Below are 144,179 nucleotides of genomic sequence, written 5' to 3'. Positions count from 1 at the left end.
GTTGCTGCTTTTGGTCATGGTGTTTTGTCACAGCATGAGGAACCAGAGATAATGGCAATAACCTGTAGACCAATTAATATAGCAAATGGGGTGGGAGAGAAAAAGAAAGGAAGAATTGGATAGAAATATAATTGGGGTCACTTTCAAGTTTTCAGCCTTGCCTCTGTCAATATCCTCTAAATTTCAGAATATCTGGTATACAACATCTTTAAGCGATATAATGGTAACTTGTAGATCAACAAGTTGTATAATACCTAAATAAACAGTCCTATAAAATTGGTAAATTTCCTAGTACCCTGGTGATACCCCGACTAAAGTAGTAAATGGAGAAATTAGTCTTTGATTCATATGGCTCAAAAATAATGTGTTACTATAAATTAAAAGCATATATTGTGAAAACAATGAATTATCTGACTTAAATTTTATAGTGTTTCTTAATTGAACTGAAGAATAAAGAATGTCAAAAAGCAAAGATACATAAATGAAATTATAAATGTATTTAAATGCTTATTTGTTTCAATAGCTAAAATGACTTAGTGTTACTCAATCACAATCTTTCCTATCATTATTACTAGTTTGAATGAGAATCAGAAGGTCGTCTGGAACAGCTTCTTCAGTATTCGGGTCTGGTGTGGTGGCTCAGATCTGTGCCCTATTCAGGAGCCCAAGCTAATCAGAGATAAAACCACCTGAAAATGTCCTTCTCATCCAAAAGATTGACATTACTGGAATGATGAATAAAAGGATATACTACTTCTTGGGGTCTGAGTCTGTTTGCAGCATAAATGAAAATATGTTATTTCTATAGAGCTAACGGAGAAAACTGAGCATTTGCAGAATAACAAATAAGGCTACTTCATTCATGTATATTCATGTATACATTAGATTATTTCTTTCCATTGACCATTACTGGTTTCATTCAGAAATGTACCTTAAGAAATTATTATTCCACCCTCAGCCTTTACCTATATTTGTATCTCAAGAGGATAGATAGATAGATAGATAGATAGATAGATAGATAGATAGATACACACACACACACACCTTCCTCTAACAGGCTTACAAGTTGAGTTGCCAATAACAGTGAGTTTATAGAGCAATTTATAAGCAAGCCATAATTTATCATTTCTCTGTAAGCAGACACTGAAAAAGCTTGCATGATAAATTACCCTTAAAAGTGAAAAAATATCATTTTATACATTTGTGTGTCTGTTATATTAATTCTGGGAATGGACTATTCAGTATTTGTATGTATGAGCATATAAAATTGATAGGCTATTCTTCAATTGAGTAGCAATTTTATGCTCCCAACCACATGCAACTCTATCTCCTAGGGATCTTGCATCTTCTTTGAACCTTCCCCAACAGTATACTCTCATGTTCATTCCTACACGTACAGACACAAAGAGAGACACATACACATAATTAAAAAATAAAAGAAATCGTGTTTTAAAAAATTGGAACATTGAATAAAGAATAATCTAGTAAAGGATCTCAAAAGTGACATTGATTTTCCAATTTCTTTAGTATATACTTGAAAATTCCCAGCATGTAGACTACATCACGTAACCATCTCCAAAGTACCCATTACCAATTATTCTTTCCTTTCACCTCTACTAAAAGGGACAATGATATCATGTTACTTACTTAGTTTTAAGATTGCTTTTTAGCAGCTTTAGATTCACAACAAAATTAAGAGAATGTACCTCATTTCCCCACATATGCATTATGTCCTTTTTATTCCCTGCCCCACTACAATGGTACGTTTGCTTCAGCTGATGAGCCTGCAGTGTGCATCACAGTTATCCAAAGGCCATAGTCTATTTAGAGGGTTTCACCTTTTGGTGTTTTGAAGGTGATTTCTGTTTTGCTTTGTTTGTTTGTTTGTTTGTTTGTTTGTTTTAAAAAAGTCTCACAGAGCCACAACGGGTCCCAAATTCATGTAGCCAAAGCAATATGAACTTGTCCTGATGTATTTTGTGGACAATAATGTCATTCCTCACTACTATTGATCTTTTGAATTATTGATTTGTCATTAGTGCACTAGTAAAAGATTCATCATTTAAAGTTGGGTCAGTGCAAGACATTTTAGACAGAGACATCAAAAAGCAGCATTTCCTGCAGCCACTGAGGTGGTCTATGAAGGTTTGTTAGTGGGCTTGTGAAAATGTACTACATGTTTAGGGCAATGAGCTTGTGCAATAAGGTAGGGCGCTATTTAAATGAATGACATTTTCATAAGGATTCTGTTGCCTGAACCTAAACTAACTGGGCTTCAGTCTGCACAGCTCCTTTCTGACTCCTTCTTCCTCTTCTCCCTCCTGGGTACCTGGCCTATACTACACAGTGTGTGAGAATGCTGTTTCCAGGTCCTTAGGTTCTTTCCCCTATGCCTTCCACAAATACTTTCCCCAATACATCCCTTGCACTTCTAATCCCATCTTAGTTTCTGTTCCCCAACTGGCCCTAAAGATCACAAATAGTTCAATTCAAGAGAAAGTCTAGAATTTGTGGATCATGTAAGCCTTTAGAGAATTCTCATAATAGCTAGAATAGATTATATACTAGAATTAATGGTATGTGCATATATAAACATATCTATGTATGTATATTTATATAGAGAGAATGAGGAGGAAGAAATAGAGGGAAAGAGAGATAATTCAATTTAATATTGTAGACTTTTTAGTGGAATTGGGAAGGTAGTAGAGCATAATGATCTCAAAGTAGCCCTTCAACTAGGTTTCTATATGATGTTTCCTGTATTGGAGATGTAGAAAGATGCTTAAAGAGAGAAGGAAGACAACATCAAGAGAAACACGGCCTGCTTGTCCTTTGGCCTATGTGGTTCCTACTTCTGAAATGCATCTAAAAATGATGCAATTTGTTAAAGGCATGTCAACTGAATCTGTAGTCATCATCATTATTTCTCAGAGGCTAGGATTTTTCTCAGCACATCTAAAGTATATCTTGATGGTAAGTCATGCTTGATTTTGTGAAATACAAAGCACATTATGTTAAGAGATCTTTTTTTTAAAAATCCCCTTTAAGTAGAGGTCAAAGGAAATTAAATTAATTAAAGATTTTTTTGTAAAAAAAATGGTATTTCTTATGCTTAAGCATCTCTCAAGGATATGATTATATGCCTGAGTTTCTGCATTTTCCTCCTGGTTAGCTGTTATTACACTCACAGCCATGCTTCAGACAGGCGGTTTTTCTTATATAACTTTTTTATATGTATTATCAGACACATTTCATGAGTTGTTTTGTTATTTCATTAACATAAATAAGTATTATAATAATATGTATATTATATGATAAATAATATAAAATAACAAGAAAATCGTGTTTGAAAGAACACCTAGAAGAGTGTTCAATGTAAAAACACAAAAGCTACAATAACATTGAAAACATTGGAAATTGGTTGGTAAAACAGAAAACATTATGTGAAGTCACTATAACTGTCTTCAACAATGCAAAAACATCAACAATGGTCCTCTAGTGTGATCTGTTAAGCGATACTACCTAGACATCTGTAAGACTTAAAAAAAAAAAAAAGAAGAAGAAGAAGATGTTGGTCTAGAGAGACAGCTCAATGCTTAAGGGAACTCACATTGGGAGGTTCACAAGGCTCTGTAACGCCAGAGGATCTAATACCATCCTCCATCTCCTCCATCTTCCACAGGTACTGAAACCTACCTTCCTTCCTTTCTCTCTCTCTCTCTCTCTCTCTCTCTCTCTCTCTCTCTCTCTCTCTCTCTCACACACACACACACACACACACACACACACTTTTTTAAATATATGCCAGGTTTCAGTTGCATGGGTTTGAGAATCCTGATAGTGTGTTTGATTATCAGACTACTGGAAGCATATTCTAGATATATAAAGATCCATCAGGAGCCTCCTAAGTAGAGAGAGAGAGACAAAGACTAACTGAAGAATCTGGGAAAACTATCAGACTAAGATTCTTTTGTCCTTGATAGTAGTAGCACCCAGAGAAGAGAAATAAAATAACCATTTGGTGGCCTGTATTCACTATTATTATATTGACTTCATGAGGGATGACATGGGGGCCAGTATCAGACATACAATAATGGTAAGAAGCATTTTTTAAGTGACCATTTAAACAGGTGACTGGGTAGCCATGCCACAGCAGTACATTAGGTACTCACAAGAGAACTGGAACCTGAAGACATTGGATCTGACTCAATGTACCTGCTAAGTTTTCTTTTAGGAGTTGTAGGACCTGACAAAACTAAGCTTACTGATGAGTGTTGACAAGACACTGCCAGTGTGATTTCACCAGAGGTTAAGTAAAATATCTAGCAGTTAAAATGAATCACACGTAATAAGTTCATGCCTGCTTTCCTTTTCAAGTAAAAAGTGGATCCTGGAAAGACAAAGTGTGGCTTCCATTACTGTAATTATATATACAAATATCTAACAATTTTAAAGCATTTACGTATTTTTACAATCTTAAAATGAAGTACATTGTGAATAGGGCTGACAAACATTTTCTATTTTGTTTCTAAACTGAACCATATTCTAATTATTAGCAATAACTTGTTTTCCTTGTTTCTATGGCTTCTATTTGGAGAAGTCCAATAAAGCATAGGCCACTGAAAAGACCGTGTTTCTCTTCCTCATTTCTGAAATAATTCCTTCTTTAAAATGTCCCTGGCTTAAAGAAAATTTGAAAAAGGTTTTCTCTTTGAAAAAACTCACATGATTGAAGAGATTTCACCTTCAAAGGGTTTGCCTCCCGAAGGAGCCCCCTTTGAGAATTTTAAGTATTGCATGGGAAATATATTCTTTGAAGATTTTCATGTTAAAAAACAGTTGCATGTCCTGGGTATCCTCTTTGAAGTTAAAAAAAAAAAAACACACTATTTAAAGGATTTCCCCCCTTTGGATGTTTTTATGGTACAGAAGGCTGGTTTTCTGGGGAAATGTTCATCCTCGTAGAGCAGCTTGCTTCCTTTTTCCCTCTTCATTACCCTAGCTTTGATTATTTTGTTCTGATGAGACTACTGTTTCAGGACCACTCCTAGATACCATGAAACCGAGATCGGGTTTCCCAGCCTCTTCCTATATCATGTCAGATTCATAAGTACTATAAAATCACTAACTCCTAAGTAACTAATGTAGAAAAAAGTCAGATCCAGTGGTGTAGACCTATAATACCAGATATTCAGGAGCCTGATGCAGAAGGATTACACAATAGAAACCTGTCTGGGCTGCAAACCAAGTTCAAGTGCACCCTGTGTCTCAAAATAATAAGAAGAAAGAGATAAGGATGCTATGTGGTGGTCAAGCACTTACTTAGTATGCACGAGGTCCTAGAAATGCAGGGGAAATTGGAGTCTAGGGGTTCTTAGTGTCATTAATAAAAGAATGTAAGAATGGACTCAGAACAGAAGCACATGGATAATTTCTTTAGACTTTAAAAGAAAATCTCCCAGGCCAGAATGCTGTAAATCTCATTAGCTGCCTTGGGGGAGGGGAATGGAGGAGAGAAGAGGGAAAAGCCGTCTTATTAAAGCCATCATGGAAGCCACACACACGGCTTACTATTGCTCTGGTAAAACATCATGGCCAAGGCAACTTGAGGAAGAAGGGGTTAATTTAGCTTATATATCTTGAACCACAGTCCGCTGATGGAAACCAAGGCAGGAGCTTATGCTGGGCAGGAACCTAGAGGCAGGAGCTGATTCAGGAGGTCATGGAGGAGTGCTGCTTACTGGCTTGCTCCTCATGGTTTGCTCAGCCCACATTCTAATAGAACCCAGGATCACCTGCCCAAGGATGGAACCACCCACAATGGGATGGCTCCTCTCATGTCAATCAAGAAATAAGAAAATGTCCTATGCTTCCCAATCCTATAGAGGCATTTCTCTCTCTCTCTCTCTTTTTTTTTTTTCAACCGAGGATCTCTTCTCTCCAGTGACTCTAGCTTATGTCAAGTTGACATAAAACTAGCTGGTTTACCCCAAAGCAACAGACAAAGCATCCTTAAGCTCTGGAAGTATCCAAATGAAAGATACAGAAAAAGAAACAGAGAAATTTGTACCTTTCTGACTCAGATCTCAGAAAGGCAGGAAGATCCAGCTGAACCAGATGGTTGCTCACTGGGACTATGCTGCGGGCTGGGCAGGAGGAGAAAAAGTACAGTACCTTACTAAAGAAATAAGTATTCTACCTGTTTTTTTAGCATGGGTTAAAGAAAGTTCAATTTCTTAGGAATAGTCCCTTGGCCAGGCGATTGCCCTGACCCAACTAGGATGTAAAGGCTGCACCTAAGCAAGTCTTGCCATACTCTTGACCAGGAGGTGATTTTTCTTCATAGGTCTTTATTGCTACTCTGATGTAGGGGTTTAGGGAAAGAGATAATGGTATCTGAACTAAGGGTATTTCTAGGAACTGGGGAGTACCTTAGCAATTACTTAATAACATCATAAATTGATTACAGATGGTAGAGTATCCTCCAGTGAATGGTCTCATCATTGTTGTATTCTAAAGCCGTATGTAGCTCAAGAAAAAGGGAAGGATCTCTTAGGATCCATTGGGTGAACATCTAGGTGATGATTTGAGATAATTAATACCAAGTTTCTTTCATTTGACTAACTTCTTATAAGACTCTAATATGTTCCAGATGCCAGAGTACTTAAAATTAAGCACTACTCATATTCCCCTCAAAGAGTTTATAGTCTATGAAAACTCTAAAGTGACCGCAAATCAGGATCATCATGTAGAGTTCTGTGTTAAAGTGCATCAGAAGTGAGGTGAAAAGGAGATGCAGGATTAAGTCTCTTACAGCAGGTGGCCTTTGGGCAAGCACTGCAGCTATGTTTACACATAGAGACTAGCTAGTCATAATTGGGCCGAGAGACAATTTAACAGGATAGAGCTCTGCATTCTTGTTTTAAAGACATAAATAGTATAGAATAGAATACTAAATAAAAAGAAGATAAGCACACCTACCTCCCAAAGTAAGAGAAAGGCTGCTTTCTTTCTTGGATTTTTTCTTTTATAAAAAAAATTTATGTATATGTGTTGGGCTACAATGATATTTATCACAGGACATTTTAGTAAAAGAAAACCGACAAAAATTGAAAAGGTATTCTATTATCTTCAAAGATGAAAACTTTGAAGAAATTAATTATGGGAGAAAAGACACATTTGACAGAGACATCAGAAGATAGAAATATATTGAGAGAATAACTGACCTTCTGGAAGATAGAGTTCACCAATGACCAAGGTAAGGCTGAAGCAATAAAATGAGGTGAGAAATAGGGTGAACTACAGAGGTACTTGACATCAAAGCTGAAGATGTGGGTATTATTCTGAGCACAGTAGAGCCATTGATGGGTTTGGGACAAGCAATAACAGTATCAGAGTTATGTACCAGAACAATCATAATATTGTGATAGACTGCAGGAAGACATTACAACCAAAGGAGCAATTATGAGACATTAAAATACCAATGGAGGGCTGGTGAGATGGCTCAGTGGTTAAGAGCATTGACTGCTCTTCCGGAGGTCATGAGTTCAAATCCCAGCAACCACATGGTGGCTCACAACCATCTGTAATGAGATCTGATGCCCTCTTATGGGGTGTCTGAAGACAGCAACAGTGTACTTACATATAATAAATAAATAGTTTAAAAAAAATAAAATAAAATACCAATGGAACAAAATCGTATTATTATTTCAAAACTCAAATACACGTAAAAAGTAATCCACAATTTTTAGAATACCACCAGGGACAAAACCATCATTGCTCTAGTCTCAAATAGATTTTTTTTTATTATTTTTTTTAATTTTAAAAATTAGGATTTAAAAAATATTCCTCCTAATTATGTTCTTTCAAATAGGATGTACAAATTTTGTACTAGGGTGGGGCTGGAGTAGTGGCTCAACAATTAAGAGCCCTTGTTACTGTTCCAGTGGACCTGGTTTCTAGTCCAGGTACCCACATGGCTGTTCAGAACAGTCTATCATCACAGTTCATAGAACCTGATGCCCTCCTCTGACCTCTATGGGGACTAAGCACACACAACACTTGTACTCATAAAATAAAAATAAATAAACCTTTAAAAGAGAATTAAAAGTACACCATAGCAACGATATATAAACACTAAGCCTTGGGAATTAAAATTCATACATTTTTGTTTGTTTTCTTAACATTGACTTGAGGCATTTCCTCATTTGTTATGTTTTAAATATAAAACGTTTTACACACACCATAAGTTTGTGTGTTAAATGGCTGGCTGTAACTGTGATGCTGGGTTATTCTGGAAACTTCAGGAATTTGTAACAGTCACTGAGGTAGGGCCTTAAGGACCTTTGTCCCTGGCTCCTTTCTTCTCTTCTTTTCCCTGTCTAGCCTGAGGCCAAGAAACCCCTCAAACATATAATCACAGTACATCTGCTTTCTGTGCAAGCAAAAGAACTAGAGTTCGGATCCCCAGAACTCATATAAATGATATCAACTACATATGCAGATGTATGTGCCTCGCAAACATACACACACATCATACACATGCATATGCACTTAAGAAAAATAAAAACAAATGAAACTTAACTCTTTACCTTTTAAAAATAGCCTTTGACTTTGTTTTGCTAGCCTGTAGTAACTGCTATTTTTATTTCTTTAATCTCTTGACTTATTCAGAGTATCCATATAAATAAACTCACACAGTATATGATTTTCTATCTTAGGATTTTATTAAGTCTGATGTTTCCAATATTTCTCCATGTTGTATCACATGTCACAATTTTATTCCTCTGTAATGTGACTACGTGTTTTTATTTTAGCATCTCATGAGATGCTAACTTAAGCATTCCCTGAGATCTCCCTGTAGGCTTCCTAGCTTTATTCGACTGTAGCACTTTGTAGGCCACAGCTCTGGCTTGCTGTCTCTCTGCAGGCTAATAATTTCCCATCTCCTCTAAAAAGCCAAAGAGACCCATTAGCAGTACCACCTGCTGAAGAGTTGTTCAAACCCCCCTTTTTCTGACCCGTGTCTGTCCCCAAGTTTCTCTCATGAACCTTAATGTTCCAAATCACCAGTCTTCTAGCTTTACAGAGCTTCCCAAATGCCTAAAACCTTGTCTGACCATTGATCCCCACTGAAGCATCCTTCCCGACTCTGCTGTGGTAACTGGCCATTGCAATGGAATCACTATGCATTAGCAGGTTGATATTTGCTAAGAGGATTGGAATTCTTTACTATCTTAAAGAAAGTCACTAAAGAACATTGCTGGTCATCTGAAGAATGTTGCATAGTCGTACGTATAATTCCATTGCAACAACAACAAAAAAAAAACTTTCTTGAAATATGTTTATATAATAATATTTTGAAACGGCTGAGATATTTAATTTCCAGCTCTATTAAATCAGTTTTGTACCATTCTCTATATACCTGAGATGGTTGCTAAGGAACTATTCAATGTAAATATCAAGTAATTCAGATTTGGGCTTTAAAGGGCAAAGTGATAAATCTGAGAGATCAGAGGGAGATAATGGTGCTTTGTTTTCTTTTTTCCTTTTCTCCACTTGCAAATGCACAGAGATATTCTGAAGTCTCCTTTGTTCCTGTGGTGATGGCCCCTGTACCTTGCCTACTACATTCATCCCTTAGGATGCTATCAGGCCTCAGGGAGAATTTCCATGGTTGTCTGTGTACTGCATGAGATCTGTCTTATGTTCCTTCATGTTTCTCTCAATTTTATCATTCAAATCCTGGCTTGATAGCAAACCCAGGCCTATTAGGGATTTTCACATATCTATTATTTAAATGAATAAAGAAGCTAGGTAGACCAATGGAGTCCATTCTTTGTTTATTTTCTAGGTTTGCTTCTCTTTCTCTTCCAGAAGTAATAACTGGATGTGCAGGTGACCTGGTGCTGGGCAGGCGTGCAGTACCTCCATTGAGAGCCCAGCCCACCAGCAATTAGCTTTAGAGTAGCAATGTGGTCCAAGGTTGGCCAGATCAAAATCAATCTTGGGTTTTTCTTGGACTTTACTTTTTGTCTAGAGTTGTTGAATTACGACAGTGTACTTCAGAACTGAACAAGGCCAAAACAGAAGAGAAAAGAGGTTGGCAGGTAAACACAATATCTGGGGCCCCCAGACAGATTTGCAGCTTCTGAGTCCGTGTCTTGCTCACCTTGCCATTAGTTCCATGAGCCAATGTATATATCCTTTCTATTGGAAAAATAGTGAGCATCTTCTGTCATTTGCAAAGTACTGTCTTGCTTGTAGCACACACAGCGAGCTTTAAGATAGATGTCACGTTTGAAAACCTGCAGTAATTATGAGTAAAACATCTCATTGAGAATATAACTTTCATTTCTTAAAATATTGTTTTTGTTAACTTTCATGAGCCCTCTTGCTCTCCTACATAGCAAATACTACAGAGTTTCACTTTGCAGACTGACCACACGTGATCCAAATCTCGCACTGTTCCTGTTCACCTGTGGAAGCATACAACATGACTTAGCCACCAGGATTTGTTGGAGGATGAGTGGATGATCTTAACTGATCCAGTCAACCCTACGAAAGAAATAGAACTTTTATTCAATGGCTGTAACCAAAGTCCTGAGATCACTATGAACAAGGCGAGGGAAAAAGTACCGTGTAGGAAGTTCCTGAGGTGGGTGGTGGGGACATGTTAGTAATTAGGTCGCTGTTACATTTTTCTTGCTCCTCCTCACAAAGATCCTGGCAAACCTTGGGAAAGTCTTTGTGGGTGATTAGTTGACATGAGAGCTGGCTGAAGAGTAGGAAGAGGAAGGGTATGTGCCAGCATATAACAAATAACACAAAACAAGTAAAATAACACATAACACATAGCATAACAAATAGCTGAGAGAACGCCATCCAGACAAGCAGGGCGAGAACACATGCAAGAGCCTCTGCAGCTATGATGTCCTACCTGGATATTGCACATGGAATCCAGTCTAATATCATCTAGCATTCCTCCTTTCAACCAGTAGGCAGCACAGGAATACAACGTGTCTGTCTCTGCCTAGCAGGCTGGACTATACCTGTTTCCATGACAATGGCAGGGCTTCAGCAGTAGTCTCAGGTGTGTACAGGACACTTTTTACCCTAGACCATTACTTCTGCCAAATTCTGCTAACCAAAGCAATCACCACAAAAGCCAAGCTACAAATGAGACTGAAATGGACTTGGAGTCCTGAGAGCAGGCACTGCAAAGTCACACCAGAAGAGGAATGGATACAGGAGAGGCTACCTCACAGGCCCGAAGTGACTTCTCTCAGATATCTTTTTTCTATGAACTAACAAAATCTCTCTCTGTTGTGTGGCTTAAGTATGCTTTCCTTCCTAGCACACCCTCCATAATTCCAACTGATACAATGATGGACTGATTTTTGCAGCCAGACTTTGGTCTCCTGCAGGGTGGGGATTACATGTATACTTATGCCTTACAAAGCTCCTGTTGGCCAGTGCTGATGCTTTCACTGCTTTAACAACTGTAGAAGAACTGTACAGGGGTTGCATGATGGCAGTTGCTGGTTACCTATGACCACTCAGTACTGGATAATGGTTAGCCTGTACACATATTGACAGGCGATAACATTTGCCTTAAGTGTAAATACTGAAAGATTGTAGCCACCCGTGGCCACAAGTCAACTGGGTTCACCTGAAAGGAGGGCTGGGAATGAAAGGGGAAGGAGGGCGAGAAGAGATGAGGCCAAGACAAAGTTCTCTGATCAAGGCCCCAAGCTTTAATGTTCAGCTCTCAATTTAAAGGGGAAGACCCAACCCACAACCCCTCCTGGTTTCAGATGGGTGGGATAATCCATAGTCCAGGTCACAGCCGGAGATGTCTCAAGGCAAGCCCAGGGGCAGTTCTGCTTCTGTGTTCTGGGCAGCCAAGGTGGGTAACTCCACCTAGATCCTGTGTTACTTGACCTTGTTGTGGTAAACAAGGTCTCTCAGGCTTGCTCATGGTGGGGGGAAGGTACAAAAGATGACTAACCGGTAGTTCACGAAATGGCATAGCTTTGGACTGAAAATCCCTCTGTTGTTCCTTTCTAGCAGAATGACTATGGTTAGACATATGAACCTTTGGTCTCAGGTCTTTTGTCTTTATGACAAGGTAGACTGCCCAAGACTCCCCCTACTCTTAAAATCATTTCATTTCAAGTTATCTAGTCGTTTTACTAAAATCTTAGTAAAATAGGTAGGAATATTTTGTAAGGCTGAACAGATGATATGAAAGTTTCTATTTTCTTTCTAAAATAACATTTATAGCACTTTTTCCTCACGTACATAGTGAGCACATTATTTATTGAATGCCTTCCTCTTGGAGTTCTATGTTAATCTTAATTCCCAACATGATAGTAGTCAAAGGGTTGTCTTGTAAGAAAGTCATGTGACCTTGTGAATCAGATTACTACTTTTACACACATACACACACACGAGAGAGAGAGAGAGAGAGAGAGAGAGAGAGAGAGAGAGAGAGAGAGAGAGAAACAGAGACATAGACAGAGAATAGTCCATTTATTTCAAAAAGAGAATCCATGATAAGCCAACGTGCAACCTTGAGAAGCAATGAGCTCTATGGGAGTTCCTAACAAGAGTAGAAGTGAGGACTCAGAGAAATGCGAATGGCTCTAAATTAGCTGAAGAGTCCACCTCACCAAGGGGTAAGGCTCATGAAAGGCACAACCATGGAGTACTCTAGACAGCTTGCAGGCCGAATCATGGGTCCCAAGATGTCCTTGCTGCTGGTGGATGCTCAGTATCCTCCAGCCAAGGTCTACTTCTGTAAATCTGGGGATGAGCCTTGGACAGCCTTCCAAGTTTCTCCTTTCTCAGACATGTGAGGTTTTGCTTCTTTTCTCAGTTTCAGGAGTCTCCCTCTCCCTTCTAGCAAAACTGTTCCTGTACAGAATACACTGCTCTTCAGAAGAAATGTCCGAGTGCTTTCACCCTGCTTCCACGCGAAGACACAATTATAGGGCACCATTTACAAACTTGGAAGCAGGTCCTCACATACTGAATGCAACAGTACCTTGGTCTTCCAGCCTCTAAACTGTGAAAAATTGACACCTGCTGTTTCTAAGAGACATGGCAATATACAAACCTCAACAGGTTAGCAAAGAACACAAGAGAAAGTCAACAATGTAGAAAAGAAAAAAAAAAAGCATATAGTAGAGAGAGAACTCATTTATAACTAAGTTGGCCACACAATTTAGGCCAAAATTGTGACAGTTGGGGGAGTAAGGACACTAAGGATAATTCCAGTGGGAGTTAGAATTGTCCAAGACAAACCAGGGTGTATAGTCACTCTATGAATAACCCACAGATGCACTTGAAGATAAACCAACAGTAGATTGGAAGATAAACATGATATGGTTCAGAGATGTATACCCTCAGATGTCACAACACAAGAATAGATTTTACATCATGCAAAGAAATAGATGAGATTGCTTTCAGTCAGTTCTTCAAAATACCTTTCCTCTGGCCAGAGCTTTGAAAGACATTAAATAACAATGCATTGAAGATAGGATACCAGGCAAACACATCTCTTGAAAATTGCAGGTTAAAAATAGACTGTTAAAATGTATTTTAGCAGTCAAAGAAAGGGTCAGAATTGCATCTTGTATTATTAAAATTAGCAGTGACATATGGGAATGTTTACTATCACTTTAATTCTAGAAAAATGGGAAAAATTCTTATTTCTATGAGTAATAATTTGCTTACAAATGAGAAGGTAATTGAACTATGACTTATTATTGGTGGTGCTTTATATAATTTTGAAGAGGTCATCTCATAGCCTTTTGAAAATTCCACCAGATCTCCTCCCTTCCCAGAAGGGAAAAGTCCTTAGAGCATGTGGGCACCACTCGCCTCTCGAAGGGAGAGACTGAGTTGCATCCCTCAGGAAGACCACATGGTAAGGGCAGCAGGGGGTGGGGTGGGTGGGGGGGTGGGGAGACAGGGACTGTTGACCACCTGCAGATAAGGGAAGCCCCAGATCAGTAGACACATTCCTCAGGGCAGACCAACCTAAGGACCAATCAGTTTAAAAGTCACATTGTTCTGCCAATCATATTATGCCTAGTTGCTGTTTCTTTATTCTGCCACTGGAAACTGTTTAAAAGCTTGTTGACCAAGCTGCCCCAGGGTCATCTCTCCTTTTAGATGTAGCAAGACCCCAGCATGCTGGAGCAATAAACTCCTCATGCTTTTGCATTTGCAACCATCTCCATCTTCACATGATTCACTCAGGTGGTCCCAGTAGCTAAGACTCTCTAGAGTGTTACAATTTCATTTTACTTGGAAAAAGAAAATAGATTGTTAAAAGATAGCACTGTCTCTTTAATGTCTAGAGGTATGGCTCAGTGTAGAGCACCTGTTAAGAATGTGCAAGGCCCTTGAATTTGAATCCTATACCAAAAACTAAACAAATAGAACATTATCTTCTGCCATTTCCAACAGCTACTTTCCTTTCTTCTACTTCTATTATATTTACAGGGTGTTTCTAGTGGACAGCATGGAGTTGGTTCTGCTTTTTCATCCAAATTCAGGATCTGTTTGTTTCCTTCCCCCAGTGATGAGGTCACAGACATGCATAGCCTTGTATAGCTTTTACATAGGTGCCAAATATTCAAACTCAGGTTCTCCTACTCTCAGAAACTAAGCTCTTGTCCACTGCAATGTCTCCCTAAATCTTATTCCAGATTATCTTCTTCCTTCCTTCCTTCCTTCCTTCCTTCCTTCCTTCCTTCCTTCTTTCCTTCTTTCCTCTCTTTTTTTCTTCCATCCCAAATGTTGCTCCACCTTCTGGTCACCCCTTACAGTTCCCCCCCATTTCCCCTCCACTTTGCCTCTGAGAGGTCAGCTTCCCCCACCCCCACCCCTGTTCCCCTACCCTGAGAATCAAGTCTCTGCAGGATTAGGTTCATCCTCTTCCACTGAGGCCAGAGGTGGCAGCTTTCTGCTACATATGTGTTGGGGGCCTTGGACCAGCCTCTGTATGCTCTTTGGTTGGTGGATCAGTCTCTGGAAGCTCCCAGGAGTTCAGGTTAGTTGATACTGTTGGTATTCCTGTGGAGTTGCCATCTCTTTGAGGGCCTTTAATCCTTCTCCTAATTCTTGCAGGAGTCCCCAGCCTCCATCCAATGTTTGTCTGTGGGTATATGCATCTGTCTTAGCTGCTTGGTAGAGCCTCTCAGAGGGCTGCTATGCTAGACTTTGCCAGCTGTCCCAGGTCTACCATCTGTGGGAGTGGATGTATCCATATAGGATGGGTGGTTGGGCAGGGTTCCAATCTGGTGAGTTTTGGAGCCCCCATAGCTTTCCCCAAAAAGCAGGACATTCTTGGGATTCCACAAGGCTCTTCCAGTCCAGAGAGCCAGGCCACAGCTCTCTGGGATTACTTTTGACACTTCTGCATTCCAATAAGCCTATCTAGCAACTTGGAAAATTCAGATATGTCTTTCCAAACTTTGGAAGTTCCATGTTATTTAATAAGCAAAGCCAACTGTACATTTAATTTTATGTAATAAAATGCTATAAGAATGTTATCTTCTTTCATATCGGCAGGTCTCAAATCCAAGGCTTCATGCAGTCTATGCAAAAGCTCTCACTCAATTACATCTTCAGCCCTACAATAATGCTTTGTGATTTCTAGTCCTGATCTCATGGTTTTGATGCTTTATGATCTTTATGCTTTTCTTTTAAAGTTTTGAGCATATTATATAATATCTAAAATATCTGCTAAGCTCCATCATCTCAGGCTTTGGGTGAGCTCAGTTGGTAGAGTATTTGCCTACCTTGCACAGAATCCTGGATTCAGCTGCATATACCTGGTTGTAGTCATATAAGCCTGTATTTTCAGCACTAGGAACATGGAGGCAGGAGGATTGACACACTTGGCTCCACAGTAAGTTTGAGGCCAGTTTGGACTATGAGACCTTGTTTCAAAAATAAAATAAAAGCCATCATCTCTATAATTGATGTATATACTTCTAATGAGACTCATTTTCTGCTTGTTTGGGTGTCCTTCAATTTTATATTGAATTTCAGGCATGACAATTTTTACATTGTATGTTGTAACTGCAGGTTTTTTCACCTGCACCCCAATTCCTTAATAATGACTCAAGGCTTATTATTAATCAATAAATGCCTAGACATTAAGCTAGACTTTTCCCATGACTAGCTCATAACTTCTCTTCTGCAAAGTTTTGTGAGCTCTGAAGAGAAGAATTTGATGGAGACAAATTTAGAGCTGTGTGTTCCAGGCTTTCTCTGTGTATAATGTCTTGCTGTGGGTCTCTGTGTTTGTTCCCACCTACTGGTCTTGTAAAGTTTCACCCTATACATGTACAGTTCACTGGGCACCAACAGAGTCAGAGGTCACTTTTGGTGGTGTCTGGAGCATCTCTCTATTCCTTTCCCTTCCAGTTACCAGTGCTTCATACTTAAGGTACCATAGCTTCAGCAGAATCGGGTCTCTGCCATCTTGTTTCTGCTTTGCCTAACTCTCTCCTCATGACAGTCCCCCAAATGCCTTCAGATGTGAGGCTAGAGGGCTCATGGGGCTTGCCTCCATTTCTTTTTCACTTTTGTCATTTCTGTACCACTTGTCCAATACATGAAAACACTTTTTCTTTCCATTTTCCAAAGTTCCTCACTGTTTGTGTTTTTTCATCTTAACATGTGCAGAATTGGATATTAGTTATTCTCTAGTGGCAAAAATATCCTATCTTTTATAAACTTCTCCATATTCTTACAGATGAAAGGAACAGTGTCTATAACAACCCCTCTAAAAAGTCCAGCATTATTTGAAAGCATTATTTCTTGGAGTTGATGATAACAGCTCAAAAAGCCATTTGTCAACAAAATGATATGTAAGAGAGAGGTGGCATTGTACATTAAATATAACCAATCATTCACAGACACCAGCATCTGCTATGAGGCTGGGACACTTTCCTTTAATGGCACATGACTTTCCAAGTACAGGAAGGGAAACTATTAGTGGAAGCATAGTTGGGGTTTGTGTGATTGACGTGAGAGGATAGGATTTCAGAGTTTCTCTGAGCACCAGTCAAAAGCTTCCAGTTAGGTTAAACCAACATTTTCCTCATACCAAAAGGGGGCGAGATTCTTTTTTTTTTTTTAAAGAGCTTGTCTGTAATCGTCCTGTCATTTAAGGGGGTGTTACCCAGGAGAGCTCCTCCTGAGAGAAACAAGGTGCAATGTTATTCCAAGCTTTATTTCTTAGAGTTGATTCTAAAGGCTCCCAAACCATGTCTCACTAAAATGATTTGCAAGAGAAACGTGAGAAAATGTGTTTTGTTCAACAGGGAGAGGACAGGGCATACAAATCAGGAAGACAAAGGGAGAAAAAGAGATGGCAAAAGTCTAACATTGCTCAGGATTCCTCTGCGTTATTATTCTGAAGAGTGTGAGAACAGGGAATGGGGGTGTTGAGGGGAGATGCCTCTGTGGGTAATAAAGCTTGCAGTGCAAATATGACCTGAGTTCAGATCCTCAGTACTCACATAAAACAGAGGGCATTGGAGGGAAGATGATGAGACAAGAGGACCATAGTGGGGGAGGGGGGGGAGTTGTCAGCCTACCTGGAAAGCAGCAAGCTCCAGAGTCCATGAGAAGTCCTATCTATAAGGGACAAGAGAAAGAATGGCAGAACAGGACACCCAACTTCCTCCTCTGGTCTCCCTGAGTATGTATGTGCACACAGACACCTGCACACAGGTGTGCACACACACATGAACACACATTGTGGACAGCCTCATGAATATTTAGGGACTATTGATTCATTCATGTAAACAGACAAAGGATTGAACTTCATATGCAGAGTAAACCTGCAAGAGACAGACCCAGGAAGACAGGGTTGATAGCAAGGACGTGAGCCCGCAGGCTCAGGCAGCAATGCTTCTTATAATGTTTACCTCAAAATTAGGATGATACCTTGTCCCCCCCCCCACCTCCCTGCAGCTTCCCAATGACACAATTCAAAGATCCCTCTCTGTGTCTCCTGACCTCCTTATACAGGCCTTACACACTTATGAAGCAGTCACTAGGAGACACAGTTTTCTCAGTCCCCCTTCTCAAGGGCATCTGTTACCTTTTCTGAGAAAGACTGAAGAGAAAGACTGACTGGATCCCTGACCTTTTATTGCTTCTAAATAAACAACTTGAAGCACAATTCAGTAACTGTCATTTTCATATAACAGGAGCATGACATTTTCAAACATCAGAGCACTGTGATAGTATATGAACATTTCCTGAGAGAGACTGTATGACCAGAAATATATATTCATTCTGAAGCACCACAGACTGCTGGGACTGGACCAGCAAAGAAAGCCACTATCATAAAAACCCTCTGCCCGCAGATGCAGCCATCTGCCCCATATAAGTACAGGCTGGCTCTCAGGCCTCTGTTGGTGGGTCCAGGATATTATATAGAAAATGCTCATCAAATTTGTCACCATCAAATCTAGTTGCTGGCCTAAGCAGTATTTAAGCTAAATGTGTACTTAATATATTAGCAAAGCAGAGCCACCATGTATTTCCTTTTTAAGGAAACATTCCAAACTGTGGCTAGAGGAAAAAATATATTGGGCATGGTTTAGAGATCTTTGAATCTGGGAATCTATCAGAGGCTACAGAGAGAACCTATGCTTTTGTGAGCAATTACATCTTTAAGACTTACCCCTTGTATCTATCTGTAGGTACATGCTATCAGCATGCTTAGTAGCATTGAGTGGAGAAGGGGGAGGTTAACTAAATACAAAATCACTGTGTGGTTCAGATTTTTGTTACTCTGATAAAGCACCCAAAGTGAACAGATTAAATAAAGAAAACGTTTATGTTGGTGCATGATCACTTGGTTCTGATGCGTTGAAACAATGAAAAGGCAAAATAGAACGTTAAGGAACATGCAGTGATACAAAGATGTTTGACTTGTGATGGCTAGAAAGGAGAGGAGAAAGAAAGAATCGCGTTCCTCCTGTCCCATGAAGGACATGCCCCCAATGACCTAACTACTTACATGAAACTCTCCCTCCCAAGAGTTCAGCTACTTCCCAATAGCAGCACCCTGGAGACAAAGCTTCCAAAACATGGACTTCTAAATGATACTCGAGATCCAAAGTCTAACAGTCATGTAGGAGGAAAAAGAAAAGTGCCCTAGTTCATTTGACAAAGATAAAAGGCAGAAAATAGTTCATAATCTCAGCTTGATAATTTAAGACTTAAGCAACTTAAACTTGTATAGCTAACAAACAACATATTAATGAATACAAATCCTTAAGGGAATGATTTAATGGATAGATAATAATTATCCATAAATTAATTATAATTAGTATATCAATTGTATTTAAATCCCCTGCTTGTGAAGTACTTGAAGTTGTTGAAAGTACTTAGAAACAGTTTATATTCTGCATTATTCTAAACATGCTGGTGAGAAATAAATTGTACTAACTGTAAGCAAAGAATTATGTGGCAAAAAAAAATTAAATTTTATTCAAGTCCAGTTCTGCCTCAAATAATAACAAAATATCATCATTCTAACTTATTATAAAATCTGAGTGTTGTGAAATTTTAACGATGGCTTTATTTTAACATTTAATTTTTGCAAATGTGTGTTGTGATTTAAATGTGACATGTGTGTTAGCTCCTCTTCTCTAGATGAGACAGATATCCTGAAATAAGCAACTTAAGGGGAAAGGGTTCACTTTGACTCAGAGTTCCTGGAGGAATGTCCACAATGAATGGGAAGGCCCAACATTAGGTAGAGAAAACATGGCACAAGAGCAGCTTGTCACAGAAGCAGGACATGGTAGTCACATTGTACCCACACTCAAACAACAGAGTGAGTCAGAAGTAGACTCAGCTATAAAACTTCAAGGCCTAGGGACAATAACCCAAGTCTTCCAGGGAGGCGCCCCTTCCTGAAGGTAACACCATTTTTCCATTCTAAACACATATGGTTTAGTGAAATTAAATCAAGAAAAGAGACACATGCCTGCCTGGACAGTCCGAGAAGATAGCCAAGCGCCTGCCTGCCATGGAATACACTGTGGAGAGATGGAAGAGAAAAAGAATCCGAGAGCCTTGTACCCTGTGGAGAAAGCTGGAACTGAGTACTTGGTGGTGGGGAGGAACCAAGAGATATGAAGCCGCCATGGTGAGGTCTTGACCTAGGCTGCCGCCAAGGACCATGTGTGGGTCCACGGTCCTGCTGCAACTGGAGTCTGTGTTGACTGTCTGTGGCCTGAGTTAAATGCTCTCTTCTGGTCTCCGTGGGCTCTTGCACATATGTACACATACTATCACACACACACACACACACACACACACACAAATACATATATATATGTTTCCAAAAATCTAGAAGAAGGGTGATCGGGGAGAAAACTCATAATCATATGCAGGTGGGAGTGGAAATAAAGTACATGTGATTGGCTGAAATCAGAAGAGGATTGTGTGAGGAGGAAGGGGGATTAGCAGAAAGCAGGGAGAGGAGAAGGGAGCAAGGGAGGGGGAAGAGGAGGGTAAAGAGAACAAAGCACAGGTAAAAATGCCAAGATAAAACCCATTACTTTGTATCCAATTGAGAGTTACAATTGTTTTTGAGACTGGGGTTTCACTGTGAAGCCCTGCTTATCCTGGAACTTGATATGTAAATCAGGTTCACAGAGACCCAGTTAAATGCTGGGAATAAAGGCATGCAGCATCTACCATACCTGATTTTAAAAAGCAGTGTCTCTTTTTGTTCCATAATGTTTCTTTGTCACAGTCAACACTGCTACTACTACTACCAGTACCTCAAGCTGAAAAGACAGAAGGGCCAGGGAGCGGTGAGGAGCAGGAATAAGGAACAAACACCACCCCTCAGAGTGAGAGGATGTAATAATTCCTTTAGAAAAACAAGAGTGCATGGCACATTGGTGATATCCGATATTCATTAGAACTTGGCCTTGGGGGCTAACAGGACAGCAGTGGTGGCAAGGCCAGGGAAACATTTCAGGAGACAGTATGTCACTTATTTTGTAATTTGTAGTATCTAATTCCAAGTAGCGCTGAGCAAGGATGCTAGTTGTAACCTCTTTACATAAATAACAAGATTTTATGAATTCAGATAATTAAACACAAATAAGTAGAGCTGAAAATCTAAATAAAATGTTTATGGTTTATGACGCTTGGGTCCACCTGAGAGAAGTAACTGATTAACCTAAGGAAAAGGGAGAAGGGGAGATGGTTGAGAAGGGGAGACATGGGAAGGCTGAATGCAGAGGATGAGATAGGGCGGCAGGGAGGGAAGAAGGAAAAAAAAAATGCTCCTCCAAGTACCAGTATCAGTGGGCCTTAGCAAATGCCAGAATTAGGGTGTGGTAATCCAGGCAGGAAGTGTCCCTCCATCCCTCAGATCCCAGGTGCTCATCAATCTGTGCTGGCTTCATTCAGCTGATCCTTCTAAAGAAGTAGCTGCCTCTCCTCATACATGTTTGAAATGGCTGGCTATCACTTCTGCATTAGGTCATCTTTCTTATCTCCTCAGAGAACCAGAGTCTTTTACTCCCTATGAATTTGTAGGGCTGGATGGAGACTTGGACTGACAAGCTTTAGAATGTTGCTGATTCCTGATCTAACCAACCATGGCCAGGAGGACTCTGCTCCTGAAGCACCACTGGCACAGTGGAAAGACTCTATATGAAGACGGTTTAGGAACTGGGAAAGAGAGACCACATAGGGAGGGCATTTGTTTATGGATAGCCCACAAATGGTCACAGCAAAATGCTTTATAACTCATTCTAGAGGACAGGTCACCAAGTCCAAGCCATTGCCCAGTGCAGAGGTGCCTTCTGTCTCAATGGAGGGCACACTCAGCCCCTGCTTGCACACCACACTAACAGAGAGCTGACTAAATTGGGAGGCAATTTGTTCCAGTATGGGGCAACTTTATGCTTAGAAAGTCGGTTACTCTGCTCAGCTGAAATGTGCCTTTCTGTAACTTTGATCCACTCTGCTTTGTAGAACAAAAGGATATAATATGCCTAATTCCTCTTTTTATATGGCAACTCCTTGTTTATTTGAAGTGAAGATAACTGATCTGTTCTCTGGTTTTCCCAAGGGTAAAGATCACCAATTCCTTCAAACCTTCTTAGGATGTCATGGATGGCTCATCCTTCATTATTTTTTAGTAGGTAGTTTGCTATCAAGTGTCTACAAACATATTCTGACTGCCAATGTATAAAGTTCTAGAAGAATCACCCACCGTGACTCACATCAGATTTAGTGTTCAGAACAGTGCTAATACACCTTCGTGCATCCATAAAGGCTTAGGGAACTGTTTACCAGATGTCTTATATTACAGAAAAGGGAGGTAGAAACCAAACAACAAATGTTATGAAATACACTATAATATTACCATGTGCTTTGAGAAGTAATACTAAAAACGGCGGTGTATTTGTTGGATGGTTGTTAGTTAGCCAATCAGATTGAAATTGGTTAGCAGGTTGAAAGTTTCTCCATCATCACCAGCTGGTAAAAACAGAAACTGAAACTGCAAGGCTTAGACTGCCGCTCAAAGAAGAGATTCTAAAATATCTCTGGTCTTTCTTAAAAACATGACAAGTTCTAAACTACCCCAAAGAATATAAATTTGCTATCTAGTTGGTTGCTTTCTGGTAATGGACAAAACCCCCTAAAAGCAAAACAAACAAACAAAGAACCAAAACAACAACAAACCATATCACTCCCTTCCCTTAAGAGTTAATCCAGAGGCCAGGCAGTGGTGGCTCACACCTTTAATCCCAGCACTTGGGAGGCAGAGGCAGGCAGATTTCTGAGTTCGAGGCCAGCCTGGTCTACAGAGTGAGTTCCAGGACAGCCAAGGCTATACAGAGAAACCTTGTCTTGAAAAACCAAAAAAAAAAAAAAAAAAAAGAGTTAATCCAAAAGGTCCTGTCAATCACCTGGGCAGGGAAACACTTTCAGGAAAACTCTAAAGTTTCAGAAACTTTAGGTAAGCTTAAAGCCTACCCTAAAAATATAGGTTGATGCAAAGGTCTCTCGGGCCATCGCCCGCTCTCATGCCCCACTTCACTAAAAATAGACTCTATGTTTTTCTCAATGCTCTGTGTCTCCTCTGAATTCTTTTGATCGAGACAGACATAAGGAGGACAATGGAGCTGTAGGAAGGCCAGAGTGGGATCCTGATAAGATGAGCTGGGCATCCCTCTGAGAATTGGGGATTTGAATAAGGACTGGGAAATGAAGGCATTATCTGTCAGAGAGGCAAGAAATATTTGAGGGAGAGCGGAACAGCTTAGCTAACACCCTAAATGGAGACAGGATCTTGCATGCCAACCACATCAGGGATAGTAGAGGGGGCCGATGCTCTAGTGAGGGACGAACGGACAAGACGATTGCAAGGCATGAGGTCAGGGAGCAGACAAGAGAACAGCTCCTACTAGCTTATAAACCTCTGTCAGGGTTGTCGCTTCTACTCAGATGAGGACCAGTTCCATGTCAGGAGTCAACACAGAGAACCGAGATGGCCGAGTGTTCTAAAATGATGTCCTCTGGTCTTAGGGAGAAGAGATGGCTGAGGTGAAAGACTGTTTTCTGTCTTCCTGTAGGCTTTACACTCTACACTCTACATGGTGACTGGTGCCCATCAGAACTCCATGCTTCCGATGAATACATTTGTACCATCATCAAATATAAATTGCAGGGTTATTGATCTATTATCTCTGAAGCAATCTTGGATGGAGCTTAGACTGACTTTGGATCTTACCAGAAACTATGAGGACAGCTGGGAAACATTGCTTTGATGAGTGAACTTTTATCCTAGAGCTGTAAAAGAAGGTCAAATACACCCAAATCATGTGACTACTCCACATGGTCAGGATGGAATGAAAGTACAACCATAACACCTTCCCCAGTCATCTGGACATAAATACTATTTACTTCCTCAATGCTTATTTTAATTCACACAAACCATCAGCAAACTCTGAATAGAAGCCAATGAGACTGTGTTGCCTTTAGTTGAGTACATTAATTTCATTAACAAGATCGAAAATTTTAATTGCTTTACGTCAGTGTCTCATGGTTTCTTTATGGATATTGTTGTGGTCATGCATCTCCTTATATGTAGAACACTTAACACAGCAGGTTCTTTTTTTAATTAAATGTATTTGCATGTGTGTGTGTGTGTGTGTGTGTGTGTGTGGTTTCAGAGAACAGTTTTAAGGAGTCAATCACCTCCCTCCAACCTTTAGGTGCAGGAGATGAACCTCAGGTCATCAGATGTGATGACTTAAAAGAAAAATGTTCCCCACAGGTTCATGTATTTGCATAGTTGCTCTCTGTTTGGTGACACTGCTTGAGAGGTTAAGGGACCTTTAGCCTTGCTAGAGGAAGTAGATTATTAGGAATGGGCTAAAATTTCATAATCTTAGCTCACTTCTAAGTCACTCTTTCTCCTGTTGTGCTGGCTGTTGATATGATCTCTCAGCTTCCTGTTCCAAATGCCTGCTGCCATGCCTCCCACACCATTATGGATTTCCTTCTGGAACTGTAAGGCAAAAAGAAACTTGCCTATAAGTTGCTTTTGGTCATGGTATTTTATCATAGCAACAGAAAAATAATACATTAGGCTTGTAGGTAATCATTTTTTTCAACTTTGCTATCTTGCTGCCCTAGTATTTTATGTCGTTTTGCTTTTACTTATATTTAACTTTTAGGGAGACAATGCTGCAGCATACTAGAAGTCAGAGGACAACTTGTAGGAACCTGTTCTCTTCCTCTAGGATATGAGTCTGGGGAATTGAGTATGCAAAATGACTTGCAGTCTAAGTCATCTGTCACTTGAAAATCTGCTTAATGCTATTTATTGTAAATATTCAATAAGAACAAAATCACATTCCCTTTCTTTTTTTATTACATTTATTTGTTTATTCCCTTTATAACCTAATATCAGCCCTTCCACTCTTCCCAGTACCACACCATGAAAGTCCCCCCACCCCCTTCCCTCTTCCCCTTCTCTTTTGAGAAGCAGAAGCACCCTCTGGGTGTCAACCTCTCCCCCCACCTTCACACATATCAAGTTGCTGTGGGACTGGACACATTCTCTCCCACTGAGGCCAGAAAAGGCTGTCCATTTAGGGGTTCAGGATCACAGGCAGCCAGCCAGGCAACAGGCTCAGGAACAGCCCCTGCTCCAGTTGCTGGGGAACCCATATTAAGACCAAGCTGCTCATCTGCTAAATATGTGCAGGGGACCTAGGTCCAGCCCATGCTCGCTTTTTGGTTGGTGATTCAGTTTCTGGGAGCCTCCACGGTCCAGGTTAGTTGACTCTGTTGGTCCTCCCGTGGAGTTCTTGTCCTCGGAATTTCTCCCAATTCTTCTGTAAGACTCTCTGAGCTCCATCTAATGTTTGGGTGTGAGTCTCACCATCTCTTTCCATTGGCTGCTGCGTGGAGCCTCACAGAGGACAGTTATGCTTGGTCTCTGGCATGTCCTAGGGATTGTCCTTCCCCAGCCAATCTCCCTTTTCTCTCCCCTGTTCTCCCTACATATGATCTCCCCTGCTCCTCCCCACGCCCCTCCCCATTTACTCTTCCACTCAGTTCCCTCCTTCCATCATTCTCAGATATCTATTTTGTTTCCTCTTCTGAGAAAGATTTAAACATCCTTCCTCATGCCCTCCTTGTTTTTTGGTTTCCTTGGGTCTGTTGATCATAGCATGGTTATACTGTTCTTTATGACTAATATCCACTTATAAGTGAGCACATACCATGCATGTCTTTGGGGTCTGGGTTACCTTCTCAGGATGGTATTTTCTAGTTTTATCCATTTGCTTGAGAAATCTATAATGACCTTGTTTAATGGCTGAGTAGCAATCCACTGTCTAAATATACCGAATTTTCTGTATCCTTTTTTCAGTTAAGAGACTTCTAGGTTGTTTCCAGTTTCTAGCTATTGCAAATAAAGCTGCTATGAACATAACTGTGTCTTTATGGGATGGTGCAGCATCTTTTGGGTATATGCCTAGGAGTGATATAACTGAGTCTGAGGTAGAACTATTCTCAGTCTTCTGAAAAACCACCAAATTGATTTCTGGAGTGATTGTTCAAGTTTGCATTTCCACCTGCAGTGGAGGAGTGTTCTCCTTGCTCCACAACCTCACCAGCATATGCTGTCCTTTGAATTTTTGATCTTAGCCATTCTGAATGTTTTAAGGTGGCACCTCAGAGTTATTTTGATTTGCATTTCCCTGATGACTAAGGGGATTGAACATTTCTTTAGGTGCTTTTTGACCATTCAAGATTCCTCTGTTGAGAATTCTCTGTTTAGCTCTGCACCCCATTTTTAATTGGGATTTTTGGATTGTCAGTGTTTAGCTTTCTTAAGTTCTTAAAACATTTTAGATATTAGCCCTCTATCAGATGTCGGATTAGTGAAGATCTTTTTCCCATCTGTAGGCTGTCATTTTGTCCTGATGACAGTGTCCTTTATCTTACAGAAGCTTTTCAGTTTTATGAGGTTCCAATTATTAATTCCCTTTCTTTTCTTAAAAAAAAAAAATCCCTATAGTTAAAAATGGAGGTGGGGCGGGAAACACAGATTGAGGGAAGAGTGTTTCAACAGAGCATCTATTATGAAACAGTTAAGGACAACTACACTGAGAGTATTTTCAACCCTCATTTCTTACTTCATCCTTCCCATTATTAAGAAAGTTCTTTAAAAGCACAAAAGAGTAACAGAATTGGAAGAGGCTAATTACTTCCATTTGCAATGTGGTTCCCTTTCTATGGTAACATTTGTTATTCAGTCTATGAAACTTTCATGCATGTATCCACTATGTTTTGATCATATCCATCCACCACTACCTCCTTCCAGGTCCTACTACGGTGGGTACCCGTCTTGTGTGTCTCGCAACCTGTACTCTCCACACACACACCCCCCCATGAGCAGGACTGAGAGACCTTGTTTACCACAACAAGGTCAAGTGATAGGATCTAAGTGGAGTTACCCACCTTGGCTGCCCGGAACACAGAAGCAGAACTGTCCCTGGCCTTGCCTTGAGACATCTCTGACTGTGACCTGGAACGACTATGGATTATCCCACCCATCTGAAACCAGGAGGGGTTGTGGGCTGGGTCTTCCCCTTTAAATTGAGAGCTGAACATTAAAGCTTTGAGCCTTGATCAGAGAACTTTGTCTTGGCTTCATCTCTTCTCGCCCTCCAGCCCCTGTCATTCCCAGCCCCCCTTTCAGGTGAACCCAGTTGACTTGTGGCCGTGGGCGGCTACAGCAACCTCATTCATGTCTTTCCTTTTTGTTGTTGTTATTAATAACCTTTTGAGTGCAGTTGATGATGCCTAGATGAACATGGAGGTGGGGCCATCCACTGGTGCACTGGCAACCCGCTATTGGCCATGTCCCTAAAGGAGAGTGCCTCTTATTCTTTCAGCAGCCATCAACTTTCCATAGCTCCTCATTTCAAAAGTAGAGTCTTAAGGGTCCTCTCCCAAGCCATGCTGGGAGTTTGAAAGCATGACCAGTTAGCAAAACAATAAATAGCAAGTTTCCTCCTTAGGTTCTATGATCTCTCCAGTCGCGTTTCACCATGTTTACAATTTGGGGCACGACAGTCCTCATATAGAATAGGCTTTTTATCCAGCCAGAAAGTAATTCGTTATCACCAAAACATTCATGCCACTATCACACCAATAGGACCAGTGCTACGTGAGACCACTGATGTCTTTTCCCTCCAGGAGCCAGAGTCACACAAACAACATAGGCTATTGCCATTGCTCTTGATTGCCCACCATAACTAGGTAATAAAACCCTACTGCTGAAGCACCATTCACGTTGGATGCAGGACATAAAGAAAGCATGCTCAACAGACCAGGAAACTCCTGCTGGCTACCTTACATGGTGATGAAAACTGGTTCCTTTCTTTGTAAAGTTATAAAAGAATTTAGTGTGGAAGCCTTACTCTTTCTTACTATGAACCATTTAATTTAATAATTTAAATTATTACATGATTTTTTTTTTGCTTGCAAATTGCTTGTCCTTAGCTTCCGTTTGTATGGCTGTTTGCACAAAGCTACATATATTATGATATGGATTTTATATTTTAATTCATGGTTTATAGTGAAATGATGTTGTTTCTTTTGTATTTAACCTCCCCATCCCTCTTTTACTTTTCCATGTGTTTCTTATCTTCTATCTCACCCCTAGTTTGAGTCTGTAAGTGTTATCATTCTGAAAGACTCATTTCCAATCAAAGGTATTGTCTGCTCTTCCAGGAATAATCTTTATTATGCGCACAATACAGGAAGGACGGCCATCTTTGCTGAAATTTCCTTCAGTAAGCATGCAGACAAGCAGTCCTTGCAGCTAAATACAAATGAGGCAATGGTGCACTAAAACCATACTTGGCTCTCTACAACCTAGTCCCTTCTCTTTTCCAATGCAAAGCTTATTTTCATCAACATAAAACATTCACATGGCTTTGAAAGCAAATAGTTCTGGATGACCTGTCAGGAAGTAAATGGGACTCAAACTATACCCTTCCTCATCCCCAAGTTCCATGACCCAGATAGAAGTGACTATTCTCAAAATGTTCACTTTTCTCTGGCTCCTTTAGTCCTTAGCTTGGCTTACATGTTCATCTGACATTTTCTCAGCTATGGATTGTACACAAACTACCTATTGACTTTCTACTTTGGAAGATGCAAACTTTAACCCTAGCCCTAGTACACTGGAGTGCACGTGTGGGCACACACACACACACACACACACCTCTACTATTCTCTACAAAATTGTTTCACAATCTTAATTTGAGTACACTATAATGATATTTCATTAAATTTTTAGTTATTATGTATTTTTAAAAAATCTGGTGTGGAAAGGATGGCTCAGCTGTTAGAGACACTTCCCTCTGAGCCTGATGACCTGAGTTGACCTTTAGAATCCACACAGTGAAAAAAGAGAACTGACTCTTGCAAGTTGTCCTCTGAACTCCACACATGTGGTGAAAGTTCCCATACTTAGACACATACAATACAGGATAAATAAATACATGTTAAACTTTTACAAATCCCATATACTTTTGCTTCTTTTCCTAAGCACGCCAAGTACCTTACAGCTCAGTTCAATGGATCTATGTATCTCTGTGTTTTCCCTAGAGATCCTTTGCGGCAGCTTTTGCTTTCTGGCTCCACAGGAACATAGGGCCTTGTTCGTAGCTAGGACCAGGGGCTTCTCTCACCCACATCCTGGCTCACATATGAAATCTCAGGTTCTCAGGAACCTGTATTTCCTTCTTTCCTGTGTATTGAAAGACACATCATCACAAAAGAGCTAAGTGTGTATGGAAAAAGTTTATTTGTCTGTTCTGTTTTGTTTTACCTTTAAGGCATCTAGAGGGATTATTTAAGATTTTTATTTAGCATTACATCTATGTGTGGGTGAGTGTGCAGGCAGATGCAGGTGCTCTCAGAGGCCAGAGATGTCAGCTTCCCTGAAATTAGAGTTACATGCAGCTGTGAGCCATTGAGCATGGGTACTGAGAACCAAACCCAGGTTCTCTGAAGGAGTGATACAGGCTGTGCTTTTAACTGCTGAGCCATCTCTACAGTCCCAGAAGCAAGTTCATTCTGTCTTTAAGTGTCAGCGACAACATGGAAGAGACTCTTTTTACCTCAGGATTCAGTTTTGTGCTTGACTGTCTTGAGGGCTTAAAACAAAGCATCCTAGAACAATGTTCCTGGGACTTGTTCAGTAAGAATGACTATATCTGTGCTCTTTTTTTTTTTTTTATTTTGTATAAAATTTAAATAATCCTATTCAAGTGCTTTGCTCATTTTTCTATTTGATTGTTGTTTTTATACGTTTACCTTTAAATAGTATTTTTATTTATCTACTATGGTGTGTGTGTGTGTGTGTGTGTGTACACCATGGCCACCTGACAACTTATAGGAGTTGTCGAGGTGGATCCCATGACTTCTCAGACTTGATGGCAAGCACCTTTACCTGCTGAGCACTCTCTTGGTGGCCTTTGACAATTACTTAATTACAACAGCAATTGCTAATCTTTCTCCAAGGTCTTAAGTCCCATGTAGGGCAATTTAGTAGCATCTTTTAGAATTAAAAACACTTTACTTAGTTCTGTTATTTATAGCAGTCATCTAGCAGATGTAGTGACTTAGAAACAATAAAATTAATTGCAAAATTGTTTACACAATTAACATAAAGGCCATCTAAGGATTTGTCAGTATGTCTAGTTAAATAAAGTATAATTTACTTGGTGGAATACATAGCCATGTAGCAAGCAAAAGACAAGTCTAAGCTCTATAATGTGTACTTTTAATCTCTTGGATCTCAAAGACACATATTTTTAAGTTACAAAATAATACTGACTACATAATGATTATCACCGTTGAGTAAAACAAACAAACAGACAGACAGACAGACAGACAAACGTTTTCATCCTAGTTTAGGTTCCAGTTGCTGTGATAAAATAATGTCGGAAGCAACTGTCAGGGAGGAAGGGTTTATTCCTCTTACAACTCCAGGTGACACTCTGAGTCACTGTTCTATTGCTGTGAAGAGATGCGACCAAGACAACTTGTATAAAAGGAAGCATTTAATCCTTGTTTACAGGTTCAAGAGGATGAGCCCATGTAGAGGCAGGCAGACATAGCACTATAGCAGTAGCTGAGACCTTGTATCTGACCCACAAACAAGAGGCAGAGAGTAAGACAGGGCCGCAGAGCCTACCTCCAGGGACACACCTCCTCTAACAAGGCCAAACCTCTTAATGCTTCCCAACAGTTCTTCCAATTGAGGAACAAATATTCAAATATATGAGCCTTATGGGGGCTGTACTCATTCAAACCACTGCATAGTCCATCATTGGTATGATGTCGAGGGACCAGGAATGTGAAGCAGCTAGTTCATCCATGGTCAGAGCAGAGGGACAATGGAAGCATGTATGTTCACTACTTGCTTCACTGTACTCTCAGACAGTCCAAGGTCCAACCCCAGGTAATGATCCTGCCCACAGTGGGCTGCATCCTTTCCCACTCAATTAATGTGATGGAGTCAATCCCCCATAGACATGGCCACAGGCCAATTTGCTATAGACAATTCCTCACTGAGATTCTATTTCCAGATGGTTCTAGACTGTGTCCAGTTGACAGGTAAATCAACCATCACAATGTTGATACAGGTATTAGAACATATCTGAAAACGTATGCGGTAAAGTGGAAAGGCAGGCGGCTAAGAGATATGGAACCTGTGATTGAGAGCAGGGCCCTAGAATATATGTTCTTTCTTCTCTTATAGATTCACTGGTACAGAGTCCACATGCTCTGAAGTCGTAAGTGCAAGGTTTCAATTGAGTTTAGGTATATTTGGAAAATTCTAAAACCTTTACCACATTGCAGTTAGTAATAATTTCCTTCATGTTATAAAGGAACATTGTGCCTTTACATCTATTTTACATTCCCATGCCTGGTGCCCAGCAACCTAGTACCTGCCTCCTGTTTCTAATTGTTTCCCTTTTCCAGGGAGTATGCATATGCTTTGACAGGGTTTGAATTTTCCTTTCTCTACACTGAGTTCATATTACCTCTTCAAAAATAAAATATTATCTAATTGGCACATTATTATTTCTCTTGTCATGCTGAAAAGTTAACTGATGCCCCCCAGTACTCTAAGCAGACTAAGAACAAAATGCTACTGTTGTCAACATGGTCCCATTGCCTATTTTTATTGCATGTGTATTAGACCTCATTTTGGCTTAGCTTAGGCTGAAATTTAGATTTAACGATTGTTCACATAAGTGAAACATTCTCTGTGAAAGGTCAAAACAGTTACCATTCAGATGGAAAAGAACAAATCACTGTACAGAAAGAAAATCTGGGTATGAAAAGTATACTGTCCAGCCATTTCACTTTTTATTGCCCTATTTGGTTAGGAGTCCATAAACATGAATTGAATTCTGTCAGCATTTACAAGGGTTGGCTGTCCTCTACTGTTTAATAATCCAGCCCATGGTTAACTCATACAATCACACAGATTGACATGTGGGTGGGACTTTACAAATTTGCCGGTGACATTTCCCCTGCTTTATTCATCTGTACAAGGGCCAATCTAATTTCGTTACTGACATGTTTAACCTTTGTGAAGAATCTCTGTAGAGATGTATCTATATGGATACGGGCTGCCATGAAAGTTCCAAAAGCCAAAAGTGTGGCCTGTTTCTTCTGCAGAGAATAGTATCATTGACAAGAACAGCACTAACCAAACAACGATCAAGGTGATATCAGCGCTGTTTCTTAAGCATCTGCTTCGGCCAGTCAAGTCATTTGGACAAGTCATTTGGATGATGACATTACTTTTAGTCTCATTTTCATGAAAGAATACTTCATCCTTGGGTTGTGCTGACCATGTCCAGGGTCATGTAGCTAACACATGGAACATCTCAAAGGTGAAAACAGGTTTTCATGGATGTGGTTTTGAGGTATATAGCACCCAGTGAATAAATAGTCTTATCCTGCTACCAGCTGCCTACAATTGCAGGTGGTACCTACCTCTGTATCTGTTATTTTGTTTTGTGTGCCCATCTTCTGTAAACAATATATCATAAGTTAACCTCACACTACTAGTATATTAGACATAGCCAGAGATTAACAATAATAATAATAAATAATAATAATAATAATAACAGAACCACTGTAAAAAAATACACTAAGGAAAGTTAGGAGATAATGTTTCCTGTCTTAAAATACTTTGTTGCTTGTTCACCTCTAAGAAAGCAGTTTTCAATTTCTTGACATATGACAATTTCTTGGCATATGAATTGCCAGAAGCACTGCTTTTGTGCTTTGGGAGTAAACTAAGGAACTCCTGCACACACAAACCCTGAGACACCATGATAGTTCAGCTGAAGAAAGATATATGTGCAGTGAATAAGCTAACTGGAAGACACCATATTTGGCCTTGATACACTGAACACAGAGATGACTCATGTCTTCATTCGAGAGTGAGATGGAGAAGATTTCATTATGCTTTACTTGGAATGGCGCAAGATTTTAAATTTATAAATTATTTGTAGATTTTACACTTAATATTTCCCAGTCACAGTTTACTACTGAACAAATGGCTGAAACAGAAACCTTAGGTACATGTCCAGGGGAGTCTACTTCTGTGTGCTGAGACATTAGTATCATTCCCAACTTAGAGTTTCCACCCTTATTTCTTTACTACATTTTAAAATCTGGTACTTTATGTGTCTTGCCTTGGGAACTACCTCACATATTTTCTACGAAGTGTTGACTTACATAAGCCAGCATATTGACTGTGCTGTGTGTTTGCTCTTATGCTTTATTAGAAAGAAAAACAAAGAATGTGTTTTAGTGAACATCTGACACTTGACAGAAGTAGCTCTGTTCCTCTTGACACAGATTGTCTTCCCTGAGATAAAGCAAGAACCAATTATCAGTGTTGATTGAGCCAATGTGAAGAATATGGAGAATGAGTCCTGCATTCCCATCCTCCCTTTGGGAGCATACAGATTTAATTGTTGGTTTGAAAGTATGTGAACAAAACCACAACCCATGAAAAACTATTATCAATGGAAATGATAATGGGTCCTTTATGTATCTTAAGTCAATAGTATAGATAGAAGTCAGGTGTTATAAGAAATTAGATTTTTAAAAAGAATCGACAATCCCTGAGGCAAATCAAGAATATCTGACCAGGTGGTGGCTTTTAAAAGTTCTCATAGCAACAGTGTCCATGTGGTTGTTCTTGACTGCTTTTGAAACAGGGTCAGGGACTCTCTAAGTTGCTAATGAAGAGCTCCAAACTCCGGAGACCCTTCCTCAAGTCTTAGGCCATTTCGGCCACCCAAAAATCACAAGAAACCATACCTGGATGCAGTCAGCAGAGGTTTATTAGGGGAGGAGTCGGCGGTCAAAACGACAAGCTCTTTAGCTCCAAGAGCAGGGTTTTGGCCCCGAGTGGTGGGTTAAAGGGTCTTTTATAGCATGGGGTGGGGGGAGGAAGGCATTTTCGCGCGCTTACACATGATTGGTTGTTTTACAAATTTTGAACATAGCACTGGTAAGACCAAGGGAGGGGTAACCAAGAACAGTGGAACATTTCAGAGAATCTAGCCCAAATGATCTAGAGTCATGTGAGATCACTCTGCACACTCATTCTTCTCAAAAATGTGGTTTTCACCATGCTATTGTGTCCTATCCTGCCATTTCAGATTACTATCATTACTTTTTTCCGGCTATAGGGCTATGGCCCCACCTAGGTGGTAGCATCTTTATCTGTAGTCAGGAATGCCTTCCTGCCTTGGGCGAGGCTTGGGGAATGTAATCCAGCAAGTGTCCTTCACCTGGAATGTGAAGGCCTGAACTCTTATTTTCAGTTCCGAGTTCTGTAAGGCGAAAAATCTACACATATCTCATAAAATGGCCTTTATAATTTTTCACTCTACACTTCATCCTCTGGAGTAGCTGTGGCCAGGTTCTGACCTATCATTTAAAAATAATATACAATCTACCATTTAATGAAGTGAAATTCCAGGTGGTATGGGCAAGAGGTTTCCTGAAGGAGATGTGGCAGATCTGGAAGAAGCATGGAGAACACCTGGACAGACACAGTTGGTAAGTGTTGGCGGAGGTAGTGCCGGCAATTAGCGGCCTGCCGGGAACATTTCCCCAAAGGAAACCTTGTTGAGGCTATGATACAAATACATTAAAGGAAACCAAAAAACGTGTACTATGATATTAAGACCTTGAGTCCTATGGAAAAAAAGTGATTTTGTCTCTGCCGTTTAACATTTTCATCCTCTGAAACTAATGCTAACTCAACTGTCCTCCCCAATTCCATATCCCCAAATATCGGAATACGGAATACAGGAACACTTTCTGCCACCACGCTCAGCGTGTGGCCATTCCCATGTAGGGATCTTGGAATACATGGTTTTTTTTTTTTTTTTTCCCCTAACAGATGCACAGTAATTACCAATGGGAATGAGAATCACCTTTCTTCCACTGTCCTGATTGATTTCAGGTTTGGAAGCAAACACCAATCTGATAGGCAGTCCTTATTTAGGAGGTGGTGTTATATTTTACTAAGCAATGGGTCTTGTCCAGTGGGGTAAGCTCTTTGAGGATGGACAGTTTGTAAACGTGAGCTAGGATGCAGCTAGCAAGTCTTTTCTCTAGGGCCGAGGGGGTGAAGGGTCACCGGGCTGGGCCTGGGATTGGTCTTTGTGGGTGGAGGTGATGCAGCTTGAGGCTGGAGGGCAAAGTGGAAGCGGCCTGAGAGCAGGGTTGCAGTCCGGGCCAGCCTGAGGCAAACACGGTGCAGGCTGCAGGCTGTCCCACTCGTACCGCCCACGGAAAGGAACCCAGGACGCCCAGCCAGCCACTGCAGCAGGCACGTCTCAGAGGGCGGGAGCAAGCGCGCGGGCAGGCGGAGGCAGCCAACGGCGGAGGCGCCCACTCCCCCGGTCCCTGTGCCCCGCCGCTCGTCTCCCGCCGCCGGGCGCCCGCGCGCTCGGCTCTTTCCGCCGCCGCGCGCTGCCCCGTGCGCTCCGGCACCTTCGGCAATTTCCGTCGGGCCCTGGCCGCCATTTTCTCGCCGCTTGTGTGGCTCGCTGGCTGCGTGGCTCGGTTCTTGGGAGCGAAGCTTTGTCCGGTTCGGCAATGGACGGGTAGGTACCGGAGCCCGTGAGGAGATGAGGGAGGGAGACGAGGCCGGCGGGGCCGCGGCCTGGGTCGGGGCCGGGTCGGGGAGCCAGGCTCCAGCGGCCCCTCCCAGGCCGCGCCGCCGTTACCCAACCCCCGCCCCATCACACACACCCCTCCCCGGGCTTCCCTCAGCGGCTCCGGGGACCGGCGCGAACCGCAGCCGCGGCTGGGAGGCCGGGGAGGCCTCGGGGCTTCTGTGGGGACTCGGTGCGGCCTGACTGCGGGGGATGGGGCGGGAAGCCCAGTGCGGCCCTGCCCCCTCGGGAGCCATGTCGACGCCGCGGGGAGACCCGAACCCTGGGGTGGCGGCGGCGGCGGCGGTGGCGGCGGTGGCGGCGGCGCGGGCGCGAGCGGGCCAAGCCGGGGAGGCCTGTGCGGAGCGCGAAGCCCGAGGCCCGCCATCCCCGGCCTCGCCCGAAACACCGCGGCGGGAGCGCCGAGTGGGAGCTGCGGGGAAGGGGAGGGCGCGTGGCGGCGGGAGGGAGGAGGGCACATGTCACACTCCTTTGTTTTCATCAGAGTCTGGGAGCGGGGGCGGGAGGCCATCGAAATGCCTTTACAACAACACAAAAAAAAAAATTCAAGGCTTTGGCCCACAGGGCCCAGAAATTACACCGTAAACAAAACAAAACCCCATGAAGTGTTGGAGGTAGCATCAGTCACATGGGCAAAGGCCACCAAGCCATGCAAGGCAGGGACAACAGATAATCCACACCGGGCTGTCTTCCCCACCCCCTCTACTTTGGTTAGTTTCTGGAGAACAAATGAAAAACAAAAACAAACAAACAAAAAAAAAAACCTCAAGCAAACATGAAACATGGATCAGAGTCGTCTTGCATCTTGGAGAGGCTGGGCGTGAAGATAGGATGCTGGATGAGATGAGAGCTGTGAGGAGGAAAAAAAAAAAAAAAGAGTACTAATGTCGCGCCCGTGTTAACTCCACATCTCAAACGACCCAGTTCAACTCATTGTTCAGAGACCGGGGCACCGAAAGAGACTCAGTTCACGTGAACCTTTATTAAAACGAGTGGATTTGAAGAGTCGAAAATTAAAAATTGAGTCTATTCAGTACGTTATCAGTCTAGAGTTATCTGATGTTTTAAAAGAGATAATAAAAAGGTAACAGACTTTAAAAATCATTGCCACAAATTACCTTAATGGGATATTTTCCACATGAAATGAGACTCAGACACGTTCTGAATTCTCCAGATGATTTTGCAATTCCCAGATTCTGTTTAGGTTACCAAAGAACTTGAGTTACGTTGCTGATGTTAGTATACAAGCATAATGTTTCTGGATCTTCATCTTGCTGTTAAAGGTTCTTAAAATGAACATAAACTGAAACATCTCATGTTTTAAAGTTATTTCTGAAGAAAAAAATCCAGTTAAAAGTTTAAAAAAGTATCACTAAGCATCTGTGTGTTTGTTTTCTAACTGTATTGCCAGGGTCTGGAGAACTTATGAAAGATCTTAAAAGTTTAACAGTTAAGCAGAGATCATTAAGAGAATAAGAGGTTGACACTTTTATTTTTTCCTTTACAGAATTGTCACTGAGGTTGCTGTTGGTGTGAAGGTAGGAGATGATGTTTGAAAGTAAAGTTGAATATAGTACCCTTGTAAAGAGTGGAAAATTTTAAGTTATCCTTGACAACAAAACTCAAGCATAAAATGTTTTGTTTCATTTGTAAAGTCAGAGTCTATAAACAACTGTACAGTTGGATAATGTTAATGACTATGGTATGTTAATTACTTGATAATCTGATTTTATTTCAAACCTCTTTAAGTAGTGGTAGCTTTGTTAGTTTAAGACAGTTTGACTCTTTAAGTGAGATGTGTGTGTTAGGAATGAATCATGTTGGTGTCATGACATCAAAGAAGAACACAGTTGCTTTAAGTACTTTCATCTTGAGTTACTAAAGAGCTTTCTTGTGTGTAGTAGGTTTTCACTCACTTCTTGGGTAGAAAAACTGCTCAGCCTTTACAATTGACTCCATGCCCACCATCTGGTGCTTCCTTGAAGGCATAGACCTTTTAATGTCTTGGTGCATTACAGATACTTGGTTGCAAGCCTTTCTGCCTTGTTAGAACATATTATATTCTTTGTCTTTTAACTCATGCCCAAGCCTATAATAGGATTACTTCTGTCTCTCAACCTTAATTATAAGTATAAATATAAAACCCCACAAATATAAATACCTTAGGAGAACTATAAGTGTTCCTGGTTTAGTGAGGTTGACCTTGAGTATTTTTCCTGGATCTTAAAAAATTGTGTACATGATGGTTCAGAATAGGTTGGGAGATGTTACTATGTTTTCTGTTTGATAGTGATCTAGATGTCCATGTTTTAATATTTAAGTTATTTTTTGAGTTCATATTGTGTAGAACATTTAGTTTTATTGACAGTCGTGTAGTTATCCAGATAATTTCTTTTGTGAACTATATAAAAGAATAAATGATGCAAGACACTTTGTCAAAATGAGTGAACTAATAATAACTCTGTGGTCTATCCACTACTAAGGGATAAGTTACAAAAATGAGTTAACTAATGGCTTTGTGGTCTGTTACTAGAAAACTGTATACAACTGTTCACTACTTATTCTAAAAAGTTGTTGAATATAAAAGTTTGTAAAGTTAAAATTTTTTAAATCATTTTCTATTAATACTTTTAAATGGTTAAATACTTTTGTTGGTTGCACAATTATTTATAAGCACTTATGCTTTCTTACAAGTAAATAGTTGTAAAAAAAAGTAATATTATGTGCATTTTAAAAATAATTGAAAATGTAGTATGTGTTTCTCCTTGATTCACAGTTCAGTTGCTTAGGTGTAAATGTTTTTAGTTTTTCACATTTTTAAAAATTACTGATTTGCACATTACCATACATGCCTTATTTTTTGTACAAATACATTGTGTTCTGACACATATCTTGACCTTTCCAACTTTTTATTTCATTATGACATAAATTGCCTGTATTTAAAGAATACAGTGTTTTGTGTTCTCTCTCTCTCTCTCTCTCTCTCTCTCTCTCTCACACACACACACACACACACACACACACACACATACACACACACACTTGAAGCCACTACTACAATCGAGGTAGAAGCCTGTTATTCCTAGGAATGCCCTCCTGCCCTTTGCTTTTCCTTCCCCCAGAAGCAAGTCATTTGCTGTCCCTATAGATTTGCTTGTATCTTTAGAATTTTACATAAATGGACTCAGGGAGGTCTTCTGTTCTATTATACTAAGCAGAAGTTTTTAAGTTATTTACATGTGTATCGATGTTCTTTTCCCCACTGTTTGCTTAGTATCATCATGCTATATGGTAATTAAAAATCTGTAGTGGGCATTTGTGTTTGGGGGTGTTATAAAGTTGCTATGATCACTTCTGCACGTTTTTGTGCAGACATATGCTTTTATTTCTCTTGGGGCCCATTGTTAAGAATGCCTGAATCATATGTTAGGCATATGTTTAACTAATTGAGAAACTGCAGCCTCTTTTCCACAGTGGTTGCACCGTCTTGCCACCACCAGGATATGAAAATTTCAGTTCCTCCAGAGACTTCTCAGTGCATTTTATTGTTTAGTGGGTGTGAAGTGATAATTTAATTGTGGTTTTAATTCATATTTCTGTTTGGTATCTGTTAGGAACATTTTCAGTGTGCCTTTTGCCAGTTGTTGTTCTCTTTCTCTTCCTTTTGTTTTTTTGAGACAGGGTTTTACTGGCTAGACCAAGCTAGGCTCCAGCTAGAAGTCTGCCTGTCTCTGCCTCCCAAGTGCTGAGATTAAAGTTTTACACCACCATGACTGGTATATTATAGTCAGGGTTCTTTAGAGGAAGAGAATTTATAGAATGAATCAGTGCCTACTCTATCTATCGATCTATCATATCTATCTATCTATCTATCTATCTTTCTATCAATCATCTTTATTATTGGAGTAGCTTATACACTGTTGTCATAGGATTTCTATTGCTGTTAAAATACACTTTGATAGAGGCAACTCTTATAAAGGAAAACATGTAATTGGGCCCGGCTTAAAGATTCAAAGGTTTAGTCTATTATCATGGCAGGAAGCATGGTGGCATGAAGGCAGACATAATACTGGAGAAAAAAAGAAGAGTTGTACATCTGGATTGGCAGGCAGCGGAGGGGGGGGTAGTAGGGGGATGGAGAAGGGGAGGTGGAGGGACACAGACAACACAGAGACATAGAGAGACACACATAGAGACACAGACAGACCTGGCTTGTATATTTGAAATCTTGAATCCCATCCCTAGTGACACCCTTTTCTCCAACAAGGCCACACACCCTTCTTTCAAATAATGGCATTCCCTTTGAGTCTATGAGGCCATTTTCATTCAAATGACCACAGCCTAGGTTCAGTTAGTCTAACAATGGTTGTCTCCAGACAAGAAGTGCAAGAATTCCTTAGCAGTTCAGTCTAAGAGGCTCCTGTGTCAGCTGATCCTGTGCACACCTGAGAATCCTGAAGGAGTAGGTTCTGTAATGCCAGTGAAGGAATGCCTCAGCAAGATACAAGAACTTGCCCTTGAGAATGAGGGCAAGCAGGCAAAAAGCATGTGTCCGTTCCTCTGTGTCCTTCATATAGGACGCCACTAGAAGTTAGGTCTTTTGACTTCAAGATTTCGAGATATAGGGTAGGTCTTCCTACCTCCAATGAATTAATCAATAAAAATCCCTTACAGGTATACCCTGCAGCTTGGGTTTTCATTAACTCCAGGTTTAGTCAAGTTGACAACCAAGAATAGCAATCACATGTAGTTTATTTCGTCCATGTTTCTATGATACTGGTTTACTTTTGGATTTTGTCAGGCTTCATTCTGCACATGTCCTTTATTAATCAGTAGCTTGCATAACTTTTCCATTACCTTCCGTTTTCTATACAGTACCTGTGAAGAACAGCAGTGTAAACGCCATTGTAGTTAACCTTTTCTTTTATGGATGGTTTAGTTTATTCTATTTAAGCCTTTCCTAACCTAAAGTAAAATGATTTTTTTTCTGTTTTCTAAGAGTTTTCATTCCAGTTATGCTTTTGTAGAGTGAAAAATTATAAAGGCCATTTTATGAAATATGTGTAGATTTTTTGCCTTATAGAACGCGGAACTGAAAATAAGATTTTAGGCCTTCACATTCCAGGTGAAGGACACTTGCTGGATTACGTTCCTCAAGCCTCTTCCACCTATGGTGGGAGAGGCCCAAGGCAGGAAGGCATTCCTGACTACAGATAAAGATGCTGCCACCTAGGTGGAGCTATAGCCGGAAGATAGTTAATCTGAAATAGTTGGTAGATGGCAGGATAGGACACAATAACATGGAAAAAACCCCACATTTTGGAGAAGAATGAGTGTGCAGTGATTTTCACATGACTCTAGATCATTTGGGCTAGATTCTCTGAAATGTTCCACTGTTCTTGGTTACCCCTCCCTTGGTCTTCCCAGTGCTATGTTCAAAATTTGTAAAACAACCAATCGTGTGTAAGCTCGCGAAAATGCAACCATTCATGTGTAAAATGCCTTCCTCCCCCCACCCCATGCTATAAAAGACCCTTTAACCCACCATTGGGGCCAAAACCCTGCTCTTGGAGCTAAAGAGCTTGTCGTTTTGACCACCAGCTTACTTCTCTAATAAAGCCTCTGCTGATTGCATCCAGGTATGGTTTCTTGTGATCTTTGGGTGGTCACGATTTCCGGAGGCTTGAGGAAGGGTCTCCCGAGTATGGGGGTCTTCATTTTCCATTTTATTTCATTAATACTTAAGTCTCTTCTCCATTTGGGATTAAATTTTTTTTCAGAACCTCTCCATTTTGTTACATTAACATACACACGCACGCACACATGCACACCCCAAAAACCTAGAAGGAAATGGGGGAAAGATAGTGAAAGCAATATAGAGGAAGACTACAGTATGAGAAGCAGGAAGAAGAGACAAAAGTCAAGAGTCCCACAAAACAGAGGTTGAGAACATGGATTGAAAATTTTTATTTTAGATATGGACATCAGTTTTTCTAGCAATATTTGCTAAAAAAATGTTTTCATTAATTAGTCATGTGGCTTTGTCAAAAATAAGTTGCCTTAAAAAACTTGCCTATATATGATTTTATGCCTATGTTCTTTCCTGTGGACTGGTTTTTATCTGCCTGGATGTCACAAGCATAGTGTTTTAGGCATTAGTTACATACTAACTCTTGAAATAAGTTGCCTTGTTCTGCCAACTTCGTTTTACAGAGTTGTTTGGGCCCTTCTGAGCCACAGAAAGCATACTGCAATCTTACTGGATTTGGCTTGAATTGGTGAAGCAATTTGAAGAAAACTGACAATATTGAATTTTCCTATTAATGACAAAATAAAGTTTATTTCTTCATATAGGTCTTTAAATTTTTGAGCATTGGTCTTTAAGATTTCACTGTAAAGTTTTATATATTTTTTGTTTTATGTTGAATTCATCCCTCAGTATCTACAGCTTCTGTAGTTTTTTAAGAGTTCAGTTTCAATTGTTTGGGGCAAGAGTTTAGAAATACGATGTGTGCATGTTCTTGTATTCTGTACTTTTGCCAAATTCAGTTTGTAAATCTGATAATGTTTGTTTCAGAGTCTAACAATTTTCACGTTTGCCATTAATGACTAGCTGTTTGGTTGCCATTTTTGTCTTGTCTGTGACTCTTAGTAAGTATTAAGTTGAATGGAAGTGGTAAGAGTAGCCAGTTTTACCTTGTTCTTCCATTTAGGGTGGCTAGTCTAACTTCCTTATTCATGAATTTAAGTTCTACAAATCATCAGTAAAGAAGGAATGACATTTTAAAATGAAGCTCTGTAGGTCTTGGGTTTGTTTTCCCTGTGGGGAAGTTTGTTTGTGTCTCCCTTCCTCCTCCTTTTTTTTTTTTTTTTTGGGATTTGGAAATAGGATCTTACTGTTAGTTTTTTCCAGCCTAAAACTCTATGTAGATGAAGCCTACCTTGAAGTCTCAGGTCTGCCCGCCTGGGAAGCTAGCTGCCATTACAGTTGTGTGCCCTTGCTCTCAGTCCTTCTCCATACTTTTCATAATTTAGAACCTGCAGTCACTTGAGCACTTTGCTTTCTTACACTGATTATTCCTGTTTTGTTTTAATTGTTGATTCATATTGTAAATGTTCTCACTCAGCTTTATGAAGTTTTCTGTCAATTTTTTGTCTTCTTCATTGATTCTTTTTCCTTCTGTCTTTGCCTCATGTGAATTTATACTTTTCCTTTATTAAAATTAACTTATTAATTTGAGGCACTCTGTGTAGCTCTGTCTCAGAACTCATCATGTAGACCTGGCTGACCTAGAGCTTACAGTTGTGCTCCCCCCTTCCCCCACCCGACAAGTGCTATGAGCTAGGATTAAAGGTGCAATCTTGTTTCTATCAGTTGGTTTGTGGTTTTACTTGCGTCTCTGTTGTTGTGATAAATACCAAGACTGAAAAAGTATCTTGGGGAAGAAAGGTTTACTTATTTGGCTTACAAGTTAGTCCGTTATACTGGGAAACCAGAATAGAAGCTAAAGGCAGGAACAGAAGCAGAGACCATGCAGGGGTCTGGATTTCCATGGCTTGCTCTCTTAGCTTTCTTAAACATCATGGGATCATCTTTCCAGAGGTAGCACCATCCACAGTGAACTGGGCCCTTCTGTCAATCATCAACAAAAAAGCCCCATAGAGTTGCTCCTAGGCCAGTCTGATGGAGACAGTTCCTCAGCTTAAGTTCCTTTTCCTGGATTTCTTCTCTAGTTTATGTCAGATTGACAAAACCTAAGCACACACAAAGCTTTTTTGATACAGGGTTTAGCTATTATACCCTCTTAGTGGTGCTTCTATGGCATTTTCTAAGTCTTGACTATGAATCATTGAATATGCTGTCTTATGTTTTTTGTTTGTTCCTATTTAATACAGCACCTTTTGATGCAGACTTGTAAATATGGCCAGATTTGTAGCAGTTGGGTTTTTTTTTTGTTTGTTTGTTTTTGGTTTTTTTTGTTTACTAAAAATCAAGATCTGTTTATAAGATTCTGTTATAAATGGGAATCCTGTTGTTAAAAGTAGCTTGCTTTCTTACCACATTGGATTCTGCTCTAAAAATAACACAAATCCGTAACTCACCATTTAAGTTGTACTATATGACTATTGAATTCTTCATTATTGTTTTTCTTTAATGAGTAATTAAGTAATACTAAACATATCTTTTTTTGGTAATAGTTGAATGTAACTTTTTAAAAAAAATAGGTATGTGTTTTAAAAAGTTGGTTTTGTTTTGTTGGTTTTCTCTCTTTTTTAGATTTTTATTAAAATCCTTTTTAAGTGCTATAGCATGTACTTTGTGCTAGAGGTTTTTTCTAAAAATTTCAAATTTTATAACATAATATTGAATGCCAGCTCTGAACATATGCTTGTAAACAATTTGTTGATTTTTTTTTTCCTTTTTTACTCCATTGTTAAGTATACCTGTTAAATAGTAGATGCTCAGTTAATGCATAATGACTGTGAAAATGTCTTGGGCTATATGTTTATAATTCATGAACAATTTAACAATAAGTAAAAAGGTAAATACTGATTTTGTTTTTACCACATTCCTATTTTTTGGATAAACAAAAGGTCCATTCTGTAGGATCACATCTCCTCCAAGACTCAAGGTTTTAAGTAAATGCCATACAGCTTGGTAGGGTTACTTTTGAATTATAGGATCAGAGAGGGCTCCCTGGAAATAGTAATCTGTTCTTCCTGGTAGATGGGTTGAGAGACAGAGAAGAACACAGCAGTACACATTGAGGCAATAACAAGTCTGTGGTGACTGGCAGAAATTCAGTCATTTAGCACCAAGTTTAATAGTGTGAGTGGTGTCCCTTGCCCCCCCTTTCTGTAAGAGTACTGGTCGACAGTTTTTTTCTCTCAGTATAGCAAAACAAAATGAATCAAAATATAAAAGAATATTGTTAGGGATAAACATGCACTTGTTAAATGTACCTTATTTTAATAGAAAAAAATCCTGCTACTTAGTAACCTATCCCTCCATACCACCTTACCCTCCATACATCAAAACTCTGATAGATCTTTGTGTACAACTACCAATCAGTTAACAGAAATGTAGCGAACATAATAAATTACAACAGACTATAGCAAACAATTGCAGGCTGTAGGCAGTTCTGTAAATTTTATAAATGTGTTTCAGTTCTCTGTAGCAAATGAGAGGTAATACTTAAAAAGGATGGAGAAGAGCCAAGCATGGCGGTGCACACCTTTAATCCCAGCACTCTGAGACAGAGGCAGGTGGATCTCTGTGAGTTCAGGGCCAGCCTGGTCTACAAAGTGAGTTCCTGAACAGCTAGGGCTACACAGAGAGATGCTGTCTCAAAAAGCCAAAAAGAGGAAGAAGGAAAAAAAAAAGATGGAGAACTTCTGGATAAGAGTTGTAAGAGGCAATAGTCAGCTCATTCAGTGTACCTTAATTAATTAGATTCAGATCCTGCCACTTAATAAACCCTCTCAATCAATAATGTTCATGAAAAGTTACATACCTGTAACAGACTTAACTTCTGACAACACTAAGTAGTTATACACTTTTAGATATCCTGTTAGTTTCTTAGCTGTTGTTTGGATTTTGAGAGTCCATGGTTTTTAAAGGAAACAACTGAAACATTTACACAGGAAGCATCATAGGTACCTAGAAGTTAGAATAACTGGAACAGATTTGAGTGTGGTGAATCTCATATTTTAGCTATGTGTTCAAAAGTCCTATGATTACTAATTTAATAGTTTCTGATATTATCATATTAAAACAAATTTATAGAACTCATGTAGTGACTTTTTATACCTTATTGCTTTAGAAATGAGAATAGTAACTTTATTCTCTAGTGCCGTGGTTCTCAACCTTCCTAATGCCATGGCCCATTATTATAATTCTTCATGTTGTTGTGATCCCTAACCATAAAATTATTTTCACTGCTACTTCATAACTGTACTTTTGTTACTGTTGTGAACTATAATGTAAACATTTGGTGTGCAGGATATTGGATATGTGAACCCCGCCGTGAAAGGGTTATTTGGCCCCCGAAGGGGTTAGGAGCCCACAGCTTGAGAGTTATTGCTCTAGTTAGTGCATTCTACTATTTAGAATGTATTAAAAGTTTGCCACACAAATAGACCCATATTTTATCTACTTTAAATTGATCTTGAACTATATTACATTTTTCATTAAAATACATCGAAAATTAAGGATTATATATTGATTACATTGACAGTATTCTTTTTATACAGTAAAATTTAAAATAATATAATAAGTAGTTTTTCTTTAGGAAAAAAGAAAAGCCAATATGTTGATCAATGTCTCTCAGAGCTCTTTTTTATCAAGCAGTCTCTTACTATACCCAGTCCCTTGTAATGTCTTTGTTAGAGAAACAGTCTTTGATTTCCATCCTTCAGTCTTCTGCTGCTTATTGCTTGTCACATATCCCTCACACTTTCTTCATTAATTATGAACTTATGAAGTAGATGAAACTTGGTCAAACTTGATACAAGTTTAATTTTTAGCAAGAATATCTTGATATGCTATGTCATTTCTGTTGTATTATTTCAGGAGGAACAGAATGCCTAGTTCACTGTGTGACGTTCATCAGTAGGGTGAGATGTTGTCAGTTTGACATACTCATTATAGAATGCTCCTATCATTTACTCGCTCTTAGTAACATGAGTGTGTAATATTTCTGGTATTGTGAAAATAATATATTTTCCTTATATATTAAAAGTCCTCTAAAAATTGCTCATGAATTACGTGTTTACATTGTAGCCACATACAGTTTTTAAAACCGAAGCAGGATAGCTTTTATTCTCTCATAATTTTAAACATTTATGTAGCAGGTGCTGCCCTGCTAGCTCCCTGGCCACTGCCATGCTCCTGCTCTAAGTTATACACATATATAATGAATTGTAGTTCTTATTCCTACTTTCTGCTTTCACACCCCCCCCCCCCCCAACTTCCTTTTTGCTATAATCCTCCTTACCCAGAAGTCCCCTTCCTGGGTGGGAGATTACTTACTGGAGTATGGGAAATTGGTCAGTGGGTGTACCACTGAAAACATGGTACCCTCTCTCCCAGCAAACATTGACTGCTAATACTTCCTTGGGGGTTGGGGGAGAGGGCTTAGGTCTCGGGAGCCCCTCCTCATCACAGTTTTCTGATGATCAGCCTCCAGTGTAGTTAGTGTGGGTTCCTTTTTGTTTTGTTTTTTTTATCATCATTATTATTATTACTGTTTTGAAATTAAACATTTTAACATTTATTTTGTAGTCTATTGCAGTGACTATTTTTAAAATGTTATTACATTTTGGCAAGTGGAGCTTCAAATACCAGTAACTTATGATATGTGTTTGAAGTATCTTTGTTTTAAAATTAATCAGCTATGCTTTTCAAAAGTCCTGTGCCCAAGGTATAGAAAGTGCTCCCTAGAAATTACAGTAATGATGTGCCAGAGGGGTAGAAGCATTAAGACTGTTACTGCTTAAGGACCCCTGCAGTGGACAGTTAGCAGTTTTTGATAGACATATCTTATGAGCTCATTTATTATTTTGTTTCTCATTCATACTTTAAGTTACACTGGTTTTGATTTTTTGATTTTTTTAATATTGTCTTTGCTTATTTGATTTCTTTTTCAGATTAATTTTATGTGAGTGTTTTGCTTACATGTATGTTTGTGTGTCTTGTATATCTTGAAACTGGAGTTATGGACAGTTGAAAATTGACACGTGGGTACTGGGAATCAAACCCCAGACCTCTGTAAAGATAAGTGCTCTTAAACACTGGGCCATCTCTCCAGCCCCCTGATTTTATGTTTGTATCTCTTGTCCCTGAAAAATCTTGCTTGCTAATATTAACCTTGGTATACCATGCATAGCACTTTAAGAAATACTAGCTTTTAAAAAAAGACAGTACTTTTCTAAAAGCTATATTAATACTGTCCTAACATTATTTAAAATAATGACTTTTTATAGTCATGTTTTTGTCCTCAGGGCATATTTCATAGAGGCACAGTATAATCATTGAATTTTAAAGTTTATTGAGATTACTCTCTATGTTCTACCACCAAAATAATGATAGATTTGTTTTTATTTTTGGATTTGATTTTAAAAATTCATTCCTCAAGTTAAAAAAAAAAAATGACCTGAAACAAGCTACATTCAAAGAAACATAGCTAACCCTCTGCTTTGTATTCTTTATATGTGTATTTTCATTAATTGACTGGTTTATCCAACTCATTCATTATATACATATATAAATTTCTTCATTTTCCTTCCAACAGTAGGTAGAAAGCAAAATGCATAATGTCTTATATCTTGGCATTTTACTAGATGATACCTCCTGGACAATATTGCATGGCTGTAATAAGAAAACATGCCTTCTGTAGACTTTCACTTCACTGTATTTACTCTTGCCAGAATGAAAAATAATTAGTATTTCTTTAGAATAGGTCCTAAATATGAAATTGTTGGATCAATATATAAAACAAATACAGTTTTACTAGATATTCATCCCTAAATGTTTTGTGTGGAGGTGGTTTTTGATATCCAGAAATATGAATGCCAGTGTCTGATAGTAGGATGAGATTTTGTAGTGTGTGGCTGTAGCCCCAAGTAGGTGGTAGGGCAGGCACAGGACCTATAGAGTTTGCTGCCTAACTGTTGTAGACAGGTAAGCTCTGGGTCCCAGTGAAAGACCCTGTCTCAGGAAAAGAAAACGTTGGAAGTGTTGCTAGTCTAGTGGGTGAGAAAGTATCCAAATACAGAATTAATTTGGATTTGTTTTACTGTGAGCAAGATTAAACAGATTTTCAGCTTATGATTTATACTTCCTCTGCCAAGATCTTCAAGTTTTTAAGGCTGTGTTTGAAGTTTATATTTCTTTTTTGATTCAGTTATTTAGAATTTATTTCAAAATTTTATCTCATTAAACCAGTTGAACTTGATTGCATTTTTCTTTCTTTACTATGTTTTTCATGAAAAGCATCTTACTGTGTTTGGATAAACATGGAATGTATTATAGAGTTTATATTCAATGGATTTCATGGCCATCTAAATAGAATGGATAAGTCAATATTAGGATGATTTTGAAGGAACAAAACAGATTTTTAGTCTACTGTTTTGACCTGTTTTTCTTGAGTCTGCCAGGACTATCTGGCCAGAAGAGTATGGTCCATGCTTTCTTCCTTTGTATATTTTGTGTATTTATTGTCTTTAAAAACCAAATCTTGGGCCTGGATTGACGACTTAGCAGTTAAGAATGCTTGGTGCTCTTCCAGAGGACCCAGGTTTGGCTCCCATGATTCATGTCAGGCATCTTAACTGTAACTTTAATGTCAGGGGATATGTCCTGGTTAGCTTTATGACACAAGCTAGAGTCAAATGAGGGAACATCAGTTGAGAAAAAGATCAAGCTTATGGCATTTTCTTAATTGGTGATTGATGGGCGAGAGTTCAGTCTGTTTTGGGCAGTGTTATCCCTGGACTGGTGGTCCTAGATTCTATAAGAAGCAGGCCAAGCAAGCCATGATGAGTAAGCATCCCTCCATGGCCTGCACATCAGCTCCTGCCTCCAAGTTCTTCCTCTGTTTGAGGAAGTAAGACAGTATTTAACACTTTCTTCTATAATTAGTGGATACCTGTACATATGTCCCATAAACACATTCTGACACATACACATAAAACAGTAAAAATGAATCTTTAAACAAATCTTGCTTGATAAGTAGGACAGATGACCAGAACATGAGCCAAATTTTATGTAGCATCAAGTTGTATCTGTTGTTTGTGAAATAATTTTGTGATAGCTTTTAAAATAATGATTTACTTATGAGAGCATGTTGTGCATTGTGCATATGGGGTCAGTAGACAACTCCTGAGAATATTTTACCTTTCACCTATTGAACTTCATTCTTGCTGTCCTGGGAGTTTTAGGACACTCCCTGTCTCCACTTTCCATCTTTCTGTAGCAGTACTGGGATTATAGATGAATGGCTTCACATCCACCATATTTATTATACATGGGTTCTGGGCATCTGAGCTCTCGTCATCAGGATTGCACCATTTTACTGACTGATCCCGGTTCTTGGCCTTGTGTGATATCTTAATCTACAATATTGATTGGAACCTTTAATTAAACTTAGTTGTGAAAATATTAGTAATCCCTTATCTACCACTTTAAAATGTGAATGTTACATATATGTGTATGGCTGTATGCTCTTTACCTACCTGGGCATTTAGCACAGGTGTGTTTTGAAGATTTTTTTTTCAAATATAATTTTGTCATGAAAATGAAAGATACATTTGTTCTTCATGCTCACTGACTTATATGTTCTGCATCCAGGTAACCTTGTATTGAAAATATTGCCTCTAAATTGGTTGAGTGTGTGAAGACTTTCTTGTAAACAATGTAGTAAGCCTGTTGTTTAGGTACAATTTATATTGTATTATGTTTTATAAGTAACTTAGAGACTTTATATGTTGGAAGATGTGCGTAGGCTATAAGCAGTTATGTCATATCATACGCAAGGTATGAGCATTCACTCATTTTATGTCCCTAAGGATCCCAAAACTTAATTTCTCCCAGATACTTGGGTGTATATCTGTGTTTGTACACATAGGTATACATAATACATTTTATGAAAATAGTTACTCATGATTTGTCACTTTGGGAGTAGGGAAAGGATCTCACACTGTAGACTGACTTTGAACTCATTATGTAGGCAGTTCTTCTGTATCAGTCTCTGAGTGCTGGCATTACCCATGTGAGCCAGTACACCTGACTGGGGCTGTGACTTCTGTTTTGATTCAGTGAAGATTTCAGTAATTAGCCAAATGATATGTGCAGTTGCATAATACTTTGGAGAGCTCTTCTGTGAAAAGCCCAAATTATCTCATTTGGTGTGTATTTGTGGTAAAGTTTTAAAAATTGAACTGTGTTGGTATATGTATGACCGGTATATACCATATATGCTGGTATATGTTTTTGAGAATGTACACTGAGGCTTGAGTATGTTAAATTTTAGTAAGCAGCAGTGGGTTATTTCCCATGGTTTCATTCTGATTTGTCTCAGATTAGTATAGAAGTGTTACATTTCAAATTTTTACTGACACTCTTTTAGTTTCTTAATTTTTGTTAGTCTGGTATGTTGTGGGTTTTTTGTTGTTTGTTTTTTTGTTCCTGATTATTGTTCCCCATTGATTAATGGAGTGTACATTGGTTTTGGCATCCATCCATCCATCTATCTATCCATCATCCATCCATCTATCCATCCATCCATCACCCACCCACCTACCTATCTATCTGGATTTTAAAGGCAGGGTCTCTCTTTAGCCCTGGTTTTCTGGCCTAGGCTGGCCTTGAACTCAGAGATCTGCCTTCCTCAGCCTCCCGAGTGCTTGGATCAAAGGTGTGCGCCACGGTGAACCCTGGGTTGGTTTTAATGTGGAGTTTCACATTAACCTTTACACTTGTAACATCAAATACATTTCATGCACTTATCCAGCACTAAGAAAGAAAAAAAAAAGACCCGCGATAGAATTAGAATTAGAAAAATAATTAGCCTTATATTTCCTTTGATAACTCATGTTCATTGCCTGAATTTAGTCAGTTCTCATCCTCTTATATTTAGCTCTTTGTAACTTGTTACTTTACCCACATGTATATTTGTTTACCTTACGTATTGGTTACATTTCACATATGAGAGTGCAGGTTTTGTTCTTCTGAGATTGTGTGGTCTTGCTTAATACTATCTATACATTCTAAGTCTGTTTATTTTTCTGCAACATTTTTAGCTTCATTTTTTTTTTTCAGGCAGGACTTAGTATTCTCTCTCTCTCTCTCCCCCTCCCCACTTGTGTGTACATGTGTGTATGCGTGTGTACATGTATATCACTAGTTCATTATCCATTCTTCTGTTGATGGGCACCTAGGTTAATTTCTGTTCTTTGTTATAGTAAACAAAACAGCAGTAAACATGAGGTACTGGTCTCTCTATAGAAGGATATGATTCTCTGGGTATATATTGCCAAGGAGTGAGATAGTTGAGTCATGTAGTAGTGCTTTTTTAATTTTTTGAGAAATCTCCAAATGGTTTTAGTTGTATTAGTCCACCCCAGTCACTACCAGCAGTGAGTGGGGTCCTCTCTCTCCACACCCTATTCAACATTTGATACGCGATTTGTTAATTATTGTTATTCTTGTTGGGGTGAGGAGGTGTCTCAAAATAGTTTTAATTTGTGTTTTCTTGACACCAGGGATATTGAGTGCTTTTATTGGTCATTTTCATTAATTTTTTTTTGAACGCTGTTCATTCTTTGTTATTTTTGATTTCCTTAGCATGTAATTTCTGCAATTCCTTGTAAATTCAGATACAACCCCTTGTCTGAAGCATAGTTGGTAAAGATTTTCTCCCATTTTCTTGGCTGTTAATTCTGCTAATTGTTTCCTTTGTTGTATAGAAACTTAATTTTCATACAGTGCCATCCGTTGATACTTGGGCTAGCTCCTGTGTTATTGGTATTTTGTTTCAAAAATTCTTTTTTACTCTATCTTGAAAGCGATCTCCTGTGGTGTACCAGTGGTTTAATATGGCCACATGTTCCATTTGCATGTTGTTAAAATTATACGAACACATTTCTTGCACATTTTAATTTTTCTCTTGTTCTTCTGGCTGTCTTCTGTTGATTGTCAAAAGCCTGTTGGAATATGTTTGGAAAAACAAGCTTAACTTTCTTCTTTCCCATACCCAGTGACAGAAAACATACCCAGACACAGAAGACTTTCCTGACCCCATAAAGATTGAAGGCTTCTTTTAGCAGCAAACAAGTAATTAATTCTTTAATAACAGATTACCAGCTGGGTGTCCTCCAAATAACTTCTGACCTTATCCCTGCAGAAATCTTAGGTTCCATAGGTTGAGGGTTCAGTCTTCAAATCTTTCCCATTTGGGATGCCTATTGGAAGCCCCTGGTTTTTGTGCTTTGCTTCTGGATGTGTGGTTCCCACAGTTGTCTTCTTGAGTTCACTTAATTTACTAAAGAAAAAGACTTCAAATGTTATTAAGGGTAAAATGAAGAGGTGTTCAAGGGGAGAGAGGGGGCTGTAGAGATTTTCTAGGGTGCCATTCCCCAGGAATTTCTAGACACTAAAAATTGGAAACAGTCTGAGACTACTAGTCCTTTTAGGGTTTTTATGGAGGAGGCTTCATTACATAGGCATGATTGACCAAACTATTGGCTGTTGGTGATCAACTTAACCTTTACCCTCCCTCTTCATCCTTCTTGTTCTTCCAGTGACCAGCTATCATGAGCCTGCCTTGGGCCTTCCAGTCATCAGGAGTGTCATGAGGAGTTTTAGAGCTTTATGCCAGAAAACTGAAATGAAGACCTTGTGTGTACACACACATACATTCACGATATCATGCAGAACTCATTAAAGTTATTAATTTTATTAAGCTTACTAAAGAATATTGCCTTTAATTATTGCAATCATTATTTGCATGGGGAGTTTGAGACTACATAATAATAGGATTTACCCATTTTTTTTCTTTTTTAGATTTAGTTTCTTTATAGAGATTCTTGACAATTTTTTTTTTTTTTTAAGTTTCTTTCTGCTGGGGTAAGAAAATTATTTCAACAGGCCAGATTTCTCTGACTTGCTTTTCTGATCCCTCGCTTTTGTTCCTCTTACTTGTTGTGGTAATGTGTAACTGCTACATTTTCCTTTTCTTTTTGGTATTATTCTGCAGGTTTGTAGTTTTAGTCCTTAAAATAGAACTTTTTGGCTGTCAGAATCTATTAGGTGTGTCATTGTTTTGTATATGTTTATTGGCTGTGTGATATAGTGCTTTTCTAGCCTTTAATAGGTAGGTAACACTTGTGTTGAGTATGTTCATTTTAATTTTTGAAATTCTAGTTTTTCTCTAGAATTTGATTTTTTTTTTTTTTTCCTTTTTCCAGGTCATGATTTTCTAGGCTAGCATCTTTAGAGTAGGAAGTGGTTGACTAGATGGCAGTTTCTACCTTAGCAAGTCTCATAGACTTCTCAACTTCTGCTTACAATTTTTGCTTGCTTGCCTTCTTGGCAGCCCTAGGAACTCTTTCACCAAGGAGTAGTAGATGGTATTTAGGCTCAATTATGATAGAAGACTGGTAAATAGCAGAAGAAAACCTGATTCATACCTTTGAAACTAATGGCTAATGGCAAATGACTTGCCTGCTTTTTTGTTTGTTTTGTTTTACCATATTTATTTCTCTCACAGAAATTTCAGTTCTTGTGAACATTTCCTTAATTCTGTAGGATACATGTTTTTGAAATAATCACTTGTGCTATAATAGATGTCAATGTTTATCTGATCAGACTTATTTCCAAGAGACATTTAAAGCTAATTTTGCCATATAAAATTTTTAGTTGAATGTAAAACCAGTTGACATCTTAGATGAATGAACAATTTTAAAGATTACATATTATTAGTACAGGTTTTGATTCTGAATTTAAGTACTAAAAGTTTGATTTGTTTTCAGTAGCCACCAAAATAGAACAGTCATCAGTTATTATTATTGTGTGGTTTTTATAACGTCCAAGTTAAAGAATTAGGTTAACTAAGGTATTTCATGTAAAATTATTGTATTAGTCAGTGTGGTAAACTTAACATTGTTGTAGAATCGTTTGTCTTGGTCACAACAGAAATTGGTAAACCTTTTACTCTGAAAAGATGAGCATAATTTTCTTGTATAGAATAACTGTAGATATAGCCCTCAGTACTTGTCACCTCTCAAAATAATAAATAACTGTGTATTCTGACAGAATATGTGTAAAATGTACTCCCAACCACAGGTTGAAGTAATTAGATGGAAAAATGACCATTATACAATATTTATTTAAAAAAAAAAATTCCAAAAGATTTTGCCAAAAATATCTGTTGTAGAGAAAAGGAAGAGAGCCAGCCTTCTGCATGTAGAATTAATTAAGAGTAAAGGCTTGGTTTCCCTTTCATTTAGAAGCAGGATTTTCTATCCATTTCTTGGTAGTTATTTATGATCTTCTCGGGTAGAACAGAAAGCAAGCAAGTTTAAAGATATAGTGATAGTACACATTTGAAAGGATGCCATGCTTGCTTTTGGAAGCTGGGATGTGTATAGGGGTAATGGTACATGTTTATAGTCAGAAACCCTTCTAAATGGTGTGTGGCTTGTTTGGGTAAATAAAGCACCAAAGACCTCCATCCTGTTTACTTTTAGAATCAGATAAAGAATGAGTTACTGAAGGGCTGATTTTGTTCACTGTAGGAAACCCCCATCCTGTAGTTGGGAGCCAACTTTTGTGTATACAGACAGTAATTTGGTTTCAACTCTCTTTTTATATTTTATAATATACAAATATTTTATAATTTATTATTTTGATTTTTATGTTCAACTTTATTCTGATAAATTCTTTAAATAATCCAACATTATTTAGTTATTTTAAGTATTAATGTCCTATGCAAATAAACACATTCTTCTTTTTAATACACACGTTCTTAAAATAGATAAAATAGTTGATTTAGTTATTTTAAATGCTTATCTAAGCTGGCCAGTGGTGGCGCACGCCTTTAGTCCCAGCACTTGGGAGGCAGAGGCAGCCAGATTTCTGAGTTCTAGGGCAGCCAGGGCTACACAGAGAAACCCTGTCTCGAAAAACCAAAAGAAAAAAAATGCTTATCTAGTATTATAGATAACATATAGGTATTTTCAAAATCTGTAAAACACCTAATGGTTTGAACATGTGAGAGAGTATAACTTTTCCATGTCTGTCTATCTATTCATTTATCTATTTATTTATACATTTTTGTTAAATTTTGCCAAATGAAAATTTTCATTCCTTCCATGTTGGTTTTATTTTTAGTGTTGTAGTTGTTAACCTGTCTTTTATTATGCTAATGACAAGCACTCCAGCTTGAATGATTATCTGAATGAATGAAGCTGTTAGAGTGGAAGACAAATAATGCTTTGAGAAAGGCTGTCTTCTCTGGCCTCTGATTTCTTTCCTTTTGGTAAAAATTTGAGGTGTAGCCTTCCAAAGAATCAATTATGGAACTTTATACTTTTTCTTACTAGGACTTGGGTGAAAGAAGGAAATGAACATTTTTACTTGGTGTAGATGGGAGAGTAAAAAGGGATGAAGTTATCTTTTGTTTTAGGGCAGGAATTCTCAACCTGTGTGTTGTTGCAATCTCAGTGGTCCTATATCAGATACCCTGTAAATCATATATATATATATACACATACACACATTATAATTCATAACAGTAGCAAATTTACAGTTCTAAAATTAAGGTTGGGGTCACTACAGTATGAGGAACTTTGTTAAAGGGTCACAGTATTAGGAAGGTTGGGAACCACTTTTTTAGGGCGTCAGTTGTGTGCAGCAGTAGAAAAGTTAGAGATAACTTTTGTATTTTTAAATCAGAGTGACTTATGGGTAACTTGTTTTGTTTTCTAGAGAGGATCTGACGAGCTACTCTCAGGCAGTGTTCTCAGCAGTCCCAACTCTAATATGAGTGGCATGGTAGTTACAGGTAAGTGTCACTGTCTTACTGGTTTCCAGGGCAGAGCGTTAAAGCCAAAGCAGAGTTTATACCAGGCTAGCTTTTGTTTTAAAACCTGACATTGGTAATTTTATTGTGGGCAAGTAGTGTTTAAGTCTGATTGAATTTATTCACCTGTTACTGTGACGCTTCGGACTAAACTCAGGCTCTTCTGCGTGCCAGGGAAACACTACCACTGAGGCATATCCCAGTCCTAAAACTTTCCCCTCAATTCTTTTTAACTATGGTAGATTTTTTTTTTATTTAAAACTGTTTGTTTTTAAGTGACAAAGAAATTCTTTATACTTCAGTGTGGGCTGTAGACTTATCTAGATCCTGGATCTGATACTTAATATTTTCAAAAGCTTTGATTTTTTTTTTTCTTTGTTTATCCCCCCACTTTTTTTGTTGTTGTTGTGACAGTTTTTCACTGTTATCTGGGTTGGCCTTCCTCTCCTGGGCTTAAGTGGGCAAGTAGTCCCTTCTGCATTAGTTTCCCATGTAGTTGGGACTATAGGCACCTCAGACTAGCTCAATCCTAATAATTTTCTTTTTAATTACATACACACAAAACCATTCTCACATGCCTCAGTTTTGCATTTTTTTTTTAGATTTTGAGTTTTTGTGTTTATGTCATGGCTTTATTATTTTATACCATAACTCTATTGCCTGTACTATAAATAGAAACTCGAAGCTGTCTTCTGTGTTGTTTTCACCCTTTGTGCTCTAAGGACTTCTTAATGAATTTCTATTTTGTTGTCTACTTACAAGCCTAAGAGCATTCATTTACACACTTAGAGCTTTCCTTGGGCATGTCTCAAAAAGGATTTTAATGTATGAAGAAGAAATATGTATTAATTTTAGACTTTAATTTTATGACTATATTTTAAATATTATATTAATTTATCTCAAGACTACAGTTTATACCTATTTTTCTGAAACTAGTTTGTATTTTTTCCTATAAAGGTCATAAAAGGATGGAACTAACTTCTTTCAGTCAACTGTTTGTTTTGATACACTTTGATGTACATATACGCAATCCTAGTGTTTTAGTTAACTAAAAATAGAAAGTATTTGCTAACTGTAGCTTGATGATGGAAAGCTGAATATTTAGCATATATTATTTATTTTTCTACAACAATTATAAAACAGTATCACAAGGCCATGATTCGGACGATAAACTGGTTTCAATGTCTGCAACTCTGCTTTCTCAGGTTTTTGATCTATAACATAGTAATTGATAGTAGGAATGTTTTATAAGTTAATGTTTAGGGCTATACGTGACTGTAGTAGCCTTGACCCCTTTTCCAGCCATCTTCCAAGCCCATAAACCAAAGTTGATTGTTGGAATTGATGAACGCAAATTGTAAGCTTGAAGGAAAGGAAACACCTGCCTTGAGTCTCGGGATCATTTGAGGTTTCTGCTTTGAAGCATCTTACTGCCATGATCACATAGGCAAAGCAGAGAGGCTTACTGGACCAAAGAAACTCAGTAGAACTAAACATGTGGGGTTTAGAGGCATGAATACTGGATAAAGGGAAGTGTACAATTTAGGCAGACAGAAGTTGGTGTAGTGATCATAGCGGAATAATAGTAGCTGGGTTGCATGTATACTGGTAAGAAAGTTTGCAATATCTATCAGAAATTGCCTTACTGTAGGGGAGAGCTATGTGGTGATATCATAGGATGAGCAATTCTAAGACATTGGAGTTCTGAGAAGTCAGATATAGCACCTTCCAGGGAACCTTCGACTTACAATTTGAATATAGAACACCCAGATTTTTAATAACAATTAATTTTGTAGTAAGTGCCATTTGTCCAAGGAACTGAAAGTCTAGCATGACAGGCATGAAAACTTCATATGATATTTAGTTGGCTGGTTAAAAATATACATATAAAACAGTGCTTAAGGATGAAAATATGATTAAATCTTTCTTTATCTGTCATGCATAATGTCATTAGAGTACCAAACAAGATGCAAGCAGTCAAACCTCCTCCTAACCCCATATTTGGATTTCTGGGTAGTACACAGAGAGAGTGGGACAGTGTGCATGTGTGCGCACTCATGTGTATGTGTGTGTGTGTACATGCACATGCATGTATGTATATGTATATATGTATACATGTGTATGTCTATATTTGAAATAGAAATTACTGAACACTTTTAAAAGTTTGTGGGAAACATGAACTTAAAGCAGCTCAATAAGCATCCTCCCTGTTATATGGTGAATTTGAAAAACAGACTGAGGCACAGAGTACCCAGTAATTGAAAATTGATAGTAAAGATATTAGAAATATGCATGCAAAAAAACATTTAACAAGAAGTCAACAGATCACACTAAAAGAGTACAGGCTAATCTTTTTAGATTTAATAGAATGACATCAGCTAAAATCTCAGAGCACATAAAGGTTATTTATGAATAGTACTGTGAAATGACAAATGTAAATACTCTTCTTTTAACCCTGTATCAGTCTTTTGAATTTCTTTGTGTTCTCTGAACTTCTGTATACTTATTATATAGTGGAAACTTTGTGTCATAGACTTCATTGATTACATATAGCAGCCCAGAAGTGAAGATGTCCTCATTTACATAAAATAATAGTGTTGACTTTACCATAAAAACATTCTGACCTTGAGGTTATATACTAAAATTCTAGTAATATCTCTACAAATGATTAAAGTATAGCTAGTAGAAAATAGTGAAAACACTGGAAAATAGTCTGATTTTGAAAGTAAACGTAAATTATAAAAATCAAAATAGCATTATATTGGCTACTGACCAAATAGGTTAGCCAGTGGATCATAATATAGAGAATTCAGAAGTAAGCCCACATATTTTTGTTTTGTTTGTTTAAAGGCTTTTTTTTTAAGTTTTTTTTTTTTTTGGATATTTTATTTACATTACAGATGTTATCTTCTTAGCCCATTTTCCCCCGCCCAGGAGCCCCCTATCCCATCCCCCCTCCTCCTGCTTTTTTGAGGATGTGCCCCCCCCCCCAACCTCTCCACCATCGAATTCCCCCACACTGCGCATCCAGCCTTCACTGGACCAAGGATCTCCTCTCCCACCTATGCCGGACAAGGCCATCCTCCCCTACATATACAGCTGGAGCCATGGGTCCCTCTCTATGTGCTCAGGCTGGTAGTTTAGACCCTGGGAGCTCTGGTTGGTTGGTATTGTTGCTCTCCTCATGGGGCCTTAAACCCTTTCAGCTCCTTCAGTCTTCTCTCTAACCCTTCCATTGGGGACCCCTTGATCAGTTCAGGGGTTAGCTGTGTGAGCATCCCCCTCAGAAATAAGCCCATGTATTTATGGGCAACTGATGCTTGTGGAAGGTGCAAAGTCTTATGGGAAAAAAGAGATTTAGTAGAAAGCTATATAGCTTTTGCCTTCTCATCCCTCTCCTAGTGAATTTGATTTACGTCTTCTGATGCAAGTGGCAGTGAACTTCAAATGGACTGTGTTGTAAATGTAAGTCTGAAAGTTATAAAAATTTTAGAAGGAAACAGTAGAAACTCTCCCTGACTTTAGGTTAGGCAAACATTTTGCTGGTAATGATTCTAAAAGCCTATCTAAAAGAACAAAAGCATTAAACATGTGTGTACTTTAAACACATTTAAGAAAATAAAAAGGCAAACCGTGTTATAACCAAATATTTTTACAAAGAATATAAATATAAAGGCTAGTATCATGATTGTATATACATCTAGAAATGTGCAAACTCAAATTTAACAGATATGGTGACTAACAACCCAGTTTTAGAATTGATTAAAATATTTTGTATTTTGATCATATCTATCCATCATTATCTCCTTCCCATTCTATTACCCTATACCCTGTTATTCTTCCCAACTTTGTGTTTTCCCTTTTTGTTGTTATTAGTAACCCCCTCAGTTAGTGCTGCCTATATTAGCTTAGCTGTGTGGCCATCCATGGGGCATTAGCAATTTGTCAGGAGACATGTCTCCAAAGGAAAGTGACTCTTAACACCTTCAGCACCCATCAAGTACTCATGGCTCCTTCCCAAGCCATGTTGGAATTTTGACTGGCTTGATGTTGTCCAGTAAGCAGTAAGTCACAACTGCTGTGAGTTAATGTGTACATCCTCCTCGCTCATATCCAGAGGTCTGGATTTCACAGCTGTCCTCCTCATTCTTCAGCTCTTATCTTTCTGCTCATGGTTTTATAAATGCTGAGCTTTGGATAGGGGAAGGTTAATATAGATGACTCATTTACAAGTAATGGTTACTATTACTCAGTACTTTGATCAGCTGTGAATCTGTATTAATAGTAGCTACAAACTGCAAAAAAGAAACTTCTCTAACCAGATTTGAGAGTAACACAAATCTGTGGGCATGAGTAAATATTTAGATGGTAGTTTGAAAGCATGGATATTTAACAAAACAGCAACAGTAAGTTTCCCTCACGGCCTCTGGTCTTTCCAGTTATAAGCTTTTGACCAGGTTTACAGTGACAGACATAAAGAGCTGGCTTTAGAGAAGTGGAAAGTCATTGGTTACTGCTACAACTGTCATGCTACTATTGCATCAGTGGGCAGGCACATCCTTTTAGGCAGGTTGCTATTGTAGTTGTAGCACACAGGATCTTTTGCTAGGTAAGACCATTGCTATCTTTTCTCTACCAGTAGCCTGCATAGCATCTTCTGTCACTAAGTAGGGAGACAGTTCTTGGTCAGCCTAAGTTAATTTCTCTATTTGGCAGTTTCTTAAATTAAAGCAGTATATTAACTATAGGATTCTGCTGTTTCTCTCCTAGGTCTTTATTCACAATAAATGCAGTTCATTAAAATGTCTTAGTATGTGAAGGTTTAGTAGCTTATATTTATAGTGATTCAAAATTAAAACAACTTAAATGTCCATCAGCAAATGAATGGGTAAATTCTTGTTTTGGCATTATGTGCTGTTTGTACAGTGTTGTATTGCTTAGCTCTGTAGTATGAGCTACTGATACAACTGCAGAGATGGACGTCTAGGTCAAGTTTGGTAAAAGAAGATTAAAAAGAAAGTATGTCTATAGATGATGAGTTTATAAATAGTAAATTGTAAGAAATGATAACTAAGTCATATTGGCTGCTAGGCAATTCACAGATAGGAAAAGGACAGTGGGACTGGCACGACAAAGGGCAGAAACAGATGGGAAAATGACCATTCTGTAGAAAGAAAGGCACAGCTTCACGTCCATGGCAGCTCGGTTGTAGGACTGCCCCTTCTTCCATGCCAAATGTTATGAATACTCAGATCTCTTTTTTAAGTTTTCATCATTTACTCATACCTTTCCATTTATTTATTTATTCACTTATCTCCATTACAGCCCCTCTTCTTCCAGTCCCCCCTTTCATGGCTGCTCCCCCACCTCTCCATCCCCTTTATCTCTGACAAGGGTGAGTCCCCTCTTGGGTAACAACCCACTCTGACACCCCAAGTCACTGCAGGACCAGGTATATCCTCTTCCACTGAGGCCAGCCAAGACAGCCCGGTTAGGAGGACAGGATACACAGGCAGACAACAGAGTCAGAGTAAGCCCTCACTACAGTTATTGGGGGACCCAATGAAAACTAAGCTGCATATATGCTGCATATGTGTGGAGGCTGGGGGACCTAAGTCTAGTACCTATATGTTCTTTAGTTGGTGATTCAGTCTCTGGGAGCCCCCAAGGGTCCAGGTTAGTTGACTCTGTTGGTCTTCTTGTGGAATCCGTATTTATTCTGGGAACTTTTCCACAAATTCAAGGTAGAATCCACATATAAAGACTTGCTTATCTAGAGGGCCAACTTTTTTTTGGTGGTTTCATGGAATATACGTGCATATACTGAAATTGGTCACATAGCATATTATTCATATAGATGCTTGAATGACCCAAATTCAGAGCATTGAAATCACCAAATAGTGATGATGATGTAGACAACAGGACTTTAATTTAATATTGGTAGAAATACTAAATGATACAGTTGTTTGGGGAGACTTTATTTATTTATTTTAATAAAAGTAATCATTTTCTTAAACACTGCAAAAGTTTTACTCCTTCCTGTTTTTTCAAAGGAAATGAAAATTATGTCTGGGGAAGGGGCAACGATGCAAAAACCTTTTTATACCAAAATGTGGAAAAACTGGGATGTCCTTCAGTAGGTAGATTGATACACAATTGTGGTATGTCCAAGCAAAAGGAGGTAAATTAACAAATTGTGAAAAACTGGGGAAGACTCTTAATGCTTAATTCCTGATAGGTTCATCCAAAGTCTGATTTTCCATGTTGCTCTGATAGTCTAAGAAAAACATGATGGCAGTGGAAAATAAGGTAGTAGATGTAGGTTGTAATCCAGAAGATTTCTAGGGCTGGGGAAAGACTATATATAATGATGGATGTAATGTCATTGTATGTTTGTCAAAACTTGGTGACATAAAGAGTGCACTTCAAAGGATCTAACAAATAATAAAAGATCTACTCTGGTGGAGAATGTTGGTAATGGGGGAAGTATATGTGTTTATGTGGGAAGAAGGGATGTGAAAAAATCTTTGTTGCTGTAAATCTAAACTGAAAATTATTGTGAGGTTTGCATTACATTTTTTTTTTTTTTTTTTTTTTTTTGTAAAATACTGGACTATACAGTATAATCAAAGGTATTATTGCCCTGGATTTAGAAAGAAGTTCTAACTACTGTTCTAAAGTCAGGTTGGCACAAATAGGTTACTAGTAAAAGGATGGAAAGTTGTATTTCATACAAACATAAAAAAAATTGATTTTAATGACATGAGAACAGAAAATTTCAGATAAGGAAATACCTATAGAAAGTCATATCTCATTTTTATCAGAAAACCTAATATTATTGAATTGTTGTGTCTGGAACAACCTTAAGACATGAAACCATGACAGAAGTACATGTTTTTCATGTCTTAGTTGTACTTCCAGTAAACCATCTCATAGGAATTTATAGGACAGTCACCTCTTTCTCCTCTTTAATTGTGACCCAGTACCTGGCATGAAGCAACTTAAAGGAGGATTTGTTTTGTTTATATTTTAAGAAGGAATGTAGTTCTTTGGGACAGGAAAGCCATGGTGACACAAGCTTGTCATCGGGTCACATTGAGTCTATACTCAGAGATAAGTGCTGGTGCTTAGCGTGTTTTGTTTTTCTTGCTTTGTTCTTTTATTCCTTTGGCACTCTAGCTGTGGAGCCCGGGTCTTTTCACTTAAGCTTTTTTGAAATCATCTTACTGTACCCTTGTATACAAAGTGTGTTTCTATGGTGATTCTAAATCCAGTCAAATTGATAAGCTTAACCATTAACACTATAAATAAGAAAATATATTAGTGAATTAGAACAATGGCTCTGTCACTTTGGTGACCCTTGTTTATAAAACTATACTGGGTAACTATAGAACAGCTTGCCAATATGTATAGGGTGTTCATCATGATACAGTCTGTTTTGGTTATAAAATAACTCAGTAAATTTACAAATGATTGGAAAAATAATAAGGGAGGGTTAATAGTTCTTAATAGTCACTGGTGGGTAGTTTCTAAAGGCTGGTCCAGAAAAGTAATAGATTCAAGATGATTATTTTATTTTTTATCTGTTATATTTTAACCAAAGTGCTCTGTTTTAATATGAAGGTCATTTGTATTGAATTATAGGAGAGCTTAAGAATATTTTTGAAGAAACTACAATTTTAGATAGTTGTAAGAAAGGTAATTACAATAGAAACCAGAGATATAAGATTCTTTCAGATTCCATCATGAGATTACTTTCCTTACTCATGAAGTTGTTGGTGTTAGAGATGGAATTAGGAAACAGGTTTTGACTTAAAGAGAAGTATTGGAGTAGAAATAGCTTTCAAGTGTCATTTGTTTGAATATTTAAAATAGAAGTTGTACTTAAAGTGCCTCATGACTGAGTAATATATATGATAAATGGTGTGTGGTAAGAATTCTGGGCCTCCAAGGTGGTTCAGCAGGTAAAGGCATTGGCTGCCAAGCCTAATGTTGCATTTGATTCCTGGGGCACACATAGTGGAAGAACATGACTCTGGCAAGCTGTCCTCTGACTTTTTATAAAGTATTTTACTTTTATAAAGTATAATCTTTAAAATGTAATCATGAATATATTAGCATGTATAAGGATTTTTCACGTTACTTGAAGTCTTAAGTACATTTGAGTAGTACATTATGACAATCTGATAGGTGTAGAGATGCCTTTTAGTTACGTATGAAATATCATATAATCTAGGCATACATAATTACAGAGTGTTTTCCTTTTTGGTGAAACTTTGCAATGAAGGTTTGTTTGTTTATTTATTTATTGAAATGGACACTGTCTAATGATCCACAATGTATACTTCTTCATTTTGTTGTTTTATTATTTATTCTAAGTAAGCTCCTATGTCCAGTAGAAACCTTAACCATATGTATGTAACGTGTAGAAAATCTTTAGTAGACCTTAATTCTAGCTGTTTATACATGTAGAGTGGGGGCTTTGGGATGTATCTTTTTTGGCTAAGGGGAGCCTGCTGTATCTTTTAACCTGTAAAAAGAATTCAATGGTAGTTTTAATTGTGTTCTTTAGACACTGGACAATTTCGGTATGAAATTGAATTTTAGTATTTTTACTAATTACTTATTCTACATAGACTGTGCACATGGCTTTATGGTAACTTTAATTGATGCTTTAATGGTATCTTTTCTTTTGAAAGCCTAATTTTAGCTTTTCAAGAATTCAGATTTACACACGTATGTTTTAAGGTATTTTTAACTTTTCATAGGAATCAATACTTTTTATTTTTACTGATTTATAAAGAATATTTCTGTATATCTTTCAGCCAATGGTAACGATAGTAAGAAATTTAAAGGAGAAGATAAAATGGATGGGGCACCCTCTCGTGTACTTCACATTCGAAAGTTACCTGGTGAAGTGACTGAAACAGAAGTTATTGCTTTAGGCTTACCTTTTGGTAAGGTGACTAACATCCTTATGCTGAAAGGAAAAAACCAGGTACAGTTCTATAAGCATTACTAGCATGTTAAACCTCAGATTACACAGAATGAGCATTATCTTGGCACCTAAAGGATTAATTTTCTGACAAAATTAAAAGAAGTTCAGTTTTTTGTTTGATAATAGCAGAAACCAGGGGTACTAGTAGCATCTGTTGCATGAGTTTATTCATCTGGTAGCATTAGAAACCAGGCTTAAATTTTGGGTACTTGTTCATTAACAGTAGCAGTAGGATCTAGGTATTTTAAATGTGACATTATGTTTTAAAATTTCTAAAATTTTGAAGAATTTATGAAAATTAACATTCTCTATAGCTAATTATTCTGGCCCTTAAATTTTTTTCTGTTACATTTTTTTTATATGAGACCTCTAGGATAGTAATGGTAAAATTTTGGTGCTAGAAATGTTTATTTTCTCTAGTTTTTTAGAAAAAGATTTATGGAGTGTAGTAAATTGTAGATGGAACCAACAAAATCCAAGGGTATTGCTTGAAATAACTAATAATATATTTAAAATGAAGCGATTTCTAAGATATATTTTATTTTTTTCAAACTCTATCTGTTTGTGGATATGTGCATGTGAGTTAAGGTACCAACAAAAGCTAATGGTATCACATTCTTTGGAATGGAAGTTTAAGGCAAGGAGTCTGTAAGCCACTGGATGGGTGTAGGGTTGTGAACTTAAGTCCTCTGGAAAAGCAACAAGTGCTCTTAATAACCATCTCTTCCAATCTTTCAGTAAGATACTAAATTCTCTTTATTAGAATACTGAAATGAAAGTGAGGGTTATATTCTAGGCAGATTTTAATTAGCAGATTAGGTTACACAGACACTTGAGTTTGAGTTAAAAATATAATTTTTATTTAAATTTAATTCATGGTGTTTTTTTTAAAACTCATTTTCAGGCATTTTTGGAATTGGCAACAGAGGAAGCAGCTATTACTATGGTTAATTACTATTCTGCTGTGACACCTCATCTTCGTAACCAACCAATTTATATCCAGTACTCCAATCACAAAGAACTAAAGACAGATAATACATTAAACCAAGTGAGTGTTTTTATGTACATAAATAATATGGCTGATAGCATCTTAAGACTAATAAATAGTATATATTAATAGAAGATACTTTTTATATGCATTTTTATCTTTATAATATTTTAGTGTGTATGTATACATATTAAGTATTCATTTACAAAAATAGATGGCTTTCTGATACTTATTTTCCTGATCTAAATTATTATTAGATTAGATTTACTGTTCTTTTAAAGACGCTGTCAGAGATTACTACTTCTTGCGGTTTAAAAGTTTTTAATATGGAAATTGGGGGTGAGGGTTAATGGAACATGTCTGATTCTCTGGGTTTATTTAGTCCTTGTACCAAGCAACAAAATGAAAAAACACTGGTATCTATAGTCACAGTTAGAGCTAGTGGTCAGGAGTGGATGGGAGAGGGAATGTGGGGTGGAGAGCTTGGAGATACTGTCAGGCAATGGAACTTGTTAGTATAAATTGTAGTCCTCTGCCACTGAAATATAGGAAATTCAAGCCTTGATTGATTCTTGGTATTCTTTCCTTATGGAAGTTTTTATTTTTCTTTTCTAATGGTATGTTAATTTTCTTGTGAGAAAAACTAAGACAGAAGAACATGTGAATGTGAAATATATAGATAATATTTAAAATTAATGTTAAAATAGTATAAGAATGCTTTTAGACTAAAATATGTTAAATTGCTGTAATGGTCTAAGAACATTAACAGTGTGTGTAAAGCTTCCTGTGTATATTTGCTTCAGTCCATTGCCATGCTACCTAGGGCTGTGGATGGATGAAATCCAAGGCCTTGAGCATGGTAGTTGAACACTCCATCACTTCTCTATGCCTTCCATCTTGAAAGATTCAAAAGAAAGAAATATATCAGAAGAACAAAACTAGATGTATTTTTTTAAATTGGAATTCTTACTTACAGTCCCATAGAGAGGGGACTTTGGAATAATAAATTTCAGAGAGGATAGGCAATAAATTACTTAGTCTGTTTTGAAAGGAATGTTCAAATTGAGTAAAGTTTTTAGTTTTCAAAAGCCCTTTAGACTGCTTTGTCTGTTTTTATATTTTAGAACCTTCAGTTCTTTGAAGATTCTAAGTACAGTTTTATTTTTAAAATAACTGAGCAGAGTTTGAATGATATCTCCACCTGTTTTCCCTTTGCATTTGTCTTCTTTTCACTCTCCCATCTTGCTCTTCTCTTTCATTCATATTTGAGAATGCACAATTAGAATTCTGTTAGACTCATAATTCCCCCTAGATTAAAGTAATGAGGAATTGGGTGCCAAGTTTGTCCTCTCTATCCATCCCCCATATGCCAAAGGAGGCATGTATTCTGAGCTAAGAAATGTGACTTTTAGGACTTTTGATTCTTTTAAGGGATTATTGGTTTTTGTGTTGAGGTGATGAGTCAGAGGCAAGAATTGAGTTGCTCGTTCATCATCTTAGACTTTCGGGTAATCTGGATCTGTGCCTCCTGACTCCTGCTTTGTGAACCTTCCAGTTGCTGCTCTGATTCCTGTTTTTTGTTTGTTTGTTTTTGTTTTGTTGTTATCATTGTTATTTCCAGTATAAATTTGAACTTGCTGTGTATTTTCATGCTTTGTTGTTGTTCCTGGAATTTGATAAAATCATCTTCAGCCTATTTAGTATTTGATATATTTTTATTCACTTATAAGCATTTTATATTTCATAATAGAAAAAGAAGCAAGTAAATATGTGTTTAGCTATAGCCATTTATTAAATCACCAAGACCTATGAGTTCACTCTTAATTGTGAACTGTATACTTTTCTCTATTTCTTGCTGCCACTGTCACTTAGATTTCACACGGTTATTTGCATTGAGTCCCACTAAGTTGTTATTCTTCATCATATCCTTTTTGTGCTTGGTTAGATAAAGGCCTAGAATACCTACTGTATCTCCTCCCTTATGGTCACCTGTTTGCCTATGCTTTTACTTCAGTGTAATTACCAAAAGTAATGGTGTGTTGTCCTCTAACTGGATACGGTTTCTCTTGCTTGATGTCTTTTGCTGCCACTGTGCTCTCAGATAAGGCCAATCTGGGATATATAGTAAAGACCTATCTATAAAGAAATAGACAAGACACCTAATGACAGATATTGGAGTTGATATCCAAGGAAGCTTGAATTCTCATATATAGGTGACCGGGATGTAAATTGGTAGAATCATTTTTGAAATATCTCAAGTGGAGCATATGCATGTTCTATACTTAATAATTCCACTTCTAATTGTGTGCTTGAGAAAACATACATATGTAAATAAAAGGCTATACAAAAACATTCAGGAGGCTACAATTATATTCTATTAGTCCAAAGCTAGAAATGACCTAAGTGTGCAGCAGAAAAAGAAGTTGTGGAATATCCATGGCCAAAAAGGAATGAACAAGCTCTGTGTATTTGTAAAGCATAAGTGAACATCATACAATGGTGTTTCTTGAAAGAAAGCCAGACCAAAGTAGAACATGAATGTTATAATTCTATTTCTTTATCTGGGAGAAGGCATGGCTCTGATTGACATTGACAGTACATTGACAGTATTACATAGGTTCTTGTTTTGTTTGTTGGGTTAATATTTTTTTCAGACAAGTCCACTTTGTGGTATTTTACCGAGGTCTCTTCCCAGTATTTGAATCCTTTTCTGTGTATATGTAATATTTTGAAAATTTAAAATCTCTATTGAGATTTTAAATTTATTTATTTGTGTATTAAAACAAAGTCATTTGTTACTACTACGAGAAATTGTAATTGTCAACCTAAAAAGGATGGTTAGCGATAAGTCAGCATAGAATGAATTCCATGAAAAAGCATGTGATTAATATATGCTTCTGTATAGATTTTTATCTCTGAAAGGATGGGGAGAGGATTGCTACAAGAAAGGAAACTGAGGTGACCAAGTTGCAGGGAAAACTTCACCTTTTGTAGTTACCGAATTTTATGTAGTCACCTTATGGTTTCTAGTTTTAAAAGGCATTTGAACTTCTAACAGATGTTAGTTATGGTATTTAATGCTGTCATTTAGATAAATGTCTGTAGGGAAATGTAGCTTTTAAGTTTTTTTTTTTTTTTTTTTTTTCCCTCCACAGTAGTATTAAAGCATCAAGTAGTTACTGTCTTAAAACGCTGAATTTCATTTGTGGTGATATATGCATGTATAGTTTGTATTGTTAAAGTGTGTGTGCTGACTTTTTGAATTTTAGGTTATGTGATCCCTGGCTTATTTTCATAAACATATTAATTCTTTTGTGTTTTTTCTTTTCTTACAGCACTTAACTCTATTTATATTATTTATCTACTAGTAAAGATTTGTCAAACCATTAAGATAATTTGAAATTTAAATAATGGTGCATTTTGCAGGATTGATGATGTATTATCTACCATAAAATATACTGAAAATATCCTTCACAGTGTATCTGAAAATGTTTCCGAGAGTTATACTAAAGACCATATTAATTTCTGATCAGATTTTATATTATTAGTATAAAAATTGTTTTAATCTGTGTCTATTTGTTAAGATTATATCAGAAATAATAAACTCAATGATAATTTTTGTGAAAGATCATTGGTAGTCCATTTCCTGTAGTGTACCTGTTTCAGAGTGAAATAAATATATATATGTATGTACATAAATATATATACATATATGTATATACATGCTAAAGTTTTTTTATTCTCTAAGTTTCTCATTGAACAGTTTCTGGTTATAAACATCTTATCTAGGTATATCATATTTTTTCAGAATTGATGACATTGCCTATCTGTGTTAGCATTGGTGCCAAAGGGCTTAAGTAACTATTTTGAAACAAATGTAGTGGAATACTTGAACTACAAAGAGACAGTAGTAAAACATGTAACAAAGTGTAAGAAGAAGTAATGGGTGTGTTACTAAACTACTTGTTTGTCAATTTCAGCGTGCTCAAGTAGTTCTTCAAGCTGTGACAGCTGTCCAGACAGCAAATACACCTCTTAGTGGCACCACAGTCAGTGAGAGTGCGGTGACTCCAGCCCAGAGTCCAGTACTTAGAATAATTATTGACAATATGTACTACCCTGTAACACTTGATGTCCTTCACCAAGTAAGTGTAATGTGCTTTTTGTAGTTGCTTATAGCTTAAAGAAATACTCAGTAATAATGTCTTAATTTTATTGTTTTCACAGATATTTTCTAAGTTTGGTGCTGTATTGAAGATAATCACATTTACAAAAAACAACCAGTTTCAGGCTTTGCTCCAGTATGGTGATCCAGTAAATGCTCAACAAGCAAAGCTAGTAAGTTTGGGCCTCTTGAGATAGTGATGTGGTTTTTATTCATTTGTGGTATTAGTTTAACTTAGAACTCATTTTTAAGAACAGCTGTAACATAGGCTTGTGTTATATGTTTATATGTTTGTTCAGTTTGGTTGTAAACTCTCTGATCTTGTTTAGACAGTGGGATTGTGTTGTGCATGCACAGTTTGATGTACTTTTTGATAGTTTCATAGTAACATTTCCAAGAGAGTTTGGTGCACATACTTCAGAATTCTGCTCACCTCTAGTTACATTGTGTCTTACAGGTTTTGTGGGGTTTTTGCTTTGTTTTTAGCTTCTTAGTCTGCTTTTTATTCATACCATCTATTTTTTAAAATCATTTTTAGATATATAAGATAAGAAACTGTAGAGAAGTAAAATCATCTCTTTGTCATGATGGTATTGAAAATTCATAAACTCCTTTGCCTTTGCTTCTTAATGCCTAAAGATTTCTTTTTATTCAATTCTGCTTTTACTGTTTAACTTCTTTTGCCATGTTATTTCATTATTAAATCATTAAAAATCAATATTAAGTAATGTTATGAAATTGTTAAGTCAGTTTTTTTAATCTTAGTCTTAACCTAATTTTTTACTTTTGATTCTTTTGTTTTCATACTAATCATGTTCTCTAGTATTTCATTGATTTCTCCAGGTCAAGATTGCCCGTCTGAAAGTTGGACCGTTTTTTTATTGTTTAATTTCCTTTGACCTACAGTATCAGATTTGGCCAGTAAACATGCTTCCAATAGTAAAACAGCTCTGTTAGTAATAATGGCATGATTGTAATACAGCATCTCTCTACTTTCTTGATATAAAACAGTGTTAAGATTTGAAGAGGTACATTATTTATCAATTTTTCAGGTATTTCAGTCTTAACCTACTTGCTCTCAGGTTATATAATCTTATTTTACTATGCTTTTCATTTCAGACACCAGTTAACTATTAGAATTCTTTCTTGCCCAAAATACTTAGTCTTCATATGCCTTTCCTCCTGTATTTGTAAAGTTTTTATATTAGTGTGGTAGTGAGATCATACCATTGGAAATGACTAGAGACTATGACTTTTTATGGCATTTTCCACAATGTCAAATGGATTTATGAATTGTGCATGTTTTTTTATGTGTATTTATATATTTGTTGAGTTGTGTCTGTGTGTATCTCTTACCTGCTTGATCCAGAGGAAAGTATTGAGAAAGGATCAGTGAACTGGAGTTTGTTTAGAATATATATTCCATTTATTGCAGAAAAAAAAGTTTATCTATCTCGTCTAAAATAATCAATATTTATTATTTAATATTATGAGAAAATATCACAATTGTTTTATATATTTGTGTGTGTAGATAAGCATCCGACTATATGTATTTGTTTTTGTGACTATTTTATATATGCTCACTAATATTTTCTATACAGAAGTTTAAAGTGATAATTTTAAGAAGAATATATTTTCTTAAGTACACATTCTTGTAGCTGAACCTGTTAACAAAGGAAACGGTATTCACTTTCCATAACACTTCCTTGTCCTATTTTTTTTTTTTTTCATGTAGATTACTTGGGAAACCTTTTGATGACCTTCGCAGTCTGCATTCTTTGTGCCTTTATCAAGGGTGAACCTAGAGAATATTATGTAGTATTGAATCCTCTGACAATTGAGACTTTTTTGTGAATGTCATCAGAAAGTTGTCATTCTTCCGGGGAAAATCTCTTCAGATCCCATACCTCCACTCCACCCCTCCACCCCCCACATCAGAAAGTAGTCATTCTTCCTGGGAAAATGTCTTCACATTCCAGCAGTATGCTGTTTTACACAGAGCTGGGGAGGACACTTTAGTCAGGGTCTTTCCTCACTCTAATTTGTGAATTTTGTTTTAAAGTCAGATGGGAATGTTAGTAGTTTCTAGCAAAATCGAGTCCTTATCCCTGTGTTTAGGCATATATGCCGTTCATAAAGTGGGCATATATGCTTCATCACCTCTAGTATCAATAAAGAACAAGTCCGTAAATTTCATCCTTTGCTTCCTTTCTAAGGCTATATTTTATTATTAATAATGACATAATTGTCTTATCTAATTTGACTTATTTTTCCATTCTCACTGCTTATCACCAGGATTTCAAATATGTGCAACTTTCTAGTGAATTCAAATTTTCCTGCTCTACATGTCTCAACATCCTCCTCCATCCTTTCTTCTTTGTTTTCATTTATAATCAGATTTTTATTTTATATTTATTTACACCAGATTTTATTTCTCCCATCCACCCTCCGACTGTTCCACATCCCATACCTCCAACCCATGCCTCTATCTCCAGGAGGCTTTCCCCACAACCTGTCCCCCACCCCGCATGACCTCTAAACTCCCTAGCGCCTCCAATCTCCTGAGGGTTAGGTGCATCTTCTCTGACCGAGTCAAGATGTGGCAGTCCCTTGCTGTATATGTGTTGGGGGCCTCATACCAGCTGGTGTATGCTGCCTTTCTGGTGGTCTAGTGTTTGAGAGATCTTGGGGTTCCAGATTAATTGAGACTGCTGGTCCTCCTACAGGGTTGCAGCAGCTTCTGTCCATTTATTGGTTGTAAACATCTGCATCTGACTCTTTCAGCTACTTGTTGGGTCTTCTGGAGAGCAGTCACCATAAGTCCGTTTTTGTGAGCGTTCCATAGCCTCAGTAATAGTGTCAGGCCTTTTGCTGCTCACATCTTTTTTGGCCTCCTCATTTATTTCTCTGTGCAGTGTAATTTGGTTTCATCCATAGTTACCTAAACTACCTTTCAACTGTCAGTAGTGGTCATTAAAACAGTACAATTGCCGTAGTCATTTTAAGTTTTTATCTTGCTTATAATCTGTGGGTAATATTTGACACTCTGACTCCTTTTTTTCCCTCCTGGTTTCTGATACTTTCCCTAGATTTCTCCTTCCTTTCTTTTCAGTTGTCTTTTTCCTTTCACATTCTGCTTGTGTTTGGCAGACTTTACTCACACAGCTTAGTTATCTTTAGTGCTTTTGTTAACTTGTCTAGCTCAGAGCTTTACTAAAAGACGCAGACTAAGAATCTAGCCAATCGTTCTCGTTGCAACTTGCGGTTCCTAGTGTTCTCTGTGTCTTGTAGTACAAGATGCAGTGTCATTGTCATTAACAAGCCTGCCTTCCATCCTGTTTCCAGACATTGATTCTGATTCCTGAGTTCCTATCTTTCTGTCCTTCAACTATTACTGCCCTAGTTTAAACAGGTGTTACTCAAAAAATTTTTGCTTGATATTTTTTTTTAACTTATGCCAGTTTACAAAATCACATATTTGTAGCTGTAGTTTACTTAGTGCTGATGCTAATAGAATGTTTTGTGTGTTTAAAAACAAGTAATGCTGTATGTTTTCTTTATTTAGTTTTCATTATACGTTCAGTCTTCCTTATAACGTTTATACCTGTATATAATATATTTTAGCCACACCCATGCTTATTAATTACCCTTTGTTGTTCTCCTACCACTCCTGTTGATCCCTTTCCAGGAACATATGTGAGGGATTATTACTGGAGCAACAGTCTTAATTACTTTTTCATTGTTGTGAACAGACAGCATGGCCAAGGCAACTTGTAGAAAACTTTATTGGAGGCCTTATTCTTCTCCTTTCCAACAAATGGGGGCCAAGTATTCAAACATGAACCTATGAGAACCATTCTCACTTAAACTACCTGTAGGTGCAACTTACTAGTTCTTACACTACTGAAGAAAATGTCTCTCCCTAGTTATCATAGGTGCCTGTAGATCTCATGACCCCTTTCTTTCTTGTTGCTGGGATGTTGGCAGATCTAGTCTTGTACCAATCTTGTGCAGGTAATTACAGATGCTAAGCATTCAAGAGTGTAACATCATGTCATGCCCAGAATGCAGTTTGAATAACATTCTACCTCTTCACTTGGCTCTTACATTCTGTTGGTCCCCGAGCCTTTTCAGAGAGTGATACAGTTTTGTTTCTTAGTGCTGAGCACTTGTGTCAACTCTATAGTTAATTACTGCTCGCTGCCAAAAGAAGCTTCTCTAAGGCAGAAGTGACACTTAACACTTACAGACATAAATTTTTAGATGAAGTTAAGAGCAACATGTCCATTTGATACTGGTAGACTATTTGGCACAAACTCATTTTATGCAGAATGACCCGAGCTACTTGTCTTGACCAACAGTGCATAGAAGTTTTCTGATCTAAGCCATCAGGATATCATCTGAAGTCAAGGTCATGATATTTGGCTGAAATCCATTACTTCAGAATCTTGGGTCATTCCCAGTGGTTGGTTGGTTGGTTTGTTGTTCAGATTACATGATGATTTCAACTTAGACACACTACTTACTTTTTCAATGTCCTTCAGTGACGATCTTTTATCCTTAGGATAAAGTCTGTAGTCATCAGCATGGTTTAAGGAGATTAAATGTTTGCTTGTTTCTTAAGTTTCATTTTCTTCTTTTTCATTTGCATCAATCTTTAAATACTTAGTAGGTGTGCTTTCTCTGATCTTGGAGGCTTACAGTGTGCTATGTTATTGGGTAGTACTATTTTTTTTCACTTTTACTTTTTTCTTGAATCAAATTCTAGTTTAGAAAATTCTTCATGGAGAACTTCGCTTTTGTACATTGAATTAGAATGGATTTTTTTATAATTATTTCTTAGAGAACTGTGTTTTGTTAGTATGAGTGGATACCATGTCTACTTTGTTCTCTGCTGCATCTGTTGAGCATTGACATTTGAGGTGGTAAACTGAAGCCATAACAACAATCTTAAGTATCGTAAGGAAAAGGTCTTGAGATTTTGTAAGAAACACTCATATGCAGTATACTAGCAAAGCAAAGAAACGCTTTCCGTGGCTGCTCAATAGCAGTTTTAACATAGGATTATGTAAAACTAATGGAAGCATGTAAATACCCCAGTTTTAAAGGTTATTTTTTGCAGCAAAGTTATAACAACAACGCGTGAGTAGCAAATGTCCTTTTGCTTTTGTTATTTGATACCCATGAACTAACTGTATGTCTCTTTTGGTAGAAGCTAAATAATGGTGCTGTGTTGTCTAGAATCTTTTTCATATTGTCATTTTGTTGTATCATATTTGTGGGTTACATTTTAACTTTTAAAGCAACAGCAACACTAAACTCAAATGCTTGTAGCACTAAAATTGTGTCCTTCAGTCTTGCTTACAAAGAACTCACTGCAGTATGCTGATGTTTTGAGAAATCTAATGGGATGGTGGTACTTTTTGGAGCATTTGCTTGAACTTGCTTACTTACCTTTTGGCTTTTACATTATGCACTTTGAGTTTATAGGAGTTCACAGTGAATCAGAAGTTTTAAAAGATTCTACATAGTCTACCAGCGAGGAGTTTTATGTTCAAGTAGTTGATTTGAACTACTTAATTACTGTTAAAAGTCCAAGAGAATTTGGAACTTAGAGCCTCCCAAAAGAATGCCCAGCAACCTCTCACTAAAGCAAGTGACATATAAAAAGTGCCCATTGAATTATCTGCGTATTTATTGTGCTCTTGTAATTGTATATTATTTTAACATTCTCCTTCGTTTTGATGCTTGTGCTTTATAAATTTTAGTTTGTTGTTGCAATTTTTTCCCAATTATTTGTCCTTAGTCTGTAAACTTTTTTTGTTATTGGCTATTTTATTTATTTACATTTCAAATATTATCCCCCTTCCCAGTTTCCCCTCCACAAGCCCTCTATCCCCTCCCCTGCCTCTGTGAGGGTGCTTCTCCACTTGCCCACCCACTCCTGTGTCAGCGCCCTACCATTCCCTACCCTTAGTCATGAACTTTTTTTGAAAGTAGAAGTATTTGAGAAGCCTTAGCTCACACACATAATCTTGAGCTTTAACTGGCAGTAGTCTTTGTTCTATCGAGATCATTGTGTTCTGGTGGCTGCACCCACCATAGGACTGGTATGTGTATCGCTATTCTTTCTTGGGTTTGTAAATACAGCTTGAAATGAAGCTTGCATAGCTTTTTCAACATTAATATTTTTCTCCCTTACTTACCTTCATACAAATTTTAAACTAACTAGATTCCTGTTTTTCTCTTCTTGTATGACACAATTATTATGTAAAATTTGACTGGTCGTTTCTCCGGCTCTTCCCAGTCTGTGTGTAGCTGTGTGTCTTTTACCGGCATGCAGATATTTTCTAAAAGTAACTATCAAAGATTTCTAAAGGGTGTTGTAGTAATTGGTACATTGACTGTAGCTAATTTGGCATTCTGCCTTAATATCACATTAAAATAACACTTTGAAAAGTCTGTTGTAGATTTAGTAATTTTCTGTCAGTACTGTTAGCAGTAACGTAGGGATGGTGATTCAAACCAGCTCTAATGAGGTGATATGTACTCCTTGATAGTGTTTAATTAGTTACCTAGGGGTAAAGTTTTGCTACTCATCTTCTGATAGACATTTGCAGCACTGATACACACAGTGCCATTTAGATTTCATAGAGATCAAATTCTGTCAACTGGCTTACATTCTCCCAACAGGAATAACTTGACTTACTGTAAATTAATAGCTATTAGTGTGTTAAATGTCTCCATAGGATGATGCTGGGTTATTTTACATTAAATTCTTCATAAAGTTGATATATTTGGTGTCTATTTTTATGTGGTATATTTTTTGTGTAATGATTTGCTTGATCCAAATGTAATTTAAATAATAATGTTTATGAGATGTCTTTAAGTTAGTTTTTACTAGCCCTGTTATCTTCTGATGGTGAATTTTTTTGCTGCTTTTCAGCTCAGTAAAATTTTTGTATATTGAGGAGGAATTATTGTTCCAGAGAGTAAGACTATTTCAATGTTTGAATGAATTTCAAGCTTAATATACTTAAGCTATTATAGAACTTTACTTTTCCATTAACAAGACATTTTTATTCTTCTGATGAAAATTAATGCTATGTTCTCACTTAGTTTGTTTTTCTATAATATGCCTTGTTGGACTAGAAATGATTAATATACAGTAGCAAAAAACCATAGTCATAATAGTCAGTAATTCATGATAAACTTTGACATGTATGTTCTTTTATTGAATTCCCACAGTAACCTTTAAGGAAGTTTGTTGGCCCATATTTCTATTTTCTATACTGCTACACTGATACTCAAAATTAATAGTGGTCTTACACTGATGTCATTAAGTCTAGACCTTTAACTGTAGCTAGCACTCTTTTTTATTCCAGAATTTCCTGGAATGATATTGGCTTTTCTAATTTCATCAAGATATTCTCATTCAGGTCCAACAGTTCATCTTAAGGAAGTACTTGTTCTTACTTCATTTCATGGGAATTGGTACACATCTTGGAGCTGCATTTATTTGAATGAGGCAACTTCCTATAGTGTGGTATCCAGTAGTAATTGTAACAACTCATTTTAGTGTTATCATTAGAGCTGACTGTATGTTTGGCTATTTATTACCAGTTTTAATTTTTTAAAGCTGTTTACAGCTTTTTATTTTATTTAAAAATGTTGCATTGATGATGACATGGTTGTATTTTAGAGTTAAATAGCATTGCCTAGTTAATGAAGGCAGTCAGTGGCAGAAACTAACGCAGTTAGAGCAGTAGCATGGCTTGATGGATGACATTTGAATCCTTTTCCTGTTTTTGTTAATTTTCAAATTTATGATGGCTGATATATTTTATTCACTTTTACAGGCCCTAGATGGTCAAAATATTTATAATGCTTGCTGTACCCTAAGGATTGATTTTTCCAAACTTGTGAATTTGAATGTAAAATACAACAATGATAAAAGTAGGGATTATACACGACCTGATCTTCCATCTGGAGACGGCCAGCCTGCATTAGACCCAGCCATTGCTGCAGCGTTTGCCAAGGAGACATCCCTTTTAGGTATGACTTTTACTGTCTGTACCACCTTTCCTCCAGTGCTCACTGGGAACGTGCCTGGTAAACTACTGTGAGTATAATTAATCTTGGATTTCACACCTTAACAGATGATGTTCATATTTTATGAGTTTTCTTCTTGTGTGTTCAGAGGGTTGTATGAATTCCATTACAAGGAAGCCTTTACCTTCCGGGGGATAACTAAAAGTATCTTCATCTTACCCCTTTTTCACTTTTCCAACATACAATCCCCTAAAATAAATGAAGAAAAACTGGAATGAAAAGAATGTTATTAATATTGTATGCTTCAGATTTGATGTCCTGTTTAAACCAAAGGTTTTTATGTGTTCTTGTTAGGGTTAATTTGATTGCTTTAACAGTATGCAGAAATAACAAAGTATTAACAAAGATAAAAACAGGAGTCCATGGGTGCATGGAGTTTTTTTTTTAAGTATAGTATACCACAAATGTTGAAAGATTGTACATGAAGATTTTTCTAGAACATGTGTATTGCTCTTCCTTTGGATTTGGTTATATATATTTTACCTTATCCTACAATGGATTTGTGCTACTTACATAAAGTGCAGTGTAAAATAAGCAGCTGGAAGTTAATTGACCGAAGATTGGGAAAAAATGTAAGTTAGCCTAAGCAAACTGATAATGACAAATTTTAATAGTTTTCTTGAGTTTGTTGTGTTTTGAAATTTTACTTTGGTATTTGTAATACTGTTTTCATTTTTATTTATGTGTGGATGTTTTCTCTGTATGTATGTCTGTTATACCACATGTGTACAATGCCTGTGAAAGGCAGAAGAGGGCATCCGATTCTCTGGAACTGAAATTAACAGACAGTTGCTAGCTGCCGTATGAGTTCTAGGAACCGAACCCATGTCTTCAAAGGTCAATAAGTGCTCATGACCACTGAGCCATCTCTTCCTTTAAGTAATAGTATCTTTAAATCAAGCTTACTGTCTAGAGAGAATCCAAGGTTTATGGTTGAGAAAGAATAAAGTAGCTCTTAAAATTTTAGTTTATGTCTATCATTTTAAAAAACAAATGAATGTTTAAAATACTTATTGTGACTGTGTAACAACTACGTTCACTTGTAAATGTATAAAGTGATTGTTATGTATATGAAATGAGCCTAATGTTCAAGAGCAGTTATTTTCAGTTAATTTTCAGGAGGAAATAAAAAACTGATGACCCTTTGATTTGCTGTCTCTAGCACCATACACTGCTATTTATTGTAACTAAAAATAGTAGGTAGATTCTTTAACTTTTTCCTATTAGCAGTGTTCCTGACAGAATTTTATTTGCAGTGTAGGTATGGTTGAAGCCTTAGTTGAGTCATAATTCACAGTTTTTAATGGCAATGTCAAGATTCAGGTATTATTATGATAGGCAGCTTTTAACTTTTTACTAGACAGAACTTGTACAAAAAGAGTAAAAAGGCCTTCTGGTTTTTAGACATCTTCTAAACACTTCACAGGTATGTTAATGAAACCTTAAATAGCCAAACAAAATAGGTAGTAGCAAAGTAGCAATGATTTTATTATCTAGAAAATTAAACAATCACGTGCCATTTCATAAAAAAAGAAGTTATGGGTAAAATACTAAAACAGTATTCTATTAAAACACTGTTGATAACATGATAGGATTCTAAGAAGCTGTGTGTATGTTGGGATCCTAAGTAGAGGCATATTTTTGAGGTCATTTGGAATTTTCAGGGGAACTGAGTTACTCTTGTGATCTTAAGACTTTGGTGAGAAAATATAAAGAGAAAAATCTTTCATACCATCGTACTGGAGATGGCTCAATTTTTAAGGTGTTTGCTTTGTTGCTTGAAGTTACTAAGTTTGAATCTCAAGTACCTGTAAGAAGCCTGCATAATAGTCCCCATTTTTAACCCCAGGGTGGGGAGTAGAGAAGGGGATAGGAGGAGATGGAGGATCCCTGGAACTCATTAGCCAGCCTAATTGGTGAGTTCCATATTTGAGGAGTTAAGCTTGGCTTTCCTAAATTTTTTAATCTTTTCTTTAATTGTTCTATTTCGTAACTAGACTTTTTAACTTTAACTGTCCTCAAATGGTTTCAAAACTCCAATGATAGACTCTGTAAATTATGGTATTCACAAGAGATACATTTCATACTAACCAGTTAAAGTTTTGACTTTAGAAAAAAACCAGCTAATTTAGAACTTTTAAGTGGAAATGATAATTTTAATAACATGGATATACTGATAATCTTCATTGGTTATTTTTGTTTTATTTTCTTCTGCAGTACCTTAAGTCTTTGAAAGTGGACATTAAAGTATTTTTATTAAAATTTTTCACCTTAAATTATTTTCTAAGATTATACTCCTAGAACTATTGAATAATAATATTGAAGACCGGATAGTTTTACAAATTTCTTTCTGGAATATATGTATTAATTTGAAATAACATAAATGGTATAGAAGGCTGAATTTTTGCCCTGTCAACACACCTTTTTTGGTTGAGACAATGTCACTGGGTCGAGAGAACTGCTGGAAATATGCTTCCTTCCCTGGTTAGCCCTGTTCTCTTGATTTTTCTGCCTCAACTTTACTGATGCTGAAACCACTGTTTTGTTTTGTCTTGTTTTGTTTTTATAGTTGGCCTCATTTCTTTTTTCAAAGCATATTAAATTACTGCAGGAATGTATCGTTAATTATAAACTGTCTTGAAGTTTTAAAATACTTGTTATTGGGCTGTAGAGATGGCTCAGTGGTTAAGAACACTGATTACTCCTCCAGAGGTCCTGAGTTCAATTCCCAGCAACTACATGGTGGCTCATAGCCATCTGTAATGAGATCCAATGCCCTCTTCTGGTGTGTCTGAAGAAAGTGACAGTGTACTCATATATATAAAATAAATAATTCTTTAAAAAAAACTTGTTATTTATAAATTTTCAATTGTCTGGAATCTTTCAGCTGGTGTGTTAGGTAGTTCTTACAATATCCTACTAGAGACTTATGTTTGTTTAGAGTATGAGCTGAATCTTCAACTTGTTTTACGTCTGTTACCTTTCAGAAAAGTATTTTTAGTAACTATTCTCACTTTTTTAAAAATAAATTTTATGTCTTTTTAAAATTAAGGTCTTGATCTTGCCTTAACACCTATTACAGTCTTGGACTAATGAGGATATAAGTCTGCTTGCTGTATGTCCAGCTCAGTGCTAGGTTTCAGAAGAGTTGTTTCCAAACGGTTCGCAGGGACATCTCATGCTCCACTAGTGATGTCGCCACTATGAAATGATAACTGTCTTTTCTCTATTTTTTGCCCCTTAGGATATTTTATTGGGTGACTTCAGAGTACAACCAAAGTAATAGTGGTGAAATTCCTTTCTTGGTCAGTCTTTGTGATGCAGAACTACTGATATAATTGCTACAGTACCCCTTTACTGAAAAGATTATGTATACTTAAATATTCTTTCAAATATATGGGGGTTCACTTCACCTTTTATATTTAGCTGCTTCAATGAATGTTCTTACTTCTAAAAAAGATTTTATTTTAAACACTAATTATTTTTAAACTATTACATCTGGTTTCCCTCCATCTTTTACTAGGAATCACAGTGTTTTGGAAAATGTAGTTTATTTGGAGACAGGAAACACAGTACTTTGTAGATACTTAGAAATGTAACATCTAAATACATAATCATATGCTTGGTAGTCTATTCACTCACATACTTCTTTCAGAGAACAAGGTGATCAAAATTATTGACTATAAATTGAGGCATTATAATGTTTGTCAAGGTAAATGTTAATATATTAAGAGGTGTGTAGCCTTGGAAAATTGCCATGTTGCCACTTGAAAATATTAGAGCAACTAATTCATCAAAAGAATAGAGTTTGAATAAAGTAACACCCATTTTTAGAATATCAGTATTAGCAGTGGGTGACCAGTTGAAGATTATGAAGAGATAGAACACTTCATGAAGGTTGATTTGCACTTCATGTGTAATGGTGCTTTTCCAAATGTGTTGGCTATTGAAATTATCACTGAAAATCAGTGCGAGTGGCCCGAGGTATACATATTTTTAAATATCCAAAATATTTTAGTGAATCAAGAGTTGAAAATTAACTGCTATTGGAATTTTTTATGCCCAATTTTATTTATTATGTCCTCTTAAAAACACATAATAGACATTGCACAGCATCTTAATATTTTTTTCATGTCATAATTTACATGGTATAATTCTGATAAAATGTTACTTTATTGTTAAGCTAGGTTTCTCCCTTTTTTGCGAAATCCTAAAATTACCAAGTTTATTTAAAATTTTAGAAGCTTTTTCTTTTGTTGCTTTTGAATGGGTCATTCACATGGTAGTATTTTATAAATTGCATTTATATGTCAATCTTCCATGTCTTAGAATGAATCCCACATCCCTGTTATAAGATCAGTAGTGCTCACTGTGTATTTACTTGTTTTTTTTCTATTGTGTTTTAAATCAAAGTCACATCTTAACTGTCATCACAATATCCCTAGATTACTTACCAAAACATAATTTACCTACCTCATCAAAAATTTCTGATTAATTCAGTAAAAACAAGAATCTCTCTATGTGGTCTGGGTTCTTATCTGGTCTTGCAAATTGCTATATAGAACAGACCACCCTCAAACACAAAAATGTTTTGTTCTTTAACCTCCTGCATGCTGAGATTCCATGCTTTCCTGTGTCACCAAATCAGGCAGTGGATTTTCTTTCTTCCTCGGTTTTAACTTTATTTTTTTCTTTTATTGAAAACAGTTTTTCCCTCAGATAATATATCCTGATTATGCTTTCCTCTCCCTCTCCTTCTCCCAGTTTCTTCCCACTCTCTCCCAATCAAATCCATTCCCTTTTTGTCTTTCAGAAAACAAAAAGTCTTCTAAAGGCTAATACCAAGATAAAACAAAAACACATCAGCATAGGACAAAACTAACAAAGAAAAATTCAAGAAAAGGCATAAGAAGCAGATATAGACACAGAAACTTACTCGTTCACTCAGGAATCCCGTAAAAACACAAAACTGGAAACCATATAAAGGTCATATAGTGTAATGAGAGAGAAAATAAATTTTAAAAAGTAAAAATTAAAATTAAAAGGAGGAAAAGACTGTGACACGACATGAGACAAAGAACCTCCTAAAGACGCTTGAGTTCATTTTCTATTGGCCGTCTACTGCTGAGCATGGGCCTACCCTTAAAAGGAGTTTGTTTTTTCACTGAGAATCCCTTGAAGAAAACTAATTTCATTCACCAGGGAGTTATCCATTGGAAATTGCTTCTGGGTCAGGGATGAGGCATATGTCCACTTCTGCTTTCAGTTCTAGGACCCTATCTGGTGCAAACCTGAGCAGACCCTGTGCATGCTGCCTCAGTCTGTGTACATTGATCTATTGATTGACAGGGTCTTGTGTCCTCAGCATCCTTCTTCCCCTCTGGCTTTGAAACTTTTTCCACCTTCTATGTTGAGTTTCCCGAGCCCAAAGGTGAGGGATTTGATTGAGACATACCTTTAGGGGCTTAACGTGCCAAGGTCTCTCCCTCTCTGCATATTGTCTGACTGTTGATCCATGGTTTTGTTCCTGGCTGCTAGGCAGCAATTTCTTAATATGGCCAAATACATAACCTGCATCAAAATTTCTTATTTTTAAAGGTATTTATTTATGTTTGGTCTTTTTAGATAGAATCTCACTGTGTAACTCAGGCTCCTGTGCTAGTTCTTGTAATTTTTTTTTAAAAAGTGTTTGTTTGTTTGTTTGTTTGTTTTAGTTTTTTTAAGGTAACCTTCTGCAGAGCAAGATTCTAAGAGAGATACTTGATGTTGGTTATATTTTATCTATCTGCATAAATTTCTTTTTATACTGTGATAAGCCCTCTATATCAACTTCAGTTTTATTGGTTTGATAAAGAAGCTTTAAGCTTTTAGAAAGTTGCTAGTTGTACATTGCTGTGATTGTTTCCCTGTAGTGTCATAATTTCCTTCTCTATTCACTGAATTTGGGCCTCCTATGTCTGAAGAAGACACATAACGTCTGGTACCTCCATGGCTCATGACTTAGTTGTGCTGGACAGTGATTGTGACTTAATATTCTAGGAAGGACCTGGTCTTTGATCTGCGTGTGTTCAGAAAGCAAGAATTAAAGATATTATTTAGTATTTTTTAGTTAGTTTAGTGGTTGCTACTTTTACTGAACCATTAGTAGAGCAAATGCTTAGAAAGATGGAAATGCTGCTTGTTAATTTTGTGAATCAGGTTTCTTTCAGTGACTGAGACGATGCTGGATTAAGTACCTATTAAGAAGACATGCTAGTGAAGAGTTGTAGACACATGAATCTAGATACAAGGATTAGCAGCATTGTCTGTCCTGTCTCCCATTATTTAGTTCCTGTTTAAAATTTGACTCCACTGTTAAATACCTAGACAGATCCTTTTGAGGATAGTTTCTCCCTGCAGAATAACTAGAAAAATGCCAGTTTAAAGAAAAATTACTTAAGATTCTACTTCTATTTAAAGTTCTTTATGTCATTTGTTGTGGAAGAAACATTTAAAACACAACCATTTACTAAGTGTTTCAGTCAGACATAGATTCATCGAGAGATGGTCTCATAAGATTGTAATAGAGGTAAAAAAAATGCTACTGTCTAGTAACATTGTATCTTGATAGGCTATGAAACAGTTGTGCTGCCCACTGTATGAACGTGTAGTGAATATAGTTAATGCCCAGTATATAATACTTGATAATGTTGTTGAATGACTTGCTGGCTTCTATCATACCCTTTAAACATGATTTTAGAAAAGACTCAAGTAACTTGGAAACTTACTGTAAGATAGTATCCCATGTTATTTCAGGAGCAGTCTTATGCATCTTGTGTTCGTATATGATGTATGTTCAAAGATGATCTGAGAAAATGTGGATTCTTGGTCTATTAATCTCTGTTTTATTTTACTATAGTTGAATTTTTAAAACTCTTAATGTCTCAGTTGCCTTAATTATTTTAGAAAAGAAATTGGGGAACAGCTGTCATGACAGTAGTCTATAATCTCAGAACAGGACCAAGAAGATTTAGTATTTTTAAGGCTGAATAGTTTGAGTTCTATAATAGTTCACTTTAGCCTTTGGCTCTAGAAGATTTGTTAAAATGAAACCACGCTGCAGACTTAATTGTAAGTTCACTATAGTCATGTACACCTGTAATCCCATTGGGGAGGCTGAGGCAAGAGTGTCATGAATTCAAGATCTGTCTGGACCACCTCTTGAGACCTTGTCTCACCAGAATAATAAAACAGAAATTATGTATTTATAAAAGATGACAGTTACAGATGAAACACAGAAAAGCTTTCTAAAGATGCACATTATACCTGTGCAGTTAGTGCAACAGAAGATGACAGCTTGAGGTAAAGGTTGTGGAGGAGAGTTCATCAACAAGAAAACATAAAATATGTACAGAACGTTTCAACTAGATTCTTGATTTTAAGCATTTTTTTTCATAGTATTTGGAAGAGGAGAATACCAAGGTTTCTTATAGATTTTTGTATTCTAGTGGGAGGGGATTACCAAGAATAGTTTTGATTAGAGGTAAATATATGTAGTAGTGTTTTTTGTAGAGTGAAATGTGTGATTCATGATCAGAAATACCTGATGCATCTTCCAAAGGAAGAATCAGGAGGGTCTTATGAGCAACAGGTACAGTGTTAGCAGTACGACACAAAGCCTACACTGTGTTTCGTGAGAGACAAATATTTTGAATGGCACATAAAATAATTGAGAAAATATGAATAAGATGATGCTATAAAAGGTTACAGAGCAAGATCTTAAGGTTAATGCTATCTGTGGAATATGAATTTTATACTGGATTTATTAGCCTTTTAGCATCAAAAGCTTATCAAAAGATATGCTTCCAAGCATTCTGTTTCATGAAGATATAATTATCTAGGATGTTAAATTAAGAACCTTTGCTAAAGGACCTATCAGTTGTCTGAAGTAAGGATGATTGGTTTATTTTTTAAGAAACTGGCTTCGTGGTATATCTGGGAGCTAAAAACAGGAATGCTAGATGCTTTTTTTTTTTTTTGTTTTAAAGAGTCTAAGATAACATGAAGTGAAGAAACAAAGGTGGGGAAAACTAACTGTAAATACATTATATTTTAATGCTAGTTATTTATAAAGAATGAAATGTGAACATATCTATGAGACAAAAGGGAATTTAGTGCAGTTTTGTTTGTTTAAAGGCAGGGTCTCACTGAAACCTAGGCAGGTTTGGAATACTAGGCTGACCTCCAGTTCACAAGGATCCATGTGCCTCTGACTTCCAAGTGCTGGAATCAAAAGCATGCACCACCATGCCTAATCTAATCTAGAATTTTGACTTCTATTCTGAATTTTGGCAAAGCTTTAGGGAGCTGTGAATTTAGAAGCCAGAGATTAATACTTAAAACTTCACTTTACAGTTTTCAAAGTATAAGAGAACAAGATTAAATGGTTGAAATAAAATATTGGAAGTACATAGTACATGTTTTTTATTGTATTAAAATGAGATTGAGGCTTGGGAAGTAGCTCAGTGGTAGAATGCTTTCTTAACAATTGCAAAGCCCTGGCCTGAGTCACCAGTACCTAAAATAAAAACTGACGGCTGTAACAGGATTAAAATCAGAAGTGGTTCTTCAGTGTACTATGTACCATAAGATTGTCCTCAGAAATATAAAGCATATTAGGAAGGAAGTAGATGATACAAAAAAAAAAAAAAAAAAAAACAAACAAACAAACAAAAAAAAACCAAAACCAAACCAAAACAAAACCAAAAACCCCACCAAACCCACAATAAGTTAATGCCCAAAATATGCTGTCATAGGAAGGAGAAATAGAATGATAAAGCATTACCCAAGAGGGAATGTTTGCAGTGTGACAGAATTCATAATGATGAAGTTGAAGTCCAGCTTTCCTATGTTGAAAATCTGATGTAGCTTCACTGTATGGCTTACACATTTGCAGTGAGCATGATGGTGATAATCCTGCCATCTACAGCTATTATGAGTAATAAATATGACACATCTGAAGGGCTTTTCCCAGTGCCTAGCATGTAACAAGTGTTTTTCAAGCTAAAATCTGGAATCTGTTGTAGATTGGATCAAGAAATAATGAGAATATTGAAGCTTAGAAAATAATGCCTTTTTGTAGGAACATTGTGAGACCTAGAAGGAATTTTTATCATGTTCTTATAAAATGTTTGGACCAAAACTGGAACAGTTTAGATTTTTTTTTTTTTTTTTGAATGTTAGGAATATCTAAAACCTTTTTCTTCCTAAAAAAAAGCTTGGAATAGTTTGAATGTTTAGAGACTGTGTCACTCCTTCTGTGACATTAGTAAAAGGTGGGGAAACTTGTAAGTTGAGTCTAGAGGGAGGTTTTTGTGTGATGTTTTGTGAAAGAATTGTTGTAGTGGTTCTTGAGAAAATGTTTCTGAAAAAGAATAGGACTGGCCACTCCTACTTCTCTCCCCATGTGACCTCTCTCTCTTTCACATTACCTTTCTCTTCTACCTTACCACCAGTGGTGACCTAAAGGGGCTCTTACCACATGTGATATCCTGTAAGCCAAATAAACTTCTTTCACAGTACATAGTTTCAAGTTGCATGTTATTGTAATGGAAGATGTATTAATGTAGTTAAAGAGTTTGTCAAGCATTAAAATTAGTGTCTCTTGCTAAAATTTAAAACTTAACGCTTGTGACATAATTTAAGCTTTACAAAGGAGCAGTTATCTTGTAAAATTGAGTTAAAATGCATTTATGTAGAAGTTGTAATTGTATTGATGAGATAATACATTGCAAAACATTTTGTAGGTTTTCTTGTTGCCACAAGTACTTACATAAAATCTAAAAAGTTTCTGTGTGACGACAGAGTTAATTTTTCAGAGAAGAATATTTGGAAAAAAGCTGAAGTCTGTCCACAGAGACTTTCAGGTCTGAGTTTAAGCTGTGCCTCTGGTTTAGAAGTGAAGGTACATTTCCTGTTACAGCTTAGAGAAAAAAATAACTGAAAAGTGTAACATATTATTTATTAAGGGGAAATACTGTTTGCCATAGCTCTTAAAAGCTCTTAAAATGTTTCCATTTGGCAGGTGGCTTATGACATAATTATGCAGGTCCTTTGACATAATTTGACCAACCTGTTTTTTAGCCTCTTAGCCAGGAGTAATGATAAATAGATTGTGAATTACCACTTAAACAAATGTGAACAGTACCGGGGGCCTGAAAGCTTACATTGTACATTTTGGTAAAATTTTCCTTGCTTCTTTTCTTATTGAGAAAGAATTAATTGCTTCTGTTTCGAACTCAAACTTTTCTTGGGTGAAAGTTGAGCAGTCTTTTTATTAAAAGGTAATATTTATTAAAATTCAGCTTAGACTTCTAAACTGTCTCTTGAGTCTACAACAATTTACATTTGCCTTTTAATTGATAATTATTTTAGGTTCATTTAAATAATTCTTTTAATTTAATGACATTTCATGACCTAAAGCTTTATCTAATATTTAACATCAAATTTGCTCCCTTATAAAACCCAGATGTAAAAACGTGGAGTTTTTTTTTAAATAATTATGTTTAAATATTTAGTATTTTGAATTAATTTTCTATTAGTTAATGAATTTTTTGATAATTTGTTAGATACTGAATTGTTATCATGGGAAAAATGTATCTTAAAGAAGGAAAAAAAATTTCCCCAAAAGTGAAATATGAGAGTAAAACAGGAAATGAGTAAGAAAGAAATTATTTAGGACTGTCAATAATCTGTAATTTTAACTACATACCTTGATATTTCTTTTTAAATGTCTTTCTTTTAATTTCCTTAGTACTTTTTAATATTAAGGGTACTATTTGTAAAATATTACCAAAGATTGCAGGGAATCTCTTCATGCCTGATGGGGGTCCACAAAGTCAAAATCTCTGACATTAATGCTAAAATAGGTTTTGTCTTTTTCATTCTTGATTTTTCTTATTGGTATGCATAGGAGTTTTATTTTGTACATCAGGCTTAAGGCTAATTATATGTTCTCTTGTTTTTAATTTTATTATAGTAGGACTCAGTTGGTATAGTTTAGATAAACAAAAGCTTGTTTTCCTCAGTAATTTTAAGTGGAAAGGGAGAATGAAACCAAAAGGTTTCCATTGTGTTAGCCTAGTGACAGAGCTCAAGGAACTCTAGAACATGCACAGGAGATGCAAAGGATCCAGATGTACAGAGGAAATACAAGGGGGTTGGAAATTCTTGAGATAGTTTTATTTTTGTGTTATGGTTGAGTTTTCAGTAAAAAATTTTTCTGAGTTAGTGGCCTTGAAAACTCCTCCTTACCTGTTAAAATTGAAAATAGCCCATAAATGAAGTTGATTTCATTTGTTCTAGGAAAAGAGCTTACCAAATAACTGCTTTTTAAGTCTTTATATGAGAGAATGAGAGGCTTAACATAGAACCTTTTGTTTTCTGTTTCTTTTAGTGTATGAAGGTTGGTTACTTTGTTTTCGTTTGCTTAGTTTTACCAATATTAATTCTGAGCCTCATAAAGAGCATAAAATTTAACGGCATATTAAAGTACTTTTTCTTCCAAGAGGTAGCCAATTAAAGCCACTAAAACAAAGTAATGATTTGACAATATAATTACTACATCTGGTATTTCCACTATTATTAAATAATTGTATTGTCAGCCTAACTGCCTAAAAATGCTGGGTGTTTTCCTTGTGTTGTTACTTTGTTTCTAAGCATGGAGAGGTCACTTACCAAGAGAATATAAGAGAAAAAAAATACTGAGTATGAATGTCTATAGTTTATAAGTGTGTGTGTGTGTGTGTATGTGTATAAATGTATAATATATATAATATAAAATATCCCCTGACAAAAAAAGTTTTTTTTTAAGAGTTATTTATTTATTTATTTGAGTACATTGTAGTTGTCTTCAGATACACCAGAAGAGGGCATCAGATCCTATTATAGATGATTGTCAGCCACCATGTGGTTGGTGGGAATTGAACTCAGGACCTAACTGCTGAGCCATCTCTCCAACAAGTTTTCTTTAAATATTAAATGGAAATGACTATGAGGTGTGATGAGAAACACTGTATTTAATATGAAGATATAAGTCAGGGCCAAGGAGATGTCCTACTGGGTACAGAATGTACTCTCATGTCAAATGTAAGAACCCAAACTCAGATCCCCAGAACCAGTGTGAAAAGGCCTAGAGCGTCAGCACTACTATAACCCAGTGCCTGGCCAGGGTCGAGGGTTGTGGAAGCCTGTCATCCAGCCAGCCTAGCTGAGTTAGTGTGAGGCTCAGAGAGACAGTAGCTCAGAACACAAAGGCAAAGAGCAATAGAAGACATTGGTCTCTACATGGGCACAATTATATTATCAAGCACATACAAGAAGAAATAAAATGGGTTAATACCCAAAAGAATATTGTGTCATGATTGTTCAAATGTATGATGATACTTGGTTTTATTATTTTAGCCTTCTTAATTTTATTTAAGTTAGAATAGTCTGAAACCAAAAGTAACCCCCAAGGAAAGTGGACAAAAATCTTGCAAAATACAATTTTATAACTGAGAATCTTGAACCTAGCGGTAGAGTGCACACAGAAAAGGAAGAAAGCCTTAATGAGGAGGAAATTGGAGGAGATTTTGTCACATAGAAACTTGGGAATTTTCTCTCTAAATTCTTGAAATTTCCAGTGAAAGGTCATTCTAGCCTCCGTAAATCCATCTAAAACCTGACAAGAAAAGTAAGATCCCCACCAATGAAGGCAGCAGTAGACCCAGAGTAATGCATAAGGACAAGAATACTATAAAAAGAAGAGAAACACAATGTGAATTTACAAAGCCACAGGGAAGGGCCGTTTATAAGCAAGTATGTCATGAGATCTGAGTCATTTAAGTACAGTGCTGGTGCCATTTTTATGTCAAGGTGTGTAAATTCTGTACTGTTTTGGACTGTAGCTATTGACAAGTAATAAATGCTAGCTAGGTAAATAAGAATTTAAGGGTTGGAAGTGGGGTTCGTTTTGTTTCTACTTCAGTATGAAACTGAGAAGGCAAATTGTCATGTGATTTTCTTTAGTATGAAACTGAGAAGGCAAATTGTCATGTGATTTTCTTTAGGACATTTATATGAATTGTTTAGGTGGATTTGTCTGTACTAGCTGAATTTTATAGGAAAACACATTTGATTTTAGGAACTGAACTATATTTGTTTCTTATGTCACAATGGGATGAGAAGTAGAATTGTCTTACAGATTTTCTTATACTTACCTCTCACTGTAAATCATGGAAGTGGGTGAAAATTTCCTTCATGCTTTGTTAGCTTTTCCATGGGGAAGATAAAGGACTATCATGTACATAATATATGTTAACATTGTACAGGTATGTACCTTAGTTCAAATAATAAATGACTGTTGAAATCAATTATTTTTCTATAATTGCTCCATACCAACAAAACATTTTTCTAAACATAAAAATTAACTTACAGGAACCTTTGGAACGGTCAGCCATAAGCCATGCAGCCATTGTGCTTAATTGGTTTTGTAAACGACTTGTGTGTGTTTCGTAAAATATGCTTTATTTTAAAATTAGGGCTTCCTGTTGCAGCTGTTCCAGGAGCTCTCAGTCCTTTGGCTATTCCAAATGCTGCTGCAGCAGCTGCTGCAGCTGCCGCTGGCCGAGTGGGCATGCCTGGAGTCTCAGCTGCTGGCAATACAGTCCTGTTGGTTAGCAATTTAAATGAAGAGGTTAGTGAAATAATTGGTAATGGCTTTTTCATCTCCATTTCATTTGTGAAAGTTTTTCATATTTCATTTTGCACTTGCCTTTCTTTTTATGTATATTCATTAGCCAAAATATTTTTTGTATTTCTGCTTCTGAATAAAATCTTCGTACTTGTTTAGTTAGTACTGTTTCTTTAGACAGTCATATATCTTTATATATGTATATATATATTCTAATATAGCTACCTATTTTTCCTAAGAAAAATATGGTGAAGTACCGTAGTTTGGCTTTTTATTTTTCTGTTGTTCTCAAAGGCAAATGTGATCTAATTTTGCAAGTGTAACTGTAAAATAAATTTGCTCTTTGCCTTTTCTAATGATTTGCTTGTTCATTTCATGCTTATGTGTCATTGCATTTTTTTTAATCTTATTTTATGTGAACTACTCTAATACATTTTTCTTTGAAGGTTCTTCCAAAGATCTTGACGAGGCACTCTTCCAGTCTTTCTTAGTAATTTTTTCTTTGCAGTTTTTAGTCATTGTCTTCTACAAATATATATTTCAACTTTACCCTGCTCCCTTTTGTTAAATAAAGTTGCTGTTATTTTCTTCAGTTGTACATTTTATGTCTGGTATATTTTATTTTGATTGCTATGAAAGCTGGTATGAAATGTGGGACCCTCAAATGTATCAGTTTATGATGTCTAATTTGAATATTTGTCTCATTTTTGATTGGCCTCTGTTAATACTAGACATAACCTAATTTTGTCATTTAGTACTGTTATCATTCACAGTTCTGCATGCTAAAGTGTGTGAATCAGAGTGCCTTTAAGACTTGCCTGCATTTCATAACCAGCCATGCTTATGCAGTTAAAGTTCAAAGTTTAAAATTCCCATGCATGCGTCCTCCCTGTGTTGAGATGAAATGCTGTATTTACTCTTTGATAGAGATGTACTTTACCCATATTTGTCTTGGATGACTACATTTTGCTCAGTTTTTCTTGTACAGTACATAAACCAACCATTTTTCTGACCAAATTCCTGCATTTCCTATGTACTGACCTATATTTTATTTTTTTTTGTTCCCCAATTCCTTATTTTTTTCTTCTGCATTGCTGTTTCCCTTCCCCATTTCATCCTTTTCCCTGTGTGTTCACCTCCCCTTTCCTTGTCTTCTCCCAAATGCCCGTTCCCTTCCCTGTCTGATCCTTTATTTTCCTTGTCCTTGTCTTCATTCCCTGTCTCCATTCCCTATGTTCATGCTTCTGTGCTTGAACAAATGTTCCTCGGACCAACTTGCCCCAATTAACCGCCTTGAACCATGATCCATGACCACCTCACCATTCTGCGGGAACCACCCTTCGTTATGGATGATCTGTTCATCTCCGCTCTTCCTCGACTCTTCTCTCTTCTTGTCTTACGCTGCTTGCTCTTCTCTCCTTCTAAAGATGGTTACGCCCCAAAGTCTGTTTACCCTCTTCGGTATGTTATTGTTAGCACTATACTTTTATTATTGATTTGATTTTTTTTTTTTGTTTCACCTTAATTCTTATTTGTAGCTAGCACTTTGGCTTAAAGTTGAATAGTAAATCTTTTGCTATTTTTCTTTGCTATTTAAAACTCTCCATAGACACAAAGTTTGTTTTAATGCATGCTGATTTATTTTGCATGGTTTTTAATTTAATATCATTCACATAGCTTTGAGGGTTTATCAAAAATTATTCTTTTCAAAATTCACTGTTCAAAATCTTGTTCTTCTTTATTCATTTGTGTAAATGGTGAGAGTGAGTGAGTGATCATGTTGACGTCTGAATGTTTCATTGATGTGTCAGAAAGATAATCGTTAGCTGACTTGCACATACAATTAATTCCATTTCTGGATTACCTCTCTGTGGCTCCACACAAAGGCGTTTATGGAGATGTGCAGCGCGTGAAGATTTTGTACAATAAGAAAGACAGTGCTCTGATACAGATGGCTGATGGGAACCAGTCACAGCTCGGTAAGAGGCGGCTACATGTTAGCTGTACATTCTACATTCGAATGCAGTAGTATATATCTGTGACTAAAAACAGGCCCCTTTAACTGAGTAAGAGATCATTTGTGGCTTTTTTATGATTAAGGCTCAAATGTCTCTTAACTTTTATATTTTTATAGCTTATACATGGTGAATTTGTGTTTTGCTTTCTTCCTAACAAGTCTGAGCACAGCTTTATGGAAAAGGATGTTAGCCTCAAAACTGAAGTGACTTTTGGTTAAGAGTTCTTTCTATATCCTGTCTGTCTCCTGTATTAGAAAATAATTGTTTGTATAGGTCATAAAACCCTACTCAGTGTTCTTATGTTCTTCTAAAATCACTTTATTGATTCAGCTTAGCAGTAGAGAGGGAAATGTCCTTTTAGTTGCTAAGTTTTACAAAACAAAAAATTTTCACCAATGGTTAATCCAAAGGACTAAAATGTAATTCAGTTAAGTTCCATATATATCACTGTTTTTCACACATGCTTTAATCTAGAATACAATTGCATGCTCAGAATGTGACTATCTGTAATTATCACCAGGCTCTTAGCTGAAAATTTAATTCGTTAAGATTCAAGAATGATGATACCTTTTTCTGACTACATTTACATTTTTTAAACGTTGGGATTTACCATTTGATAGGATTAATTGTTACAGCAATCGGGTCTGTGGACTTGTTAGCTCAGATGGAACTATAAAACTATCTAACTTTCTGGTTCAAAGTGACTGTATGTCTTTTAAATGTGCTAGCTTAAACATAGATAGGTATTTGGTATATCATTTTCTCCTGGGTTTATGCACATGCCTTTCTTTTGAGGTGAGTTGTTGCTGTTATTTTGTTTTTTTGTTTTTTTTTTCCTTTTTTTGTTTGTTTGTTTGTAGTAGTACTGTGTATCAAATCCAGAGATTGGCACATGTTTGCCAGGTTCTCTGAGGTATAGCCCAGCTCACTGTTGTTTTTATACAGTGCCTTTATATGTAAGTAACATTTGATAGTGTTCTTAGTGAACAATTCAAGTACTTCCTTCTCTCATTAGTATTTGAATTGAGTATGGCTTTATCTTTTAATTAATAACAAATCATCAAATTGAGAATTATCTGAGATATGGGGATTAACACATTCTGAATACTTTTTGTTTTCATTTTATATAAAGACTTACTTTAAACAAGTAGTACCTTAATCTTTATTGTGCTTGATTACCACAACAGCATATTATGATGTCAAGTTGAAACAACAAAGTTTTCTTGAAGTTATGCGTGGCATATTTCTACGTGGAAGGCTGTCTTGGTGAGCCTAGAGACAGCCACTTTTCCCTCTGCTAGTCATGTTTTTACCCAATATGAATATATTTACTTTCTTTGCTTCAACAGCATATTTGACCAGAGAGACTTAAGGGAGATAGGGTTTATTTGAGCTTACAATTTGAAGGGTTAGTCCATCACAGTGAGGCAGTCACATCAGCAAAAGCTTGAGGCAGCTGGCCACATTGAGTTCATAGGAGGAAACAGAAAATGATGAATGTTAGCTGGTTAGAGCTTGCTTTTTATAATCTTGCAAGGCCATGGGATGTTGCTGTTCTTAGTTATTGTGGGCCTTCCCATCTGAGCTCATCTAGACCTCTGCTGTGACCCTTTAATAGAATTATATCGTGACCCTTTAAACGATAAAATTTTGTTGTTACTTAACAACTAATTTTGTTATTGTTATAAACCGTAATGTAAATACCTGACATTCACGATATCTGATGTGTGACCTCTGTGAAAGGATCATTTGACCTCCAAAGGGGTCACAACCGACAGATTGAGAAGTATTGATCTAGTTAATCCTTCAGGGACTTGTCTCTTAGGTGTTCTAGATCCTTTCGTGTTAACGCTCAGTATAAACCATTGTGTTGTGTAAGATCCTTCAGTACAAAGTGAAGAATCTTTTAAAAACAGCCTCTCCTCCCCAACTCCCTAATGTGCCTAGACTTGTGACTAAAGAAGAAAACACTTAACTCTTTGCCAATATTAGGCAAGCTCTCAGTCTGGAGAGATGGCTCTCTCAGCCATTAAAGGTTAGGCTCACAACCATAAATGTTAGTCAAGTTCTCTTCTTTGAAAGGCAACCTGACAGGTATCTCAGGAAGCCATATGATATGCTAGTACCATGTGCTATGTAGAGACAGTTGTTTTGTCTTTGTGTGTCCTAGAACTTGAAGGGAAAAAAATAATCAAATGATTTGAATAAATTATGGTGACTTTAAAAGTATAGGGTATCCATAGACAGTATTTAGTGAGATATGAACTTCTGCAACAGATGATTTTCTGAAGTCTCTCTGTAGAAGGGACTTCAAAAAAATGAGTTGACAAAATTGAGAGAAATGTTAGAGAATACTTTCTAGCCAGAGACCATTATAGTATAAGAACTACACTACTAAGATGCCATTCTATTATGGCTTGGATAGTGTCTTACTCCATCCTTTCCAGCACCAACTGTTAGTGCATGCTATCAATAAATGTCTGCAGAGAGGCTAGAAAGAATGTAAGGGTCATGCTGGGAAGTGTAACTACATTAAAGAGGAAGTTTAGATTTTGTTCCCAGTGATGTTTGCTAAGTGATGGCATTATTAGGGTTATAACCTGTGAAAGTCTTTCAACTGCTCTCTGTATAGAATGGATGGGGGAAAAATATAGAGAGAGATCCAACAGCAAGGCAGATAAGGAATTGGAGTTACCCAGATCTGTAACAAATGACAGTGACTAGTGAGAAATAGAGGGAACATAAATTTGATAGGGAATTAAGACAGTCCCAACCCTGCTGCCCAGGGCTTCTAACACACTAGGAAGCCAAGCAGCAGAAGGGATAACAGTACTAGGGAGGATTACTACATTTTCTTGTAGTTTTTAAAATCTAGTTTATCAACAGCATTCTTAAAAAAGTTAGAGGGTTGTAGGTTTTTTGTTGTTGTTGTTCTATAAAGGAAGATTTTTGGTACAATACCTTGTCTAGTAGAAATGAAAAATGAAGTCTTCCAATTCATATGCTAATAAATTTATGAGTTTTAAGTTGTAAGAAAATTCAAAAATTCAAATTAGAAGTATTTTTATTCTTAACTTTGATATTTTAATAGATATTCTTTGCTTTTCTAGCCATGAATCATCTTAATGGGCAGAAGATGTATGGAAAAATTATTCGTGTTACTCTCTCTAAACATCAGACTGTGCAACTACCTCGAGAGGGACTTGATGATCAAGGGCTAACAAAAGATTTTGGGAATTCACCACTGCACCGTTTTAAAAAACCGGGATCCAAAAACTTTCAGAACATTTTCCCTCCTTCTGCCACCCTTCACCTGTCTAACATCCCGTGAGTATCTCAGGTCATGACTGAGCACAGTCTTGTTATCAGCAAAGCCCAAGGTCTGCTCTTGTCTGTATTCATCTGGACTCTTCTGTCTTCTTTCTCTAGTCCGTCTGTAGCAGAGGAGGATCTGCGAACTCTGTTTGCCAACACCGGGGGCACTGTGAAAGCATTTAAGTTCTTTCAGTAAGCAAGCTTCTTTGTCTTAAAATGTGTGACTTTATAGAAATTAAAATTTTTTCAAATATTTTTTTTAAATTTTTTACCTCAGATGGGTAAAAATCAATGTTTAAACTCTTATGAAGTATCTAATTTCATAATTTTGTTTCAGAAGAGATCACAAAATGGCTCTTCTTCAGATGGCAACAGTGGAGGAAGCTATTCAGGCTTTGATTGATCTTCATAATTATAACCTTGGTGAAAACCATCATCTGAGAGTGTCTTTCTCCAAGTCAACAATTTAAAGACGGGAGATGAAGATGGCGGGCAGATCCCATTGTTTGGTGTCATCACCTATTGACTGTTCAGAAAAGTGGGGACCAGAGTTTGATTTTTTTTTTTTCATGCTGTTATCATTCCTTGGTTATAAAATGAAATGGCATATGTAAAGGCAGAGTTGCTAACTGCTGTGTTTCATCTGTTCAATAGGGAAGCCATTTTTGTCTGTTTAAATTTTTAGTTTAATTTTGCTTTTTTTTTTTTTCCAACTTAGTTGACATACGTGCCTTACAAAGGAAAACTAGTGTTGCTATTGTGCATTTACTAGGAAAAAAGAATTGGTTGTTTAGGGCACATCGTTATGTGGGAATTAAAATATGTTTAGGCAGGGGTGTGTCAAAAGGTTAAGTTTTTGTTTCTCCTGCTTGGAACTTATTTTGAATTATTGGCTTATCGCATTTCTTTCTATTTAATCTAATAAGATACTTGATACTGAAAGTATAAAACAGCATTTTTAGTTTCTACTATCTTAGGCTTTATTGCTTTTGAAAACATTGGCCTTTTGTATCTCACAAATCTGGTCTAGATTCAGTTATGAATGTAGGCATTAGTTAAAATTAACAAGATGCAGAGTATTAATTTCTTAAGACAAGTGATTTCTGTAAGTTTGAGCCCTATGTGGAAAGCCTTGTGGAACCTTAACCTTTTTGTACACACTCTGTGGGACGTATCCTATACATGTCAGCACTGAGTAATGTCTTGTTTGTGGCTCAATATTTTTCGTAGATGTTTTCGAAGTTGACATGACTTATGTGCATTTAAATATATATTGCCATCCTTAGTTTGTAATTAAGATTTGGAAAATGGTTGTGGATTTCTGAGCATGTGCAGACTGGTCTAGCTAGTTCAGGAACTGGTGCATGTATTTTTCAAAGACAAAGAAAGTGTACTGCGAAAACTTGCAGGAAGATTAATTTTGTGGCAGTTTTCTAAAACTGACAACCAGGTGGGACCAAAGTTTATGTGCCTTTAGTCTTAATTTACCTTGCATTGTAATATTCAGTTTTAATAAATCTTCAAAATATTTTGTATTTAGGAATAGATCTGACTTTAATAAAAACATGGCTCAGAATCTACAGGTCAAATTTATTTGAACAGTTCTTGTCAATCTAAAATGTTGATTCTGTTAAATGACCAATACTTTTTGAAATTGATGTACTTAGTTTCAAGATTCATAGATTCTGTTATCTATGTAGACAGAATGGTCATGTATATTTTCTATTAGTTGAGTTTTTACATCTTTAGAAATGTAAAATTCAGTATAGTTTGAAAGTGGCACAATTAAAAATTAATTTTCTAACAAAGTTGGGAGGTTTGATGGTTGTTTAATTTCATTTTGTGTGTACTCTGCTTACCTCTGTAGCATGCTCAATAAACACTTCTGTAGCTCTGTATTCACCTTTTCTGTCTTTCTCTGCTGCCTTTTCTCTCTCTCCTTTGTTTTTCACTCCACTGTGCTTCTGAATTCATGTTTACTCTCTGCCAGGGTGGGAAAGGAGTAATAATATTACAATCCCATGGCTTTATACCATAAATAAATCTAGATGCTGTGAAAATGCACCAGCTGTTCCTTTTTTTAATGCAAAAGACGGTAACTGCTTTTTCAGGAGGACACATATTAAACATTTCCCACCCTGTTTATAATCTGCTTTAAAGACATAACTTCTATTGTAGCTTGTTAATTCTCTCTATCTCTTTTGTTGTTGTTGTTGTTTTCCCGTAGATTTATGCACTAATAGATCTTTTGGATTTGCCATGCTCTCTTGCTGCAGTTTCATCTTTCATCTTTGTGTCTGCTCAAGATTTCCTACTAATTTTAGACTACTTCTGAGTTACAGCGAAGGGTTCTGCTTTTATTGGAAAGTAAGGGCTATGGCCCTGCTTCTAATTGAGTGCCATAGGTATATACATTCAGGCTTTTAAACTGCAGGTGCTGTACTGTTCACTTTTTATACTGATGTTGTCATTGAGTTAATTTTTTTGGTAACTTTTTTTATAAACAAGTATTGGTATCAATTAACTTCGGAGTTAACACATGTATACCTCAAAGTCACACACTGTGGACATTAGGTTGACTTTAAAAAAATGAAAGATCATGTTAAAAGTATTGTTCTTTTCACGAGAGTCTACTCAACTCCAAGAAATAAATATAGTAAGTAAGAATGATTCTGTTTTAGAGTTAAGAATTTGAGTGTTGCTCGTGGTTTTTTGTTTGTTTGGCTGGCTGGCTGGCTGGCTGGCTGGCTGGCTGGCTGGCTGGCTGGCTGGCTGGCTGGTTGGTTGGTTGGTTGATTTTAAAGTAGTGTTCAAGTACAACAACTAGGTACAGGAACACCAGCTATGCCTTAGTTCTGTTAGTTAACGAGCAGCATTGGAACAGAACTACTTACTGTAAGTGTGGTTTTCCTCAGGATTGCATGGAGGCTCCAATACTTGAAAATAGATTTTTCTCTTTGTTTCAGGTAGTTCTTTGTAAGTTAGAGGAAAAATAAGGTCTGGGCTGCGTTAGGGCACTGGGATCCTTTCACATAATGATCTGGAGGTGTTCCAGATCCTTCCAGTGACAGAGAGCAAGTTCCCCCATCCAGGGTGTGGCTGGCTTTACCCTCTTTTCATAGTTTCCACCAATACAGTCTTATTTTAAAATTATCAAGACACTGAAGTGGGAAGTTTGATATTCTAGTATACTTAAAGTTCAGTGCAGTGCATTAGATTAAAATAGCGTTCTATTGAATGTTAGAATGTAAAAGTACTACATTTTATGTTAGGTAAAATGTTAGGTAAAAGTACTGTCTGCTTTATATTATTATGATCACTGCCTCAGTTTCTCACACTAACTAACCTTAGAATATTTTTAATGTCAACTGTGTGGTTAGTAGAAACTTTGTCTTGGGAATTTAGAAACAAATAACTTGAATTTTTATAATTGAGAAAAAACTTTTTTAATATTAAATAAGATTTGCTTTTGACAATGTTTCAAATCACCAACATAAGAAGGGGATTCATATTGCATATATTTAATGTTGGACACCTATTTCTTTGTGTGAAATCCACTAAGACCTTTGCCAGGAAGAAAGTAATAAGAGTTCTGTACAAATCATTAAAAATCTTACTAACTAACAGTATCGAGGTTTTAAGGTTAGGATGAAAAATATGGTAATTGACATAATTAGTTCATGTAGATCAGTTTAATCTAGATGTGTATAGTTTTTCAGAGGAAGGACAATTTTCCAAAGCCCAAAAGTAAAATGGAGTCCATAAAGTTACATCCCCAGTACTCAGGAAGCTGAGGCAGGAGGATTGTTGTTTGAGTTTTAGAGTAGTCCAAGACAAGTGAGACACTGTCTTAAAACAAACAAATGTTAAGTGCCAGTATTCCTACCTTGTCAGGTTCGCCTGAAGTAAACCTAGTTGTGAACAATCTATATCGTCCCACTGTCTTTCTTACTGGTGTAAAGAATTGTTTGTTAATGTTTTAAAATCACTTAAATGTTACTTGTTAAACAGAGTGCAGTTTTCAGAATACATCCCACAGATCAAGGAAAGCAACCGTTGGTGTCCAGTCTCATATTTTCATTTGAAAATCTACTTGATAGTTGAGTAATAATGTATAGCTGTTTGTAGCTACAGACTCCATATAAAATGAGATTATGTATAAGCCTTTACAATTTGCTGTGAAACTTGAAGATCATTCTAACCTCAGAAAAGGTTTTTCCAGCGTAAGATAGAAGAAACAGCATAATTTTCTGAGTAACCCAGGACTTTATACAAGATGGGAACATCAGTCTCCATTCAGAATGTAACAGTATAGAAGTATTTCATGAAATTAAGCACACATAGAAATCTATTTCAGCTGAACACTGCCGCCTAGAAAGTCTGATAAGAAATGTGAAAAATTACTAAACTGGTATTGGAGTATCGGCTGCTTGTCAGTCTTCATAACAGTCATTTAAGAAGTTTTACATAGTTACACTTTAATTTTGTTTCCCGTAAGTTATCTCCTTAATTTGATTTTTGTGAGTAGTGTACATTTTATAGTTAAATTATCAGTTACTCAGAGTGAAAACAAGTCTGTAAAGATGGAGAGAACATTATGGATACAAAGCTGCCCACTCAGCTCTGCTGAAGATTTGATTTGCCTGTCCCCTTTCCTACCTCTTTCTCATCTTAGTACCTACCTCACTTTGGCACTGGAGACAATCATTACCTTGAATTTAGTATTTTACTGAGCAGTTGCTTTCCAAAGACTTTATTTTGTAGTCTGTCATTGTGTTCAAGCTTATCTTTCTTGGAACATAAACACTGTAACAGCCTAAGTGTGGCTTTTTTTCTTTTTGTGCATCACAGTTCATAGGTGTTAAGATTGGGATGTTAAGACACTGATAGAATGAATGTCAGCTGAAAACCTTCCACTCAGATCTTTTCTCTCAAATAGTCAGGATTGGCTATGAGACTATAGGTCTACAACCCCATCAGAAATCCAGAATGACTGAGTTAACTGAAGTTATGGGAAGCACTAAATATAGTTTCTAAGACTTAGCCAATTTATAGAGACTGCTGAACACCTGGAAAGCTACCGACCGTTGGAGCATCAAATCTTCAGCCTTCTGGCCCAGAATCATCTGACAGACCTTAGTGATGCAGAATTATTAAGGGCTGATTACTCTGAAGTGTTTTAGTTAGGAGAGATGACAGAGGTTCTGGTTAGTCAACAAAATGATGGACTGGGTATTAGGACTATCTTGTACCTCACTGGTACAATTAGGAATAATTATGCTCTAATTGTATTTTGAGAGAAAAGTTTTATTTTAACATGAAGGGTGATATGTAGGAGGAGCTAAGGGGGACGGAGTACCGAGAGGAAGAGATGGAGTAAGGAGAGGAGAAGATGGAGAGAAGCTAGGTGATGAGAGAGAGAGAAAGAGGGGGGGACATGGAGGCAGATGTTCACATGTCTCCACCAGTCAAAGACAGTTTATATATCTAGGTTGGGTATTGGGTTACACTTCTGATTGCGCATTACCAAACTTATACAGCCTTTGATTAACATTTAAAAAACTTGTATAAAAGCAAAAAAGAAAAGGGGGCATGGGATAGGGGTTTTCTAGGGAGGGGAAATGGGGAAGGGGGATGGCATCTGAAATGTAAATAAAATATAAAAAAAATTGCAGCACCCTCCAAAAAAAAAAGACACTGATAGCTTTTTCTAAAGAAGTTTTATAATCCTCTTCAGTAAATAATTTGGTTTAATCTCAAGTGTTTCTGAAGATACACATGTGAAAATAAACAAGTGGCTAGCCGTAGCTACCCTTTGATAACCTGCTATGATTAAGATCTACATATAAACTTAACTGCCATTTACATAGACACCTTGCAGCCTCTTTCCTTTATTACGTAGCTTGTCTTTCTCCTCTTCAGTGGACAGAAAGAAAATTCAATTTCTCTCCTTTAGCCTATTTTATCTAGTATTAGTGTTGTGTCTCATTTTTCTTAAGCCAACAAAACTAGATTTTTTTTTAAAAGAAATACCTTTGTTTTTTTTTACCCAACCTTCCTTCATTTTAATACATAATTATACAAGAACCTTCATCGGGACTATATTTCTCCTTAGCAGTATTGTATCTCATCACATACCTTTTTTCTAATAATCTGAATAAATATAAATTTTCAACATTGTATTTTTTTCTTGCTACCCAACACAACCTCAAACCAAGGTCAGTTGCACATCAGGAACCTCTGACCTGAGGCAGCATTTGGGTGAGATGCCTGTGCGTACAAGTTTGAGACACACTGTAAAATAGGAGTGGGGTTGGGTTTGCTTCCTGTTTTCTTTGAGGAAATTTTATTCTATCATTAGTAGTTTTCTGTTAGAATTAGTAGTTCTCATGAGACCAGATGAATAAATATCAAGCAGCATACATTAGTAGTGACTTGTTAACCAAGGTAGGCCACTAGGTTCCTAGTCCACCCTTGACTTGAACTGTGTGGATTAAGGGTAATAAAGAGTTGCTGTTAGTATTAATAGAATGTTTGAATTGATACGTACATATATGGTTGAAGTCAATATGGCTTTGTATTTAATGCTAAGTGTTATGATAGAGGAAAAGGGAATTTCCACATGAGCTGATGTAAAAGTAACTGCAAGTTAACTCTAGCCCTGACTTGGTCAACTTATTAAGAAGGAAGGCAGCCTTGGGTCTTTAGTAAATCATTTTCCTTTCACTTTGCACCTTTTAAATGCCCTTTCTTAGCTTCCGGAAGAACAGATACCTAAGGCCTTAGCTGTTGAGAAGTGTGCCTGTGGGGGCCACTCCCTGCCTGCAGCACTGCATGTGTGTGGTGTCTGTCCTGTTCTGCCTTGCTGTCTCCTGCTTCCGCTCATTGCTGTCAAATCTTCCCCTGCTTCAGCTGCCCATCCCTACACTCTATTTCACCATTCTCTTTGAAATTAATTTTCTCTTGTTCCTCTGATTTAAAACTGTAATCATTTGTAACTTTTTTTGTTGTTTTTGGCTAATGAACTGACAAATGACAATGCATTGTATGTATATAATAAGGTATTTTACTGTATTTTTGTCTGGTTTGGCTTAATAACTTTCTTGCAAACATATGTGTGCACACACACACCCAGCAACAACAGAACATCAAGCAGTACTATTGTGGTAGTACTTCTGGCCTCCTGAAACTTGAAACTTGTTTTCCCCCCTGAATGTATTTAGTCTTAATGGAGAAAAAAATGGTTGGATTGGCTAGAATTCCTTTAAGAAGGTCACAGTTTTATGAAGTCATTCCAGTTCATAACATCAGTAGAAACTGTCTTAGGGACAGTGAATAAGACTGCTGTGGTTGTTGCAGCTCTTCTCTAAGTCTGGGATGTTCTGATGTGAAAGTACTTAATTCCAGAGGCATCTGTAGAGCGTTTAAGTCCTGATGACTCTGTATGATGTTGAAAACTCATTCTACTGTGGCGAGACCTTCATTAGCCTTAGCTTTCTATGAAATAGATAATCACTGCCTCTGCTGACTCGTGAAGATTACATGAAACAGTCCCATTTCATTGTCAGGTTTCTTTTGTCCCCAGTGTAGTATTGTAGTATTTAAGAAGGGTCCTCTGCCCCACCTCCTGATATTAGCTTATTTTAAATCTTCAAAAGATAGTTGGTGTATGTTATCTATTGGAGGGAGGTACAAACACAGCCCTAGGATAATTTGTTTTCCATGTCACCTTAAAAAGTGCTGGTCAGTTTATCAGGGAACAGTTTAAACATGAATTTCGTGTTTACTTAGTGATTCTTTGGAAACACTACAAAATGGAAACAGGAAACAACTCGGCTGAACTAAGCTGGGTAGGGAATATAAAAATGTCCATATACACCTCATCATGTATGGATCTGCTTCTGAATTCTCCATGTGTTAAGAACCACACTGGTCTCTGCTATTAACTTATTTTAGATACACTACTGCCCTTCTGCATTCTTTTCCTCAAACACATGCCAAAGCATCTTTAAACTAAAATGTCATAATTACAGTATTAAACATTTTAAACCACGTAACATGGAAAATTATGCTGGTGTTTTTAAGTGTGTGACACTCGTAGAGATTTTTAGTGTTTTATTGCAACCTTACGATTTTTCCTTGTATCCCATTTTTGCCTACTGTTACGATTTAAAAGAAGTGACCATTCTAGTTGTGTGTAGTGTAAATGTAATTCATATTATTGCAACATACAACAAAAATATGTAAAGTTGAACATTGGAGAACAAAATTGTGTCTCCAGTTACCAATCAGAGTGGGCCAAAATGTTTATTTTTTCCAAGCTCCTTACCTCGCCAGTGAAATAGAGTTGATAATCAGTCTTTACTAGGTTAAGTTTTCAAGAGGGTAGTTAGTACAGCTACTACAAATTATCAAGTGTCATGGAAATAAGTTTGGTGATGGCTTTTTGCACTAACTTTTAAATGACATCATTACAGTTTTCTGAGTGAACAAATTTTCATCCTCAAAACACCTTTTATATTATACATGAGTAACTTCACTGCAAGAGAGCAGAAGAAACAAGATTTAGCCTTAAGGATTGCCTCATTAAATGACCAGTATTGATTTCAAGTTAAACAGCCCCTTTTAAAAATAAGAATTTCTGTCACTCACTAATCTCATACTTGTATATGTGTCGTGGGTGTGGGGCTGTGGTGCATGCATGCAGGTGCAAACGGGTACACATATTTGAAGTCAGGTGTGAACCTGAGCCTGTTGCCATGTAGACTAGTTTGACCAGTCAGCTTTATCTGGACATTTCATCCCCATCTCCCTCCAGGTGAGCTCACAGGCATATTGACATGACTACCTGACTTTATTCTACAAGAGCCTTCTTCCTATCTGCCATGTTATAATTTTAAAAATAGATCATGGACATCCTTTGCTAACATCTACTTTTAGCTTCTTGATATAACAAATGCCTACTAATAATCCAGCTGATGGAGAATAGCCAATAAAATATACTTGTGTCATATAATGGGGCCTTTAGCCAGTGGATAATAGTCCAGAGTAGTGACAATTTGTGGAGAAACTAGACTCCACTAGCATATGCTCGGCTCTTAGTAATTAATATTCTTAGAAGCAGTTGTATGTGTATTACTCAGGTTTGGAAAAGGGCACAAATCTATATAGAATAGTTTAAAAAGTAAAAATGGTGACATCCTATACAAACTAATATATATAAAAATATATAATATATATATATATATATATATATTATATTTTTATAACTCAGTATCAACCCTATCTCTCCCAGTACCCCTCACACAAGTTCTTATCCCCCATCTACCTTTTCCTTTTTTTGAGAAGCAGAAGCCCCTCTCTGTGTGTGTCACTCCCCTGCCCAATACGCGCTCATGTGCACATCAACTCGCTGAAGGACTAGGCAACATCCTTTCCCACTGAGGCTAGACAAGGCTGTCAACTTAGGAAGATGGGGTCCACAGGCAGGCAGACAACAGACTCAGGGAGAGTCCTTGTTCCAGTTGTTGAGGGACCTGCATGAAAACAAAACTGCTCACCTGCTACATATGTGAAGGGTTCCTAGGTCTAGCCAATGTTCACTCTTTGGTTAGTGGCTCAGTCTCTGGGAGCTCCCGAGGGTCCAGGTTATTTGGCTGTTGGTCTTCCCGTGGATCCCTGTCCTCTTCCTGTTCATCAATCCTCCCAACTCTTCCTTCATTACTCCCTGAGCATCATCTAATGTTTGGTTGTATGTATCTGCAACTGTTTTCATAGGCCGCTGTGTGGAGCCTCTCATAAGAGGACGGTTATGATAGGTTCCTGTTGACAAGCATAACAGTATTATTAATAGTGTCAGGGATTGGTTCTTCCTTTGGGCTGGGTCTCAGTTTGGGGCAGTCTATTGGTTGGCCATTCCCTCAGTCTCTGCTCTATCTTTGTCCTTGCACATCTTGTAGGCAGGGCACATTTTGGGTCGAAGGTTTTGTGGGTGAATTGCTGTTCTTATCCCTCGACTGGGAGTCCTACCTGGCTACAGGAAGTGGACACTTCAGAATCCATATCCCCTACTGCTAAGACTGCTAGAGTAGCCCCCATAGACTACCTGGAGCTTTCCCATTCCAGGTCTCTGACATATCCTAGAGATCGGCCCCACCTTCCTTTGACTGATAGCTATTTTGTTTCTCCTTCTGAGAAAGGTTCAGCCATCCTCCCTTGAGCCTTCCTAATTTGGCTTCTTTGGGTCTGTTGATTTCACCATATTTATTCTGTACTTTATGGCTAATATCCACTTATAAGTAAGTACATACCATGCATGTCCTTTGGCATCTGGGTTACCTCACTCAAGATGATATTTTCTAGTTCCATACATTTGTCTGCAAAATTCATGATATCCTTGTTTTCAAAAACTGAGTAGTAGTCCATTATATAAATGAACCATGTTTTCTTTATCCATTTTTCAGTTGAGAGATATTCAGGTTGTGTTCAGTTTCTAGTTACAAGAAATAAAGCGGCTATGAACATAGTTGAGAAAGTGTCTCTGTGGGATATTGGAGCATCTTTGGGGTATATGCCTAGGACTGGTATAGTCTTGAGGTAGAACTATACCCAGTTTTCTGAGAAAACAACAAACTGATTTCCAAAGTGGTTGTACAAGTTTATACTCCCACCAGAAATGGAGGAGTGTCCCCCTTTCTCCACATCCTAGCCAGCATGGGCTGTCACTTGAGTTATTGATCTTAGCCATTCTGACTGGTATAAGACAGAATTTGTTTTGATTAGCATTTCCCTGATGACTAACGACTTTAAACATTTCTTTAAGTGTTTCTCAGCCATCCAAGATTCCTCTGTTGAGAATTCTGCTTGCCTCTGTAGCCCATATTTTAATTGAGTTACTTGGGTGGTTGCTGTGGAAATTCTTCAGTTCTTTTTATATTTTGGATGTTAACCTTCTGTCAGATGTAAGATTGGTGAAGATCTTTTCCCCTTCTGTAGGCTGCCATTTTGTCCTATTAACAATGTCATTTGCTTTACAGAAGCTTTGGTCCACATGGACTTGAGTTTTGTGCAGGGTGATAGATATGGATCTATTGGCAGTCTTCTACACGCAGACATCCTGTTACACCAACACCATTTGTTGAAGATACTTTATTATTTTCCATCATATGGTTTTGCATTCTTGGTCAAAAATCAAGTTCCCATAGGTTTGTGGGTTTATTTCAGGGTATTCGATTCGATCCCACCGATCCACCTGTTTCTATACCAATAATGCAGTTTTTATTACTATTGCTCTCTAGTACAGCTTGAGGCCAGGGATGCTGATAACCCCAGAAGTTCTTTTATTGTTCAGGATAATTTTAGCTATCCTGGGGTTTTGGGGTTTATATATATATATATATATATATATATATATATATATATATATATATATATATATAAAGTTAAGAATTGTTCTTTCAAGATCTGTTAGAATTGTGTTAAGAATTTTGATGGGAGTTGCATTGAATCTGTAGATTGCTTTTGGTAAGATGGCCATTTTTGCTAGTAAATCCTACTAACCCACGAGCATGGGAGGTCTTTTCATCCTCTGAGATATTCCTCAATTTCTTTCTTCAGAGACTTGAAGTTCTTGTCATGCAGATTTTTCACTTGCTTGGTTAGAGTTACACCAAGATATTTTATATTATTTGTGGCTATTGTGAAGGGTACTGTCTCCCTAACTTCTTTCTCAGCCCATTTATTGCTTACTGAAGGTGTTTATTAGGTCTAGGAGTTGTTTGGTAGAATTTTTGTTGCCGATTATATATACTATCATATCATCTGCATTCAGAGATACTCTGACTTCTTCCTTTCTGATTGATATCTCCTTTAGTTGTCTTGTTGCTCTAGCTAGAACGTCAAGTTCTGTATTGAAGAGATAGGGGAAAACGGACAGCCTTGATTTGTCCCTGATTTTAGTGGAAATGCTTTTAAGTTTCTCTCCATTTAATTTGATGTTGGCTATTGGCGTGCTGCAAATTGACTTTATTGCGTTTAGGAATACACCTTGTATCCCTGCTCCCTTCAAGACTTTTATTCTGAAGGGGTGTTGGATTTTGTGAAAGGCTTTTGTGGCATCTAGTGAGATGATATGTATGGGGACTTTATTTTTCTTTCGGTTCGTTTATATGGTGGATTACATTGATGGATTTTATACTAAACCACCCCTGCATCCCTGTGATGAAGCCTATTTGATCAGGTCGATGATGTCTTTGATGTGTTCTTGGAATTGGTTTGCCAGTATTTTATTAAATATTTTACATCAATATTCATAAGAGGAAGTGGTCTGAAATTTTCTTTTCTTTGTTGAATCTTTGTGTGGTTTATGTAGCAGGGTGATTGTGGCCTCATAGAATGAGCTTGGCAGTGTTTCTTCTGTTTATATATTGTGGAATAGGTTTTAGGAGTATTGGCATTAGCCCTTCTTTGAAAATTTGATAGAATTCTGCGCTAAAACCATCTGTCCCAGTACATTTTTTTGATCAGGAGACTTTTAATGACTGCTTCTATTTCTTTAAGGTTCATAGGACTATTCAGATAGTTTACCTGATCTTGATTTAAATTTGGTAATTGGTATCTATCTAAAAAATTATCCATTTCATTTAGATTTTCCAATTTTGTTGAGAACAGACTTTTGAAGTCAGACCTACTGATTCTTTGAATGTCTTCAGTATCCATTGTTACGTCTCCTTTTCATTTTTTAAATTTATTTTATATTTTATTTACATTTCAGATGCCATCCCCTTTCCCCATTTCCCCTCCCTAGAAAGCCCTATCCCATCCCTCCTCCTCCTTTTTGCTTTTATACATTTTTCTAAATGTTAATCAAAGGCTTTATAAGTTTGGTAATGCTCAATCAGAAGTGTAACCCAATACCCAACCTATATATATAAACTATCTTTGACTGGTGGAGACACGTGAACATCTATCTGCCTGCATGCCCCGCCTTCTCTCTCTTTCTCTCTCTTTCTCTCATCACCTAGCTTCACTCTTCCTGTTAAAATAAAACTTTTCTCTCAAAATGCAATTAGAGCATAGTTATTCCTAATTGTACCGGTGAGGTACAAGATAGACCTAATAATAACCAGTCCATCATTTTGTTGACTAACCAGAACCTCTGTCATCTGTCCTAACTAAAGCACTTAGTTTTGAACCTGGCTTTTTTCTTGGCTTTAGAATGAATGTCAGCTGAAAACCGTCGTCCACTCAGATCTGTTCTCTCAAAGTAAATAGCCAGGATTGGCTATGAGACTATAGGTCAGAATTCCAGAATGACTGAGTTAATTGAAATTATGGGAAGCACTAAGCATAGCTTCTAAAACTTAGCCAATTTATAGAGACCGCTGAACACCTAGAAAGCCCCTATACTACAGAACGTTGGAGCATCAAATCTTCAGCCTTCTGGCCCAGAATCATCTGACAGACATTAGTGATACAGAATTATTAAGGGCTGATTACTCTGTCTAGGCAGATATAATCAGTCGACTATTCTGCAGGTGTGTCCTCTTCTAGACAGTAATTTGTCTGTAGATGGAAAGAGGCAATTCTTGCCTAGTGGCTGTCACCACACAACTGGAGTAACTCCAAGGATGCCCAGTTTCTTCTTAGAATCCATGACAGGAAGCTGTCAGGAGCAGACAGGTCTCTAATCAAAATGAACATTAATATAGAAATATTTGTAACGTCAATTCTATGGACTTCTGATGTTTTGAAAACCAACTATCTATGTAAGGTACCCTGGACTGCTGTCTGTTAACTCCTCTCAGCTATTTCTAAATAAAATATGGAAAACACCCTAACAATAAACTCAAAGCCATGAATTTGCTATAGTCCCTTAACTCATAGGCTAACCGTCCCAAATAAGTTAAAAAAGTTAAAGAAGGACTGAGTCTAAGCCTTGTATTCCTAAATGTGTTATACAGGCACAATGCCCATGAGAGTATCAATATTCATTTCCCTTTTATATTAATAAGAAGCTCATACCAATGAAAACCTTAAATTTGAAATCAAAGTAAATTTTATACCATTTAAGAAATTATACCTTCATCTTGATATTAATTATACAGATTTCTACCAATAGGTTATGGCTATGCAATGAGTCCTAGCTAATCCTCCCTGTTCCAACAAAACCACTACTTTTCCCTAGAAAGACAGACCAATATTAACCACCTTAGTCCCCAAGCCCAGGGAATAGAGGCACTGACTCTTCTTTAACTTCTTCAAGCTGATTAAGGGCGTTGAGATATTAGAAGAGGGGTGGGGGGAAGAGTAAATTGATAAGCCTCTGATGTTGTGTCTTCAGTGCATCCAGATGGAATTCCAGGACATTGGATGTTTGGGCAGGTCTGCTCAGTATGCTTGATGAGTAGATACACCAAGGCTGTGTATTCTGCAATATACAATTCTCAGAACAAGTTTCAGTATCAAGAAAAAAAAAATTTTTTTCCCCTAGGGTGCTGACATTGTTTTAAAGATGTTGGTTCTAGCAACTTTTCTTTTTTTTTCCCTTTTTAAAAATTGGTTGTAATATTTACATTTCAAATTTTATCCCCTTATCCCATTCCCCCCACCACCCAGGAACCCCTTATCCCATCCCCCCTCCTTGTGCTTCTATGAGGGTGTGATTTTCCAGCTTCTATGATGCTGTTTCTATTAACATAAATTGCCTCCTAAATTTCTAAATCCTTCCTTTTATGTTATTAAATCTCCTATTTTTTCTTTCTTTTTTTCTCTTTTTTCTCCTCCCCCCCTTTTTTCATCTTTTTTTTTTTTAAAATTGGGTATTATATTTACCTTTCAGATTTTATCCCCTACCCCACTTCCTCCCACCACCCAGAGACCTCCTTTACCATCCCCCCTCCTCATGCTTCTATGAGGCAGCGCCCGCACCTACCCCCACCCCACTACCCCCACCCCACTACCCCCTCCCCACCCTCAGTTCCCCTCCCCCCACTCTGTGTTTCTTTTTTATGGGACCAAGAAACTCCTCTCCCACCTATGCCCAACAAGGCCATCCTCCCCTACATATACTGCTGGAGTCATGGGTCTTTCCCTATATGCTCCCAGGCTGGTGGTTTAGACCCTGGGGGGGCTCTGGTTGTTTTGTATTGTTGCTTTCCTCCTGGGGTCACAAACCCTTTCTGCTCTTTCTGTCTTCTCTCTTAAGTTCTCCATTGGGAAACCCTTGATCATATCAGTGGTTAGCTGTGAGCATTGTCCTCTGAATGTGTTAGTCTTTGGCAGACCTCTAAGTAGACAGGGATATCATGTTCTTGACAGCATGCATTTCCAGCCATCCACATCAGTGTCTAGCTTAGGTGACTGTACATGGGATGGATACCCAGGTGGAATGGTCTCCTGATGGCCCCTCCTTCAGTTTCTGTCCCATGTTTTGTCTCTATATTGGCTCCCTTGAGTATTTTTGTTACTCGTTTTAAGTAGAACTGAGGCATCCCCTCTTGGTCTTCCTTATTCATGAGCTTCGTGTGGTCTGGGGGTTGAGTCTTTGTTATTCCAAGCTTTTGGGCTAATATCCGCTTAATAGTGAGCCAATACCATGTGTGTTCTTTTGTGATTGGGTTAACTCGCTCAGGATGATAATTTCTAGATCCATCCATTTACCTATAAATTTCTCGAATTCATTATTTTTAATAGCTGAGTAATACTTCATTGTGTAGATGTACCACATTTTTTTTGTATCTATTCTTCTGTTGAGGGACATTTTGGTTCTTTCCAGCTTCTGGCTATTATACATAAGGCTGCTATGAACATAGTGGAGCATATGTCCTTATTATATGTTGGCGCATCTTCTGGATATATGCCCAGGAGTGGTATAGCTGGATCCTCAGGTAATGCTATGTCCAGTTTTTGGAGGAACTGCGAGACTGATTTCCAGAGTGGTTGTACCAGCTTGCAATCCCACCAACAATGGAGGAGTGCATCCTCGCCAACATCTACTATCTACAGCATCTACTATCACCTGAGTTTTTGATCTTAGCCATTCTGACTGGTGTGAGGTGGTATCTCAGGGTTGTTTTGATTTGCATTTACTTGATGACTAAGGGTGTTGAGCATTTCTTAAGGTGCTTCTCACCCATTTGAGTTTCCTCTGTTGAGAATTCTTTGTTTAGCTCTGTACCCCATTTTTCAATAGGGTTATATGGTTGTCTGGAGTCTGATTCCTTGAGTTCTTTGCATATCTTGGATATTAGCCCTCTATCGGATGTGGGTTAGATCTTTTCCCAATCTGTTGGTTGCCATTTTATCTTATTGACAATATCCTTTGCCTTACAGAAGCTTTGCAATTTTATGAGGTCCCATTTGTCAATTCTTGATCTTAGAGCATAAGCCATTGGTGTTCTGTTCAGGAACTTTTCCCCTGTGCCTAGGTATTTGAGGGTCTTTCCCATCTTCTCTTCTATTAGTTTCAGTGTATCTACTTTTAAGTGAAGATCTTTTATCCACTTGGATTTGAGCTTTGTACAAGGAGATATGAATGGATTGATTTTCATCCTTCTACATGTTGACCTCCAGTTGAACCAGCACCATTTGCTGAAAATGCTGTCCTTTTTCCACTGGATGGTTTTAGCTCCTTTGTCAAAGATCAAGTGACCATAGGTATGTGGGCTCATTTCTAGATCTTCAATTCTATTCCACTGAGCTTCCTGCCTGTCTCTGTACCAATACCATGCAGTTTTTTTTTTGTTTGTTTGTTTGTTTTTTTTGTTTTTGTTTTTTTTTACTATTGCCCTGTAGTACAGTTTGAGATCAGGGACGGTGATTCCCCCAGAAGTTCTTTTGTTTTTGAGAATAGTTCTCGCTATCCTGGGTTTTTTGTTGTTCCAAATAAATTTGCAGATTGCTCTTTCTATCTCTATGAAGAATTGGTTTGGAATTTTGATGGGGATTGCATTGAATCTATAGATTGCTTTTGGCGGGATGGCCATCTTTACTAAATTAATCCGGCCAATCCAGGAGCATGGGAGATCTTTCCGTCTTCTGAGATCTTCGATTTCTTTCTTTGAAGTTCTTGTCATACAGATCTTTCACTTGCTTGGTTAGATTCACTCCAAGTTATTTTATAGTATTTGTAACTATTGTGAAGGGTGTCATTTCCCTAATTTCTTTCTCAGCCTGTTTATCTTTTGAGTATAGGAAGGCTACTGATTCGTTTGAGTTGATTTTATATCCAGCCACTTTACTGAAGTTGTTTATCAGGTTTAGGACTTCTCTGGCTGAAGTTTTAGGGTCACTTAACTATACTATCATATCATTTGCAAATCGTGAAATTTTGACTTCTTTCCTATTTGTATCCCTTTGACTTCCTTTTGTTGTCTAATTGCTCTGGCTAGGACTTCCAGTACTATATTGAATAGGTAGGGTGAGAGTGGGCAGCCTTGTCTAGTCCCGGATCTTAGTGGGATTGCTTCAAGTTTCTCTCCATTTAGTTTGATGTTGGCTACTGGCTTGCTGTATATTGCTTTTACTATGTTTAGATATGGGCCTTGTATTCCTGATCTTTCCAAGACTTTTAACATGAAGGGATGTTGAATTTTGTCAAATGCTTTCTCAGCATCTAGTGAGATGACCATGTGGTTTTTCTCTTTGAGTTTATCTATGTAGTGGATTACATTGATGGATTTCCGAATATTGAACCATCCCTGCATTCCTGGGATAAAGCCTACTTGATCATGATGGATGATTGCTTTGATGTGTTCTTGGATTCGGTTTGTGAGAATTTTATTGAATATTTTTGCATCAATATTCATAAGAGAGATTGGCCTGTAGTTCTCTTTCTTTGTTGGGTCTTTGTGAGGCTTAGGTATGAGCGTAATTGTAGCTTCATAGAACGAATTGGGTATTGTTCATTCTGTTTCTATTCTGTGGAATAGTTTGAAGAGAATTGGTGTTAGGTCTTCCTGGAAGGTCTTTTAGAATTCTGCACTAAAACCAGCTGGCCCCGGACTTTTTTTGGTGGGGAGACTTTTAATGACTGCTTCTATTTCTTTAGGGGTTATAGGACTGTTTAGATGGTTTATCTGCTCCTCGTTTAACTTTGGTACCTGGTATCTATCCAGAAAATTGTCCATTTCATCCAGATTTTTCAATTTTGTTGAGTATAGGCCTTTGTAGTAGGATCTGACAATTTTTTTAAATTTCCTCTGTTTCTGTTGTTATGTCTCCCTTTTCAGTTCTGATTTTATTAATTTGAGTACTGTCTCTGGGCCCTTTGGTTAGTCTGGTTAAGGGTTTGTCTATCTTGTTGATTTTCTCAAAGAACCAGCTCCTGGTTTTGTTGATATTTTGTATAGTTCTTTTTGTTTCGACTTGGTTGATTTCAGCCCTGAGTTTGATTATTTCCTGCCATCTACTCCTCTTGGGTACATTACCTTCTTTTTGTTCTAATGCTTTCAAGTGTGCTGTCAAGTTATTAATGTATGCTCTTTCCATTTTTTTTTTTTTTTGTGGGCACTTAGAGCTATGATTTTTCCTCTTAGTACTGCTTTCATGGAGTCCCACAAATTTTGATATGATGTGTTCTCATTTTTATTTAAATCTAAAAAGTCTTTAATTTCTTTCTTTATTTCTTCCTTGACCAAGTTATTGAGTAGAGCATTGTTCAGTTTCCACGTGTATGTGGGCTTTCCGTTGTTTTTGTCCATGTCAAAGACGAGTCTTAGTCCATGGTGGTCTGATAGGGTGCAAGGGATTATTTCAATCTTTTTGTATCTGTTGAGGCCTGTTTTGTGACCAATTATATGGTCTATTTTGGAGAAGGTACCATGAGGTGCTGAGAAGAAGGTATATTCTTTTGTTTTAGGGTGAAATGTTCTATAAATGTCAGTTAAGTCCAATTGGTTCATAACTTCTGTCAGTTTCATTGTGTCTCGGTTTAGTTTCTGTTTCCAGGATCTGTCCATAGCTGAGAGTGGGGTGTTGAAATCTCCCAGTATTATTGTGTGAGGTGCAATGTATGCTTTAAGCTTCAGTAAAGTTTCTTTTATGTATGTGGGTGCCCTTGCATTTGGAGCATAGATGTTCAGAATTGCAAGTTCCTCTTGGTACATTTTTCCTTTGATGAATATGAAGTGTCCTTCTTTATCTATTTTGATTACTTTTGGTTGAAAAACGATTTTATTTGATATTAGAATTGCTACTCCAGCTTGTATCTTGGGGCCATTTGCTTGGAAGATTGTTTTCCAACCTTTTACTCTGAGGTAGTGTCTGTCTTTTTCACAAAGATGCGTTTCCTGTATGCAGCAAAATGTTGGATCCTGTTTATGTATCCAATCTGATAATCTATGTCTTTTTATTGGAGAATTGAGTCCATTGATATTAAGGGATATTAAGGAAAAATGAGTGTTTTTTCCTGTTATTTTTGTTATTGGCAGTGGAGTTATGTTTGTATAGCTACCTTCTTTTAGGGTTGTTGGAAGATTACTTTCTTGCTTTTTCTAGGTTGTAGTTTCCCTCCTTGTGTTGGAGTTTTCCACCAATTATCCTCTGAAGTGCTGGATTTGTGGTAAGATATTATGTAAATTTGGATTTGTCATGGAATATTTTGCTTTCTCCATCAATATTGATTGAGAGTTTTGCTGGGTATAGTAGTCTGGGCTGGCAATTGTGTTCTCTTAGGGCCTGTATGATATCCGTCCGGGATCTTCTGGCTTTTATAGTCTCTGGTGAGAAATCTGGTGTAATTCTTATAGGTCCGCCTTTATATGTTACTTTGTCTTTTTCCCTTACTGCTTTTAGTATCTTCTCTTTGTTTTGTATATTTGATGTTTTGATTATTATGTGACGGGGGGTGTTTCTTTTTTGGTCTAGTCTATTTGGGGTTCTGTAGGCTTCTTGTTTATTTAAGGACATCTTTCTTTAGGTTAGGGAAGTTTTCCTCTGTAATTTTTTTGAACATATTTACTGGTCCTTTAAGTTGGGAGTCTTCACCTTCATCTATACCTATTATCCTTAGGTTTGGTCTTCTCATTGTGTCCTTAATTTCCTGGATGTTTTGTGTTAGGAGCTTTTTACATTTCACATTTTCTTTGACCATTGTGTCTATGTTTTCCATAGTATCTTCTGTGCATGAAATTTTCTCTTCTATCTCTTGTATTCTGTTGATGATGCTTTCGTCTATGACTCCTGATCTTTTTCCTAGGTTTTCTGTCTCCAGGGTAGTCTCCCTTTGAGATTTCTTTATTGTTTCTACTTTAATTTTTAGATCCTGGATGGTTTTGTGTAATTCCTTCACCTGTTTGGTTGTGTTTTCTTGCATTTCTTTAAGGGCTTCTACCTGTTTACCTGCGTTCTCCTCAAATTCTTTGAGAGTGTTGTTTATGTCCTTTTTAAAGTTCTCTATCATCATCATGAGAAGTGATTTTAATTCTGAGTCCTGCTTTTCTGGTGTGATGTGGTGGTCAGGCCTTGCTATGGTGGGGGAACTGGGTTCTGGTGATGCCAAGTAACTTTGGTTTCTGTTGTTTACATTCTTATGCTTGCCTTTCGCTATTTGGTTAGCTGTAGTGCTACTCCCACTCACTGGTTCTGACTGCAGTCTGCCTTTCCAGTTATCTTGGTTGTGTCAGAACTCCTAGGAGTCCGGATGACTCTATGATCCTGAGCTCCAGCTGCTCTTGGTACAGTGGCTCTTCTAGGATATTTCAGGATATGGTGTCTCCACGGTAGTGGAACAGCTAGGTGTTTGCTGTTCTGAATGTAGTTGCTCCTCTAGGATGCTTCAGGATATGGTGTCCCCTGCTCTGCAGCTCTGTGGGCAGTGTCCTCTCTAGGATGCCTGCAGCTCTGCAGTCCTTGACCTCTCTTGGGTACCTCTGCAGCTCTGTGGTCCTTGACCTCCCTAGGGTGCCTCCGGACTCAGTTTCCAGAGGGGAGCAGATCAGCTGGAAGACTGTTCCAGCCACTGGTATCCAGGCCAGGGGAGGAAGGGGAGTGGCTCTCCGCAGGGGCAGGGTCTGGATGCCAGGTGTGCCCTGGGGTCTCCCTACTGCCAGTTGTGCTTCTAAGGCCTAGGTGGTGTGAGGGTTCTCCTACCTGCTGCTCTGCTCTCCGTGCCCTCCCTAGGGTGCCTCCGGACTCAGTTTCCAGAAGGGAGTAGATTGGCTGGGAGACTGCTCTAGCTACCAGTGTCCAGCCAGGGGTGTAGTCCTTTTCATTTTTGATTTGGTTAATTTGGGTAGTATTTCTGCCTTTTAGTTAGTTTGGCTAAGGGTTTGTCTATCTTGATGATTTCCATAAGGAACCAGCTCTCAGTTTAGGTAATTCTTTGTATTGTTTCTAATTGATTGATTTCTCCCTTGAATTTGATTATTTCTTGTAGTTTACTCCTCCTAGGTATGTTTGCTGCTGCTGCTGCTGCTCCTCCTCCTCCTCCTCCTCTTTTTCCTCCCCCTCTTCTTCCCCTTTCTTCTCCTCCTCCTCCTCTTCCCCCTCTTCTTCCCCCTCCTCATTCTCCTTTTCCCCCTGCTCTTCCTCCTCTTCCTCCTCCTCCCCCTCTTCTTCCCCCTCCTCCTCCTCCTCTTCCCCTCCTCCTCTTCCTCCTCCTCCCTCTCTTCTTCTCACTCCTCCTCCTCTTCCTCCTTTTCCTCCCCTCCTCCCTTTTCTCCTCCTCTTCCTCCCCCTCCTTTTTTTAATCCTCCTCTTCCTCCTCTTCCTCCCCCTCCTCCTCCTCTTCCTCCTCCTCCTTTTTCTCCTCCTCTTTCTCCTACTCTTCCTCCTTCTTTTCTGTTGAGCCTTTAGATGTACTTTTAATTAGTTGGTATGAGAACTGTCAAGTTTTTATTATGACAGTGCTTTGAACTTTCCTCTTAGTACCACTTTCATAGTGTTATATAAGTTTGGGTATGTTGATCCCTCCTTTTTATTTGATTCTAAAAATCTTTAATTAGTTAATTTATTTCTTAATAAATTACGCCCTCTCTTCTTTCTTTCTCTCTCTCTCTCTCTCTCTCTCTCTCTCTCTCTCTCTCTCTTTCTTTCTCCATGACTATGAACACTGGCTTGAGTGTTGTTCAGTTTCATGAATATACGTAGGCTACCTGTTGTAAAAGTCCAGCTTTAATCCATGGTCATCAAATAAGATAAATGCCATTATTTCAGTCTTCTTGTATGTGTTGAGGTTTGTGACTCAAAATATGGTCAGTTTTGGAAAAGGTTCTGTGAGGTGCTAGAAGAAGGTATATTCTTTTGTGTTTGGTGAAATGTTCTATAGATATCTGTTCGGTCCATTTGAGTCATAGCCTCTGTTAATTTTGTTATTTCTCTGTTTAGTTCCTGTCTTGATGACCTGTCCATTGATGAGAGTGGGATGTTGAAGTCTCCCTCTATTAATTATTGTGTAAGGTTAGATGTGTGTTAGTAATGTTTCTTTTAGGAATGAAGGTGCCCTTTTATTTGGGGCATAGATGTTCAGAACTGAAATGCCCTCTTGGTGGAGTTTTCCTTTGATGAGAATGAAGGGTCATCCTCTGTCTTTTTTGATTACTTTTGGTTGAAAGTATATTTTATTAGATATTAGAAGGGATACACCAGCTTGTTTCTTGGGATCATTTGCTTGGAAAACTTCTTTTTCCAGCCCTTTACTTTGAGGTATGTTTGTTTTATACAACAGAATGACAGATTCTGTTTATGTATCATCCATTCCGTCAACCTGTGTCTTTTTACTGGGGAATTGAGTCCATTGATTTAGAAAGATAATGACCAGTGATTGTGACTCTGTTATTTTGATGTTGGGGTGGTGGTGATGGTGGGTGTGTGTGTGTGTGTGTGTGTGTGTGTGTGTGTGTGTTTCTCTTTTACTGATTTTAATGTTGTGAAATTATTTCTTGTGTTTTCTTGAGTGTTGTTAGCCTCTTTGCGTTAGATTTTTTCCTTCTAGTATCCTCTGTAGGGCTGAGTAGAAAGGTATTATTTAAATTTGGTTTTGTCATGGAATATCTTGGTTTCTTCATTGATGGTCATTGAAAGTTTTGCTGGGTATAGTAGTCTATGCTGCCATCTGTGGTCTCTTAGGGTCTGCAAGACCTCTTCCAATGCTCTTCTAGTCTTTAAGTCTCAGTTGAGAAATTGGGTGTTATTCTCATAGGTCTACCTATATATGTTATTGGCCTTTTTCCCTTGCTGCTTTAAAATTTTCTCTTTTTTTGTTTGTTCTATGTATTTAGTGTGTTGATTATTATGTGGTAGGAGAATTTTCTTTCTTTTTTTTCTTTCTTTCTTTCTTTTTTTTTTTTTTTTTCTAATCTGTTTGGTCTTCTCATACCTTATAGGCATCTTTTTCTTTAGGTTAGGTGAATTTTCTTCTATGACTTTGTTACAGATGTTTTTGGGGCCTTTTAGCTGGGAATCTTCTCCTTCTATTCCTGTTATTCTTAGGTTTGGTCTTTTTCATAGTGTTCCAAATTTCCTGCATGTTTTGTCTCATGAACGTTTTTGGTTTTGCATTTTCTTTGACTGATACATTGATTTCTTCTACAGTATCTTCTACACCTGAGATTCTCTTTTTCAGTTCCTCTATTCTTTTAGCCATGAGTAAGTCTGTAGTTCCTGTTCTCTTTCCTAGGTTTCCCATATCCAGGATTGCCTCAGTTTGTGTTTTCTTTAATTGCTTCTATTTCCCTTTTCAAGTCTTAGATAGTCTTCCTCATATCCTTCACCCATTTGATTGTATTTTCCTTTATTGTATTTATTTGCTTCCTCTTTTAATGCCTCTACCTGTTTGAATATATTTTCCTATATTTCCTTAAGGGAAATATGTCTTTAAAAAACCTCTATCATCTTTATAAAATTGGATTTAAAATCCTCTTCTTATTTCTTCAGTTTCATTAGGATATCCAGGACATCTGGGCTCTGGTGGTGCCAGTCTGGTGGCCTGGGTCTTGTTGTGTTTTTAAGCTCTCCTTTAGGCATCTGGATTTTCCTGATGTTGCCTGAATGGTTGGAGCCGTGGACTAGACAATGGAGATCAGGGTACTTGACTCTGCTGGTTGTGCCTCAGGCAGACCCCACTCTGCAGGTTGTGTCCTTGTTGGGCTGTACTCTGCAGCCTGTGTCCCAGAGGACCCAATTGGGATGGCGGGCAGATCCGACTTGGGTAAAATTGCTGAAGCAGGGTTCTAAGTTAGTTAGTTTGGGAGCCCCAAATGTTTCCAGGGGAAGAGAACACTCTTGGGGTTCTTCAAGTATCCTTCAGACTGAAGAGTGAGCTCAGAGCTAGACAGTGGGCTCAGGAGACTGCGTGCAGCTCACCCGTGTAGGCTGTCCCAGGCAGACCAACTAGAATGGCGTGTAGATCCCACTAGGATGGAATTAGTCAGGCAGGGTTCCAAGCTGCTTAGTTTTCGGGCTGGCAAAGGTTTGCATGGGGAAACAGGTTGCTCTTGGGGTCCTCCAAGACTTCTCGAGACCGAAGAGCTACCCCAGAGCTGGACGACAGGGTTTAGGATAGCACACAACTCACCCAAAATCTGTTTTAAAATTAGCATTCAAAGCACCATTATGTACCATTATATTATTTTTCAGCTCTGTTTTTGTGGGGCTGGGAGGCTGAGGGACTGGGCTAGGGGATGAAGGCCCGGAACAAGAATCAGGGTGTTCAAGACAGGTCCAAGCTGGCGTCGAACTCATGATCCTCCTTGCCTCTGCCTCCTTCAGCAAATCCTACTGGCATGCGCCACCACAACTGACAAAACCCAGAAAGTCTTGTCCTGAGGTCTGCAGTAGTAGGATTGCTGCTCGCCCGACCCAGACCTTCCTGTCCTGGCTCACATGTAGCCCTGTGCCTCCAACCTTCCCTCCTCTGGAGATGCTGTAGCCTGATAGGCAGGTTAAACTTCCTCTCTGCTTATGTCCAGCAGCACCTGGAATGCCTCCTTATACAAATGAAGCATCCTTCGTACTTAGCCCCTACTCACCCCCCAAAGGTTAAATTTTGGGACCTTTGTTCCCTCCATTCAAATGAGCTATCTCACTGAAGCTGCCTACAGTCTGTTTTCTCCGTGCTCATTGCCTCCTGTGTCAGTGGTCTCTTCTGCTCCGGGCCAGCTCGCCTCGCTTCCCCACTCAGTTCACAAGGTTGTGATCGTGGGCCAATCATATGGGTGCGGAAGCAGAGCCTGAACAGCATGTTTTAGTAGATTGGCCTTCTCCATCCCCACTTTAAAGTTCTCATCCAGTCCATCTTGATATCCCAAAAGTTCTTTCGTGGCATTCCATTGCTTCTCAGCTATTCTTACCCTCTCATGATCTCCTTCCTAATTTTTAAGGCTTTTCTTCACTCAGCACCTGTATAATAGTGCCTTATGTGCATTTATTATAGACTTGAATATGCATATTCAAAAATGTGGGATTTGTTTGCCTGAGCTGAGTTGCATCACCTGCTTAATATGCTTTCCAGATCCAGTCATCTTCCTATTAGTTTCCTGATTTCAGTCTTTATAAAAGATTTAGTGATATATGTGTTGAGGGATGGAAGGTAAGGGAGGGGATGCTAACAAGTTAATGTTCCTCTGGAGACCAGAAAATGGTATGGGATTCCTGGAACTGAAGTTAAAAGTGGTTGAAACTGGAATCAAACTGCAAGAGCAGTGCATGCAATTCATCACTGAGTCATACTTCTGGTCCTCATAATCTCATTGTCTTTATAGCTGAATAAAGTCCTACCTTGTGTATGTGTCACATTTCATTATCCGTTATAACCTGATGGACATTTAGGCTGGTTCCATGTTCTTGCAATGATAAAGATAGAAGATGAACAGAAATGGGTTTAGATAGGACCAAATGAAGAGAGACAGATGGGGAATAGTCAGGTTATGGGCAGTGCCCAGATGTTTTGAGCATTCTAAGACCAGGATGTATTTTAGAGATCTAAAATAAAACCACCACTTTAAGTTCTTAAATCTGAGTGATATAGGTGTGTTGATAATCTAGATAGCAAGTATTTGACCTGGCTTTTCCTCTTTTATAATTTTTTTTTTTTTTTTGAGAAAGGATTTCCTGTTGCCCAAAATGCCCTTGAACTTAACTCTGAACCTCATTGTGTAGCTGAGAATGGCCTGTTTCCAGGCCATGGTGTGCATTTCTTTGCATGTAGACAGATTGCAGCTCCGTAACTTATGTTGGCTTGGACTGCACAGTGTTCCTGTCTTTGCCTCCCAAGTGGTTACAATTAGAGGTATGTCCTACAGTTTCAATTGCTGAGATAAAACCCCATGACCAAAATCAGGTAGGGGATGAAAGTGTTTATTTCAGCTTACATCTCCCAACCACAGCCCATTATGAAGGGGGGTCAGAGTAGGTGGGAACTCAAGGGGGACATAGAGGCAGAAAGAAACTGAAGCAGAAACTGTAGTGAAATGCTGCTTACCACCTTTTCAGTTTTCCTAAAAACCCCAGGGCCACTTGTCTAGGTGTAGCACCACCCACAGTGAGCTGGGACACATATCAGTCATCAAGAAAATGCCACACAGATTTGCCTACCTGCTGATCTTAGAACAGCATTTTCTCACTTGAGATGCCATCCTTGCAAAGGATCCTAGCCTGTACCACTTTGAGAAAAAACTAGCCAATACAAGGTTATGAGCCACCAAGCTTGGTAGTTTCAACCTTTAAAAAAAATAAATAAATAAAATGCTGCCTTGGGGAAGGGGTAGATACATGAATTATTTAATTCTTTTAGATTAATTTGAGATGAATGATAGAGACAACTCAAATGAAAAGTGAGACACTAGAGAGTGCCAGTCATGTGACGTGTTGAGATTTCTGAAGATAACAGACTCAGTCAGATGAGTCTGTTTCTCTTGGGCCAACTATACAACCAACAATCAATTCATTCATCAGGGTTTAGGATTATGGTGACCCCTTTTGTGTCCCTAAAGAATGAAGCATTTTATCAGGAGCTTCTAGCAGCTGTTTGACAGTGTGGAGAAAGTACAATGTTCATATTAGATTCCAAACTTAAACTTTTCTTTACTTTGATGAGGACACTAAATCAATGTGATGTCTGTCCAGGGATCTAAACTTTGTTAGATTTTCGGTACAAAAGAACAGACTCCTTTAGAATCGAGCCTACACTGAAGTCATGAGTGCCTCCTGGAGCGAAAGATGAGCTTCCTCCAGTCTTACCCCTGGCTCTTCACTATGTCATCTCTGCCATTATTTGATACTACTGTCTGCTAGCTCTAGCTCTCCTCAAGGACGAAGTTTGCAGTTCAGGGACAGTGACAGTACATGAGCATACAAAGTCAGAGCCTCCTACATGATGTAGGGAGGAGCCGAGAGAGAGAGAGAGAGAGAGAGAGAGAGAGAGAGAGAGAGAGAGAGAGAGAGAGAGAATAGATGAGATTGAGAACTGGCTGGGTCATTTTAAATGACAGCAAGGACTTGACATGGTGAGACAAAAGGTAGGGACCTTTGAAATTCAGGTGAAGTAAGACCAAGGAGCTGAATTATATCACTGGTCAATAGGGCAGCAGGAAGGAGGGAGTTAGCCTAACAAAGCCCACCCTGAGGATCATCTGTGGCCCAAAGGCAGGTAAGGGAGGAGGTTGGCCTTCTGGCCTAGAGTCCAACAACCTGACAGGAAAATAATGAGGCAGGTTTTGTTGGACAGGAGTCCAGGAGTAAAACCTCTGGAATCTAGCATGGAAGTGTTCAGAGATCATTCCTAGTGACCTGGGACCTCTCCTCCTGGCTGTCTACCTAGTTCAGAATTAACTATCTCCCTCTTTCTTCAATAGTAACATTGTTATTGTCCTTTGGATATAAATCCTGCACATATAGGTCATGTGTAAGCACACAGATTGCTTTTGGATTATACAACCAGAATATAATCTTAAATGTTTTTGAATGAAAGACTTCACAGCAGTCCCGTCCAGGAGTTAGAGGATTAAACATGAAAGAGACATCCGTATTCCTTTCTTAGTAAAGCTACAGGAAAAAACCATGTCAAAACAGTGACAACAGGAAGATGTTCTTGATGTCCAGTAGGTGCAGACTGATCCATCTGCTCTGGAGCATGTTTAATGGGAGAAGATTACAGCATAAGTCCACTGTCACAGGCAGAGCCCTATCTGCACTAGCTCACTTAGGACTTGTGAAAAGTGTGAGGCAACTATGTTTGGGGAGAACAGGGATCAGTAGGTGTAGCGAATGGTAAAGCCTATGTTTTAGACATGACTCCTCCTGTCCCTCTAATGCAGACTTTTAATAGTGATACTTTGTTGTGTGTCTGTAAATATCTTCTGATATCTTTTTGAAAGATCTAGTTTCAACACAGGGCTTACTGGGGGCTCTACAGTTTAGAGTCAAACAACAGGACAAATAAGCACTAGGTTCACTTCCTAGTGGCTCTGTGTTTCAATACTGTTGATCCTTCAAGCTGGATACATACATCACAAGTGGAAGTGCTCTGATGAGTAGGGATGTATTGTGCGCACAAGACAATTATGGTCCACTGCAGACTATCTCTGCATCCACTTTTTTTCTTTTGGGATCCATTTTTTCTTTCTCCTAAGCTTTCTTCTTCTGGCTTCCATCCTCCTGCTGTCAGTATCAACTGCAGCCTTTGCAATATCTTCTCTGATGTCTAACCACAGACGTTCCTCTTCATAATGCTTAATCACCTCACTCATTAAACATAGACCTTTCATGGGTCATACGTAGTTACCAGGAAAGCATCTGCATTCAGATGTAACTGTGGTGATCTTCACTATAGCTCCCTGGGCCAGCATTATCTTTACTTGGGAACTTAGTATGAATGTGTATTCTCAAGATGAAACCTATGTCCACTGAATAAGAAGCCCGAAGGGTTCAGGATCTATTTAAACAACAACAACAAAAAAACCCAAGCTCTCTAGACAGCTAATGGACACTAACGTTCAAGTTACATTGGCCTAAACATGAGTCCACTGACTACCCAGAGCATCCATGTCTGTGCAGACTTCGAGCTCATTCACTGTGTTCTGATTTGTAAGGATTTCAGTACAGGGAGGTTTCCATTTACCCCAAGTATTTTAATGCTCTGGATTCCATTTTCATAGGGAACCTGCTCTTCCTCTTCCTCCTCCTCTTCCTCCTCTTCCTCCTCTTCTTTTTCCTACACAAAACAATGTATTAAAATTGTGAGATAAGAGCAAATTTGTACAAAAGTATAATAACTATAAGAAAAAGACACAGTGTTGGAAACTGCTAAGAAGTTAGGGCATTTATTTATTTATTTATTTACTTATTTATTGTCTTTTCATTTCATCTTTAATTTCCTTTATATATTCTGGTAAAAATTCCTGGAATTTCAGTAAGCTAGATCTTGCTATTCAGAGTGAGAAAACTAACCACTGACGTTAGCTAAATACCACAAATTAACTCTAATTATATCCTGGCTGCCTGTTTCTCAAAGTAATTCTTCGAATTCTAAAAGTTCTGTCATCTACTCACAACTATATTGATGGAAAAATTTTCCCAACAATTACGTCAATGCTATTCTTAATTAAACTATAATACATGCAGATTCTTAAATTTTTAAAATATAATTAAGATAAGACAAATCTTCATATTAAAGTTGGACAAAGCAAACCAACAGAAGGAAAATAGCCCTAAAAGAAGGCACAAGAACCAGAGACTCACTCATTCTTACACTTAGGAGTTCCAGGACCGGTGCATACCCAAGTACGCCCCGTGTTTGCTGCTTTAGCGTCTGTGAGCTCATATTGATTGATTTAGAGTACCTTGTTCTGTTATCCTTCATCCCCTTTGGCTTCTCTACTCTTTCCACTGCCTCTTCAGCATGGTTTCCTGAGCTCTGAGGAGAGGGGTTTTTCGGAGAGATCTCATTTAGAGCTGTGTGTTCCAATGTGTAATGACTGGATGTGGCTCTTTGTATTCGAGGGAACCCATTCCTGCTACTAACTTCCACATGTACAATCAGACTTCTGTTTTCCCTTAGACCTCAGCTTATTAATAATAGATATTATTTAGGAATTCCTGCGTGGTAACTGAACGCAAAATACTTTATAGAGTTTCTCAAGACTTGGAAAAGCTTAATTTTACCTTGGAAAGAACCTGTCCTCGTTGGCAGTCTTGTGACCCTTAAAACTTTGGAGTCAGCTAACTCGAGTTTAGACTGCTGTTCACAAGGTTAGCTCAAATCCTCAGCATCACCTTCCTCTGTATGTTGCTATGCTTTCCTGAGCCAACTGTCTGCTGCCATGTCCTCTATGGATCTATAGCTCTCTTGCTGCAGAACCAGAATCCTCTATGCTCGTAGTGTCCTGTGATGCCTTTCCCACCACACTATTAACAACACCTAGTGGTTCTGATCTCACATACATTCTAAAAGTGAGTGAGCCCCATTTTCTCTTACAGATTTCATAGGAACCTCTCCTTTCAAAAAAAAACAAAACAACAACACAATCCCCAAATGATGGCTGCCGTGGAGTATTTGCATCTGGCCAGGTCTAGACCACATCCTCTCTTCTACCAGTTCTCATCTTATCAATCATATTGATTGTATTTATGGAAGCCATTTGTCCCTGACTTCTTTATTTCTATCCAACACTTAACATCCTGATTGACTTCCGTAATCTTTTTGATTTATTAATAGTCTATGTGATCTTTGGCATTTCTTGCTCTCCTAAACTAAGAGGATACAGATCCCCACTACCATTGTCATCTCTTGACAATTGTAAGTAGGGTCTGATATTTTGTGAGTCTGCTTTACTTCTAGAAACTTGAACTTCACCTTGGAATTTGTCATTTTTCCCTTCTCCACTGAATCTCCCAAACTTAAAAGTTATTTGGCCCATGGAAATTGCTTACTAAGTGCCTACAAGATCCATGAATTAAAACTTTGGAGTATCTCAAGTCTAGCATATCTGACTTTGGAAAACAGCTTATATTTCTGGCTCTATATAATCTGAAGCCATATAGCCATCTAACTCTCAATAAAATCTTCACTTCCCTTGCTATGTGTAGCCTGTGAAGCAAGACACATTATGGCACATGCTATATAGTGTAAGAGAGCGAGAGGTAGCTACATGCTAGTTTGAAAACTTTTGTTGGAACATCTACCTTAAAGAAGCATACATAAATCACAAAAAGGAGACAGGAACAGAGTCAATATCTGGCCTTGGGCTATATACCATATGCACAATTGCTTGAATAGAGTGGTTAAGGCTTCTATAGAAAGGGAATGTTGGTGGTGGTATATTTATCTGTTTATTGTGTTATCAATCCTCTCTGCTAAAGTAGACTGAGTTCACTGATGGCTGGGTGTCCAGCCTTACAGCCTCTCCCTCTAAAAAACCAACAGCACAAAATGATACTTCCTAATGAGAGGGTTGCTGCTTCGGCAATGCGCTCCTTTTTGGATCCTTTGTGTTTAAAGCAACTTTTCTTGTTCTTTGCTTGTGCACTACATTCAATTCGGCACAGAGCAATTTAGAAAGTAATTTCTGCCCAGCGTAAAGAAATGCCACCATAGGGAAGGATGTGGGTGCAACATAGACTTTCCGTGTAACTAAAGACACGGCCTCTTTCACCTTAGGAAATTTTCAAGGACATAGAAAAGTTTTAGTTGCTGCTGTTTGACAAAGTGACTCTGACAATATATTCTAAATTTTACCGTCCTGCATTCAAGTTTAAATTTATGCTAATCTGGAAAGCTACAACATACAAATTAATCTGAGTTCTGAATGACTTTTACCACATGTATGAAAAAAATACATAGACTATTACTGCTTCTTCTGTGACAAAAGCTGTAGATATACTATTAGAGAATTTTGTTTGTGTTCCTTTTTTCTCTTTTCCTTTTTTTGGCTGGGTGAGTGTTCTCTCTTCCTCATGTTCTCTTTCTCTCTCACTACACTCACACACTCTCCTTGTTCCATTAAGACCCGAGTTAAATACGCAATTTCCTAAGATGTCCTTGTCAAGCGACATTATGGAAATTATTTGAATATCATTGCTAAGCCAGGTGAGCCATTTAAAAATGTAAATAGCTTGCAATGCCATGAATCTAGCTGATGAAGAGCAACCTTAATGCTGATTGATTTATTAGAATCTTTTCCTGATTAGTAATTGCTTCGAAATCTCTTTTCTGTGGTTCAGTTATCATTTTAGTGTCAGTTCTTAATATATAACTATGTACCTATCAAGTATGAAATAAGCATTTCCCATTGTTACTTCCCCATGTTTCCCAGCCAGTGATGGAGGCAAGTAACTGTATCCCTTTTACCTATTGACTGCACACCCTCAGTGCCAGGCTGGTCATATCAATGATCTGATTTATAAATACATAAGCCCTTTGAACTGGTCTTCCTCAGCACTGTTTTTCCCAGATTGGTCTGCTTTTAACATAACTGACAACAGAACAACATCCAGGTTATGAATGAACTTGCGGGTTTTCACCTGTTCCTCAAAATTAATTTAAAAGTGAAAAAGTATAATCATAACCTGGAGACGTTTTGAACTCGAGCCTCGCTTAAAATTCACAAACTTGATTATGATCTTATGAAGCAGTCAGTGTCTTAGACTTGTCTTATTGCTGTAATGAAGCTGCCAAGAATTTTCATTTATTCTCAAGTTAAATCTCAGGATATCTATTTCATCGAAGAAAATCAGCCAGAGCTAAAATACTACTTTGACTCAGGAGTTCACATTTATTTGTATAACTCCCGAGGAATGTCTATCAGTCAATCATGGATATTTTATTGCCTATCATATTTATTTTTAATATAAATTTCAATTTAGCATTCTCTGAGGATAGTACTCTGTGTATTGCTACTTTATCATGCTACCATATCTTCATTCATTATACTATAGGTATGTCGGGAAACTTGCCAAAGTCTACATGTCATTGATTTGGGTTGGGTTGAAATAGTTGAATTAAGTGTAGTGCGCAGTAATTTTAAACTCAGTGGTTATGACTGCTTTCCTGTTTTCTACTTGATAGAAATAAGAGGTCGGGTGCACATTTGTTGTTGGGCAGACAAGATGGCACAGCAGATAAAGGCACTTGCCACTTAAGTGATGACCTTAGTTTTAGCTTCATTACTAAGACCCATGTGGTGAAGGAGAGAAGCAACTGTGGGAAGTCACCCCATGACCTCCATAGATACATACACAAGTAAATAAGTGACACATGGAACTTGGACCAAGTTGTGGTGAGTTGTGCACACACTTTGTAATCCCAGGATCTGGGAGGCTGAGACAAAGAGGATAGCAGGCTTGAGGCCAGCCTGGGATACATGGAAACTTTATCCCACACTAAACAAACAAGAGCAACATGTGTGCGTGGGGGGGGGAGGGGGATGCAGAGAGTGAGAATAGGCTATAAGAACTCTGACAATTTGGAATGAAGATTGCTGTGAAGTTATTTTCTTATCTATGATGATCATAAAAGCAGGAATAAACCCAAGGTAAGTCTAACATTTGTTACATCCCTGAAAATGAGGACAAATCATCTACTCACATAAAAGCAAGTGTATATCTCTTTTATGTTCTCCAGTGCTCAAAAATCTTATATACCAATACTATCTTATTCCAAAAATATCATTCTGTGAACAATATAAATCTTTGGTGCTAGATAGATGGTTCACTGGATAAGGGGCATTTGCTGTTCTTGAGATTTAGCTTCCAGCACTCAGTGGGCAGCTTATACCCACCTCTGACTCCACTTCCAAAGGCATGAATGGTTCACACAGACAGGCACTCACGTGTACTCTTCTCAGTTGTTTTCTATTGCCGTGATAAACTTCATGACGAAAAGCAACTAGGAGAGGAAATGGTCTGTTTATTTCATCTTAGAGTTTAGAGCCTATCATGAAGAGACGTCAGAGCAGAAATCTGGAGGCAGGAGCTAATGCAGAAGCCATAGATGGGTGTTGCTTACAAGCTTGCTCCCCATGGCTTGCTCAGCCTGTTTTCTTAATCCACCCAGGACTAGCTTGCCAGGAGTAGCACCACCCATAGTACACTGGGCCCTCCCACATCAATCATTAATTAAGAAAATCCTTTTTAGGTTTGCCTACAGGCAACCTGGTAGAGGCACTTTGTCTATTGGCGTTCTTCTCCCAGGTAACTCTAGTTTATGTCAACTGAACATAAAATCAACCAAAACTCTGCTTACTGTTGTAGAGGAGGTGGAACCTGTGAGAGAGGAGCTGATCAATGAGGCATACTAAAGTCTCATGTAACAGCCATCTTTATTCAGAACATCAATTTTTCTTCCGAGGGTTAAGAGGACCATGTGATTTACACAATCACAAGGGCAAACAAGCCACACATAGCAAAAAAATGTGTTTTCTTTTTCCATAGACACACATAAACAAATAAAAATAACCATTTATAATGAATAATCTGAGGCAAACTCAGTCCTATCTGGGAAGTACACAAAAGCAAACGCCCAAGAACAATTTTTTTGAAGAAGCGGAGGTCACAATGCTTTTGTCTTCGTTTCTTAGAGTTTTCTCACAAGAATTCAGAAATCTCATATGATTCCATTCTTGGACCATGTTCCAATAGAACACAAATTCTCAAATTTTACTAAAAGCATCAAAAGCAACATAGTTATATAAATGATATGCCAGCAGTTATTACTTTCATGGTGATTATTATTATTTCAAGGGAAGCAATGCTTCAGAAACCATAAAATGATAAGACTCAACAGTACTGCAAATAAAATGATTTTTCTTTGTATGTTCATCTAAATGTTAAGTAATTTGGATAACTGGAATCATATGTAAGTTTCGTAAGTTCTATTCTCTTTATGTGAAATACAGGCTAATTCCATTCCATTTATGTTTGACTAGGGAGGAATTTGTAAGGAATACATAGGCCATTTTTTGAAACCATATACTACCTGAATTTATGAATACTATACCATTTCTGAAGTCAATAGATGACTGACAAGCTAGAAGGATCTTAGAAAAGTATATCAAAGACTTTAACAAAAGATCTGAAACTCAGAAATTGCTCCAAGAAAGCACAGGTAAGAGCATTTGAGTAGAGAAGGGATAGGAATGGTAACCTGAGGATTCCAGTGGTCTAGAACAAGAAGGTGTGTGTGTGTGTGTGTGTGTGTGTGTGTGTAGGACCTAATGACTCCAGTGGCCTAGGACAAGAAGTAGTGGTGGTGGCCGTGGTGGTGATGGTAGAGGAAGAGAAGGAGGGGAGGAGGAGGAGGAGGAGGAGGAGGAGGAGGAGGAGGAGGAGGAGGAGGAAAAAGAGGAGGAAGAGGAGGAAGAGGAGGAGGAGGAATGTAATTTCCTGCCATTACAGGAAATAAAAATGCTTCTACACAGCAAAAGCAGCAACAGTGTGAAGAGACAGCTCACAGAATGGGAGAAAAGTTTTTGCAAAGCTGTTCATCTGATGGTATTAATATCCAGAATTTATAAAGAGCCCCTGATCAATAGATGGAAAATGAATTGAACTGACAGTTTTTAAAATGAGAAGTAGAAACAGCCAATAAATATATGGAGAAATATTCACTATTCTTAACCATTGGGGAAATGCAGATCAAAACTAATTTGAGATTCCATCTCACCTCAATTAGAATGGCCATCATCCAGGAAACAAAAGAAAAGGTGGTTAGTATACAAGAGCCTAGGAATAATACAGATAAGTAATGCTTGTGCAAATGTCACTTAGTATGTCCACTATGAAATCAATGTGTAGTTCTCTCAAAAACCAGGAATAGAACTTCACGATCTAGCTATAGCAATCCCAAAAGTGTATACCCAAAGCATCAACATGTGTAATAGAGATACCTGCATGTCTGTATTAACTGCCACACTAGTCACAATAGGCAAGTTCTGAAATAAGTCTAGATGTTCAACATGTGAAAATACACATGCGCTCACTCACATACAATGAAATTTTATTGAACCATTTAGGAGAATGCTATTAAATAAATTTCAAGACAATGGTGGGAGCTGGAGATCATCATGTTAAGCAAATCATCCATGCATCTTTTTGTACAGAATCTAGTCTCTCTCCCTTTATCTCTGTGTGTGTTTGTGTGCAATATATGTGACATGAAAATAGAACTATTGAAAATACGAGGAAAAGACGAGCATAATGGGGAGGGGGGAGAAGAGTGATGGTGGTGGTGAATATGACCAAAGTGTGTGATAGGCATGTGTGAAGATGTCTTGTGATGGTTTGAATAAAAACGGTCCCCTAGAAGCACATATATTTGAATGCGTAGTCACTAGGAAATGGCACTATTTGAAAGGATTGTAAGGATTAGGAAGTATGGATTTGTTGAAGTGACTGTGCTAGGAATAGGCTTTGGGGTTTCAAAAGTACTTGTCAGGCTTGATCCCCTTTTTGTCTGCATCAGGGTGTAACTCTCAACTACATTTCCAGCCCCATGCCTACCATGCCCGCTGCCACGCTTCCCGTCATAGTGTTCATGGACTAAGCTTCTGAAACTATTCTGTGGTCATAGTGTCTCTTCGTAGCAATAGAATAGTGGCTAATACATGTCACAATAAAACCTACCTATCATTTTATAGAATGAATGCATGCACATAACAAAAGATTCAAGGGCGGGTGAGATGGCTCAGTAGACAAGGGTGCTTGCTACCAAGCTGACATCTAATTTTGATCTATGGAACCCATATAGTAGAAGGAGAGAACTGAATCCTGAGAGTTATCCTCATACATCCATGCTCGTCACGTGGCTGGCACATGCACATGCTTTTGTACACATGTAAAACACAAACGAGTGAAATTTCAAAAAATGCCAACATGTTAATAGTGTATTTATTTCCCAACTAATGTCATTAAAACCTAACTTTCTTTTTCTTCCCAATTAAAAACAAGTGATAGTTTAAAATGATTAGTGGAATCTTTAAGTATTAAAAATAAAATAATTATTTTGTGGTAAAGCCCACATGTAGAACTTGGAGATTTGATAACCTCAAAGTTTTATATATATTTAGTTTGATTATATTTTTCATCTGGAAAATTTTTACTACAAAAAAATCCTTACAATTAAGACAATATATAAAAGAACACATAAAAAATTCTGGGAGAGTGAGCCACTCGTGACTCTGATTTAAAATCTGACCTTGAATAAATCATTTGTCCATTTAGAAGCTACATTTTTCTCATAAATAGATTTAATTTGATTAATGGATGCAATTTCAGAGAAACTAAAATATATTTCCATCTAGAAACTAAAATACATTCCCACCTATCTATTTTCATAAGAAATGTTGTCATTTTGAAAGTGCTGAGGAGGAAGGATACTTTCCACTGCAAAGTAATTGCAGACTTGATCAGTAGAATGACAATCCTTTTGACAAATCAGTACATGGAATAAAACACTTAGGTGGTTGGAAAAACAAGGATATCAATTATGGAAGCTGAATTCCTAGACTAGTCTGCCTAGGAATAGCTCTGACTTACTGTTAGCTCCTGTATCATGGTCATCCTGAAAGGTCTGTACAGGACTGATGCATGCAGTCTCCTCAGGAGCCATAACATATTGTGTAGTTACAGGAAGAACTTGTTATTTATCAGCTTTGCCTATTTGCTTGGTTTAAGTCCGGCTATACCCACACTCTGAGATGGGGATAACAATGGTATGACACCAAAAGAAAGTAAAAGTTGTATCTTCCATGTCTGTACTCCACTTTTTATCACCAATATTCTTTTTTACTTGGGGTGACCTGTTCCGCGCACCTCCCGAGTCCCCTTTTCACCCATGGAAGAGAAACACGAGAGGCAGAATTCGGGTATCACCACATCGAGGCTTTACTTGTATCAGCAAACGTGAAAGACCACGGAAGGGCCAAAGACAGGAAGAGGCACAGCTTAAATACACCCTAGAGTGACGTGTTCACTTCTGATTGGCTGTTCACTCATCACCCAATATTACGCCGCGGGATTGGCCAGTGACTTTGGCTGGCTTTCTGCCTTTGCACCTGAGCAGATAATTGTTTACTAGCGGGAGGACACGATGTCCGGGCCATCTTAGAATGGCAGATACTGACACGCTCACTGCGGCTCCCAACAGTGACCTTCCTTCACATTGACAAGATGTGTCTCTGTATTTTTAATTGTTGATTACTATACAGTCAGAGAGCTCAGTGCTGGCAGGATTTTGGCATTGTTTCTGTGGCCTGTCACCAGGTCTTCTATTTGCAAATGCTTGTCCTTTCACACCTGCCCAAAACATGGTCAGGCAGCTCTCAACGACTTAGGCAAACAAAGAGATGGAATAGGCAGTGTCTTATTGCTGATTGGTTGTAATAAAGATCTGACAGCCAATAGTTTGGGCAGGTAGCACAGGGGCAGAACTTTCGGGCAGTGGGAGACACTGCAGAGAGGGGAGATGAAGAGAGACAAGGAAGAAAGCAGAAGGGAGAGAACAGAGCTGTAAGCAGGGAGTGAGAGCCACATGGGGAGATGAGATGGTGGAATAGTTAGGGAAAGTTTAGGTGAGTTAGCTGAGATTCTGCCTCTCAAAAGTCCTAAACTTTCAGACATCTCCGTGCCTTATTTACACCACAAGTGGGTCCAGGAAAGTCCCATAATACTTTTTTGTTGTATTTTTCTGGGAACTTTCCAAATCAACATTAATAATGTGTATTAAAAGTGGATATGTGGACCAGGTATGCCTTAACTGAAAAGGGGAAGAAAGCTAATGGGAGTTCAGGCAGGTTATCATACAAGAGGGGAATTTTAAAAATGCTGTGGAAACTGAGGATCTGGAGTCTAAGGCTGCCCCTGCCCATCTCCCCAGGATTGTCTTGGCAGACTGCAACTATTCCCACCCATGCTTACATCTCACCACTCTACTTAAAGGTCTGATAGGCTATTTGTGGTCAGAAAGCATAAGGAATGTGGGCTAATGACGGGAAGTCTGCTACAATCCTTATCTGGACAGAAGAGCGCTTCCACAGGGGTACACTGGAGCCTTTAGGGGTGGCTCTGTTTGGCAGCTTCTTGACCCCCATTCTCCTCATCACTGTACCATGGCTAATGGATTCTGCTTCCCCATTTGTCCTTTCTCTTTCACTGTACAAGATTCAGCAAACTCATGGAATTCACTCACAAATGGCTGTTAGAATGATTTTGGCCATTAATGGTTTGATTAGACACACCCTTTACCTAGAATACACATTTGTGCACAGGGCTTTTATTTATTTACTTTTTTGAGTGTGCATTATACCTTGTTATAGCAAAAAGTTAATTGCCCTTCAGTAGAAGACAGATTCCACTTTGGTGCATGCCCTAAAGTCATTAGTCAAAGTCAGAATTTCTTGGGCCCAAGATTTTATCTGGGAAGAAATAAATGGTTAGGAAAAAGTAAAGATTAGAATGGTAGAAGGATTGAGAAGAGGGTTATGTATTCTGTGATCATGAGTGAGCTAAATCTTGGGAATCAACTTTGATAAATTTGTAGAGCCAAGAATAGAGAACTCTGTATTTTATTCCCAGGGAAGGGCCCAAGAGAGGATGCAGACACTGGCTTGCCTCTCTCACATATACATGTCTACAAAGTACTGTTTTGTCACAATGGCAGAGTTTGCTTATTTGGAACAGGAATTTTGTGACCTTCACAGGCACATGCAGAAAACAACTGTTAGCCCCTAGCCCAAGACACTGGCAAATTCTAGTCCAGTAAGTTTACCATCATGTGAAAGTTGAACAGATAGCTATTACACCTGAAACAAGTATGGCACACAAAGCTCAGAGATTCCCCATGCACCCAATGTGACAAAGAAAATAGAAAAATTTAGATTGGCTTGGGGAGTTTTCTATAGTGCTGTGGGCATGGAATCACAGGAATGATCAAGAAAGCCATCAGCTATTGGAGAAGCCAGCACAAATTATAGCAAAGGCATGGTCAACATCCCGTGATTAAATGGCCATGGCACCAAAGGATGCCAGATATCTTAATAGATTGGGACTATGAGCCTGTAACACAGGCCAGGCCCTTCCCAGTTAACATGCTAACATGTTGTCTCAATTCTGTCAACAATAGGGAGGTAAAGGCAAAGACTCTTCCCTGATTCACTTATATGTCCATCCATCCATCCATCCATCCATCCATCCATCCATCCACTCATCTATTTACCTGTTCTCATCTATTCATTCAACACCTTCTCCAAACACTTGCAATCTTCTTAGAACACATTTAAAACTGAGAAACCAAAAATATTATATAATTTCATATGAATAATATGCATAAGCAATTTTTTATAATAGTCTTCACTGTTTTAAAATGTAAAAAAGTTCAGACAGTGTAGAAGTCCCCCAAAGAATCACTAGATAACCTGTTAATAATGCTGAGTAAATCCATTAGAATTTCACCTTGACCAGTTACAGAAGACCTCAGAAAAGAAATGTCAACTGCAGAATATTGTTATGACTTGAGTAATAGCTCTTTCAAAGTAAAGAGCTGAATGAAATTAGGAATGTATTGAGTGACTTTCATGGTTGCTGAACTCAGGGAAGTGAATATGTAAACTGAGGATGATGGGTAAACTCTGTCCAGAAAAACAATTTTTGGACAGACCGCTCTCCAAGATATTTACTATAGAAAATAGTAGAATTGTTTATTAATCATAGCCTAGCTTTATCCTTACAATGCCTTTCTAGGACAGATAGGTTACACTTACATATAGGTAGTGTACTATCCCTTAACTCATATTGCCATGATGCTCTCATTTCTCAGTGAGGTCTTCCTGGAGCTTACATTCCATCAGAGAATATAAGACAATAAACATAATGTGCTTTATTTGTTATCTGACTGTATCCACAGTCCATGGTCTGTCTGTCTCTCTGTCTGTCTATCTATCTATCTATCTATCTATCTATCTATCTATCTATCTATCATTTTCATCATCATCTATTATTATTTGTCATTTATATCTACCTATCATCTATTATCTCAAATGGCAACAGATGCTATGGAGTAAAACAAATGACCTAAACAAGGAGGAAGAAAATTGGGATGCAAGGGTATGCTTGAAGAATGTGATTAGGGAAACTTTATTGATCAGGAGACATTTGAGTAGTGTCCTGCAGGGTATGTAAGAGAGCTTCAAAGAGGTGTCAGAATGGCAAGAGGGTTTTTCCACCACTTTAGAAATTAGGGCTCCATAATTAGTTCAGTCAGAGAAAAGTGAAGTCCCTTTTTTCCTCACCTGAGACTGAAATGTATTACCTACCCATTAATACACTACGCAGACATCATTTTTCTCTTTACTCTGTCCTTCGGGGTTTAGTCTCCACTGCCCTTGTTTCATTGGTTGACAGTTTGGAGGTACCTGTCACACCTCCCAGATGTCTGCTCTGGTAAAACAGTTTTGTCCTGTGGATGTCTCCACTTATGTTTGTCTTCTTTTTTTCCTGCACTTTCCATGGGTTTTGCTGAGCAGAAAATGCACACACACACACACACACACACACACACACACACACACACACACGCACACACACACACGCACACGCATGCACACGGGCACACAGACATATGCATACATACACATATGCACATGTGTGTGCGTACATACCTATATACAGTGTACAAGTAACAGATCACTCTGTGCACACCACCTAGAGGAAGCTAGAGATAACCAGGTCACTCTTGAGACTTTTGCTGGGGAGAAAACTGAAGCACAGATTGCAAACAAATTTCCCTAGCAGACAGCATCGGAGATGTAAAAGCCTTGGTGCTTTCCAGACTCTTTGCTATGATTGGCTAAACAAGGCAGACTCTCTAATGCCCTATGTGGAATGTGCTGCCTTACTCTGAAAGCCTTGTGTTACATTTCATCTTACTCAACATAATGCAGACTCTTAGATCTGAACTTTTCGTTTAGAAGAGTCAGACCTCATACTGCATTTGCTTGCCATGCATCTTTACATTCGTTTACAATTAACATATCTTCTCTGATGTATTCTAACCAACAATGATGATGAAGACCACAATGACAATGACAGCAACTTACCTTTACAACATCACTATCTATGGCCCCCTGTCCATTCTATAAGATGTATATGAATTAGCATTTCATCATCATCAAGTCTCCTGGGATTATCAGTCCTATATTCCTGTCTAGGAGACTAAACTTAAGTAAGACGTGGTGGGATGTTAGTTGTAAGTGAGAATTTAAAACAATACTCTCTAACAAAGCCTGCACCTATATACTCTACTGTCGGCCCCCAGAGTTTATTTTACAGTTGTGCAAACAGAGACTTGAATGTTGCTTTTCAACAGTGAAACTAGAAATGGTATACAAGGTTTAATAATCTCACTGCTTCATAAAGCCTCCCTATAAACAACATTCCATTGTTTTGTTAGCTCAAAATGGAAATCATTCGAGCAGCATATCTGTCTGTCTATCTATCTATCTATCTATCTATCTATCTATCTATCTATCTATCTATCTATCTACCTATCTACCTATTTATCTATGTATCGACAAAGAAAGGGAGAGGGAGGAGAAAATAACACACAATCATTTAGTAACAATGTCAGTAAGGAAGATTCAGACTCAGGATCTATCTGGTCTTTCTATCCCCCACAGCTCAAGGTATGAGGATTTGTTCATAGGCTAACATAAGAACCAAAGTTCTCCCAAAGAAAACATTCTTCATGAAGTCTTATAATATACTTAATATAAACAGTCATGTTCCCCCAAGGACTGCTTGCTCCATGACACTGGAGGAATAGTGATGGGGGTTCAGAGTGCCTGTCATCCATGCATGAGGACCTGAGTTCAGATCTAAAGCTGCTGCATACACGGTGAGGTTTTCAGTGTGCTTCTGTAACCCCAGTACTGGGGGGTGGGGGTGGGGCTTCGATGAGGAATTAGGTAGCTAGGTTCTTGGAGCTTGGCCAATCGTCCTAGCAAATAGATGAGCTCTAGGAAAATGATAGACCAGGTCTGGAAAACAAACAAGTGGAACCTAGGGAGAGAAGTAAAGTCAACCTCTGGCTTCCATGTGCATGCGTTACCTATCTACAGGTATGCTTGCACAACCCCCATGAACTTGTACCTACAGCCCCACTCCCCACCAACAAGCACATAACATAACAAGCACAACCAAAAGGCTCAAACTTAATTTCTGCAACATCTCTGTTCCTAACTTGAGTACAGTCGCTGTTCTAAGTTAATGCAGGAGAAGAGCCAGAGTGGAGATATGTGAGAGATTCTTTGGGGGATTAGGTGCAGCTTGAGAGAGATAAGCAGCTGCTTGGTGAACATTTTCATCCTTAGAGTATTCTAGTCTGTTCTCATAAACACTCTGTCACTTGTTGTGGTCTCTGTGAGTGTATATATGTCAGAGGCAGCACCCCATCAGTGAGACAGAATACACGCAGAATATACAGATAGGTTTCCAGCAGCTCCACACCTCTTCCTGTCCCCTTTCTAGTGAGTCCCATGGCTCACATTCACTATCATATTTGGTTTTTCTCATCTTTAAAGAACATTTTTTTTTTCTCCCGATGGTTGATCTGTTAGCTTTCTGTCCCTTTGGCAACATGCATGGGATGTGTCACAGGAAATCAAAGAAGACAATTTAAGAAGAAATGCTCGTTTTGATTCAGGGTTTCATAAGGGCTGTGCATGTCGGACTTACTGTATTGTTTGGGGGCCTGTGGTGAAGCAGAACATCTGGTGGAGAGCAGGAAGTACCTGACACCTGGGACAGGGAAAGGATCAGCCGGAAGGAGAAACAGACAGAGTTAGGGATGGTTGGAGAGACTCAGACACATGGGGTGTAGGTGGGATAGGGCCAGGATTTCAATATCCCTTTAAGAGCCACACCTCCAAAATTTAAAATTTCCTTCTTTTCGGTCCCACCTCTTAAAGGTCCACACTCCCTCTCAAAAGCACCACAGGCTGCAGACTGAGCCTTTGACAACATGGCCTTTGTGTGACATTTTCAACCCAGGCAGCCAGTGATTCTTCTTTGCAACCCTCTCTGGAACTTTATCCTCTGTCTTTTAGAAATGAAGCAGCTGAGGTACAAAAGTCAGGAAGTTAAGAGATTTGCAAAGAGCTAAGGAGGTATTTCCAGAAAGCCGAGATTAAGATGGAGCCAGATCGTTGCCTGAGGTTCTGCGCTCACAGACTTCTCTTGCTCCATGAAAAATACATGCCATTTAAATATTTACATTTTGCTAACAGTAGCAGATAGAATGCCAACAAATGTTAATTAAGCAGCCAGAAGATGATGCTCACACTGGCACCGGCCTCCCCAGTAAGTGTAAATCTATTAACATTTCTTATTGACTCAGATGTCTCACTGTGATATGTCTCCATGAGCTGAAACAAAACCAGTTATTTTTTTTTTTTTGATCAAAGGGATTTTTCTCAGGGGGGAATCAACTTTGTGAAGAGCTGTGCAGCGCATGGCTGGTGGGGAGTGGATTCTTATCTGAGGGCAGCCAGAAATGGCAGCACTCCCCTTAAAACGGATTTGTCATTAAAAGTAGTTACTCTCTGGGGTCAGGCTTGAAGTAGCACTGCCCAGCTCCTGCCATTACTGGCTTCTGCCATTTCTTGAACAGAAAGACATCATTTGCTTGCTGCTTTGACACATAGCATCCTGACAACTGCTAGCACAGTGTGGTCCTTTCCTGCCCTAGGTCCTGTAAGCCACAGAGGTGTGGTGGGCTGAGGTCTTAGGGAGCATGCATATTCCCTCATCCAGCAAGCTCTTTCTTTAGTAAATTGGGGCTGGCCTCATGGCTGGTGCTGGGCAGGCTAAGAGTATAGTTTCCTGGCCAGTATTTTCATTTGCATTCCAACACCTTGACTGGCTTCGCTGTTTACTGATTCCCTGTTGTCGAATGAGTCATGAATAGGTTTCTTTTCCTGATATGGAATTATCATCAGCATTACCAGATTTGGTCTTTTTATTAGCTACATGTACACACACACACACACACACACACACACACACACACACACATGCTCATACACACACAGAGGAGAGAAAAAGATAGATAGAGATAGATAGATAGAGAGTGTATGTGTGTCTTTTAATTTTTCTTTTTCATTTTCCATTAGGGCCGCTTCTTCTTGACTTACTCCCTGACACTGTAAATATTTGGCAGGCAGATAACACCAGTTTCCATGCCAAGAGTTTACCTTAACACTTGATTTTCTAGTGGCTCTGGAAGTCACAGACTTGTCACTAAAGAAAAGGGGGCTTTTCTACCAGAAATGGCATTGGTTACAAACCAGAATTTACAGTATGAAAACTCTCAAAACAAGAAATGCTTCCTTTGTTTGGTCAGAAAATACCCTCTTTAGTGTTGGGATTGCAAAACCATGATGTTTATCCCACAGAAACCCATGAAGTAACAGAGGAGATATAAAGTCTTCAGTGGTCAATGCAGCAAGACAAGTATCCTGAAGACAAGCACGTGTACCGAGCTTATACAGGGGCATCAAATTTAGAGCAGCGGAGAATGAAAGCCTGCATGGTCGGGGTGATGCTGAGAATAAGTCTACTTAAGGGTTACTAAGAAAAAAGTAAATTATAGGTTGGGTTATGAGTAAGAGATAAGAAATTTTGTGATGGCTATTGATCTCTCTCTCTCTCTCTCTCTCTCTCTCTCTCTCTCTCTCTCTCTCTCTGACTCTCTCTCTCTTAACTAAGGCTGTAAGTAACAGACCTAAGTATTTACCCTACTACTGAGCTCTAATTCCATCTTAGATTTCTTTAGAGTCCCTTCCAAGATGGAACGCTGGCCACTGAGATGGGAGCGTGGGGGTGGGATGGGGTTGTCAGGGAACAAAAGTTTCTTTTAGATGTTTCTTTTGAGTTGCTTGCAGCCCAACCAAGTAAAGGTGGCATCCAACTTTCCCTTGTTTCAAGGCCTCATCTGTAGATGCAAACCAAAGAATTTGTTGTCAGGTGCCAGTAGAGCAATTTCCAACTAGCAAGAACTCAGAAGATTTTAAGTGGCAGGAACCCTTTCTAAGTACTTTAGGATCGGAAATCGCCTTAGATAGAACTAGCTGTGTGTTCAATATCTGTCTAAACATTACTGTAAGCCTTAGCCCTCAACAGAAATAATGTGTTGCCTTAGGCTACTACATGGAGGATGAAAATGACTGAAGAAGGATTTGTGTTCTCCAAACATAGCACCCAGGGATGAGCCTGTCTCTGCACAAACCCTAAGCCTACAGTGCTTGTGCATGAAGAGCAATCTTGAAAGCAGGTATGTACTGAACCACTTTGTAGTTAGACAATCATCTAAGCAAAAGAAACTCTTGTCTGCCCCACAGAGCTCTGAGTCACAGATCCTCAAACAGGGTAGAATAAGATCTGACAGAGAACTGGAGCTACAATCTGAAAGACAAGGCCATTCTCCTTTGCTATTTTCCCCTCACACTCTGTACTCTAAAGCAGA

The 144,179-nt window shown here is 37.8% G+C and overlaps 1 protein-coding gene across 4 annotated transcripts; it reads left to right on the top strand.

Moving 5' to 3' along the window:
- Positions 1 to 35,345: 35,345 nt before the first annotated feature.
- Ptbp2 (polypyrimidine tract binding protein 2) lies at positions 35,346 to 99,540 on the top strand. Of its 4 annotated transcripts, none has more exons than XM_034500096.2 (14): positions 35,346 to 35,771; positions 37,351 to 37,381; positions 56,332 to 56,407; positions 65,251 to 65,423; positions 66,328 to 66,471; positions 70,392 to 70,556; positions 70,639 to 70,749; positions 78,436 to 78,631; positions 92,263 to 92,402; positions 93,827 to 93,860; positions 94,286 to 94,378; positions 97,528 to 97,744; positions 97,847 to 97,924; positions 98,073 to 99,540. In XM_034500096.2, the coding sequence occupies exons 1-14, from the start codon at positions 35,764 to 35,766 to the stop codon at positions 98,200 to 98,202; spliced, it is 1,596 nt and encodes a 531-aa protein (XP_034355987.1). In that variant the 5' UTR covers positions 35,346 to 35,763; the 3' UTR covers positions 98,203 to 99,540. The 4 variants fall into 4 exon arrangements, with proteins under 4 accessions (XP_034355987.1, XP_034355984.1, XP_034355986.1 ...); XM_034500093.2 differs by having other exon boundaries at positions 35,497 to 35,771; positions 92,248 to 92,402; positions 98,070 to 99,540; XM_034500095.2 differs by having other exon boundaries at positions 35,517 to 35,771; positions 98,070 to 99,540.
- The last annotated feature ends 44,639 nt before the right edge of the window (positions 99,541 to 144,179 follow it).

Source organism: Arvicanthis niloticus, chromosome 4, assembly GCF_011762505.2.
Source record: "Arvicanthis niloticus isolate mArvNil1 chromosome 4, mArvNil1.pat.X, whole genome shotgun sequence".
NCBI classification, from domain to species: domain Eukaryota; kingdom Metazoa; phylum Chordata; class Mammalia; order Rodentia; family Muridae; genus Arvicanthis; species Arvicanthis niloticus.
Note: the sequence above shows the minus strand (reverse complement) of the source record. Positions and strands in the feature narration are given on the sequence as shown.

Coding starts and splice junctions, on each gene's coding strand:
- Ptbp2 (XM_034500093.2), top strand. Junction 97,745..97,846: donor CTTCACCTGTCTAACATCCC/GTGAGTATCTCA, acceptor TTCTTTCTCTAG/TCCGTCTGTAGCAGAGGAGG. Junction 97,925..98,069: donor AAAGCATTTAAGTTCTTTCA/GTAAGCAAGCTT, acceptor ATTTTGTTTCAG/AAGAGATCACAAAATGGCTC.